Raw genomic sequence first — 141,624 nt, forward strand, 5'->3', positions numbered from 1 at the left:
GTTTCCAGTATAAATCTGCGTTTTCAATCTTCCTGCTTTTAGATGGGTAGCACAGTTTATAGGTGAGCTTAGCGTTTCCCAATCCAGAGGCTTTCTCTTTTACCAGAGAAAAAGCCTCCAGGCTCCTGCTGGGGTAGGAAGGTAGTTACTCAACTTTGTGGTGATTGGTGGTGGTTGGGGGAAATTTGTGCTGTTAACTGTTCCTTAGATTTTCAGCCTACTTTAGTTTCACTCCATCCTACCCCAGGTACCTGGAACTTCCAATTTCTGAGTCTTTAGAGCTTAGCCGTACAATGGGGAGTGATTCTCAGTTTTCCAAACTGCCAGTTTAGGATGCAGCGTCTTCTGTCTGCCAACTATGTATCACTCGTCTGCTCTCCCCTTTCCAGATCTGGATTGCTGTTACTTCCTTTCTCATCTCCATTCTTGTGGGATTTAAATCCTTTTATTGCCACTTTAGTGGATTTCAGGAGGCAGCAAGAGTAGATCTTGGGGTCAACCCACCATCTTTTCTGGCCAGTTGTCTGACGTGAAATTGGATTGCCAGGGGAGAGGGGTGTAGAAAGAGCACATCCCAAGGCTTTAGACTCATTTGCCTCAAGGAGTGGCATGAAGGGGAGGGTAGGAGATTTCTAATTCATTTCTTTGGACTGTTTCATTTTCTGCTGTGAGTACATATCCCTTTTCTAACAAATGTTTTTTGCATTCACGGAGCATCTTCTGGAGGAAGTGTGGGAGAGATGGGAGCTCCCTGGGGGAGGCAGTGTGGACCACCTGGCTGGGAAGGCCACGCCGTGCTCCTAAAGATGCAGTCACCGGTGTCTGTGTCCAGCTCGGGAGTCCTGTGCACTATGTACGTGCCTGGTCAAGGGAAGGGTTGAGTCCACTGAAATAAGTGAATCTCGGCTTCGGTTGTAGTCACGTATTTTAGGTTTTAAAATTCTTGTCTCCTTGCACAAGTGAATCAATTCCCCTCCTTCCCCCCAAACTCCTGCCTACCACAGAAATTCATTCAGGCAACAATGAGCAGCAGGCTCTGGCCCCTGTAGTAGACCCCACTCCCCATGGTGCTTACAGGTTAAGATGGGAGAAGAGGCGAATGTGTTCTGAGGGGTTTCAACACAGTGGATCTGTCAAACCACCAAGTAAGTGTGGACACCCGTCACCTGGGTGGAGACATTCAACTCTAAACTGTAGCTCGTCAGTGCAGACTCGATTTCCTATGTAGACTTCTCCACTCCAAAATTACTAATACGTCTTCTTTTATAGACTTTGTTTATAGGTTAGTTGTTTTTTCTTAGTATGGTGTGAGGTGGGATATACTCTTTTTTCCTCATATTGTAGCCAATTCTCCAGCACACTATACGTCAATAGTATAATTCAATGACGAAGAAGTCATTCCTTTACCTTTCTAATTTGAAGTGTCACCCTTGTCACTAACTAAATTCACCTGGGTTTTAAAATAATGCATATTCCTGGTCTTACCCCCAATCCATAATCTCTGGGAATGAGACCCAAAGAACTTGTATTGTTCCCAAGCATCTCCGGTAATACTGATAGTCCACACTTGGATGCTGGTGCCTTAGCATCTTGCTACTCAGGCTGGCACGACCAACAGCATCCACATCACCTGGGAGCTTGTTAGAAATTCAAATTCTCCATACCCGCTGCAGACCTGCAGCATCGGAAACGCAAAGTGGGGCCCAGCAATCTGTATTTTAACTAGGCCTCTAGGTGAGTCTGCTGCTGGCCAAAGTTTGAGAACCATGGACTGGGGGATTGTAGTATGTAATGAGGCAGCTGCAGCTGAATTGTCCACAGCAGAGATGGGGAAGAGGGCGATGTCGGGACAGTCAATGGTCAGCTCTGAGGCAAGCGTTGTGCTTAACTCACTTTCTCCAGCTCTTGTTTTCCTGTCTGCTGTCTGGAGAGTTGGTCATGGATTTGCATAATGATGACATGCTGATGACAGGGTGGGAAGTCACAGCATTGGCTCCTGTCCCACACATGCGGCAGAGGGCAGGGCATTCCAAGGTTCTGCTAAGAGAGGCAAGAGGCCAGAACGCTGAGGAAAAGCCCCAGCAAGGCCATCCCATGCCCTGGGGTCTCTACTCTAGGGCTGACCTTGGCAGGGAGGGGGCCCATCACAGGGCTGAGGCACTCCCTGTTCTGTACGCCTGGGGGACACAGGTGGGTTCCTTCACTTCCTGGGTTCTGTTAGGGGGTGGGGCTAAGGGGTGGGCGGGGCCCAGCTCTAAAGCTGGGCGCCAATGAAGGTCATGTGTGCCTACCATCTCCACCCCTCCAGTGATTCCTATTTCCCAGGCAGGGAAACCCCTGCCATGCAGGAACTCGCCCTCTGTAAGCCCTTGGGATGCAGGAATAATCTCGCCACGGCTCTCAGCCTTGTTTGGGATGGACAACAGGGCGATCCAGCTCAGAGGGTCAGGGGCCACCGTGCAGGTGGGAGCCCAGAGGAGGTGCTGGTGCCAAAAGCGATGAGGTCTCAGCTAGGACCTGCCCATGGCCCTCTGGGAAGGAAATCAGATTTTCACCTTCCAGCGTTCCACCATCTGATTCTTCAGCATGCTTCCAGAATAGGTGTTCTCTGGGCTGGGGTGTCAGGCACTCTAGGGTCAGCTGGGTACCTGGCTCCAGGATCCCACTACTGCGTTCCAAGTAGGCAGGGTTTCCCCAGCCTTCCTAAGGATCGCCTGCGTGCTTGTTAAACTAGATTCCTAGGCCCCTCCCGTGGAGATCCGGTTCAAGCCTCTGAAGTTGGACCTGGTAAATGGGCACAACAGATGCCCATGTGACCCTTTCCCAGCAGTGGGAACCTCTGGATTCCATACCAGGTATAAGGGAGCTCTGAATAAGTCGGGAGGGAAGCAGAGAGCTGAAGGTCATCCCGTACCCTCCTCCCAGGTCCCCCCTCCCACCACGACCTCTCCTGCCTGCTTCTCAATCCTTGAATCCCTTGTCTCAGCCTCCTCAGGTCTCTTGCTCCCGGCCGGCCAGTGACTCAGAGAAACGCCTTCTCGCTGGCCCAGCCTGGTGTCTCGGAAACAGGACAGACTTTTTTGCTGCGAACCCTGGGGCCCCACCCTGGGATGGAGGCGGCGAGTGGGGTCACGAGGAGGTGAGGGCACCTACTTTTCGGGGCGGGCTTCGTCTTCCTGGTGCCAGAGAACAAATGGTCAATAAAACCTGGACTCGGGTGCACGCAGCCCGCTCCCTCTCTGGACACTCCCAGGCGCTTCAGGCCTGCATGAGACGGGGTGGGGGGGCAGCGGCCGAGGCTCCCCATCTTGGCAGGAGGGCGCCAGCCTCAGTCTGGGATCATTGCAGAAGCCGGGGCTCTTCTGGAGCAGAAACAGCTGAAAGAATTCGCTAGAAAGTGTTTCCCTGGGGGGGGGGGGGGGGGCTGGGCCTGGCGCTTCCAAACACGTGCGTGAGTTACTCTGAGAAAAAAAGAATTTTTTTTGAGAAGGTTTTGTTTCCTGCCCGCGCCCCAAGGTCGCCTGGACCCTCCCTCCCGCTCCGGCCTGGGGAGCGGGGCGGGGGCGCGTCTGCCGCGGCTCCGGTGAGGAGGGAGCAGGGCGGCGGGAAGCCGCTGCCGGGTGGGGCGCGGGGCGCGGGGCCCCCAGACCCCGGGCGCCCGCCGGGCCCGCTGCCGGGCCTGGGTCTGGGCCGGGCGGCCAGCGGTGGGGCGCCTGCGGCCGCTCAGCACCCCGCCCGCTCTGCCGGGTCCCGCCCGCGGCCACTCGGGCGGCGGCGGCGGCCGGAGCGGGAGCGGGAGCGGCGGCTGCAGGTGAGCGCGGCGGCCGGCGGGGCCCGGGCGGGGAGGAGGGGCGCGGCCCGGGACGGAGCGGCCGCTCGGGGGCCCGGGGGATGCGCCCGTGCCAGGCCCGCGCGCCCCGCGTCTCGGGGGCCCCAGGGGCTCTGGGGGGGCCCTGAGGGTTCCTCGCCCCTCGCGGCCCCGGCGCCGCACTGGCGGAGGGGGTGTGCGGGCCCGGGCGTCTTCCGCCGCGACCCCCTTCTCCGCCTGCCCTTCCCGGGCTCGGGCGTGGGGGTGGGGGTGCGGTGGGCCGGGGGGCGTTGGAGGGAGGATGCCGGCGCGTGTGGCCCCGCGGGAGAGCCCGCCCGCCTCCGGGGCACCCCCAACCCCGGCCTCGCGGGCCCCCGCCCCCCTTCCACTCATGCTTTGTTTCCACGCCGAGGTTTGAATCTCAAATGCTCCCTCCCTCAGGCCTCTGCACCCCGCACCCCCAAAGGGAGCCCCAAACCAACCCCACTTTGTGGGTGAGACCTGAGAGAGGACCACGGGTCTGTGTCCTCTGGCCGGTTTGTCACCCTTGGACCACTCCCTTGGAAAGCCCTTTGCTTGTGGCAGAGGGGGGCAGAGGGGGCCTGGTTTGTCAGGTTTCCCAACTCTGACGCGGCAGGCCTGGCATGATCCCCTAAGGAGCCCTAGAGGCCCCTCCTTAAAGTGACAATCTGCAATGTGAGAAGGGGCAGTGAGGACAAGACGAGGGGTGTGGGTTGGAAGCAAATCCAACAAGACCCGACAGTGAGAGGGACCCCTCTCCAGTTAAGGGGGGAGTAGCTGGGAGTGAGCAGGCACTGGCTCCTGCCTTGGGTCCCCACTGGGGAAAGCCCGAACTCCTTCCCATGAAGAAGGGCAAAGGTGTCACTGACCCTGGTTGGGGGAGATGCTGGAGTGGTTCTCTGTGGGCTTGGAGTTATTCCTCTCCTAGTTTCCATCTTGGTCTGATCCTCCCTTGAAGGCCAAGAATTCATGTTCTTTCTGAGTCCTGAGGCATAAGCTGAGCAAGAAAGCCTGGGCCCCCATAATTTAGAATTAGAGCCTGCAAAGTAAGGGAGATGGGTGCCTTGTGTGGTTGGACGGTGTCCATACTGGCCAGAGCTGGGTTGGGGCCCCCTAGGTTTGGGGCCCCCAGTATCACTTGCTGAAACAACCCCCGGCCTGGTGCAGAGTGATGCTCAGCAGAGGTTTAAATGAATGAATGCATGAATGAATGACCAACAGGACAGCAGTGGGTTGGGAACAGGAGGCTGAGGGGGCTTGGTGGGCAGGGACTTTGGGCCCTGGGATGAGGGGCCTCTAGGATTTGGTCGCTGTTTTCAGATGTGGGCTGGAGGGGGTCGGGGTGGGTGGGAGATGGATTCCAAATTTGGTGAGGAGTCCCCACAGGAGGGTCTAGCTGGGCCGGGGGAGCAGAGGTGGGCAGCTTCCACGCATGGCAAGTGGGGTCTATTTTAAAAAAAAGCAGCGGGTCCTCTGGAGCAGTCTCTGCCAGCATTGAGTATCTGGGACCCACGGTTATCGGGTCCTCTTCCCTTGATGTCCTCAAACTTGTGACAGTGGGTGATCTTGGCCTTTGTGAGGGAGGAGGGCCAGGGGAGGTGGGGCCTGCTGGGCCCTCCCAGTGAGTTCTCTCACTTCCGGGGGCCCCCTGTAGCTTATAGGCCTCTGACACATCCTTGCTTGGTTTGATTCTGTATGTTAGGCAGGGCTGGAATTATCAGTTCCATTTACAGATGGGAAGGTTGAGGTCATCGAAGATCTAATAGCAAGTCAGGTGTGGAGCTGGGACTTAGGGCCTGGCCTCCTGTCCTGTCCGACTTTCTGACTTGATTCTGGTGGAATCGAGGCTTGAAGTGGACATCAGTGAGTCCCAACAGCCAATCTCAGGTGGGTCCATTAAATCCTCCCCTCCTTCCAGACAGGACGAAACACGTTGCCTGCTGACCTCTCTTCTTCCTGTCTCCACCTCATGCCCAGATGTGCTCCAGAGTTGTTCTCTGGGGCTTTGCTTCTGTCCCTACCTCTAGGGTCTTCTTCTGTAGCTGAACCTAAGGGGCTGCTGATGGGAGGAAGGGGCTTACCTGGACCACTGTGGCTGATTCTAGCAAGGGAGCCTAAGGTGGGCTTGTGCCTGGGTAGGAGGCAGAAAGATGAGCCAGGTGTGGTCCCTGCCCTGGTAAGCCCACTGGCCAATAGGGGGACAGAGGGGTCCCACCTGGGACTGGGGACCTCTCGTAGAGGAGGCTGACATGGCATTGAGGATCAACCCATACTGGACTTTGGAGGAAGAGTCACTGTCCCTGAAGTGTCTCTGGGGGAGTCTGCTGTTTTATTATTTTTCCGTGCTTTCTCTGTTTTCAGAATTGCCTACAATGAGGAAGAAAAGCCAAATTTGATTCCTTTTTTGTTTGTGTTGGTTAATTTTTGAGAGCAGATACTCAGTTTTGCTGCTTTTGAAACTTGGAGTTGGGTTTGAAGGTGAGGCCTGGGAGCTGACGTAGGCTCTTGATTTTAATGTGGTGTCACATTTTGAGGTCCCAGGATTTTGAGATATTTGAGGCCAAATTAGCCTCAGAACCTAATACAACAGCCGGCAACTTAGGGAAGAAGAAATCTTAATTGCTCTGTTCCAGAGCTTCTTGGGGTGTTGCTTTTTCCACCGCATGTCTGCTTTTATCTGTGGTTCAGGATCGTTGGTGTCTAATCGGCCCTGCCCCAGAGGCCAGTTGGGGGGTGGCCTCAGGGTGAATGGGAGCAGGCCCCTCTCATGAGGGGCTCCAGGCCAGGGGTGCTGGTGGCAAAGTTGTCAGCAGCCCCAGGCTCCCAAGCCTCCCCTATATGGGAGCCACAGAGAGTGGTTTCCAGGCTGATGCTGACAGGCCTGGGTTGGAATTGGGGAGGGGGTGTTGATTCTGTGACCCGGGAGGCAGCCACCCTGTTTCCCTAAGGATCCTCACTGGGAAGGCTGGTTTGTGGGATCAGCCCAAAGGCTCCTTTTACTCTTTCCAGGTACCCACAGATTGTGTGTCACCCCCCACTCCACCTCAAGTTCTTTTTGCTCTCTGCCTTGAGAACTTGCCCTGTTCCTACCCCTGCCCTTGCCTTGCTGTTCCTCCTTCCTGTAAACCCTTCCTGCTGATGCAGCCCCCTGTGGCTCTTAGACTGTGCTCAGACCCCTCTGGACACTGACCTTGGGGCTCCCCTTCAGCTCTGGTGGTCTGTGGGTCAGTGACAAGGCCTGGGGCGTTCATGACACGTGGCTCCATCCCTGGGGCATTTACCTTCCTCTGCCTTTTGGGCATGGGGGCATTAGGCCTGGACTGTCACTTTAATCAGGAAGAAAGAAAGGCAGGAGCCACTGGCCCCAGCCCTTCACAGCCTGCTCTGTCCCCCAGCTTGAGTGAGGAGGCTCTGCCACACCTGAGCACGTAGGTGGGCATCTGGCCAGGGCCACTGCAGGTGTGGGGAGCTGGTAGCAGAAGGCCCAGCCAGGGGTCAGTTAATGACCACCTGCTGAGTGAGGTGGCTGAGAACAGAGGGAAGCCGCAGTTTCAGTTACAACAAGGGCTTTTGTCTCGGAGGACAAGAGAATACGCCCTGGAGGGAAACCCTGAGTTTGAGTCTCAGTTTCAGCATTTCCTAGCTGTGTGACTCTGGGCAAGTGCTTCAACCTCTCTGAGCCTCACTTTTCTCTATTACTAACAAGAAGACTACTTATCTGTGAGACACAGAAAGGCTGAGGAACAGTTACAGATTAAAGGAGACCAAAGAGACATGACAATTAAGTGCACTATGTGAACGTAAACTGAAAAAAAACTGTATAAAGGCTATTACTGAGACAGATGGCAAAATTGGAATATGGACTGTAGATTAAAGTATTGTATTAATATAAAATGATCTGATAACTGTTTTTATGAGTCCTTGAACCTAGGAAATATGTCTTGAAGTATCTAGTGGTTAATGGGCACAGTATAAGCAAGCCATTCTCATCTATTAAAGAGGAAAAATACCTTGAAAAAGAATGTTTAAGAGAATAGGGCAAAATAGTAAAAAATTGGCAAATCTGGATAAAGGGTACAGAACTTGAACTTTTCTTGCAACTTTTCTGGAAGTTTGAAATTATTTCAAAATAAAAAGTTTTTTAAAATACCTACCTCATGGAACTGTGATGCCAGTGAAATGACATTAATCTGTGTGAAACCCTTAGCATGGTGCCTGGCACTCCGTGAACATTAGCTGTCATTGCTGCTTTTTCCTGGCCATTTGTAGCAGCCAAGCATGGCTCATCTCATGGTCACAGTGGCCCTGTGAGGCTGGTCTCCACTTACAGACCACAAAATTGGAGCCCAGTGAGGCTAAGTGGTTTGCTCAGAACCACACAGTGGGCCCAGGGCCCTGACATGAAGAGGGGCTTAAATCTTATTTTGGATGAATTGCCAACAGGTGAAAACCATGAGCTTTTACACAAAAACCAATTTCTAGTTTGCTCTGCAGAAGGCCTTGCCACCCTGCAGGCTGGGGCTCAGCAGACTTGGGTCTCCAGGCTGCCCCAGTGCCCACCCGTCCTCCAGGGTGCTGAGTGTACTGTCCCGGGGAAGCAGTGCCACACATCTGATCCCAGGATGCCAGGCCCTGAGGGGTGGGCTCTTCCCTGCTGCCCACCTGTTCATTCATCCAGGGGTGCTGCTTGGTGCCTCCTTCCCTCAGTCGACCCTGGAGCTCTTGCTGTGTGTGGGGGAGAGGAGGAGGAGGCACCAGAAGCTTTGAGGCCCTGGCCCACTGCCTCCTGTCACCATCCCAGTCCTTCTTCATCCCCGCCAGCAGCCCTGAGCAGCGCACCTGGCCCCCACACAAGGGGTGCAGGAGGAAGTCAAAGAGAGAGGCCCCCAGGCTGTAGGAGGTGGGCGGTTGTTTCTCCTCTCTGAACCCAGGGCCTTCTTCCGTACAATTGCCCTGGCTTCTCAGAGGTGGTTGCGAGGACTGGAGGGGCGTAAGTGGCAGCCTCGCGCAGGGTTGGGGCTGGGTACATGGCCGTGGGGGTTGTTTCATCTCATGCTGGACCTCTGATGCCCCCAGTCCCCAGCAGCCTCAGTGCGGGATCCTCTGCTCAGTAAGTGCCTAAGAGGCAGAAGAATGGCCTGAACAAAAGCTGGAAAGGGGCACAGCCACCTCCAGGGATCGGGGGCAGGCAGAAATGGGCAGGCCCAGTTCACATGGCCTTGTGGGTGTCCTAGGCCCTGACTCACAGAGGACCATAGCAGAAGAGACTCAAATGGTGAGCATGGGGGGTGACGGATGGGGAAACTGAGGCTCAGAGAGGCGACTGGAAACCAGAGCTGCTGCCTCCTGGGCATTTTTTTTTTCTTAATTATAGGAGTAATTCACATTTATTGTTGAAAAAGCAGAAAACATAAGCATTGAGGTGGGGGACGGGGGGGGGGGCTTAGAATCTGTATTCTTTGAAGTGAACTATTAGCATTTTGATGTATGCCTGCCCAGACTTCAAAAAATATATGTTAAGAAAAAAACAAAACTGAGCATGCACAACTTCCCTTATTGTCATTGGAGAGTTCTGTCTGTCCAGCTTATTCCCTGGGTTTGTGTGTGGAGCTATCGGGGGGCAAATTGAGATGTTCTCAGGCATCACGATGGCCCCAGGATTTGATACGGAGGAGCCCCATTGGTTTTCTCTGTCCTCTATTGCTGGACATGTAGGTTATTTCCAATATTTTTGCAGTTACAGTACTGCAATAAAACACTCGGGCAGCTAAGTCTTTGTATATACTGGAGATTCTTTCTTTAGGATGAAACAGGTCCATTTCTCAACTTTGTGACGACTGCAAACTGGATGTGGGTTTGTGGTAGGGCCGCGTCTGGGGGTGGGAGAGTGTTGGGGTCCGGGCCGTTCCCGGTAAACTCCTTTGTGGTAGAGGATGAGTCGGGGATGGGCTCCCGAGAGAGGGCTTTGCCAGGAGAGGCATTAAACTGCCACCGCCCGGGCTGGTCCTGGAAGCCTGGAAGCTTCTGCAGGCGAGATGGTTGCGGAGGGGGGTGAAGGAGGAGGTGGCTCCAGCTGCTCCCGGCCGCTGGGTAGGGGGAGCCTTGAACCCTGCCGCCTCCTGTTCCTGCCACAGGGAGCCTTGGGGGACCCGCAGGGAGGGCCTGGGGTCGTCTTTGCCTGCTGGCTCAGGCAGCTCATGTTGGGAAGGGGCTAAGAGTGACCCCTCGACGGCGTGGGGCTTGCACGAGCTAATAGATGCCAGAGCTCTTAGGGGGATTATGTTTTGACATTAGATTACGGAAAAAATCAAACGTACCCGAAAGAAGACTGAAGAGCACCGCCTCCCCTTCTTCCCCAGCCCTGAGCTTCACGGGTTCTCATTTCTCGGCAGATCTCGAGGCATCCGCACCCCCACGCGCTCCCCGCTCTAGACATCAGATTGTCCTCCCATGAACATTTTAGTATTTTTTGCTGAACGATAAGGACTCTTTAAAAAAAGCATAGTACTGTCGCCACACCTAAAAGTCAGCAATTGTTTCTTAAGGTCATCTCAGGGCTCACATTTCCAATGGTTTCATTAATGTCAAAACATATATATTTTTTTTTTTTTTCAGTCGGGATCCAAATGAGGTCCACACTTGGTCGACACATTTCTTAAGTCTCCTTTATTCTGGAGGCTTGGTATTCAGGCTTTCAGATTCTCTCTTGCACAGTGTTTTTGTTGAAGCTGGGTCCCTTCTCCTGCAGAGCTTCCTGTAATGCTTAACGTGTCCCTTCTCCCCTGCATCTCCTTTAAATTGGTAGTTGTATCTAGAGGCTTGATCTGATTCTGTTCTGGTATTTTGGGGCAAGAGCACGTTGGAGATGGCACTGCAGACTTCTAACTGAGAGACATGCAGGCATGCATTGTCTGGTTGAAGCTCATTTTGCAACAGTGGCAGCCGTCGCTGCTTAGAGGCTTTAAGGTAGGATTTTTAATTATCATGAAAACCTTCCAGTTTGCCCTGGTTACGGTGGTGCTGATTTGCTATTGAGTGGTGAACTGTTGGTTTTCCTTGTTCTTGCTTTTTCTTTATAGTAGCTGCTTTTTCTCCCTTTATCTTTTAATTTCATGGGTAGTGTATTTTCATTAGAGAAAACTGGAAAACAGACATCAACAAAAAGACAAACATTAAATTGAAACTGTGCTAAATTCTACCACCCAGTGATAACTCCTACGATTTGGAGTATATCCTTCCCGATTTTTCTGTGCGCAAACAACATATGCACATCTGTTGTATTGTTAAACGGAAAAGGGATCGCCCTGCACATGTGTGCTGCCTTTCACTCTTCGTGGCATCTTGTTACTCTCCTTCCCAGAATCTGCAGGGAGGGGTGTGGCCTTCCTCCCTGCCCCAAAGCGTTTCACACTGGGCTGGCCACGAGTGAAGGACGGCCGGCTGCTGGTGTGGCCCAGCTGCCAAGCTTTTCAAAGGAAATGAGGACTTTTGGTTGGCAGGGCTGTCGCTCTCACATCTGTTTCTTTGGGATAGACTGCTGATACTCAACACTGTGACCCTGGCTGCCCTTTCCCTCTGCAAGGCCCTGGTTGCCCAGGCCTGCAGCGGCTGGGGCCTTGGACGTCAGGGAGCCAGCCCCTGCCTTATGTGTGAGTCGGGCGTATCACCCACACGACTTTGGGTTGTCCATCCTTCCTTAGTCTGGGGCCTTAGAGATGGGACGAGCAACAACTATTTAGATCTTTACAAAGGAGTGGCAGTGGCTAAGGGTAGCTGAGTTTGATAGTAAAGATGCTGTTTACTTAGGATGTGTTTGTTTGGGGTGGCTTTGAAAGGGGATCCCCCCAGATTGTTCCTTAGGTCCATCCCTGGTTAGGAGTCAGAAAGCCCTAGTTCTGTCTTGTAACTTATAACCTTTTGCTTGACCTGAGTAAGCCCCTTCTCCTCTGGAAACCCTTTCCTGCCTGTCCAGTGGAGATGAGGGTGATTCGGGTGTCTCTGAGTGTTCCCAGTCGGGGAAAGGGGCTGAGCACATCCCCTTGCCCACAGCTGGGAAGGGAGGAAGGCAGAGAGGGCCAGGAGATGAGCTGGTGCATTGGAATGCCCCCCAGCCCCCAGTGTGAAAAATCAGTCTCGGAGGAGGGTGAGTGATGGGACCACAAAGCTGTGCTTGCCATGGCCAGGCCCTTGCTGCTGGCATCTCACCTCGGACCTCCTTACCCCCAGCTGGAAGAGCTGGGGGAACTGGGTTGAGGGGGGCCCGCAGACCTGAAGCTGGTGCAGAGCCAGCCTGCTCTGTCCTCCCAAGTGGGGTGAGTCAGCCCCGGGGGAGCCAGGGGAGGGGCGGCTCACACTGCTGACTGCACAGAGGAGGTTCCAAGTTTCTACCCTGTGTTCTTCTTGGGACATCTGGGTGCAGATCAGTTGGGCAGAAGGGTCATGAGGGCTTCTTGAATGTCTGGTGCTGGGGAGAGGTGGTCCCTGGGTCCCTTCTGAGTAGGCAGGGGTGCTACATGAGAGCGAGCTAGTCCAGACCCTTTTAGCAAGTGACAAAAACCCTACTCTAACCAGAGGGGGCGGGGGAAAGGAGAGGATTCAATAGTTTCTGTAAGTAAAGGTCTAAGGAGAAATTTGGTATGGATTCAGGCATGGCTGGATCCAGGGGCTCAAATGATGTCATAAAGACCATGCCTCTCTCTCCATCTCTCTGTCTTGGCTTCATTCTCAGGCTTATACATTGGTTGTATAAGTTCTCTACTGCTGCCTAACAAATTTCCCCACTCCCCCCAATTTATTATCTCACAGGTTTTGCAGGTCAGGAATTCAGGAGTGGCTTAGCTGGGTGGTTCTGGCTCAGGGTCTCTCATGATGTTGAAGTTAAGCTGTCAGTCAAGCTCCAGCCATCTGAAGGCATGACTGAGGCTCTACTGCCAAGGTGGCCCAGTCACATGGCTGGCAAACTGGGGCTGGCTGTTGGCAAGGAGGCCTTAGTTCCTTGCCACATGGACCGTTCCACCATGGGCTGCCCGAGCAGCCTCATGACATGACAGCTGGCTTCTCCCAGGGCGAGTGAGCAAGACAGGAGCCTCCACATCTCTTGTGACTCAGAAGTCACATCTCGTGACTTCTGCAGTGTTATTGGTCACTCAGATAAGCCCCGTGGCATGGGGGAGGACGTGAGTACCAGGAGGCAGAGCCATTGGAGGCAGTCTTGCACAGGGTTACCATGGTGGCAAAGATGGCCCCAGCGGCTCCCAGCTTACATCCCTACCAGCCTCATGAAGTGAGAGTACCTGTTTTCCATGTAGTTCCACCGGAAGTCCCAGGATGGAGGCTCACTGGCCCACCTTGAGTTACATGCCCATCCCTCAACATACATTGGTCGTAAGCCTGCCCCGGAGGGTTGGTTCCCCGTAGGAACAGAGAACTGATACAGAAAGGGAAATGGATGCCACAGCGAGGGAAGTAAAACTCTGTGTGTCCTCTGTGGAGGGCCTAAGGAGAGGCCTGGGCCACTGTGGTCTGTAGTGGGTGGCAATGGGGCAAGGGGGAAGGCTTCCTGGAGGAGGTGGCATTTGTACTTATCTTGACAGGGTGAGTGGGATTTTGACCAGAGGGGGAAGGATATTCCATGTGGCAGAAAGGCCTACGCTAAGTGGAAGAGCTGGATGGCGGGGTGGAGGGCACTAAGGAGGGAAAGAAGAGGAGGGCCTTGAGGGCTGGGATGAGAAGCTGGACTTGACTCAGGAGGCACAGGGGAGCCATGGAAGGTTGTAGCCCAGTGCAGGCACATGGGAGAACTGGGCTCTAGCATGTGGCACTGAAAGAACACCTTTTGCTTAATGTCCTTCACCTGTTGGCTTTAACTGAGCACTTAGTATGTGCCTTATACACATTTCTCACCCGATCCTCACAGCAGCCAAGGAGGTGGATCATCACATCTTGATGTTACAGATGGGTTACTGAGCTCCCAGGCTTGGACAGCATGGCGTAATTTGCCCTGCTGGAGGCTCTGCCTCCTCAGCTCTCAGTCCTGTCACCCACGTGGGTCAGGCCACCGGCCTCATGGCTCTGACCCCTCCCTGGGTCTCCTCTGGGATGTGGTGAGCCCCATGACTAGGGGAAAGAAAACAATGGCTCTTTCCCTCCCCATTCCCCGCCCCGAAACGTGCCCTGAGTTTGAAAGGTGCTGTGGTGCCACGGAGGAGAGGCCTTCACAGCTGGTTTGGTCAACGGGGCCAAGCTGTTTGCTAGTGGTCGGTGGTGGTTGGCCCTTGGCCAACTGACAACACTCTGCCTTGTTTTGCTACAGTTTTATTCCTTTCTACCCACTGTTTCACAGCCTTGCCATTCACTAACAACAACCCATGGCTCCCACAAACCAGCAGAGCTTGGCTGGGCCGTCGCCTTGGCCTGGAAGGCCCGGGGCTCCGAACCTCCCCCAGATGCCGGGGTCTCTCTGCCCGAGCTCCAGACCACGCATCTCCCCTTCACACCCCTTCTCTCCTAGGTCTTCGTGCCGTGTCACTGGGGGATACTCTTAACCATGGGACCCTCCTCCTGATCTAGCAGTTTGCACAACAGGGGCTTTGTGTCCCCAGCACCAGGGAGGAGTCCTGCTGAGTGGGACGGAGAAGGACCGGGGCTGTGCTGGTGTGGCTGGAGGCTTTGTGCCCTGGTGCCTTGGGCAGGCAGAAGCCAGTCCTGTCTGATGCTCTGAAAGCCCACGGTTGCCTCCTCCTTAGAGGGGTTTGTTAAGCCTGTTGGCAGCCCCCTGTGCCAGGGCTCGGAGATCTCGGGCCAAAGGGGACGTCAGGGGTCTGTGTCAGCCCTGCTCCAGGATTTGGAGCAGCTCATCCCCAGGGAAGCCCTTCCTTACTCCAGGGAGGGTCATGGGGTGAGTGGTTGAGCATAGGCTGTGGAGTCAGACAGACCTGGGTTTGAATCCCAGCTCTGCCTTTTCCTGGCTGTGTGTGCTTGGGCAAGCGGTGTGGCCTCTCTGAGCCTCAGCTTCCTGTTCTGAGAGTGGGCATGACAACACGACCTTTCTCATGGCCTCGTGCTGGAGCCAACACGCAGTCACATGGGGGAACTTCTGCCTGTAGTGACCTCACAGTTGGGGTGAAGGGTGGGGTGCTAAGTCTCCAGTGGCTGGCACTAGGAGTGCAGCTGGTGCTTTCTGGGATGTGGCTGCAGCAGGATGGCAGGGATGTGTCTGGTCACTCTGTCCTCTGAGGGAAGAGCTGGAAGGCTGGGCGGAGGTGTCAGCCACATTAACCTGGCTCTGCTTCCGCTGTTGTGATCAGTGGTTTATTGGGCCCCTGCCGGATGACCGGTTCTGAGCTTGGTGTTCTGTATTGGGTTCAACTTTTCACTGCCATCAGCCTTGTCCAGTTCTCGCCAGCACCCACCAAAGCTGAAGAGCCTCCCAGCTGACTGCTGGCTTCCACCTGGGCCCTCGCCAGGTGGCCCTCCACGTAGCAGCTGAGCTCACCTTGCAGAAATATAAACAGAGCAGGCACCCTGCTCCCAGCAGCCTCCCTCCCACCTGGACTTTCTCTGGCCCTCGAGGCTGTGAGATCCACCCCTGCTGACCCTCCCCAGTCCCATCTCGTGGCCCATTCTCAGCTGCTCGCTGCTGCCCAGCCAGACTGTCTTCCTATGCCTCAGACCCGCAGGTAGGGGCCTGTTGCAGAGGCTTAGCACAGGCTCCTTCCTCTGCCTGTGGTGCCCAGCTCCCCCGACCCCAGCCCCCAGTCTTTCGGCCCAGGCTTAAATGTCACCTGAGCACTTAAATGCGCACCTTCCTGGTCCTGTCCCCCTTACCCCCCACTCACTTCTCAGTCTGGCCAGACTCTCACCAACTAGGTCAGGTCACGTCTGATTTGTTTCTTACAAAACACCCAGCACCTGGCATGATGCCCACCAAAAATGTTTGTTGACTGAATAAACAGGCTAGTCAACTGTTTTCTCAGTAAAAAATGGACATACAGTTTATATCCAATAAAGTGCGTAAATCTTAGGTGTACCGAATGATGGATTTTTCTTACACATACATTCATGCCACCGGCACTCAGATCAAGATTTAGAACTTCTCCAGTCCCCGGAAGTCCCCTAGGGCCCCTTCCCAGTGAACAGCCCCTCTGGAAACCACCACAGTCCTGCTTGCTATCACTATAGATTAGATTTGTCTTTTCTAAAGTTTCATATAAAGGGACTCAGGCAGAATGTATGCTTTTGTGTCTGGTTCTTTCACTCTGCTTAATGTCGGCCTGATTTGTCCCTGCTGTTGGGTGTACCAGTAGGCCATTTCTTGTTACTGCTGAGTAAGTACCCCATTGTGTGAATATATGATCATTTGCTTATCCGCTTGCCTGCTGAAGGACATTCAGGTTGTCTCCAGTTTGCCTATTGTGAATAAAACAGCCATGAACATTTGAATACAAGTCTTTTGTGGACTAATGTACTCTTTTGCTTGGGTAAATACTGAGTCACAGGAGTATTCCCATGCGGCTGTACCATTCTGTATTTCCGTCAGTTGTATATGAGAGTTCTAGTTGCTCTGCATCCTTGCCAACACTTAGTATTTTTGGTCTTTTAAATTTTAGTCATTCTAGTGGTGTAGTAGTATCTTGATATGGTTTTGATTTGCTGGTAATTAATGATGTTGAATACCTTTTCATGAGCTTGTTAACCGTTTCAGTATCCTCTGTTGAAATGCCCTTTTAAATCTTTTGCCCATCTTTTAAAAATTGGCCATATGTCTTCTTCTTGTTGATTTATAGGAGATCTTCATATATTCTGGACAGGAGTCTTATCAGTCATATGTTCCCTGTGCATGCCCGGCCTTTTTCCCCTTTCAGTGATGTCTTTTCCGTCTCTGCTTGGAACGCCCAGGCCTGGGGCTGGGCTTGACCTGGGAGGTGTCTGCTGAAAGAAGGGGGCACCACCATCTGTACCCCTATTGAGATCCCCACTGGAACAGCACAGAGCCCTGTGTGGGTCCTATGCCTGTCTCCCCACCAGACAGCAGACTTTAGGGCAGAGGCTGGGTCAGGCCCGACACCTCCCAGCCCTCGGCACAGGCCAGCTCAGAGGCCACACCCAGTCCCTTTGGGCTGCTGTGCACTGGGTGTCCACTCTGCACCCAGCCTGGTTCTGGGCCCTGGGGACATTGCTGTCAACAGAATGGTCCCATTTCTGCCTCTCCTGGAAAGCTATTTGGGGGAGACAAAGCAAGTCACAGCACAATGCCAGGTGCTGGGACAGGGAGGGTTCTGGGACTGGAGGGCCTGCAAGAGGAGGGTTTGACCCTGCTCGGGGGTCAAGGAAGGCTTCCTGAATGGGGCGGGGAGGAGACACGCCCTTGCTTTCAAGGAGCTCACAGCCCAGTTGGAGGGTCAAGATAAAAGGCAGAAAATGATCCAAGAACCAAGTCACATACTCAGAAGGGTTCCTTGAGGACCGGAAGGCTCCACCCCTCAGCTGGGCCCAGGCTTCCTGTCTGTCTTTGGACGTCCCCCTGCTCTCCAGCCCTTCCAGTCTGCTGCCTCATCACTGAGCTCCCCGTGATCCCAGTGGGGGAAGCTGAGGTCAGCAAAGAAGGGGAGCTGGGGCTCACGGCCTGGCCTCCTGGTGCAGAGGGATGTGGGGTTTTCTGGAGGCTCCAGCTGTCTGGAATAGGAACTCCAAGAAGACATCTTAGCTTTGCCCCTTTTCCTGAGCCTAGCATGGGGGCAGGTGTGAACTGGAGAGGCAGGGGGTTGGATTGGAAGGCCTTTGACCTCCCAGGCCAATCTAGGAGTCTGCTGGGCCCCTCACTGTATGGGTGGGGAAACTGAGGCCCAGGGAGGTGAAAGGGCCTGTCTGTAAGTGGTGGAGCCAGACTGAGGATCCTGTGCCAGGCTGCCTGAGTCTAATCGTTTATTAAGAATGCATTTACTCCCTGGTCTTGGCTTTGTCATCTTGGGACTTCTAATGGAGGTTTTGGGTACTTGTTTCATCTTTGTTTTCAAACTTGTTCCAGCTTAAAGCTTCCAATTTCCATGAAGTCATTAGAGCCGGGAGCCTGGCCTGGCTGCTCCCCGCAGCCTTGTCGAGGGCTCTGCTGTGGCTGGGAGAGGGGTCCCCCATGCACCCTGAGAGGCCCTGAGCTGAGAGTTCAGTGTTAGCCTCTCTGCTGCCACCACAGCAGAGGCAGGAAGTGGTGGGTCCCAGCTGTGACTCATTCTCGTTAGTAGCTGGTGGAAAGACCTTCACATGTGTGAGCCTGGCTGGGGTCCTGGACGGGGAGGGAGGGCTGGGCCACCTCCCTGCGGGCTCAGACCTGGGCCAGGCTGCTGAGGGGCCCCGAGGACAGCCAGGTAAAGCAGGGTGGGGTTGAGTAGGGACGGGGTGGACAGGCCCTCCACCCCCAGGCGGATGGCTGAGAGGCGAGCTCACGTGGGTGAGCCTGGCTGGGGTTGGGGGAGGCTCTTGAGCCTCGTGGACAGACAGACAGCAGGTAGGGCAGCTCCTCATCTAGGGACCAGAGACAACTTGTCACTGCTTCCCAGACAGATAAGCAAGTGTGTTATTACTGCTGTGTAGCTCGTTTGGCTCGATGAACCACAAACTCTCCAGTGCCCACGTCTTCCCAAAGATGTAATTTTACATTTGTAAGTGCACTTTACTTTTCTCAACAAGAGTAAACATTAGTGAGGGAAGGATAAGGGAACTGACTTTATTAGATGAACAGCAACAAACAGACAAGACAAGCTCTGAAAGTGATACATGCCCAAGACAGAGAACAAAGACACCTCAAGAGCATGGAACGGTCTCCCTTTCCTTCCAGCCCTCCCTACCCAGGCCCCGGGACCAACGTGGACCTTCCGGTGGGTCCTTCGGAATCTCTCTGTGTGCATCCAAGTGTGCATCTCGTACACAGGGTGCAGGAGGCGCTTCTTTCCGTGTCACCATGTGGGGCTCAGGGGCGGGGACCGCGGCTACTGGGGCTTCCTCCCTGGCCGGCCCTCGGCGGGGGCCCGGGTGTGGGGCCAGGTGTGGGGCCTGCGCCACATGTGTAGCACTTGGAAAGTATTTGGTTCAGTGTGTTTTAGCAGAAATGTCTGTAAATAGGACACTGAATCTGTGACTTTGTGGATCTCTTCTTGCCTCGGATGAGTGGAAAATGGGCCGATTTCGGAGGAAGTGTAAGTGACAGGCAGGATGTGCAGGCGTCTGAGGCGCCGGCGTTGGCGAAGGCCTCCTCTGAGCGCCTCTCGGTTCCGGGCAGGTTGTGTGTCTTCCTCCTCCGGATGGGCCGGGGTTTTCCGGGGTTTTCCGGTGGCTCCCGGCGGCTCCCAGCACGGGGTGTGGGTGTGGAGGAGGGGAGCCTCTCTGGTCCTCCGAAGGGAAGGTGTGAACTCGGTGGAGAAGAGTCATTCAAGGAAGGGGCTGTTTACAAGCAGCTGCTTCCCGAGGGTGGGGGCTGAGGAGTGGCCTCGCAGGACTTCTTGGCTGGGAGCAGGTGGTCTGGGGCCTGGGAGTTTGCTTAGGCAGTGAGAGGGGGACAGGACAGGAGGGGGTCCCAGGTGGTGTTACTTCGGGGACTTACACCTCCCTTACAGTTTGTAGCCATTGACTTAACCCATTCCCCACCTCCCTCACTGCGCTGTGTGTGCATCACCCGCAGTTTACAGAGGGTAAACTGAGGCCCAGAAGGGCGGTATCTTGTCCTGGGTCACACCGTGAGTGGGTCTGCAGGGCAACCACTTGCCCACACTGTCTCTTGTGGAGAGCTGCTCCCTGTGTTTGAGCTCTGGGGTCGGGCTCAGGACACTGCCTGTCTTGGGTGGGACTGGTGGCTTAGTGGGGTGGCCTTCACTGGGGGGTGCGCCTGGCTGGACCCGCCCTCTGCATCCAGTGCCAGCGGGGATGGAGTGGGACGAGGCCTTCAGCATGGCCGGGGCAGGTCAGGGCTCTTGGGCCCTGGCTGGGCCAAGCCTTCTGGGAGCACGGGGGCTGCTGTAGCTGGGGGGTGGGTATCGGCCATGTCGACTTTCCAGGCTTTGCCTTGCCTCCCTGTCTGTCCTGCCTCCAGAGGGAGGGTGGATTTCCTGGAGGAACTGGGCGATGAGGATGGATGGTGCTGGGCTGAGGGGTCTCCCTGGCAGCCTGCACCTCTGGGGCTAATTACTTTTTATCTCTTGGCTCCTCGGTTTCCTTTTCTGTAAAATGGAACTGATGGCAGCGCCAGGGGCTGCAGGTTGCCGGAAGGGTTGAATGCATGCAAGATGCTTCCTATGGCCTCTGAGACTAGTGAGTCCAGGCCAGGAGGCTCTCAGCAAGGCCCTGAGCCCCTGCAGTCCATGGGGGGCGTCCCACTAGCCACCTCCTCTGCCTGGTGGCCTCCAGCTCTGCCTCAGCTGCCCCCCGGCGAGCCTGGTGTGTGCCTCCCCTCGCCCACCTATGGCTCCTCCTGTCCCTGCCCCGCACGGAGTGTGGCAGGGCACCCATCAGCCATAGGCATCTGGCCCGACTGGCTACTGCCCACGGATTTCACAGCCGGGCCACGTCACGGCTGCGGGCAGTACCCAGCCCAGGGGCAGACCTGGGGGGCTGAAGCACCCGTCCCAGCACTCCCCTTGCTCCACACCCTCTTCACCCTGACAGCCCTTCTAAATGGACCAGGTCTCAGGGCAGGGCGGTTGCTCGAGCAGAGGTGCTCCGTGCCTCTGTGGGAGCCCCCTCCCCTGTGACCCTGGGGTAGGCTTTCCTCGCACACCCGCCGTTCTCAGTGACAGTCATTTCCACAGTTGGCCTCTGAGCCCCCACCAAGTGCTGTGCTGGTGGGGGTACACCTGAGCCAACCCCATTGCTGTGACCGGGCAACCTTGGGCCTGGGAAATGAGGCCTGCAGGGTTTCCACATTGCCCCTGGCCTGGTTAAGCCCACCAGGGCTCCTCTCTGGCCTCGGGTGCGTGTCTGAGCCCCTTGAGCCCCTTTCCCGGACCTGGCTCCAACCCCCCCTCCCAGCCTCTCCCCTGGCCCCCTGGGCCAGCCCCACTGCTTGTTTACCAGGCTCTTGGCCCTCTCTTGCCTCTCCCCGCCCTTTGCTTGGGCGGTCCCTTCTGCCCAGAGGCCTCTCCCTACCTCCCAGCTTCCTCTTGGCTTCAGGGCTCCTCAAGTGGGCAAAAAGAGGGGGCTCCACTGTGTTTGCTCCTGAGTCAGCTCCCCCTCACCTTTGTTGACACCAGGAGCGCCCTGCTCTCTCTGTCCTCCCCTTCCTGCCTTTCCCTTGTCCCCCGACCCCACAGGTGACCACTGGAGGGTATTATCCCTGAACGGGGCCTGAGGGAAGGGGAAGCAAGGTGAAGCCTTCGTCACAGTTCTCAGTCCTGCTTCTTGGCCTAAAGGTTCCTCCCTGGGTGCTGGGACCCCACCTGGAGGCGACAGGGGCAGAAGGAGTGGGCATGGCCTCAGACACGTGGTGTGCCCCCAGGGAGGAGCAGGAGGCCCCCAGGAGACAGGGAGTGCACACAGTGGGTGGTGCCCGGTCCACCTCTTAGGGCCCAGCCTCCTGGGTGGTCATCTGGGCCCAGGACACCCGATTAGGGGCTTCTATCCCCCAGGATCCAGCCCTTCCTGCCCCTCCGGGGCCTTTGGTGCCCTGGCCAGCCGGCTACCCAGCTCCCCAGCTCTGAAGTGGCCCGATCTCGAAACCTCAGGCTGACCTAGGGTGATGATTCTTGGGTCCCTGGCTGGCTAAGCAGGAAGAGGCCCAGGATCCTGGGGTGCAGCTGCACTCTTTGGGGATGGGGAAACTGAGGCCTCGTCTGTTCTGCAGCCTCGGGGTGAGTGCGAGTTCCCCTGGTTGGAGAGGGGGGCCTGAGCTATTTGGTCTCACTCAGAGGAAGGAATGTGGGGTTTGGGGCTGCAGTCTCAGGGGGCTGTCCCCTCTTCCTCCAGGCCTCAGTTTCCCCATCTCTGCAGTCAGTGGGCTTGCTCCACCTGTGCATCTCCCTGCCTGTGTGGGGCCAGGCGGGACCTCAGGATCTGCCCATCTTGTTCCCAGGCCTCCCACACCTGTCCCTGCGGGGCCCCATCTAGCTGGGGAAGGAGGAGCCCTTTGAAGTCCACTGAGGTGTGGCTTTAATGGGGGAGCTGGGCTGATGGGGAGGTGTCCTCTTTTGAAACACCCAGACTCCCTGGAGCCACCATTGTGGCCCAGCTTGGCATGACTGAGTCCCCTGGGGAGCAGGGGACTCTGGGCCAGGCAGGCCTAGGGGCAGGGTTGCCGGCGGAGAAAACAACTGCCTTTGGGGGTGACAAGAAGTGAGACTGAGACCCCTGGAACTTGAAGTGTGTCTTCCAGTGCCAGTTTTTATCAAGGTTTGTCAGGCTACCGATCCCTCATGTTTCAGCTGGGTGGGGTGAGCCCAAAGGATGGAACTCACTGGGTGAATTCCAGTCCTTTCTGTGGGTGAGCAAACCAAGGCCCAGAGAGGTTAATTCACATGCCCAAGGTCACACAGCTCCCCGAGGTGCAGTGGGTCTCAAACCCATGCTGTTTGGCCTCAGCTCCTGTGCTCTCAACCACTCAGCTTCTTGCCTTCCACCTCGCCCCGCCCCGGCATTGAGCCCCACTGGGGAGCCTTGTAGCCTCAGTGCCTCGCCCTGCACCAGCTTCACGGCCGGGTCCCACTGAGCACTTGCTTAACGGAAGGGGTGGTGGTGCACTCAGCATCCCCAGAGGTGCCTGCTTCTGGGTAGAAACAGGGGCCTGGTAGAAACGGTGCAGTGAGGATGGGCTTCCTTCCCAGTGTAAAGTTTCCTGATTTATGAGGAATTTTTATGGCCACGGGCTCATTTCACTGCCAGTGTAGGCCTGGGGTGGGGTTTGTCATCTCCACTCCACAGGTGAGAAGCTGAGGCCTGAGGGGCAGGTGACCTGCCTAAGCTCACGCCAATGGGACTGGGGATGCCAGGTCAGCGCTGATCATGTACACCTTGGTGCAGTGAGGACAGGGTTTGGGTGCCTCCTGTGCACCGGGCAGGCAGGGCGCGGGGACCTGGGAGCACAGTGGCAAGTGACGGATTGTCCAGAGCCTGGGGAGGTGACTGGGCTGCGCTGGGGAAGGACTGGGGGCTTGGGCAGCTGTCTCGCAAGGGGTGGCAGCTGAACCCTGCTCTGAAGGGCAGGCAGTTCTCCAGGCAGAGGGGTCTTGGGGCGCCGGGAGGTGGGCAGTGTTTTTAGGCTGTCGGGGCCTGGAGATGCAAGGGTGGGGCTTGTTTGGGGAACCGAAATAAGTCAAATCACGCAGCCATAGAGAAGGCCACAGGCAGTCACGGAGGAGGTTTTCGGCCAGGGGGTGAGCAAGGACTGGATTTGGCGTTCTTGGGGTACAGGAGAGGTGCAGGGAGCCCTGGTGGACTGTCCCAAGGGGAGGCCTGGGTTCGGGGGCCAGAGAGTTGGCCGTGGAACAAGACTTCGCCTTGGCTGTCTCCTGGTGCCTGGCCTGGAGTCTGGCTCCAGAAGGTGAGTGTTCGTGAGGGGAGCAAGTGACCGGGAATGGGGGCTCCAAGCCCAGGGGATAGCTGGCGCAAGGGCCTCCTGCACCCGTGTGGGCGCAGCTCCGGAAACCGGGGCTGTGGTTTGGGGGTGGTGTCGGGTGGGGCTGCTTCCCCTGCAGGAGGGCTCTTCCGGGTTCTCAGCTCGGCCTCATGAGGCAGCCCCGCTCCCGGCAGCCCCCACTCGGCCTCATTCGGCTTCTTAGGAAGCCTTGGGGGGAGGTGGGATTCTAGCCCGTAGGACTGGGGCTGGGCACTCTGGTGTCTGGCTCTGTGGGGGCCAAATTGGGGGCCTCTGGGCCAGGCGGTAGCTTCTGGCTTGCGGTTGGGACAAGGGAGCTGTGGTGCCCCAGGGGAGGCTGTGACCCCCAGCGTGCCCTGCTGAATTCTGGCTGCCTCTCCCACTGACCTCTCTGTGGCTAGCTTCTCTGCTGGGAACTTTGGGGACCCTGGAGGCCTTGAGGAATCAGGCCCAGAGAGGGTGAGGAATCTTCTAAGTCACACAGCTGCTGAGAGGCAGGGCTGGGGCTGAACCTTGGGTGCTCTGACATTCAGCCCAGGGCTCTGTGTGCTTGGCACTGCTTTGCCTGGGCAGATGGGGAAGCTGAGGCAAGCAGGCCACTTCCCTGCATTGCTTGGGAGAGTCTACCTGGTTGGTGTTGGGAGCTTATTTTCCCCAGGGCAGTTTGCTTCCCCAGCTGAAAACCGCTGGAGGGCAGGGGCTGTTGAACCCCTGAGTGCTGCTCCCTCAGCCCCTCCTCCGGGCTCTTCTTGCCCCTTCCCTCCCACCCCCACCCCAGCGGAGGCCAAGCTCAGTCCTGGGCCCCTGGCCCGTGAACAGGTGGGGAGTAGCTGTCAGAAAAGGGGGGGAGGATGGCCTCTCGGGGACACAGCTTTTATGAGGAGGAGCTTTGTGTGTTAATGCAAAAAGTCCTGCAAACCAGAAAAACTGGGGGATGTCTTACTGCACTTAATTCAGCAGATTTCTTCCCTGCAGGCATTGTCAGGGCCTGATGTGCACTGGGAGTCTTTAAAGCAGCAGGTGGAGGAGGCCTATGAGCAGGGACCTGGTTGGGGTGTGTGTGACTGTGTATGTGTAGCATTTCGTGGCCCCACTGGTGGATGGCAGCACCTCACGAAATGCAGGGAGAAGAGTTAACAGCGAGCCTGGGCCTGGGTTCCAGTCCACTCCCTTCCACACCTCGGGGCCCTTCTGCCAACCTGTGAGTGCCTGTGACGAGGTCTGCTGCCTAGGCCTGGCGGTCGGTGCCACGCGTGGGCTCTGCTCGCGGTATCCCCCTCGAAGACCCTCAAAGCCCTGTTAACTTGCTCCAGGTCATGCAACATGTTGAACCTGGGATTTGTTTTTTCTATTAAAACCTCCATTTTTTTTTTTTTTTTTTTTTTTAGTTAGAGCAGTTGTAGGTTTACAGAAAAATCATGCAGAAAGTACAGAGTCCCGTCCCTGCCCCCTCACTGTCGGTTTTCCCCGTTATTAACACTTTGCATTAGTGTGGTAGCTTTGTTACAATCGATGAAAGAATATTATCCTAATTATATTATTAACTAGAGCCCATGGTTTACAATAGGGTTCACCCCCAGGGTTGTAGAATTCTATTGATTTTTTAAAAAATTAGTCTGGTAACATGCAATCTAGAATTAATCATTTAATCACTTTCATGCGTTCAAGTCAGTAGTGTTAAATACATTCACAACGTTGTGCTCCCAAAAACATTTTTAAAAAATTGCTCTTTATGACAACAGAAATAAAAATTGAAAAGTGAGAAGTAAGATTTGTCCACTCTGGTAAAGCCACAGTTTTAGTTCCCCCATGTCCTGGTTCAGCCCTTCTCCCTTCCATGTGGAGATGGTGAATCCTTCTACCATGTGGGGTTTTTGCAGGGTGCTCTGTGCCATCCTGCATTTGAAGCTGCCTCACCCTTTTGGACAAATGCTTTATATTCCATTGTAAGGATGTATCCTAATTTATTTCACCAGTCCCTGACTGATAGATATATAGGTTGCTTTCAATCTTTTGCTATTACAGATAATGCTGCAATTAATCTTGCACGCACATCGTTTCCCATATGTGCGAGTGCTAGATTATTACTTGAAGTAGGTTTGCTAGTCAAAAGGTATGTGTGCCCATTAGTAATTTTGTTAGGTGTTACTAAATTGCCCTCTACAGGGGTTGTACCCAGTCACGCTTCTGCCAGCCAGGAATGTGAGTGCCTGTTTCCCCACAGCCTGGTCAACACAGACTTATGAAATACTTTGATCTTTGCCAATTTGCTTGGTAAATTATAGTTTTTCACTGCAATTTTAATTTGCATTTGTCTTGTTACAGTGAGGTCAGCCTCTTTCCTGATGTTTAAGGTCCCTTTGCATTGCCTTTACTGTGAACTCTTTTCATAGCCTTCCCCCATTTTTCTATTGTGTTATTGGTCTTTTTCTTTTTGATCTGTAGGAACTCTTTACATATGAGAGTGATTAGCTTCTTGTGGTATGAATTGCAAATATGTTTCCCTAATCTGTTACTTGACTTCTGATTTTGCTTTTGCTGGTTTTTACCATGTAGGAAATTTCTTTTTGTCTGTTTTTTATGTAATTGAATTTATCAATCTTTTCTTTATGGCTTTTGGATTTTGTGACAGGCTAGTAAGGTCTTATCCACTACAACATGATATGAGAATTCTCTCATGGCTTCTTGCTCTCTTTGGATGTCTTCCTGGTATAAATTATGAGTCCAGCTTGCTCTGTCTCCACTGGGCTTTGCTGCCTCTATAAATAGGCCATCAACAGCATAGGCGTTAAGACGCGAGTGTGTATCCTTCCTGCCCTGCTCCAGGACAGCGGTTATTCCTGTTTCTGTTCATCAACAGGTCTGTGAAACGGGTCTCTTCATGCCTTGCTGTCACCATCAACCCCACTGACCGGGTGGGGAGGCTGAGGCTCAGGGGCAGGAGCTGCCCTGACTGGGCAAAGCGTGGTCAGTGGGCACCCCACTGCCCTCTTGTCTTGGGCAGGACTAGACTTCCCCTTTCTGTTCCTCCTTATCAAGGCAAAGGGATCAGAAGTGTGTTCAATGTGGGCATGAAAGTATTTCCATGCTGAAGGGGAAGCTGAAAGGGAGAGAATGCTAAAGGAATAAATCAATAATGGTGGAATTTCAGGCAACAGTAGAAGAAAGATATTAATAAGCCTTCTAACTGTTGACTGGTTAGTCAATTAAAAAGCACTGTTACATGAATTCCCACTGTGTGCAGAGACCCCGCAGACCCCCTGGGGGTGCTGAAGATCTGAGCCAAGGTTTCTGCCTTCTGGAAGTTTGTGGCTGGTGAGTGGCACACAGAAGGTACTCAGTGCACATCTGTTGAAGGAATGAATGCATGAATCCTTCTAAAGTGGAATGAACAAATGGATGAACTCTTCCCAGGCAGTCACTAGCCATCATTAGAATTGGCATAAGAGACAGGAAATCTGTTTAAATAATTGTTTGCATTTTACAGGAGAGACTGGGCAGGGCAAAGCTTAACTCAAAGGAATGAAGCGCAGGGGAGAATTTCAGGGTCCAAAGAGCAACTCCCTACCCCATCCTTAGAATTAGCCCTGTGGGGCCAGGCTGTACCCTTCCAGTTTTTCTTCATCCCTTTTCCTTTTCATTTTATAGTTCAGCCTCCAGCCCAGCCCAGAGTTGGGCCTCAGAGATCTGACCCAACTGCTCCTTTCCAAGGGGGGAAACTGAGGCCCAGGTTGGTCAGGGGACTTTCCAGGGTCTCAGAACAGATTGGGGGCTGAACTGGGACTGGACGCAGGTCTCTGGATCCCAAGACTGGTGGGCAGCCTGGGACTCCTGGGGGCTGTGGTGGAGTCAGCCTGGAGGGAGAGTAGGGTTGGTTGGGGGCTCATGCCAGTGGGGAATTCTGGCTTTTGCCCCTGCCAGGGAGGCTTAGCAGCTGTCACCAGGTGACGGGGAGCTGGCATGGAGGGTGCCAGTGCAGGCTGGCCTGCTCCACTTAGACCCCACTCTTGGGCCATGGTCTTCTGGGGCTTTCTCAGCTCTGGGGACTGGGCCTTCTCCGTGCTCACTTGTCGGCCTGTCGGCCGTCATGACCCGGGCGGGCAGTTTGGGCATCAGCACACCCCGTGAGGACACCGAGGCCCTGCGTGTGCGGCCAGTGGGTAGCAGAGCCAGGATTTGAACCCAGGTCTCCTCACTCCCAGGCCAGGTGTACCTGGGTCTGAACCGGAGCTTCTGAGGAGAGGGTGGGAGGCTGGTGGCGTATCCTGTGCTGAGGGAGACCCTGAGTTCATCTGTGTTCATCCTCTGCTATTGGTCTTCCTCCCCCTCCTCACCAAAGCTATCCTGCTTGCTTTCCCCCTCTCTGCCCGCCTCAGGGTTCCAGCTGGTTGGTTCATTCATTCATTCATTCAACAAGTATTCACACAGACACACAGATCCTACCATGACAGTTTGGGGTGGTTGACAAGCTGGAGCTGGGAAGGCCTCTCAAGCAGGTGACATTTGAGGGGCCTTGAAGGGCGAGTGGGACTGCTGGGAGAGGCAGTGTGATCACAGGTGGAGGCCGAGGGCTGCTGGGCTTGGGGATGGGGGGGATTGAAAAGGGGGGGCCAGTGGGGGAGGCTGGGTTTGGAAGGGAGACCTCAGATGCCAGCCTTCCTGGGTGCCCCTCTGTGCCAGGCCTCTGCTGGGCAGAGCAGCTGCCAGCACTGCCTTCACACAGCTCAGTGTCTCCTGAGGGAGGTGGCATTAGTGGAGACAGCTTTGGCAATTGTCAGCTCTGCCTGTGACCCAGCCCACCGAGGGGCCGAGAGCCAGTGGCCTGGGAGGCGAGACCGTGCTTGTGGGTTTCCTGCTGCAGCGGTCTGGTTGTGCACGTGGGCCCCAGGGGCCTGTAGGGGCCTGTCCTCTCCTCGGGCCTCCCAGTACCCATACCCCCACCCCCAGGCCCCCACTTCCCCTTTCTGAGGCCACCGCACCCCAGGCCTGCTCAGCTCAGAGCCCTGCCGGGGCCGGGCCAGAGGAAATGAAGCCAGATTGGGGTTCCTGCAAGCACCATTTGGGTGAGGAAGTGGGTCCCCCATCTGTGTCTGTCTGTGTCTCCCTGGGAAAGCTGGGGTGGTCCAGGACATACTCTCCCCAAGGCATGTGGTGGGGCAGAGGGTATAGTCAGATCAGCTGTTCTGCTAGGGAAGGGTTTCCTAAGTACCCTGAGGCCCAACCCCACGGTCGGAATATGACATCCCAGGCGCCTACCTCCAGTGGCTTTTCTTGCTGGTGAACCTGGACCCACCAGCTGGGATTTGGCAAGGAGACCCCTGTCCTGCCTCGGTCACAGAGAAGGGAGGGAAGGGTGTGCATAGATAGCTCTGAGGGCTTCCTGGAAGAGGAGGCCCTCCTGGATCTCCCTGGCTGAGAGAAGTCTCCCTGGGATGAATCCCTGGCCTTGCTTCCCCCATCCCAGCCTTGTAAGGCTGAGGGAGGTACCTAGACAGGGTCCCCTCTGGCCCTTACCCTTTGTCCACTGCTCTGTCCTCAGCCTTGTGGGGGGAAAGGGCAGGCAGAAGGTGTCGTTTTTTTTTTTTTTTAATCTTCATTTTATTGAGATATATTCACATACCACGCAGTCATACAAAACAAATCGTACATTCGATTGTTCACAGTACATTACATAGTTGTACATTCATCACCTAAATCAATCCCTGACACCTTCATTAGCACACACTCACAAATAATAAGTATAATAATTAAAGTGAAAAAGAGCAATTGAAGTGAAAAAGAACACTGGGTACCTTTGTCTGTTTGTTTCCTTCCCCTATTTTTCTACTCATCCATCCATAAACTAGACAAAGTGGAGTGTGGTCCTTATGGCTTTCCCAATCCCATTGTCACCCCTCATAAGCTACATTTTTATACAACTGTCTTCGAGATTCATGGGTTCTGGGTTGTAGTTTGATAGTTTCAGGTGTCCACCACCAGCTACCCCAATTCTTTAGAACCTAAAAAGGGTTGTCTAAATTGTGTGTAAGAGTGCCCACCAGAGTGACCTCTTGGCTCCTTTTGGAATCTCTCTGCCACTCAAGCTTATTTCATTTCCTTTCACATCCCCCTTTTGGTCAAGAAGATGAGAAGGTGTCCTTTTGAGATGTTATGTGCTCTGTGGATATCAGTGCCGTGAGATGGATGGGCAGCATGAGTGGCGGATTCCACATGACCTGTGTTCAAATTCTAGCTCTCTCTTTAACTAGCTGTGTGACCCTGGGTAAGTCACTGAACCTCTCTGTGCCTCAGTTCTCACATCCATAAAGTGGGAGCACTGGTCCTACCCACCTATAGGGCAGGTGTGCTGATTTAAAAATGACAGCGCCAGGCATGCAGTAAGTGGTCAATAGATCTTGTTCATGCATTGTCTGTCCTGTCTTATGTCAGACCCCGGGTCCACAGGGAGCTCAGAGCTGGCCGAGATTGCTGGTGGGGAGCAAGGTTGACTCCGCTGGTATGTGCCTCTGGCTAAGTATGCCTCTGTGTGTTCTAATTCCTCGGCCAGGGCAGCTGGAGAGGATGCTGGGCGCTCCCCTGTACCCCGCAGTGTCCTGCAGCCCTGAGCTTCCTTCTTCCCCACTGCCCCAGGTCCTCTGCCTTCTGGTGGGTAGCAGAGCCTGGGCTACACATGGGTGACAGCGTGTGAACTGGTGTGCCTGTACCCTGGCTCTGCCCCTGCCAGCAGAGGTCTTAGCCAGGGCTGGCTGTATCTGCAGGGGCTCACACTCATCTGTGAGCCCAGTGGAACCCTCTCCACTGATTCTGGACCCAGCCAGGGGCCACGCGGGCTTCCTGGACATGGCAGACTAGGGCAGAAAGCCTGACTGGAACTTGGGACTCTTGGTTGCAAGTGACAGAAACTCAGACTGGCTTAAACCTGAAAGGGGCATTGGTTGTCTCACGTAATTAAAATCACACGGATGGGGGCAGAAGAAGATGGCTGCATAGAGAGGAATGGAAGCTAGTTAGTCCCCCTGGAACAACTAATAAACAACCAGGGACAACTAGTAAATAATCTGGAATAACTGCGGAGGGGGACAAACGTGGCTGTCCACTCATGATACACTGACCTGAATTGGGAGGAATGCCCGAGATTGCAGCATAAAACCTGAAAGTAACAACTGCAGACCCAAGCCAGGAGCCCCTCCCTCACAGCCGAACTGCAAGCCTGGCAGTGCTAGAGCAGCTCTCTCCCAGCAAGCGAATATAGCTCAGCTGAGCGTCAACTGGGGTTTTAATTAGCAAACATGGACTGCTTGATACAAGCTATGAATCTCCAATGAGCAGACAGAGGCTTTTGGTGACGACTGAACTTGGAGAGCCCGGAGGCTCTCTCCGGTTCTCCGTGTTGGTTTCTTCCTCAGGTGGCTTTTCCCTTTGTGGTAGCCCCAGGCAGCTGCCAGCAGCTCCAGGCCACCGGCGAGAGAGAGTGCCCCATTCCCGTGTGTCAGCAGGAGTCCTGAAGAGGATTCTCACTGGGCTGCCGATCGCTGGGGACTGTGAGAGACCATGCTGATTATCCAGACCATGCTGATTATCGTGTGGCCCCCGGGGACTGAGAGTGGGGGAGGGGACATTGATTGGCCAGAACAAGAACACTGTCCACCCCAAGCTGGACCCTCACAGGCCTCAGACTCCTCTGTATGGGGCTGCTTGCCCTGCCCCCCACCGGGGTGGCTGTGAGGTGTGAATGACTCTCCTGAGTGCACGTCCCCTGCTGCTGATGGCTTTGGAGGTCAGAGGGGACCAGTGGAGGAGGGCAGAGTGACAGCAAGGCAGGTCTTGGCTTGACCTAAGACAGACCTTTCTCACAGCCCAGAGTGCCCAGTGATGGACAGGAGTGCCCTGAGAGGCAGTGAGCTCCCCGTCACTGGGGTGTGCGAGCTGAGGCTACAAGGCTGTTTGTTGCAGATGTGGCAGATGGCTTTCTTCATCCAGGGACCTCAGAGGGGCCCTCCCAGTCACAAGCTGAGTAAGTAGCTGGCAGAAGAACAGGCAACCAGACGGGCTGGGGGAGGGGACTCCGAGAGGAGCTGGCCTGTGGGATGCCCGTTGATGGTGGCTTCCCAGGCTGTCTGTCCAGGAGTGATAAGAGAAGTCTTACCCCCCATCCCCTGGCCTCCCAGCCCTGCCTTGCTCCTCCCGGCTTGTTCCGGGAGCTGAACAAAGACCCCGGGTGGGCCGAAGTCCCAGTGCCCCATGCTGCCCATTGTCCTTCTCCATTCCTGTCTGCTGTTGCCCAGGAGGCAGCCTAATTAGATCTCCGAGAGGAGTGTTTACAGGGCCTGGTTTCCACAGGCCTGTGGGAGCCTCTCGGAGCTTCTCCTCTCTCCCTGCCTGGCTCAGCTGGGCTCTGTGACTGGAAGGGCAGGTCAGACGTATAGGGGATGAAAGATGGCACGTGGGGTGTGTGTGTGTGTGTGTGCTCCTCCTTGAGCCTGGCGAGCAAGTCCTGACTGCCTGCAGCTCTGGTCTGGAGGCTGGAGCAGCTGCTGGGAGTTGCCTTGGCCCCTTGTTGCTTGGGGTCTCTCAGCCTGGCTCTCCTGGTGCTCTGGGGTCCTGTGTCAGGCCAGAGGGGCAGGCAGTGTGTACTCCTGGCATCTCGCTCCGTTCCCCAGGAGCTGCCACTGGAAGGAACTCAGCATGGAGGGCTCTCCCTTCAGCGAGATGGCGAGGCCAGGCTGACCAGCACTGATGGTGGTGGGCAAGCAGACCTGGGTTTGAATCCTGGCCCTTCCACCTACCGGCTCCAGCTGTGTGACCTCAGGCAGCCACTTTGCCTGTCTGGGCCTCAGCTCCGCATCTGTAATGTGGCCGTCACACCGTGGCCTAGCGGGACCCTGAAGATGAGAGTGGCCGTGTGTGGGTGCCTGGCATGGGCTGCCCACAGGAACTGCTGCTCTTATTACTGCAAAGAGCTGCTTCAGGGGTGCTGGGAGTGCAGCTACTCAGGACAAACACCTTATCTTGTTTTGCAAACTCTCTGACACAGGGTTAGTGCCCAGTAAATGCCTCTTGGGGATTAAAGCCTGGTTAATTTAGATTTAGAGGTAGTAAACTAGTGGGCTGCACCACTCAGATTTTTTACATTAGCTACCAATATTTTAAAATTGGTATTTCACATAGGAATCAAATTTGTAGCTTGGCCAAGCACATTGGACTCTGCTACTGCAGGCCCGACCCCCGTAGGGTGGCCCCTGGTTAAACCAGATGTCCAGGGCTGTAGGAGCAGAGGGAGCCGGGCCCTGGCAAGCAGCCCCTCCCTCCACCCCCAGATATGTGGCTTTTCTGTTTTGTTCCAGGGGCTTGTGGGAGGGAACGGGAAACTCCCAGGGCAAATGGCACCCCAGGGACCTCACAGCAGTGGGTGCTCATTGAGGGGCTTCATTTGGCCTCCAGGGTTCCGTGTATCCTCTTCTTCTCCCTTTGGGGGCTTCAGCCTCATCTGAGTGCCTTCCCTCTCTGGATTCGTGGCTACCCTGAGCCTCTCTGCCCTCTGTCCCCTGTCCCCCCATTCTCTTGTCTGTCCTGATTCTGATCCTCGAGGCAGGGTTGGAGGCCCGTGGGGGCCTGGCCGCCTGGCCCAGGGCTGCTCCTTAACGCCAGGCTCCTCCTGAGAACATGGCAGCCACCCCAAGCCCTGAGCACTGTGTCTAAGGATTGCACATTTTTTGCTTAACTCTTGTGGAACTTTCTTGCTTTGGGGACCGGGAGAGATAGCCAACCTGCAGGAGTATAGCGGGCCTGGCACAGTGGGTGTCATCAACAAGCCTTTTTGGATTAAATGAGTGAGCAAATGAGTGAACGGTATTGGGGAAGGAGGGAGCCATGCCAGCCTGGGCTCTACTCCCAAATTTGTCACACAGGGTCCAGCTCAGTCCCTGTTCTTTGAAGTGGGGCTTGGGTGGGTCATGCCAACTTCTTAAATTCCTTTCAGAGGGTCCCTTTTAAAAAAATGTGCGTCTTAGCCTGAGGCTTGACAAAACAGATGCAAGGGGATGCTCTGGCTGGGGTGGGCGTGGGGGCTTGAGCCTGCTCCCCTGGGCCTCCCCATGCCATCTGGGCCCCGAGACATCTCCCGCAATCCCAGGGCTCCCGGGATCACAGTGTGGAACCCCTGAACCTGGAGGCCCGAGACCCACTAAAAGCTACGGTAATAAATTACATGTGGCATCTGCCAAAGGACCAATGGGACAGAGTCTAGAAACAGACCTACAGGCCAGCTCTGACACGTGACAATTCAGCGAGGAAAGCACGGTCTCTTCTGTAAAACGTGCTGGGAGCATTAGATAGCCATACTGGGAAGAAATGAACCTGAACCCTACCTCACATCATACACAAAGCTGAATCGAGATGGATCGGGGCCCTAAATGTGAAAGTGAAGTGGTCACACTCCTAGTCCCAGCCATGGGACCTCCTGCTGTGGTAGGAACGGTGCAGATTCAGGCTGCCCGGCCTGGCGGCTTCCAGCCACGTGGGCCCATTGAGCACTGGAAATGGGACTAGTGTCACTGAGAAACAAATATAGTACAGAATTTCCATTCTAACCACACTCAAGTGTGCAAATCAGTAGTAGTTATATCCTCAGTATTGTGCTACCATGACTGACATTCATTACCCCTAATTTTTCATCACCTCAACCAAACTATTCACCCATTAAGTTCTGACTCCCTCTCCTTGCTCCATGTCCTCCCACCCCCCCACGCTCCTGGTAACCAGTGAGACACCGTCTGTCTCCATGCAGTTTGGTTCTTCTAGCTGTTTCATGTAAGTGAGATCATGTAATATTTGTCCTTTTGTGTCTGGCTCATCTTACTTAACATTGTCTTTAAGGTTTATCTATGCTGTAGCATGTATGAGAACTTCATCCCTTTTTAGGGCCGAATAATATTCCATTGTCTGTATGGACCACATTTTGTTTACTCATTCATCCACTGTTGGATGCTTGGGTTGATTCCGTCTTTGGCTATTGTGAATAATGCAGCTATAAAATTGGTGTATGAATGTTGGTGTGAGTCTCTGCTTTCAGCTCCTTTGGGTATATACCAAAAAGTGGGGTAATCAGTTCATATGGGAATTCCATTTTCCGTTTTCTGAGGCACTGCCAAACTGGTTTCCATGGTGACTGCACACTCTCCAGTGCCGCCAGCAATGAGTAAGGGTTCCTGTTTCTCCACATCATCACCAGCACTTGTTTTTTTTATTTTTAATCTTTATTTTTTAGTAATAGCCATCCTGGTGGCTATGAGGTGGTATCTCATTGTGGTTTTGAATTTTGAATTTTATTTTTAACTGAATTAAATCCAATTTTAAATAGCTACTCCTGGCTTGTGGCAACTGTCTTCGACAGTGCAGTTCTAGAAGGATGCACAGGGGACTTGCTTCATGACCTTGGGGCAGGCAGGGTTTCTTCAAATAGGGCATAAGAGGTGGGTCAGGGTTCAGGTTGCTAACTTGGACCCGTGGCCCTGAGGCCTGCGCTCTGCTCCCCTGAGGCCAGCCCCTCTCCGGCCTGGCCTCTTGAGGTGAAGTCTGGGTCTGCCTGTCTCTTTGCAGAGCTGAGGACCCCTCCTGTCTGACTGCTTCGGCTGGGATGCCAAGGAAGATGCCAAGGAAGATGCCGGTGAGGCCGTGAGCAGGGGCTGCGCTCAGCCCTGCTCGTCGGCCTCGGGGGAGCCCACGGCTGAGGCCTGCAGGCCACAGATGCTCCCGGGGCCGCAGGCCCCCCGAGTGGACAGGCTGCCGGGCGGGCCACCACCAGAGGATGCCGGCCAAGGGGCGCTACTTCCTCAATGAGGGTGAGGGGGATCCGGAGCAGGACGCGCTGTACGAGAAGTACTGCCTTACCAGCCAGCACGGGCCGCTGCTGCTCACGCTCCTGCTGGTGGCCATCGCTGCCTGTGTCGCCCTCATCGCCATCGCCTTCATCTCCTGGGTGAGTGGGGCGGGCGGCGGCAGTGCGGGCACATATCCCAGCTCTGCACCTGTGCTGGTGAGGCCTTGGGCAAGCTGCGATCCCCTCTAAGCCCCTGTTTCCTCCTCTGTAAAATGCCCTGTGCTGCTGAAAATCAGAGGGGTTTATTTTAATTTTGAAGTCTGGGGTGGTTTAGATACTGCATTGATTTGGCCAAATAGGTTGCCTCAGTTGTCTCCACTATGAAATGCGGCTATATGGAAGGCCTGGGTCAGGGCTGGCCTGTGCACGGCTGCCCTTCTTCCTGCACCACGGCAGACAGCGTATGGCAATCCCAGCACTCCTTTTCATGGAACCTGGCCTGGGCCTCAGAATCCTTCTTGACACAGTGACCCAGGCAGCTGCTGACCTAGGCCTTGCCCTGCTACAGCCACTAGCTATTGCGGCTTTTAGGCACTTGAAATGTGGCTAGCATGACTGAGGAAATGCATTTTTTATTTATTTTTTATTTTTTTTCTTTTCCTCTGGGTACTTTTTTTTTTATTTAAGAAATTTTATTTTGAGATAAATTGAAACTTACAGGAACAGTTGCAAAAACAGTACAGACCCCATACATAGAACTCCAGCATACCCCGACCACCCTCCCCCAATACCCCGATCCACCACCTTTAACATCCTGTCACACCACCATTTCTTTCTTTCCCTCCCTCCCTCCCTATCTATCATCCATCATCTATTGCTCTGTCCTCTGAACATATGAGAGCAAGCTGCACACATCCTTGAACAAACACTGTAATTCACATATACATTTCCCATGAACAAGAACATTCTTTTATGCAATCCCATTAAGAGCAGCTAAGAAGTTCAAGAAATTCAACATTGATACAAAGCTTACAATCTATATTTCCTTTTTTTTTCCCCTTGTGTCTCATCTGTGTCCCTTTGCGCCTCCTCTCCTCCATGCTCAGATCCCATCCAGGATCATCCTTGGCATTTAATTGTCATCTATTTAGACTGTCTTTTTTTTTTTTTTCCTCAATTGTGGAAACATATATACAGCCTAAATCTTCCCATTCCACCCCCTCCCTAGCATTCCATTAGTGGGATTAATCACATTTAGAATGTTGCAATGCTATCACCTTCCCACCATCCATTTCTAGAAGTTTCCCTTCACCCCAAACAGAAACCCTACACTCATTTCTTAACTCCCTGTTGCCCCTTTCCCCACTTCTCAGAACCCCTACTCTATTTTTCATCTCTATGGTCATATTCTCTGATACTTTCTTTGTGTTTACCGTAGGGCTTAAATTTAACAATCTTAAATCTGTAACAATCTTGTTTTTCTTTGATACCAACTTAACTTCAATATGAGACATCAACTATGTTCCTATACTCTCTCAATCCCCCACCTTTATGTAGTTCTTGTCAAAAATTACATATTTTACATTAATTCCAAAACCACTGGTTTATCATTACAGTTTATGTATTTTAGATCCTGTGGGAAGTAAATAGTGGAGTTACAAATCAAAAATACCATAGTATTGATATTTATATTTACCATGTGATCTTTAGTGGTACCCTTTATTTCTTCACGTAGTTTCAGTCAATTGCTTAGTGTCCCTTCCTTTCAGCCTGCTCAACTCCCTTTAGCATTTCTTATAGGACTGATCTACTGGTGGTGAAGTCCCTCAGCTTTTTTCTCTGTTGGTAGGGCTCCCTTTAGTATCTGAAGTAGGGCAGGTCTTTTATTAGCAAAATCTCTCAGCATTTGTTTGTCTGTGAAAAATTTAAACTCTCCCTCAAATTTGAAGGAGAGTTTTGCTGGATAAAGTATTCTTGGTCAGAAATTTTTCTCTCTCAGAATTTTAAATATGTCATGTCACTGCCTTCTCACCTCCATGGTGGCTGCTGAGTAGTCACTACTTAGTCTTATGTTGTTTCCTTTGTATGTGGTGAATTGCTTTTTCTCTTGCTGCTTTCAGAACTTGCTCCTTCTCTTCAGTATTTGACAGTCTGATCAGAATATGTCTTGGAGTGGGTTTATTTGGATTTATTCTATTTGGAGTTCGCTGGGCATTTATGCTTTGTGTATTTATATTGTGTAGAAGGTTTGGGAAGTTTTCCCCAACAATTTCTTTGAATACTCTTTCTAGACCTTTACCCATCTCTTCCTCTTCTGGGACACCAATGAGTCTTAAATTTGGACGTTTTATTTTACTATCGTATCCCTGAGATCCATTTCGATTTTTTTGATTTTTTTCTCCATTCTTTCTTTTGTTCTTTCATTTTCTGTTCTGTGGACCTCTAGGACACTGAGTCATTGTTCAACTTCCTCTAATCTTGTATTATGAGTATCCAGAGTCTTTTTAATTTGGCCAACAGTTTCTTTTATTTCCATAAGATCTTCTATTTTTTTATTTACTCTTGTAATTTTTTCTTTATGCTCTTCTAGGGTCTTCTTAATGTCCTTTATATCCTGTGCCATGCTCTCATTCTTTGGTTAATTGTGCCAAGTACTGTATCTCTTCTGATATTTTGATTTGGGTGTTTGGGATTGGGTTTTCCATATTGTCTGGTTTTATCAAATGCTTTAAGATTTTCTGTTGTTTTTGGCCTCTTGCCATTTGCTTTGCTTGATAGCTGTGATCTTCCAGGACCTCTGCTGAGGGAAGGCTGTGCTACATCACAAGTGTGCGCTGTCCCTCAAGGGAAGCCCCAGGCTGCTGGGCCGTACAGGGCCGCTCCCAGCCTGATGCAAAGATGGCTGAATGGGGCGTCTCCACCCCCACCTTTTTGCACAGCTCTGCCTTCCCAGCTCTGGGACAACTAGCTGTGAATGCACCCAAGGCCACTGTCCATGGCCGATATTGTGGCGTGTGTGCGGTGCCGTGGGAAACACTCCCTGTCACACTGGGTTTCCTGGTGCGGCTCTGGATTGTGGGTACGGCCCCGGGCAGGAGTGTCTCTAGCCCGCCAGGGAGCTGGCTGCAAGCGGTGTGGTTTCTTTCTCCTTTTGGCTCTCCCCTCTGCCCCCTGGCCTGAGGGAATCAGCAGTGGTCTATCCTCCACGCCAGACAGTGAGAGGTTCCCACAGCCCGCTCCTGCCGTGCTTCACTGCGTGGTTCTCACCGTCGTAACTGCAGCCGCTGCTGGGTTTTTTTTTTTTTTTTTTTTTTTTTTTTTTTTTAAGAACTAGTCCATCTCCAAACGCCAGCCCCTGGTTTTTCCACACCACAGCATGGCCATGGGACTTTCAGCTGGCTTACTCACTCGTTTCAGAATGCAGGCTCCCAGTTTCACCAAGTGGACAGTCCCTGTGATTTTAGCAGACCTTGTCCAGCTGGTGCATTGCTGAAACTGGTATTCTGGGTCACTTTCTGGTTTTTATCTAGTATTTTTCACGGAGGTGTTTTTTTGCCCTGTCTCACGTAGCCGTCATCTTAGGTTCTCCCCTTATTTTACTTTTAATGGAAATTTGATTTTCAATAGCTACTTCTGGCTAGTGGCTACTATATCGTACAGCAGCATTCCAGATGAAAACCCCAGAGCCTGCAGGGTGTTAACAGGGGCGGGTGTGTGTGTGTATAAAGTGTCCGGCACCCTGTGGGTGCTCCATCAGGGCTGCCTGTGTCTCTGTAGATAGAGACCCCAGGATATCTGTTTTTGTCATTCAACAAACAGTTATTGAGTATGTGCTCTGTGCTGGGCCCCTGGGCAGCCTCTGCCCTCATGGAGCTTAGGATCTACTTGGAGAAGCAGACACTTCAGCAAGCAGGACCTACTGGCTGTTGTCCCTGTGACCCAGTCCTTTTCTTCCCCTGGCTACCATGCTTCTGCACCTTTGCTCATGCTCTGCCCTGTCTGGGACGCCTTTTCTTGTTCTTCCTTCATAAATCTCTGTTTGTTCTTTAAGAGTCAGTGTCTCCTCCTCCAGGAAGCTTTCCAAGCCTTCTCTCCCCACGGTTAAGCCTGAGCTTGCATACCCCGTTATAACTGTCACTTGCAGGTGTACACAGAGCATTGTGGGAGCCTGGAGGAGGGGGAGATTGCCTCTGCCTGGTGGGGAGGGCTGGGGGGTGGGGCAGCAGTGCCAGCATCACAGGGCTGGGTGGTGCAGGGTGCTTCGTTTCCTAAGGAGACTGGGCAAAGCTGCCCCTGCAGAGCCAACAGCCCAAACAACTGCCTGCAAGTGAGAAGGAAGCTGGGGCTTTGAGGGAGCATGGACTTTGCCACATGGAGGCGGCCAGAAGTGATGTTGGTCAGGGCTAACCCAGGCAGTCTCCCTGGAGGAGGGGATGCTCTGCTGGGGAGAGTTGTGGCATCACCGTGTGTGTCTCTCCCATCCAGGAACCCTCTGGCCGCCAGGCTGTGCTGGTGACGGCGTTCCTGACCCTTGCTGTGTTCGTCGCTCTCTATGTGCTGGTGTACGCTGAGTGTACCACCCGGCGGTGGCTGCGCACCTGGGCGCTGCTCGTCTGGGGCTGCCTCCTGGCACTGGGCTACGTGCTGGTGTTCGACTCCCGGATGCACGCGGCCTGTGCCTGGGAGCAGGTAACCGGTGGGGGCCCTGGTGGCCCAGTCCCTGCCTGTGCTCCGGGGCGGCTCCTGCCCTCTGGGTATCAGGTCCCTTCTGGAGAATGGCACTGCAATCAGCGTGGGGTCAAGGGCCCTTCCGTGCCCAAAGCCTGGGCTGACTGCATCCTCTCAGTTTTCTGCGCTGATGGGGGTGAGGTGGGACAAGTGTCCGCTTGGGTGTCTGGCTGTAGTGTTTTTGGGTAGACCCTTGATTGGTTGGAAGTGACAGAACCCTGGCTCACAGAGGCAAAAAGGCCCACACTGGCTCGTGTGCCAGGAAAGCTGAGGACTCAGTCCTGGGGCTCCGATAGGTTCCCCCCGCCCCAGCTCCCAGCTCTGCTTTCCTCCAGGCAGGCCATCCCCAGGTGGGTGCAGGAAGGGGTGCCAGCAGCTCCGGCTGCTCACAGGCCAGCCTGGCCCCCCACCTGAAAGCAAGAGTTGTTTCTCAACCAGCACCAGTCCCAGGCTTGAGTCATGGGCCTGGCCGGCCCAGTCTCCCTTGCCAAGGGGCGGCCTCTGACTGGCAGGCCCGGCCATGTGGCTGCGCTTCTGTTGGGGTGGGATAAACCACCCGGGCTCCAAGTTCACGGGGGAGAGGGGCCCCTGCAGGGAAGCTCAGCTGGTGTTCCTGGAGGGGACGGATGCAGGAGAGGCGGATGCAGGGCGGGTGGGGCTGGGCAGGTGGCTCCCGGTCCTGCCCAGGGAGGGCTGCGTGGCCGCAGGCACCGGCGGGGGGTTCTCCAGTCATGACGGGCGGGAAGGCTCAGCCTTGGCCACAGACGCCGCATCAGTGCATGGGAAATGAACAAGGCTGGCTGGGCCAGACTGTGGGCCCCGTTTTGGCATGTTTTTGTTCCATCGGGTTCCATCAGGTCCGTCCCTGTTGTTGGCTGTCACCACGTGGGGGTTGCCAGGCGCTGTCCTGAGGCTGGAGGGCCCTGGATGGGCCGGGGTGGTGTGGAAGGGCTCGGGAGTCCGTGTGCCGGGCTGTGGCCCGGGATGGGGTCCCCCCCTGACGAGGTCCCGCCCCCAGGTGCCCTTCTTCCTGTTCGTGGTCTTCGTGGTGTACACGCTGCTGCCCTTCAGCACGCAGGGGGCCGTCGCCGTGGGCATCTTCTCCACTGTGTCCCACCTCCTGGTGCTCAGTGTGCTGATGGGGGCTTTCACGGCGCCCAGTGTCCTGGTGGGGCAGCAGGTAAGGGGGGCTGTGGCCTTGGGGTGGCGGGGTTGGGGGGCTGGAGGGCAGCCCAGGCTCCAGGCGGGTGACTTGAGTCTGCCAAGTCCTTGGAGCAGTGTTTGGGGACGGTTGGCCCGAGACCCCCAGGAAGCCCCCAGGCAGGGTCCCCGCCATCCAGCCTTTTCTTTGCTGGCTTAGGGTCCCCTGCAGCCTTGGCCCTCCTGCCCAGGTCCAGTGCCCAGTTGTGGGGTGAGGTTCTCAGGTATCTCCCTCTCTCCCCCAAATCCCCACCCTGACAGGGCTGGGGGAGCCTCCCTGGGCAGTGTGTCCTGTGTGTTTGCCTTGAGTGAGGCGAGCCTTTTACCGATACCTACTGGTGACTTAGAGATGTGTTTTTCCCCAGCCAGCCTGGGTCCCAGCTCTGGGGGCGGTGGCCAGAGCTCTGGGGGTGGCTGGGTGCTGTGCCCCGGGTGTGCCCTTGGCGCTCCCTTTGGTCTCTGGGAACTGTGCAGTGGTGCCACTTCTGCTGCCCCGGGAAGGACGGATTCCCTGGTCTCTGGTGCCCAGCCCACCCGGGCCGAGCAAGGTAGATGTGGAGCAGGGGCCCGAGACCAGCTCCCATGGCCCCAGTGACTCACTAGGAGACCAGCCCTTGGCTGGGCCTCAGTTTCGGGGTGTCACCCTGAGGGGGTGGGGGTCAGGGAAGGGGAGGAGCGACCCGGGCCGGGCTGGTTGCTGAGACCGCCCCCGCCCCAGCTGCTGGCCTACACCGCCGCCTTCCTGTGCGGGAACCTCACGGGCGCCTTCCACAAGCACCAGATGCAGGACGCCGCGCGGGACCTCTTCACCTACGCCGTGAAGTGCATCCAGATCTGGCGCAAGCTGTGCCTCAAGAAGCGTCAGCAGGTGGGGCCCCCGCCTCCCCCAGAGCCACAGCCTGGCCCCGGCCCAGTGCCCCCTAATCCGTCTCCCAGGCCCTCCACTGCCCCACAGCCCCCCATGCCACCCACAAAACCCCCGAGTCTCCCAGGCTCCCACCACCCCCTGGGCCCCACACCTCCTAGACCTCCCCCCTCCCACAACCCCCCCCACTCCCCCCCAGCCCCTCATTCCACCCTTGTCCCCTTGTCCCCCTTGCCACTCCGCACACTCACATCCTCCTCCTCCTTTCTCTGTCGGACCGTCAGACTCTCACAGGGCAGCCACGTGCTTGGGGAGTGTGCAGGCACCCACGCAGGTCTCCCTGAGGGCCGCTGGGGACCTGAGAGGGTGGGAACCCCGGGTGGGTAGCAGGACATGGGCCAGCGGAGATGGTGGGCAGTGTGGGCAGGGAGAATGGAGGCCAGGCTGGCCGGGCCTCAGGCCTGACGCCACCTTCCTGTCCCCCACCGGTCCCCCCACTGGTCTGCCCGCTGTGCCCAGGAGAACCTGCTGCTGTCAGTGCTGCCGGCCCACATCTCCATGGGCATGAAGCTGGCCATCATTGAGAGGCTCAAGGAGCGGGGGGACCGCCGCTACATGCCTGACAACAACTTCCACAGTCTCTACGTCAAGCGACACCAGAATGTCAGGTGAGCACAGGGGCAGCATGTGTGTAGGCGGTGCCTCCGGGGCTGTGCATGTGTGGGCGATGTCCCCCTGGGCTGGGCCCATGACCCCCCAGCCCTGGGGCCCCACAGGAGGCTCAGACCCTGGCTCACCCAGGGATCAGGGAGAGGGGCAGAGACCTGGCCCTCCATGGCCTTCCCTGGCCCCTCTCTGGGCTCTGTCCTGTATGTTTTCTGAGGGGTGGGAGCAGATCAGGGTTCTTAAATCTGGGCCCTCAGATTGGGGCTGGGGGAGATCCCAGAGGCCCCTTATGTTGCAAAACTCTGCATGAGCAGACATGACTGTTGGGAAGAAAAGGGACTAACTTTCAGATGATTCTGAAAGGGGCACGTGCCTTGCCCCCAAAAGGAAATACTTCCCCCCCAGCACCCCCCAGGGCTAGGCAAGTGACTGCCAAGTGTCTCCCATCCTCTCGCCTGTTCGTGGCTGATTTGAAGGGGCTGCAGGATCTTACTTGCAGGTAGATGTGCATCCTGTGAGCTCCCACCTGAGTGGTGGGCTCTGCCTCTGGGCTGTGGCCCATCCAGGAGCTCCCAGGCCTGGAGCTGGGAGATCTGGTGCCAGAGATGGCTCTGGCTTCCAGTGAGTCTCAACGTTCCTGCACCTCAGTTGGCTCGTCATAGAATGGGAGCCCACGAGTGGCGTGTGTGGACTAGACTGTGTAGTTCGGGCCTTGGAGCTTGGCTTCACAACTCACCAGGGGGTTTCATTCTGAACTCTGTGCTTAAGGTGGAAATCAAGGAGCAGGAAAGGAGAAGAATTTGTGTTGCCCGGCGTCTGCCTGCGAGGGTGCTGGTCAGCCCTCTGCAGCAGCTGGGGGCCTGGTGGAGTCTGAAAGGGCCCTGCCTTCTCTGGGGTCTGCTCCCGTTTGCTTTAATGTTAAGCCTCTGGCACTTGAGTTCACGTCTGTGGCCAGAAGCTTCTGTCCTTTCCCTGTGGAGGCTGATGGGGAACAAGGTGGGGCCCAGGTTGGCGAGGCCCTTGGCTCAGGGTTGGAGGGTGCTCAGGGGCTCTGACCCTCCTGCTGCCCCCACCCTCCAGCATCCTCTATGCAGACATCGTGGGCTTCACGCGGCTGGCCAGTGACTGCTCCCCCAAGGAGCTGGTGGTGGTGCTCAACGAGCTCTTCGGCAAATTTGACCAGATCGCCAAGGTGAGCCCGTGGCCGTCCAGCTGTCCCTCGTGGCTGCCACACCTCTCCCCGCTGTTGGCCCTGACATCAGGAAAGTGTCCCACCCCCGTTGTATCCCTAAGGGTGCCATGGGCCCAATGCTGTGCTGGGATTGGGACAGGGAGGCCTGGGCTGAGTTTTAGCATTCAGTTGGAAAACGCTCCCAAGTGCCTCTTATGTGCCAGGTGGAAGGAAGGAATCCTGGTCCAGGGAGACTGACGGCAAGCCTGGGGAACACCTGTGGGCTGTGGGAGCTCCACGGGGCTCGGGAAGACTGCCTGGAGGAGGTGATGGCCTCCTGTGGAGGCAGCAGCCTTGGCTTCCCTGGAGCCTGGGAGGACAGCTGGATGCTGAGCCTTTCCCAGACCTCCCAAATCAGGCTCGGCCTTTTAACCAGACCCCAGGAAAATTGTGTGCACAGTTTGAGAAACCTAAAAAGAGACCTGAAAGATGCAGAGGAAAGGGAACAGTGTTCTGGGCAGGGGAACAGCATGTGTAAACATCCAGAGTAGAGAGAAAGCTTGGTGTGTTCATGGAATGTGTGTAGTTCAGGGTGAGTGGGATGGGTCACGAGGGTCAGGTGTGCAAGGACCCGAGGACTGAGGCAAGAAGTGGGGACTTGACCTGAGGATGCTGGGGAGCACGGGCAGTGCCAAGCAGGGGAGGGACATCAGGCAAAGAGGGGCTTCTGGGTTCTGCTGAGTGGGCTGGGATCTGGTAACCAGGTAGGCTTGCCTGGGGTCTGGGGTCTCATTTACTTCCTGTTTTGTCCTCCTGAGTAGCACCCAGCTCAGTGTGTGTGTGTGTGTGTGTTGTGGGGGTACAAGTCATTCATTCATTCACCAAATACTTCCTGAGTCCTGCTAAGCTCCAGGCTCTGAGCTAGCTGGGGCCTTGGGCCTGTCCTCAAGAGGATGCTGCCATGTGCTTTGAAGAGGGTCAGGGGTCAGGGGCCAAGGGAGCCTGGGGGTCACCTAGACTGGTCTGCGGTGGTCAGGCCGGGCTTCCTGGAAGAGGGGCAGCCAACTGAAGCCTAGGATCCAAGGCAGAGCCTCTGTGCCCTGGCCACGTATTTGAATCGCATGGGAAGCTTAAGCAAAGCACAGTCAGAGTTTTTAGGAACCCCCGACAGGTTCCGTGTGGAGAATCACTAGTCTAGACCCTGGTGGGAGGCAAGTCCTGGCCCTACCAGCGGGAACCTTTTCTGGTTCAGAGCTGCTCAGCCCCGGGAGGGACTCCCTTACCAGGCTTGAGCTCCCCGTTGCACGGGGTAACCAAACTGGCAGGACACGGGGTGTTGTGGAGAGATGTCCTGCTCAGGACCTGGGGCACTGAGCGACTCAGAGGTCTGGCTGGAGCCCTCCTTAGGAGCTGTGTGACTTCTCCTGACCCCACAGTTGGGGGCCCCCAGAGGTTATGCCATATGTGGGGTGGGGACCTGGTCAGGCCCTTTCTCTGCTGCAAAGCTCGAGGATCTGTCTCCCCTCTTGCACAGCCTCCCCTTCTGGGGAGTCCAGGTGAGCAGCCCCACGGTGCAGGTGGGAAAAGGGAGCCATGGCAGGTGCTAGCCTCCCAGCTACAGCACCCAGCCTCGGTCCCAGCCTCTTCTCCTACCAGCAGCCAGAATCCAGAACTGTCACATCCCCCCTGAGAGCTAGGGCCTGCAGGGACTTCTCCACAACTTGCCAGGTTGTGGCTGAGACACAGCGGGCCTGCCTGCTGTGGGGAGGAGCCGCCTGGGAGCATGGCCTGCTGCCCAGCTCTCCCGGGCCCACACATCCCTTGGCAGAGAGCCGGGACTGGGCCCAGAGGGCAGGCCTGGACTGTAAGGGCAGCTGGAGCCCTGAGCCCGTGTCTGTGTCCTCTCCATGCTTCCTGCTGCTTTCGAGGAAAGCCACTGTCCTCCCATCCCTCTGGCCACTCGGAGCTTGTACCGGGCCGGAAACACCTGGCACACTCAGGTGGGGTAATTGGAGGAGGGTTTAGCAAAGGACTATTCATAAAGGTGTGGGCAGATTCTGGGAGCTGCCCGAGAGGGATGGCGTCATGCCCAGGTCGGTGTGGCCGGGCCATTACCCCAGCCCTGGAGGGGTGTTGGGTCCTGGGGACCAAGGGGTGCCCTTGTTCCCAGAGTGAGCCTGCAGGAGGGCATGGGGACATCGTGTCCCAGCCCCATTGCCTCCCTCCCACCAGAGGCCAGGGCTGTTTGTTCATGAGCCCACGGGGGTCAGTGGAGTTGGGGTGGGGGTGGAGAGTGGGATGAGAGGACCAAGGCAGAGGTCTGGTTCCTTCTTCAGATTCGCTCCAACCCCACCCCGAGCCTCGGTCTGTGTGACCCCCTCTTCGAGGCATAGCCGAGGGTCTCCGTGGCTGCAGCATGTCCTCCAGTGGACCCTTGGACAGCCCTCCCGGGCCTCCCCTTCCCCTCTGGGGCCATTTCACCACGTGGCCCTGGCCTCACTTTTCCCTGACTCCTCTCTCCCCACCCGTCTTTCCTCTGCTCCATGCCACCTCCCACACCCACCCAGCCGTGAAGCCCTCTCTTGGGTCACCTTGTACCCACAGACCTCTTGGCTTACGGCACCCACTACCCCTTTGCCCTCATCTCCCATGACTCGCTCCACTTCAGCCACTCTGGCCTCCTTGCTGTTTCTCAAACCTGCTGCAGCCTCAGGGCCTTTGCATGGGCTGCTCTTCTGTCTGGAATGTTCCTCCTCCTGAGACAGGCAGAGCTGCTCCCTCCATTTCTTTGGGTCTGTGCTCAAATGCCACCCTCTCCGAGAGGCCTTCTCTGGCCTCCAAGGAACATCTCCCCTCCCGTGTCTCATTTTTCTCTTAGCACTTACCACCTTCAGGTGTACTGTAGATTTTATTTATCGTGTGTAGTGCCCAGCGTGAGCTCCACGGTTGCAAGGATTTTGTTCACTGCTCGCCTGTCCCAGGACTGGGCACTCAGTAGGTGCTCAAACATTGCACGGACAAATGAAACAAAGGCAGCCCCACCCACAGAGGCACTCGGGTGGCTGCCCCGAGTGACACTTCTTCCCACCCCTGCTGCTTGGCTGGGGGTTCCTGCTGGAGAGCCCCCCGTTCTCCTGGTGCTCTCAGCAGCCCGGAAGAGTCTTCTGGTGGCTGGGGCACTGGGGGCAGCCCCTCGCCAGGAAACAGCCTGGCTCACAGGGTGGGGGGTGGGTTTGGGCCAGTGTGCGTGACCCCGGGCCCCTAGCCCCCCACTGACCAGCCTCTCTGGGTCCCGCAGGCCAACGAGTGCATGCGCATCAAGATCCTGGGCGACTGCTACTACTGCGTGTCGGGCCTGCCCGTGTCCCTGCCCACCCACGCCCGCAACTGCGTGAAGATGGGGCTGGACATGTGCGAAGCTATTAAGTAGGTGCCATGGCCAGGCCTGGGGTGGTGGGTCCTGTCCCCGTGATGGACTCCTCCTGCCTCCTGGGGTGTGGGGGGCAGGCAGGCAGCACCCCCATTTTACAGATGGGGAAACCGAGGCTCAGAAGGGCTCAGCAGCTTGCCCGGGTCACTCAGCCAGCCGGGAGGTCTGAACCCTCTGCACCTCCCTGCTGGGCCCACCTGTGACAGGGCCCCAAGTCCAGCAAAGGGTCTCAGAAGCTCAGAGCTGGGCAGCTAAGGAAGGGGCCGAGGGGCTGAGTCTCAGCATCAGCAGAGGGTTTTGGGGCAGGCAGCAGGGGAGCTCTTGGACTCAGGGTCCGACTCCAAGGCTCCATCTGCTTCCGGCTCCCCTCTGAAGACACCGGAGTCAGGGGACAGGCCCTCAGGGCCTCCCAGGCTCCACCGGCATCCTGCTCCCAGCGAGGTCCTCCGTGGTGAGGCTGATGGTGCAGGGATGCGTGGGCTCGGCCAGTGTTTGGGGCAGGGCTGGGCTGCTGGAAATGTCGTGCACAGCTCCTGGGTGGGTTCGAAGAGATCTCCAGGGTCTGTAGGGGGGCATTTTAGCCCAGGATCCTGAGCTTTAGTGCCCAGTGGCAGTTGGAACTCCCCCTCCGTAGCTGGCCTTTGGGCCCAGGGGCGGCTGCAGCTGCCTGCACCATCCCTCACAGGTCCGGGGAGCTGGGCTCCCCTGGAGGAGGCCGCGTTGGTGTGAGAACGGTCTCTCCTGTGAGCTGGGCCTGCCCTGCTCCCGTGCTGCGCCCTCCCTCGCTCTGTCCCCAGCCCGTGCCATGCCCCACACCCAGGGCCGCGAGCCAATCCCGGAGCCGTGGGGCCCCCGGCAGCCTGGTGGTGGGGTGGGCTGGGCTGACCCGGCCCCTCTGCCCCAGGCAGGTGCGGGAGGCCACGGGCGTGGACATCAGCATGCGCGTGGGCATTCACTCGGGGAACGTGCTCTGCGGGGTCATCGGCCTGCGCAAGTGGCAGTACGACGTGTGGTCCCACGACGTGTCCCTGGCCAACAGGATGGAGGCGGCCGGAGTCCCGGGGTGAGCCGGGCTCGGCCGGCAGGGCTGGAGGGCCACGGCCGGGGCTGGGCAGGAGGGGGTCGGGGGTGGGGGGGGGCGGCCTGGGGCTCCCTGCCCAGCCCTGCTCCCGGTGCCTCCCTGTGAGGGTGCCAGCCCTCCTTGGGCCCCGCGGCCCTGTCTGACTCGGTTTCCCCAGCCGAGTGCACATCACGGAGGCAACGCTGAACCACCTGGACAGGGCGTACGAGGTGGAGGACGGGCACGGGCAGCAGCGGGACCCCTACCTGAAGGAGATGAACATCCGCACCTACCTGGTCATCGATCCCCGGGTACGAGCGCTCGGGGGGCACCAGGGGGGCCCTGGGGCTTTGGAAACCCCGTGGGGGGGGTGTTTTACCTGCCAGGCTGTGAAGGGGGTCGGGGCAGGGGCGAGCTCCCTGTCACTGGTAACGGCTTCTCTGGTCTCAGCGTCCTTCTCCGTGAAGGGGGACTGACAGGCGTGTCAGCGTCACAAGGGGAGGGTGAAGGTGGACACTTCCAGGCACTCTAAATACTCACCATTACTCATTTATTCTCCATGAGGTCATACCAGTCCCCCAATTTCCAAAAGACACATTTTCAACACACACCTTGGGGAAAAATCAGGAAGTGGGGAACCACCAGGGAACCTCTGGGGCCTGGACTCTGACCCCCGCGACGTCCACTGCTCCCCCTCTCTGCAGGCTCCGCTCTCTGGGACCCTGTTGGGGGCCAATCCCAAGCAGCAGGCCAGGTGGGGTCAGCCTGTCCACCCCCCACCCCACAACTGCACTGACCATTCTTTTCCTCCCTCGGGAGGCCAGCGTGTCTGGTGGCCCTCGGTGAATCATCCTTGGGTTTTGCTCAAGAATATTGGCTGTGGCAGGTGCTTTCCAGCTTCCTCTCGCCCTGGCCTTGGTGACTCAGGGCTGGGTCCCCTCTGAGCCTCTGCTCCCGTCCTCAGCATCCCTCTATCCCCCCATGGGCCTCATCCACTGGCCTTCCCCAGTGGCCTGTTTCCCAGGATGTGGGGAGTCCAGGACCCCCATGGTGCCCTCCAGATGCTGAGTTAGCTTTGGGGAAAACCCCTCTTGGGAACCTACTCAAACCTTAAAACCCAAGCCCCTTCCCCTGGACTCCCGCTGCCCCGAGCCCCCCCACCACTCCCATCCCCTCCTTCTCCCGAGCCGCCGTCTGCCCCAGCCCTGCCCCTGCCCTGCCCTTCCCCTCCTCAGGGCCTTTCTTACCCCTTATCGTCAACATGAGCTCCACGTGGGCAGGCCCGGGGGTCCTTTCTCTTCACCAAGCTGCCAAACCTGCACCTAAAGCCAGGCCTGGTGTGGAGCAGCTGCTCAGAGAGTGTTCGAGTGAAAGAAGCCGAGCTCCTAAGCCAAAGCCAGAGGAAGGCCTGGCCCTAAGCCTCCTCTTTCCTCCCTCACCCCCAGGGCTGCCAGAGTTAGCAAATAAAAATACAGGATGCCCAGTTAAATTTGAGCTTCAGAAAGACAATGAGCGATTTTTTTAGTGAAGTATGTCCCATGCAATGTTTCACTGGGCATCCTGTATTTTATCCAGCCAGCCTACCTCCACCTTGATTTTATTTACTTTCGATGAGGTGATTCATTCCCATCGTGGAAGATTCAAAAGGGATGAAGGGCACGCCGTGGGAAGTTCCCCTCCCACCCCTGTACATCCCTCCCTAAGAAGACCCGGCGCTGTGTGTTTCTGTGATTTCCTCCCACAGACATTTTTATGCCCAAACGCACAAATTGGAATGTGCTTGTTTCCCCTCCTCGTTCCGTGTGCCACCCACGTGGTCTGGCCCTTTCTTTCTTCACTCCACAGCCTACCTTGGGGCCTCCCCTCTCCCGCACGCAGAGCGCGTCCTGCACCGTGCAGTGTCCGCTGAAGGGTGTCCTGACATGTCTCCCGTCCCTGCTGGGAGGCTGCGGCTGTCTGCCAGCTCTGCTCCGGGGCCTCTGAGTGCCGCCCTGTCTGCCGGGTGTACGGGCCTGCAGCGCAGAAGGGGCCGGAGGGGACCCGGCTGCTGCTGGGGGGTGGGCAGTACAGACAGGTGGTTGCTGGGGGCCCTCCGTGCAGCGGGTGCCGTGCACACCCATGCTTCCCAGCAGGAGCGTTTTCCTGCGGGCCCCGCGGCTCTGACCTGGCGCCTGTTGGTCAGTCACGGAGCCAGGGTGGCCTCCCTGCCCCCTGCGTGGTGCCAGCGACCTTGGATGGCTGGTGCCGCCCCAGGCGGAGTGGCCCGCGGTGGAGGGAAGACAGACGTCTCGGGTTGCTCACCGCAGGGCATGGCGTGTACGGCGCTGGGAGCTCACAGGGGCCAAGTCCCACAGCCTTCCCTCTGGCGGGGGAGACAGATGTGTCTAAGGCTTGAAAAATGTTCCTCTCCCGAGAAGATGAAGCAGACTCCTGTGATGTGAAGTTTCCAGGAAGTCAGCACTTGCGGCTTAGTGGCTATTGAGGCTGTAGGTTCTTGTCCGAGGGGGCTGGGGAGATGGGGACTCTTGTGGGGGACTGGGATGGGGGCCTCTGCAGACCTCGAGATGGCCTTGGGGGTCCTCCCCCTCACTTCCCAGCCCAGCCGGCCACCCCAGCTGAGGAAGGCCCCAGACCTGCCGTTCTTATGGGGGATCTTGGCTCTGAGACAGCAGTTGTGGGCAGGGCCCTCGTGTCTACCTGAGAGGTGGTCGCTGCAGCCCCTCATGGAGCGCCTGGCTGAGCCGGCGCCACTCACGACACGGGCCGTGGTTTGCAGGGCGAGGGCGCAGCTGGAGTGGGGTGTGAGGGGCCGTGCGCAGTGTGCCGACCCTCCTGGGCCTGCTCCCAGAGCCCCCTGCATTCTGGCCCGGAGTGCCCTGGGTTTGAGCAAGCACCTCTGGGCAGCCCACACCCCTCGAGGGGGCTGCCATTTTCCCCTCCTCGGTGAGGGCAGGAGGGGGTGTCAGGCCCGTGTCTGTGTCCACCCGCAGAGCCAGCAGCCGCCCCCACCCAGCCAGCACCTCACAAGGCCCAAGGGGGATGCGGCGCTGAAGATGCGGGCGTCCGTGCGCATGACCCGCTACCTCGAGTCCTGGGGGGCCGCGCGGCCCTTCGCGCACCTCAACCACCGTGAAAGCGTGAGCAGCAGCGAGACCCTTGTCCCCAACGGGCGGAGGCCCAAGGTAACCCCCCTTGCCCCCGGGAGCTGGGTGGGGGCAGGGAGCCTGTGCTGATGGCGTCCCTGCCTGGGGCCGCTCTCTGCCCCCACCTCGGTCGGCTTGCTGGGTGCAGCCCCGGCCGCCTCCCTCCTGGGCTGGGGCCAGTGACGCTTTCGCAGGATGCCCCAGGGCGGCGGGGAACGCCCTTGTTCTCCCCAGGCCAGTAAAGATTTAGCTCAGGGCACCCACGGCTCGGAGAGTCCCCAGCACTCTGCCCGCACATCCGAGGGGGGAGATGTAAACCTCGTTGGGGGCAGACTCCTGGGCTCGTTCACTTCCTCCTGCCTGCCCTTCCCTTTCAGGCCATTCCCCTGCGGCGCCACCGGGCCCCTGACAGGTACGTGTGCTGCCCTGTCCCTGCCAGGCCGTGCCCTGCCTTCCTGGCCTCCGGGCAGGCCGACCCCACCAGGAATTTGCCGTGGCTGGGGCCATAAGTGTTTCCAGGACCCAGAACTCCTTGGCAGGTGGCTCTTTCAGATAGCCTCGAGCAACAGTTGAGCACCTGTTGTGTACCCACCCTGTGGTGGGGGCACTGGGGTGGGGGTTGCTGCGTGCTCTGGTCTCGAGGCCGACCCTGTGGGTGTCTCCAAGAAGGCCCTTCATGGGGGTTGGGGTTGCCCTCTGCTTCCGGCTGGGCCCCTGGCCAGCTGGGTGCTACAGGCCTGTCACTCACACTTTCCGGGCCTCAGGGGCACCAGGCCTCCCTCAGCCATCCTGCACGAGGTTCCATGGCTTCCAGACACCCGGGACCCCCACACACGTGGGTCGTCTCTTCTATACCCTGCCTCTGAGCAGGTGCACGTGGCGTCCCCTGGGTGCTCAGCTGGGGTGTCTAATTCCAGAAGCGCATCTCCCAAGGGGCGGTCGGAGGACGACTCGTATGACGAGGCGATGCTGTCGGCCATTGAGGGGCTCAGCTCCACCAGGTGGGGCTCCAAGCCCTCTGCCCGCTGCCCACCTCCTCAGAGGGGACCCTCACACCTGCAGACCCAACGTGAACCTCAGTCCCCATCCCCTGGGACCCCTCCGAGGGCGTAGAGTCTGACCCCCCACCTCCCAGCCCCTCTCCCACTGCCACCCCACAGACCCTGCTGCACCAAGTCTGGTGACTTCCACACCTTTGGGTCCATCTTCCTGGAGAAGGACGTGGAGCAAGAGGTGAGAGGGCCCCGGGGCAGCCGCCAGCCTGGGGTAGCAGGGGCTCTGAGGCCTGGGCTGGGGTGGGCAGCCTGGGCCCCAGGGCAGCCCACACCCCCAAAATACCCATTAAAAGGGAGGGTTGAGGGGCTTCTCCGCAGCTGGCTGGTGGGTGGTGCAGGCTCAGTCCGGTCCCAGCTGGGCTCTTATCCTGCGGCCAGCACGCGGATTCACCCACACGGGTTTCAGAGGCTCTTGCTCCCCAGTACTGCCAGACCCTCTGGGGATAGGGGCTGGTGGACACCTCGGGCTGGCCGCTTTGGCCTCATAATTAAACACCAGCCCCCCACACTTAGCATCAAGGCTGGAAGGGACTTGGTCCGTGCTGGCGTCCGATGGCCACAGCAACGTGGCTTTGTGCTAACAGTGACTGTTCCTTTGTGGGGCACCTGCTGGGCTCTGGTGCCGTCCAAGGGCACACGCTGTGTAATTCAGCCCCCTCGGATTGGGCAGAGTGGGTGCTGTCATCCCCCTGTCACAGACGAGGAAACATGGCTCTCGGGGTTGAAAGGACGGGCCTAGCCGCATGGCCCGGGCAAGGGGCAGGGCTGTCCCTGGTGTCCGGAGTGGCCTGTTTGAGAGGGGCGTCTTGCCCTCCTCAGCCACAGGGAATGGCGGTCCGTGGCAGTGGCCAGGATGCGACGGGAGGGCCTTCCCTTCCCTGTTGGGGTTCCCTGAGTTGGGGGCTCCCTAGGTGAGGAGCTTGGGGTCTGGAGGCAGGTGTGTGGGCTGCTGTCTCCCTGGAAGTTGCCTGTGGGCTTTCTGTGGGCACCATGTGCTTTGAACCTTGGTCTTCTTGTCTGCCAGGACCCCTCGGGGGTGTGGTCATGTCCCCCCACCCCGGGGCTCAGGCCCAGCCGTCCTCCTTGGTTTGGGGTGAGCATAAGTCCTCTCGGCAGTCCCGGGAGCCCAGACTTGTTCATGTCCACCTCTTGCACTAGGCATGGGCCACGGGGCTGTGAGCTGTTCAGACGCCGTGCAGATAAAAGTTGAGACCTGGGTCAGGGAGGGGAAGGCACGGCCTCCAAATAGGAAAGGAAGCTGCAAAGTGGAAATGAACGGAAGTTATTCAGTGCAGCCCTATCACCCAGAGCTCAAGGCGGGATGTCAGTTTTTTTTACACAATTGACTGGAGACGGGGGAGGCCCGCAGGTGGGGTGTCGGCCGCCCGCTGCCCCTCATGGTGTCTGTCGCCCCCAGTACCGCCTGGCGCCCATCCCCCGGGCCCGCAACTACTTTGCTTGTGCTGGCCTCGTCTTCCTCTGCATCCTGCTTATCCACGTCCTGCTGATGCCCAGGTCAGTTGGGTGGGGGGTGGGCCAGCCCAGAGGGGTCCAGGCTGGGAGAGGAGGTGGCCTTGGCTGGGCCCAGCGGAGAGCTGGCCAGGGGCTGCATAGTCAGGCTGGGAGGGGTGGCCGTGCGACTTCGGTATTCAGACCCTGGGAACCCAGAAACTGGCCCAGGGATCACAGTCCCCCACTTGGAGTTGCCAACATGTATTTGCTCACTTGTTTTACTGAGTGAACTTGGCCTCCCCACTCCCTGACGTCTCTCTGCTTCCTCAGTCACCTGCGTCTGCTTGGCCCCTGCGGGCGGCTGAGTCTGCAGCCTCCACCTTCGGTGCTGAGCGTCCTGGAAGGGGGGCTTCCCGAATCACAGTCCCTTTCACTCCCTCCCCTGTGGGGGAAACAGGCTCGAGGGGGGAATGCCTCCTCCAGGTGGCTCAGCCAGCGTGTCGGGCACCACTGGGTTCCCACCCTGGCTCCAGGGCCTTGGTGGTGGGCACAGGGGCTGGGGCGAGGCCGGGGGGAGGGCAGCCGAGGTGTCGGAGAGGGCGGGTGAGCTGGAGGTCAGCCAGGGTCGTAGTGAAGACTGACCAGGGCACATTTTACACGCACTTCCTCTGTGCGACGTGTGAGTCTAAGGTGGCCCGGATATCACTCGTCTCTTACTCATTTCGTCACAGTCCCCCCAAAGGGGGATGTGATGGTGATGATAACCTTCATGTCTGGGCCAGCTCCTGTGTTATCAGTGGGGTCAGGGGACCACGGTTTTCAAAGACCCCCACTGCTGTGTGCAGGATGCTGTTGGGGGAGGGGGCAGAGGCGGCTGTGAGCAGAGGAGTGGGGCGGTTGCAGGGGTGAGGTGCCCTCCTGCGGCAGACGATCCCCCAGGACTTGGGCGTTCTTCCTCCGCTCCAGGATGCTGCCCCTGGGCGTGTCCTTCGGGCTGGTGGCCTGCGTGCTGGGGCTGGTGCTGAGCCTGTGCTTTGCTGAAGAGTTCCTGGTGAGTGGGGGCCCTGCTGGGCCAGGGGCTGGTGGGTTTAGGGGGCAGAGCTGCAGTGTTGTGAGCACCCCCAGCCCCACTACCTCCCCTCCTGCCTTGGGCTGCCCCCAGGAGCCCTCCCTGGTGACCTTCGCCATCTGAGTCTCTGCTCTGGCCAGGGGCTGGGGGCCCACCCCTCTGCCTCACTGCTCTGCAGGCCTCTCCTGAGGGTCCCGCATTCCCGGGCCTGCTGGGGGTCCCCAAGTGGCTGTGCCCGCACCTCTTCTGTCTGCACGTCACATGTCACACTGGGACCAGTGGGTGCTCAGCGACACCATGACCCGAGCAGAAGGCTGCGTCTCCCGGCCTCCCGGGCCACGGGGTCCCCGGATGGGCTCTCCCCCTTGTCTGGGCTGCTGGCCCCGGGTGACGCAGCCTGTGACCCCACAGAGGTGCTGCCCAGCCTGGGGGGTGCTCCGGGCTGTGTCCGAGAGGGTGGAGACGCAGCCCCTGCTGCGGGTGGCGCTGGCCGTGCTGACCGTGGGCAGCCTGCTCACCATCGCCATCGTCCACCTGGTAGGTGCTGGGCCTGGGGGGCAGCCCTGCACAGCACTCCCCCCCTCGTGCTGGGGCTTCCGGGGAGAGGGAGCCTCAAGCTTCTAGAACCCCCACATCTTGCGGCCTTTGCAAGCTGCATCTTGTCTAACCGTCTCCAGCACCCGGTGGTGGGTGACGCGCGTTCCCCAGTGTCAGGGTTAAGCGGAGAGGCTGCAGTGGAGGTCCCAGGGTCCCTGCTGGGCCGCATGCCTGGAGCCACTGCTCCACCCTCGACGTCCGCTCGCCCCCTCGTCCTTCCCGGCCCCTGGGGAGCCGTCCTTCCTGCTCCCACTCTCTCAGGCTCAGTTTCCTCAGTAGGAGGTGACTTGCCTGGGGCCCGAGTGGGGGTGTATGTCAGCCCCTGCGCCCCCCACTCTGTGCTTGTGCGCTCGCGGTCCGTGTCCCTTGTCCTGCCCTCGGCTCCTGGCCGCCCCCCTCGCCTCCCAGGCACTCTAGAGCGTTCACCTTGGGAGCGTGCCCCTGCACCCCCCATGCCCTGCCGAGGGGTCCCCACCCTACACCCTCTCCCCCTCCCGCTGCCACCTGCTTGTCGCTGAGCCGGGCCCCCGCCCTCTGCCCTAATGGGGACCGTCTCCTCTCCAGCCACTGACGCCTCTGCCAGCGATGCCTGGTGGGAATGACACGAGCCCGGGGGCTGCGGGGAGCAGGGAGAGGACCCTGTGCGAGCTCCTCCCGGTGAGTCACGGCCTCGGAGCCCAGAGACCGGGCATGTGGGGGCGAGGCCAGCGTCTCCACGGGGGGCTGAGAGGCAGGGGCCGCCCAGCCGTGTGCACGCCACTTGCCTTTGGGTTTTTTTTTCATCTGCTATTTTAACCATTTTTAAGTTGTTCAATTACTTTTACAACATTGTGCTGCCGTCAACAACTTCCATAACCAGAATTTTTCAAACACTCCAAACAGAAACTCTGCCCATGTAGCAGGAACTCTCCCTCCCCCTGGCCTACTTCCTGTCTCTGTGAATTTGCTTATTGTAGATATTCACACAAGTGGTACCTTACAGTATTGTCCTTTTGTGTCTTCTTCACTGCCTTGACTTTTGTTTGTCATAACCACACTGCCTGCATTTTTATTCCCTACATTTTCCCCTTTGGATGGACTCATTTGCCATAAATAGAAATAAAAATATGGTGAAAACAAAACAGTCCTATACACTTTCAGCCTCCGTGGCTGCTGTTTGCTATAAAGAGAGCGCAGGGAGGTGAGAGCGGGGCGGACACGTGGCTCTACGCCGGGCCCCCCTCTTCAGCGCTGGCACTGTGGGCCCCTCCCTGGTGGCCACGCTCCCTGGTGGCAGGAGAGGGTGGGGGGAGCCGCCGCGGCCCGGGTGACGTCCCTCGCATCCCCCCCAGTACTACACCTGCAGCTGCATCCTGGGCTTCGTCGCCTGCTCCGTCTTCCTGAGGATGAGCCTGGAGCTGAAGGTCGTGCTGCTGACAGTGGCCTTGGTGGCCTACCTGGTGACCTTCAACATCGTCCCATGCCAGCACTGGCACTGCTGCGGCCACGGCCCGGACAACCTCACCGACACCAGTGAGGCCCTCAGGTAGCAGCACAGCAGCTGGTTGCCAGGGGCCCAGCCCTGCTGCGCTGCCTCCCCTGCGCCCCATTTCTAACTAAGGTCTATTTGCCTCCTTGGTCCCATTTGGGGTAGGGCTGGCATTTTACCGAAGGGGAAGTGGAGGCCTGGAGATGGAGATGGAGAGGGCTGGCCCAGGCCCCGGGTTCCAGCACTCGGGGCTGGGGAATGTGGCTTGTGTGCAGGTTCTTGGGGGGCAGTCCCTGGTCCTATGGGGCCCCTACCCCGGGCCTCCTGTTTCCAGGCCGTTCTAGGAGAGGGAGGGACGGAGGCCTTAGCTCTTGCTCGGGCCCCCTCTTTGCGTCATGTCCTGGATCCCACTGAGTTTTGGAAAGAGCGGCTGCCTCTGGTCTGCTCCTGGATGGGTGGGTGGCACGGGTGGTGTGGGCAGGGCCGGCATGGGCCTCGTTCCAGGGTGCTGGGCCCCGTGTGGATGGAGCAGAGGGGTTTCCCTTGGAATGTAGAGGCTGGAAGTTCAGGGACTCAGGCCCAAGTCTGCTCTTCTGGGCCTGGCGTGTGAGCATCTGCATGCTCCCTGCGCCCGTCTTCTTGTCCGTGTGCAGCCTGGCCGTCTGCCTGGCTCACCCTCGGCTGCCCCCTTGCCTGCCTGACCCCTCATCATCAGGCACCAGCTCAGATGTCACCGCAGCCAGGCCTCCCCCACTTCCCAGGCAGCCTCTACCTTGCAACCTCTTTCCCTCCTGCTCTGAGATGGTCAACCCCATGCAGATGTGAACCCTGTGAGGGCCGAGCGTGCGTCTGTCTCGTCCAACAGCCCTTCCCCTGCAGCCGGCACCGAGCACCCAGTAGGCCCTCAGTGGAGTGCTGGGTCCACAGCCCCTCCTGCATCGGCCTCTCGTCAGAGCTGGATATGAACCCTGCCTTTCCCCTCCTGTCCACCAGCTCCCCATCTTGTTCATGGAGGGATGTGAAGACGATGATTAACTTTTACCTGGTGCTGTTCTATGTCACCCTCATCATGCTGTCCAGACAGGTACAGATTATCAAATGCCCCGGCGCAGCCCCAGCTCGCTCGGCCTTCCTCTGTCCTCCTCCACTTGCAGCGAGGATGAGGGGGTGGGGGTGGCCTCAGGTTTGGAGCACATGGTCCGGAAGGCGTGCGCTGGTCCCCGGGGGAGGGTTCCAAGCCGGCATCCTTTCCTCACTGCGCCACCTCCCGTCAGGGCACGTGTGACAGATCCAGTCTCGGGGTCACGTGGGAATGTGGTGGCTACCAGGAGATCCCTGTTCAGTTTGGGATGTCTGCCTGGGCATGGGGGGGCAGTACCGTTGGGCTGGCTCAGGGTCCCCCGGTGGCAGCTGACCCCCCGCAGCGCCCTCTGGGGGTGTCCGTCCGCTCTCACTCGCCTGTGGGCAGGCCACTGACGTGCCTGCATCTGCAGATCGACTATTACTGCCGCTTGGACTGCCTGTGGAAGAAGAAGTTCAAGAAGGAGCACGAGGAGTACGAAACCATGGAGAACGTGAACCGCCTTCTTCTGGAGAACGTGCTCCCGGCCCACGTGGCCGCGCACTTCATCGGGGACAAGTTGAATGAGGTGAGGGGGGCAGGGGTTCGGGTGCTCGGGGGAGGAAGCTGCCGGGCCCAGCGCGTGGTCCGTGGGGACGCCTCCGGGTCCTGGTTATCACCGTCTGCCCGGGAGACAAGGACGGGGCCTGGGGTCAGAGGTCTGGGTTCAGATGTGGCTGTGGACACAACCTCACCTATCTGGGCCTTGACTTTCAAATCTGTAAAATGGGGCTCAAGGTGCCGCCTTGCAGGATTGTCACATGGATCAAGTGTGTATCCAGGTGTTTGTACTCTGGATGGTCTGTACTGGTAGAAATGGCTCTGCGTCCACCAGTTCTGCATAGAGGGAGTTTTCTAGCTAAGGAAGCAGGCCCTGTGGCTTGCTTCCCCCCATTGTCCAGCGGGTCTAGTGCCCAGGTCTCCTGACTGTTTCCATCTACCCCAGGGGTTCTGAGCCCCAGGGGGGCACAGTGGAACCACCTGGGCTCTGAAGAAACAGCCTGAGCCTGGCCCAGCCTGACCCAATGATTCAGAGTCACCCTGTTTTAAAGGCCCCTGGATGATTCTCATGTACGGCAGGGCTGGGCCCCGTGGCTTAGCCCCTTCTCCCTCCCGAAAGCTTCACGGGGCAGTCAGTGACCCCAGTTCCCGGGGTGTGAGGGGCCCCCTCGGTCTGCATCTCCCATGCTCTCAAGAGGCCCTGCAGCCCTGAGACTCCGTTTCTCCCCTCCCTGAATCCAGGACTGGTACCATCAGTCGTACGACTGCGTCTGCGTCATGTTTGCATCTGTGCCCGATTTCAAAGTGTTCTACACGGAGTGCAACATCAACAAGGAGGGGCTGGAGTGCCTGCGCCTGCTCAACGAGATCATCGCCGACTTCGACGAGGTGCACCCCCGATCCCATCCCGCACGGGGGCAGCTCCGGCTCCTGACCTGGGCTGGGGGGGCATTGGTGGGGGGGTGTCCCCACCCCAGACAACTAAAACAAGTGGCCCAACTCCCTTGGCAGGGAGGACACCTCACACAGATTGCACAGAGGTACAAAGTCCCCTTTCCCATTCGGTTTCATCCGGCAAATTTCTCTCGTGATCACCTTCTCTGGGCCCAGCTCCTCGCTGAGACGGGACTTGGGTTCGAGGTCCTGGTAGGATAGTTCCATTTCCAGCTAAGCCCCTGCTGCCAGTGTGTGTGCCAGGAATCAGTTTGGGCTTAACTCTTCGCTGAAGACAAATTCCTGCGTCGATAATGCTGAGCTGTGTGTTTGTTCCTTAAAAAGAATGAGCGCAGCTGAGAGTGGGAGGGGCAAGGAAGAGGTGGCGAGCGTTCAGGACGACGGGGCAGGAGGGTCCGAGAGAGCCCGGGGCTGTGGCCCCCTGGACTGCAGCCTCACGCTGGGCGGGGCGCGAGGAACCCTACACCCTACACCTTACACCTTACACCCTTCCCTGGAGTTGCTGCGGCAGGACCTGGAGTCCGATCCGGCTCGCTCTCTCCCCTTGCCCTGCAGCTGCTCTTGAAGCCCAAGTTCAGCAGCGTGGAGAAGATCAAGACCATCGGCAGCACCTACATGGCCGCGGCAGGGCTCAGCGTCACTCCGGGCCATGAGCACCAGGTACGGAGCCCGCCCGGGTGCGGCAGAACGAGCCCCCCTGGAGGGGAGACAGCCCGGAGCCCCTTCCCAGCCCTGTCCTGCGAGGGAGGGGCTGGGGGACGTGGAGGTGCAGCGGGAGGCTGGTGGTGGTGGTGGTGGGAGACGGGAGATCCCTGGGAATGCCCCCCTCCCTCCTGATCCCGGGCACCGGAGGGGCAGGCAGAGCCTCTGCCCTGCAGGGGAGCACGTGCCCCTTGGGGGAGGCGCTGGCACGTGCGCCCCAGGTTGGGGGTTCAGGAGCCTCCGACCTTCCACCCCAGTCTGGGCGGGCAGGGGCGGCCTTTCCGCGGCCGCGTGCACAGGGCTCTGCCCCGCAGGAGCTGGAGCGGCAGCACGCCCACATCGGCATCACGGTGGAGTTCAGCATCGCCCTGATGAGCAAGCTGGACGGCATCAACAGGCACTCCTTCAACTCCTTCCGCCTCCGCGTCGGTGAGGCCGGGGCGGGCAGGGCTGCGGGGAGGGCGGCGCTGCGCTCGGCGCTGTCTGGAGGAGCTTTGCTGTCCATTCTGCGCAGTCTTAGAACCCCGTTTCTGATCTTAAAACCCCCACTGGATGAGTCATTATTCTGACTATCTTTGGAAGTTACCTTTGCAAGTTTTAAGTAAAAAAAGCAGGTAACTCTACAGGAAATGGAGAACCAAAATCACCTGCCAAGAACAGAAAGTGATCTTAAAATTCATTGAGAACAAAGCAGTTATTAAACTTTAACTAGTCACTGTTAGCTAAAAGAGTCAATAGCCCAAAGGGTGCTCAAAGCCCATTTGTTCTTTGTTAAAAGGGGGATGAGCAGATGCTAGAATAGTGTAAACATCAAACCCAGGCCTCTTGGGTACTTGGAAAACCTGCCCAAGAACTGCTCAGGGAATGCCCTCCGCCCATCCCAAGTACAACCACGTTGCACATCTGGGAAGCGCTGTCCCAACCTACCCTTCATTTCACTCTGCCCCGTTTGTGCTTTCTGCGCTTGGGGGATGGATTCCGGTGACTGGCTAACTGAACACCCTCCCTCTTCAGGCATAAACCACGGGCCTGTGATTGCTGGAGTGATTGGGGCACGAAAACCTCAGTATGACATCTGGGGAAACACGGTCAACGTTGCCAGCCGAATGGAGAGCACCGGGGAGCTCGGGAAAATCCAGGTAAACGCGAGGAAAGAGCCTCCCAGAGGGGTTGGGGCCTGGGGTGAAGACCTGGCCCCACTAGCCAGCTGCTGAGTCCAGCCGTAACTTCCTCGAGTGAAATGACGTGTGTGCTGCTCACTGGCCAGTTTCCGTCCCTACAACTAGTTTTCCTTCTGCTGCTTAAGACCTGGGGTTCTTTTCCCTTGCAGGTTACTGAAGAGACGTGCACCATCCTCCAGGGACTGGGTTATTCTTGTGAGTGCCGCGGACTGATTAACGTCAAAGGCAAAGGCGAGCTGAGGACTTACTTTGTCTGCACAGACACTGCCAAGTTCCAGGGGCTGGGGCTGAACTGAGGGCTTTCGGTGGTTTTAGAAGATGGTGAGAAGCCGATTTCCTTCCCTGAAGCGAGCCAAGAAGAACCAGCCCCATGCCAGTCACACAGGCATTCACAGGGTCTGGCCGCTGCCACCTCCCGACAGACAGCTATGCTGGCTTCCTTGGAATTGCATTCAAGGATTTCCCAGACATGTGAGCCAGATCCCAGCTTGAACTGACCACGGAGCCTTCTTAACCCATCCTGACAGCCAGACTCGCCACGCTGGGCTCCAGGACAGTGGAAAAAAGCTCACAGGCACGACAGCTGTACTTGGGAATTTCACACCCGTGCACCCAAAGTGTCACAGAGGCGAGTTCGGGGCATGACCTAGACAGACACATACCTGGTGGTCTACAGGCACGCCCAGGGACAGAGGACTGGGACAAGTTGTCTGGGATGGGAGTCTGTTTCCCATGTGAGCATATTCTGGTAAATGGAGTTGTAAAGGGTGTTTTCAATCTGTTAATGGTTTCACACACTAGGGAGAAAAAACCTACAGTGGACACTTGTTACTTCTTGCCATCTCTGGTGTTTATTTTAAATGGATACATAATTAATGGGGCTTTCTCCCTTTTTAATGACTTCTCACATGCTGGACTAGTCTCTTCCCTCCAGTGTATTCTTAGCTTCCACCCATGACGCATCACCAGACTCCTGTCCAGCACCGGCTGACGGGGTCAGCTTGGGGATGGTCTGAGGTCAGCACGGCTGGGGGACAGAGAGCTGAGGAATGTGGCTGACAGCAAGAGGGCGAAGGAGCCACGGCTTTGACTCGGAGAACCCTGATACAAGCATTATGGGGTTAGGTTCAAGAAGTTGAAGGTCTAGAAAATAAGGCACCACCTTTTAGCCCTTCCCTGTAGGTAGTGGGGACTGCCCGTGCACGTTTGAGCTCTGCTATCTTCAACTCTTTTTTTGTATCAGAAAGGAATGGCGTCTATGTAGAGAGAACTTGGACGCATGTAGTGTTTCTTTCCTTTGCTTTAGTCTTCATAGCTAACCTTTACAAGCTTTATAACTAAGATCAACTTAGGATAAGCACGAGTAGAGGTCCCATGTCTGAGAAGCCAGCCCTATCACAAATGTCAAGATGTTCTTGTTCTGAACCCAAGGAAGTCAAGGGCAAGTGAAAAAGCCGGATTTGTGAAATGGCTCCAACTCCACAGGTAGGCAAAAGGTCAACCTGTTTCTAGGTGAGAAATAACCAGACTGCCCCTTCCTTCCTGAGCTGACGTCACTGCCTCCTAAACAGAGCAGCCCCAGGGATTCTAATGCAGCTGAATTTCCCACCCTGTTCAGCAGGGAGTCTTCACTGCAAATCATCTGCGAACCCCATGAAGCTATGCAGAATATCTTGCACAGGAGACTTCTGAAGCTTATAGAGTTGCAGCTGGGAGGACTAACGATTGCCGTGTGCCTGGGACCGCGGGGTTCCTAGGATGAGGACAGAAATTGAACCTGTCTGCTTCCCCTTGCTGTTGGGGGGCCCTAGCAGGGGGGACTTATTCAAATTTGCCCAAAGGTGCCAGGTAGGTTAGTGGTAGTGCCGATGTGCAGCATGTAATGGGAATTGGTATGAATACAGGTGAACCTGCTGTTTAAAGAAATTTTATGGCGAAGACGCTGATAAGGGAAATAAACCTTGCTCAGATTGCCTTTTTTACACACTAACTTTCCATGTCATGAGCTGGTTTCAAGCAAGTGTGGTACTGAAATCGATGCTTTAAAAATCCAGCAGTGACCAGGGCTGCCTGGGTGGGGGAGGTCTCGCCTGCAGACACCAGAGATGACATCAGGGCACGTGCCTCTGTATGGCCCGCAGGTTTCTGCTCCTGCAACAAGCAAGTCACTACTTTTCTCCAGCAACAAAAACCCCAATTGGGAGTTTTAAGAATAACTGGTTACCATTTATGTAATTTTCTTTATTCTTAGTTGAGCCTAGTGCTTGAATTGGAAATAATTTTCTAAGTTTTTAGTTTTCAGTATTCAGGTCACTGAACTGACCATAAAAGTTGCAGCTATTTTTGTGTCTATATCCCAATTACCAAGTAGAATAATGTTGTTTTATGAAGGGAACAAGTATCCTTTCTAATGCTGACCTTCTCGATGGGTAAGGTCCTGCTTAAAGTTTTGACTAAAGCAGCCTCACTGACTCTAGTGAAAATAATGCCTTTAGTTTCCTGGTTGACAAAAGAAAATTTCCTACCAGAACATTAACCAATGTGTTCAATGTGTATGTAACAGGTCAGTGTACAGAAATCTGCTTTGAAGAAAGGGCATGCAAATAACTAGGGTTTGTTCTGTACACTGATATTTATAGATTTTTAATATTTATTTCAAAAAAAAATTTTTTTAAAGAACCAGGTTTCTAAACTGATAGCTCTGTTTAGCTGCTTTTCATAAATTAAATGAGCAAATTAGAAAATCTTGAATGCCTTAAAGTGTTTTGAATTTCAGTATTTTCTTGGTTTTCAGGAACTCACCTTGGCTAAGCAGATCTAAAGTATAAGGATCTAATTGTTGCCTGGATTATATTTTAGACATTAGCATTAAGCTCTGGAAAGACTTGATAAAACATCAGATTTGAAGTGACCTTTTGATTCTTTTGGCATATGTTTTTAAGTAGGGCTTTAAAAGATTATTAGGTCATCTCTAATTTTCTGGAGACACTCAGTTGTCCTTCATCCTTTAGTCCTTGCTAAATGTTAATTTTCAAATTCAAAACAGTCATATTAAGTAATCGTCACAATGTAATGGCTTCCTGCTTGGGTGTTTTACTGCCTAATCCTCAAAGGATCTGTCACTTAATTTGTTCACCAATCTATACTATGTACATCCTGATTTTTTTTCTTTGCATTTAATTTTAAACAAGTTAGTTAGTTATATACTGAACCATATTCAGAAAAAAAAAAAAATCATCTCAGTCCAGGAACTGGTTGTAGAAGGGGCCACGTCTCATGGTCCTCCCCACTTAAATCATTAAAATGCTTGGTCCTTGGCCTTCATATTTCAGAAAAAAAGTAGATCAGTATGGATCTGTGGGTATGGCTGAGGCACAGTTACCTTTGAGAAACAGGAAATAGAAATGTAAGCTTTCCTTTAAGCTCGGCCAGTCTCTGATGTGTTCAAGGATGGTTTAGGTTCTCTTATTTGACTTATCCTTTTGGTATGGTACCAAATAACCTTCTCAAGCAGGGAAAACCCAAACGCACACCTGACAAGTTACGCTGTGAAACTACAGAACATCATTCCATCGGGTACTTAGGGGGCAGAACCATGGCAGTAAATTCTAAATTATTTTAAGTGTGTTACTTGTTCTTCATGGTATAACAACAGAAAAATCTCACTGGATAAGGATATTTTTAAAAAGTTTCTGAGCTATGCTCCTGTCCATGGGACACAGGAAGAAGTGTCATCATTACTTTGAAACAATGTCGCCCAAGCCCGTTCACGCCTTCTGCTGGGCAGGCCAACAGCCCACCGCCACGCTCCTTCAAGGTGGTGTCTGAAAAGTCAGGAACTATTTGGTTACGATTTATGTAAGGGGGAGTGTGGCAAATGTGAAACACGAGGGATTTCGATGACTTTTTTTAAATGGATGGTTGAAAAAGACTGTTTTCTGAGCTTCTCTCTTAACTCTTACTCCTAACCCCTGAGAAAAAGGTCTGGGGGTACCTTAGCTGACGTGCACTACACAGCTCAGAGACCCATGTTCAGCTTTATTACTTCACAGACGTCCAATCTCTGGAACATTAAAATTAATTGTTCCAAAGTTTAATTAAAAACACAATTTACAAATATTTAATATCTGAAAAGCATATCCAAGTTAGGAATGAAAAAAATATGTACATTATATATAAACAAGGGCCAGTCAGCTTCGCGTTCCATCAGGGCCGCATTCAGCAGTATCAGTCTTCTTAGGTTCTTCAAAGCCTGAAAGAAAGGACATACTGATTTCCTTTTACTTCACCGAGTATTTTTTCCCCTTTTAAAACTGAAAAAAGAGAAGTGACGGGTAAGCTAGCATCCAGAATAACTGCTCACAGCCCTTCCTTAGCACATTCAAGTTTGAAGACCAGGTGCATTATCAGGTTATCTTTGGAGTTTTATTGGGAAACGTATGAAATCTTAACTAATTTTTTAAAGAAAATGGAAAGAAAACAAAGTAGTTTATACATCAAAAATACACAGAGACAAAACCTTTAGAATGTTTTTTGAAGGGCAAGGCTTAATGTTCCTCGTACTCACAATAGCGTTCCACCCGCAGAGAAACAGGGCACGTACCTTCTGTTAAATCTACAAAGTTGTTTTCTACGATGGGGGAAGGAAAGGAAATCCCCATTGCTTTTCGAACTCCATACATGCTTACAATGTCACCTGGAGTTACTTGCTGTGCCAGTTCTTTCAGATTATTGGTCACTTGTTCAGCTAGAAAGAAAACAAAAACAAAAACAATTCTACAAACCAAAATGTGGGTCCTTCAATAATTGAGAAAATATATCTGTAAGAACAGTAATGTAATGCAAAAAATAAGCTGTCCATGGTGTTCACTGTAGCCTGCTGGGGTAGTGGTGTCACCGTGCAGAAGCTGTTTCCTTTAAGCACCCCCCGATTCTCAGCTTCCTGAAGGGGCAACATACCGAGATGCATTTCTCTGTACGACGGGCCCAAGAGACAGATCATGTTGGGAGGGGGCCTGGTGCTCAGACGCTCGTTCTGCGCTTCCTGGAGCTCCCTGAGCAATTTAGTGGTCTCATCAAGTTTCCTCTGGAACACTTCAGCTTCTGTGTGGAAAGAAAAAGAACACACTAGAGATAAGAGGCCATGCATGGACACACTTGCGTTCGATCTTGTGTAGTAAATAGAGTCCTGTGTTCTGGGGCTCTGTTGTTTACTGATGTCTTCTCTCCTCAATCGGAATAAACACGTGGGCTTGCCTTTCACGTAAGCATTCACCAAGATGTTCCTGTGGTGAATGGCTATGTTAATCTGGAGGATCGGACATTAAATCTTAACTGCCTGTGTTATGTGGTGTTTCTATCAAATCCTCTGGAGGCATGCTCACCTTCAGAGTCAAAAACTTCAACCGGAGCGCCGAAGTTTGTTACTGCTTTCAGTGCTGTGAGCCTGTCGTGATTACTGAAGTCCAAATGCTCTGCAGCTTCTATTTCTGTAACCTGCTTTAAAAAATAAAGAGGGCAATTATTTGAGCCTGCTAAGCCACAACACTGCTAACTAGAAATTGGTACGATGGCTGTAATTATGGGCAGTTATTCCATCCATTTACTTTGGAGTCATAAGTTTGATGCCTACAAAAAATGTCTCCCCAGAATACCCTTTTAAAATGCTCTTCCCAAATCCTGGCCAAAAAAGTGTCCATAAATAACGTGTCATATACACTCTGTACCATGTGTTTTGTAAGGCAACCATTCTAAGAGATCTCGAAGCAATTTGTGATGAGCTTTCGGTGATCATGACGATGTCCCATGTTTCTGAGACTGCAAAAGCAAGTGTTCCTGCCCACCCAGCCCATACGCTTGCACAAGATGCTTGATGCTTCCTGGGTCTTCTCCAGGCCCCAAAGCTGGGTCATCAGCATTGCATGGGAAACAAAAGGCCACAAAGGGTGGAGTTTTATTTTTGGAATCACAAAACTCAAGAGTTTCTATAATATCAACTTTGCTTTTTAGGATAAGAAGTAAATGAAAATTAATGGTTCCACTATGTATACTATGGTATTAACTCTTCAAGCGGAATTGATTTCAACACCTCATTTCTTTACCTACATATACAGTACAGGTGGGAGGTGGAGAAAAATGTCTAATTGTACAACTTGGCACCAGTGCATACTTGGCTTGCCATTTCAGCTGGGTCTTCAACTTAATTTAATGTCTTGACTTACCCAACTTCCTTTCCCATTCTCAAGATTTTTTTCCTCTTGCCCCCTCACTAAGCACATGACTTTGCTTGCCTCTTCTTTCCTTGAAAATAACATGGTTGTGTAAATCCCTTCACCATCTACACCTGCACATCTAACTGTACTTTATCTCATATCTTCAATTTTTCTCTCCCCTCAAAGTGCTAAGTCTTGCCAATCTTACATGTTCCCTAAACCCACTTTTTCTCAATTCATTTAACTTACTGAAGTCTACCTTTTGCCCCCACCATTCTACTCAAATTATAAGATTAAGGTTACAAAAGACTCTCACCACTTTTCCTCTTATCAGCTTCCATGCAGCACCTGACACTGCTCACCCACCTCTCCTCTTTCATAATTTCCCTACCCTAACTACCAGTCTTCTCCAAGGTTATCTCCTTTGACCTTTTCCCAGTCTAAATGCTCCCCCTGGACAGTCTCATCCACTCTAATGACTAAAATAAAATTCTGCCCTTATGTCAACAACTTCCAGATCCACATCTGTGGTCCACATCTTGGAGCTACCTCCAACAATGTCCCAAATCACACTCACCACACCTGAAACCAAATGTAACTTTTTTTTTTTAAATTCCATTTTTTTGAGATACAGTCACATACCATACAATCATCCAAAGCGTGCAATCAATTGTTCACAGTACCATCATATAGTTGTGCATTCATCACCCCAATCTATTTTTTGAACATTTTCCTTGTACCAGAAAAAGTGAAAAGAATAAAAAAAGTAAAGAAGAACACCCAAATCACCCCTCACCCTACTTTCTCATGTAGTTTTTTGTCTGCATTTTTCTACTCATCCATCCACACACTGGATAAAGGGATTATGATCCATAAGGCTTTCACAATCACACTGTCACCCCTTGTAAGATACATTGCTATATAATCATCTTCAAGAGTCAAGGCTATTTGGTTGCAGTTTGATAGTTTCAGGTGTTTACTTCTAGCTATTCCACCAATGTATTAAAACCTAAAAAGGGTTATCTACAGAGTGCGTAAGAGTGCCCACCAGAGTGACCTCTCGACTCCATTTGGACAAATGTAACTTCTTTCCCTGTCAATGACGTACCTCCTTCCCTGCATCTCCTAAGTGAGTTAACAATACTATTATTTACCTCATATACCAGGTCCTGTCTGTTTTAGTTCCACTGAATTTCCTGAGTCCTTATTCTCTTTTTAATATTGACAGTCTAGTCAGACAAGTCTCATAGCTTCTCACTGGTCTCTTTTCCTGCAGCCTTGCTCCCCATTCCATGTTTTACCATAGCACCCTAGTTCCTAGAATAAAATCTCAACTTCTTAGTACTGCATACAAGACTCTTCATCATTTGGTCCTCACCCACGCAGCCTCATCCCTTTCCTTCCTCTCTCCAAGTGTCCCTTGGTCCCCCATCTTCTGAGTTCTCCACACACGGGCCCTGCTCTCTTAGACCTACTTATGTCACGACACATGCAGTTGTGCCTACTTCAGATGCCTGCCCCTACTGCTTCCATAATGCTGCCTCATCCTTCCAGACCCAGTTCACCTGGCACTTCCTCAGTGAAGCCCTCCTGGCTCCCCAAGACAGCGAGCCTCTCCAGCCTGTGGCCTCACGGCCTGTGTACGTACACTGCAGGCACTGGCTCTGGTTCCCTGGGCACGTGCTTGTCAACTGCACTCGCTACTACTGAGTGCCCCTGAGCAGACACAGGTGTCTTTTATCTCAGGAGGTATCAATACATACTTTTCTTTAAAGTAAATACAATTTTATCATTTAGGCATTTTAGCTTATTCTCCATTTAAATATCTCCTGTAGAGAGAATAAACTAGAGTCACCTCCATGTCTTTTGCTGTGTCGAGTGTTCCGGTCTGGCCTTCATCTTCAGGTGATGACTGTAAGGACAAAGAAAAACAACTTTTCATTAAAACATATATGAAAAGGTAAATATCAAGGAAAACAGGAAAATATCAGGAGTTTCATCACAAGAAAAAAGGAATAAGAATATGGATTATTGGAAAATATTTTTAAAACCCAAATCAATTAAATACAATTATTAGCATTTTGAGAGTATTTGTGAGTCTGGGTATCTAATTAACTGGTGACTTAAAGATTGATATTTCCATGCCCGATCAAAAAGCAGTATGCGTATTTAAGGACGTATCTGGTAAACAGTGTGCAAACACCTAAATATATGGAATCTGTCTTCAAGAACAGGTGTATCTCTGACAAGACAACAGGAAGGAACTCTAGGGATTGTTTTGTATTAACAGAGGCAATATTCTCAGATAAGAGAGGATTATTATAAAATATTCAAACACTACAGAAAATGTGAGTGTTTCCTACAATCCTATTCTTCAGACAATGCATACATACAAAACACAGAAACGTATCATAGACGTCAACCAGTAACAATGTTACCTTTTTTTGAACAGTTGTACCATGATTTATTTAATCAATTCTCAAGTTTTAAAAATTATAAACATTACAATTATATCCTTTTATATACTGTATCCAATGTTACAATCTATCCAAAAGTATGTAACTCTTATCTTCTTATTCTCTAGGACAAATTCTGAGAAGAACTGCTGGCTCAAAGAGCAAATAAATTTTAAAATTTGAAACATATTGCCATATTAACCAAATTTGATGGGAAGGATATGGTAAAGATAGTCTTGAATTGATGTAAAGTTCAGTATTTTTTTAGTCATCTGAAGAAAGCTGTTCACGTGCTACAACGCCCCAGCTGTTCTCAGTGACCCAGGTGCTGACTTAGCTTTGCTGACAGGTCACCAGAGGAGCAGCCACCATGGGAGCCGTGGACAGAGGACAAGGCAAGCACAGCCGCAGCCATCGTTCAGACTGATGACCTCCAAGAGGTCCAGGTCCCTCTAACCATGGTGAGGAGGGCATCTGGAAGATCAACACTCCTCTACGTCAGCAGGAATATTTGCTGGTTCTAATCTTAGAGTCAAGATGCTGAGCTACTATAGACTATGAACTATCCTCAACTGAACCAGAGAGAGTTTATAAATGCTCACAGAAGACAGCAAAAAGGAAGCTTTTAATTAAGGCTCCCATCACTGTGCTGTTGCTGCATAATAAGAAGGAAAAGGACACTCCACATCATTTTAGCCAACTTAATTTCAAGCCAGTGAAGCAAGACTTTTACCTTTTTGTTAGAGCACATAGCACTTGCTGAATTCTGAGTTGTAAACCCCATTCTGAATTCTACATTCCCAAGATTAGGAAATAAAGATGCTCCCCTGGCCCTCACAGATCCCAGTAGCCAAGTGACTTGTTTCCGCTCATTGTCCTCCACCCATGGCCTCCACCCAGGCTGGGCCGACTTTTCGGGGGAATGGAGTTCAGCTGTCAGACTGGTTAATCCCATGATTTCATAACACTGAATGACTAATGTTTGAGAGCCTATTAATAAGCCTGTTTCCTTAGCAGAGCTCTTACCATTTCCAACTCTTGTAGGGTTCTAGAGTGCCCTCCTTTAGTTAAAACATCCAGTAAACTGTCTGCCATAACATATGGATAATCTTGGCAAGTGGCCAGAAACTCATGGATGCTGGAAGAGAGAGAGAGTGTGCGTTGGGAAAGTCACTTCCATATAAATCACCTCCATTGGCTTAATCTTCCCACATCACCAAATGTTTCCAAGAAATGCCCTTAGTTCATACACCATGACGTAAAACTTTCTGTCTAGGCGAAAAACTGTATTTACATATTTATTAGTGATAAACTGCTCATCATGAAAGAATTAAACAATATCAAGAACATAGTGAAAATGAAATGCTCTGAAAAGAAAAATAAGATCTCTGTGATAGAGGGGCTCAGGGCTCAGTCACTGGAGCACCTTGTTCCACCCCTTCACTTCCTCCTTAAAGTGATCTGATTCATCTCAGGACTTTCACTACGTACGAAAAGATACTCAAAGTTTCAACTCCAGTTTGGGTGACAGCCCTCAGACAGCTCCATTTGGATGTCCAGCAGGTATCTCAAACTGAAAATGAACAAAATTGAGTTGCTTGTCCACCCCTCCTCCAGAAGCTCCTTCCAAAACCTTTCCCTTCTCGGTAAATAAGCAATTGCATCCTTCTAGGCTCAGGCTGAAAAGCCTGAAGTCATCTGTTAAGGACTGAATCATGCTCCCCACAAAAGGCATGGTCAGGTTCCAACCCCTGGTCCTGGTGGGTGTGAACCCATTGTAAATAGGACCTTTGAAGATGTAATCAGTTAGGTGTGCCCCAACTGAATGAGGGTGGGTTTTGATCCAATATGGCTGAAGTCCATATAAGCAAAGGAAATTGGAAAGAGAAGTCACAGGAAGAGCAAGAAACTGGAAGTCAATGGAACCCAGAAGAGAAAGGAGAGGATATTGCCATGTGATGAAAACACCACGGAGCCTCAAGGATGGCCAGCGGTCAGCACCAGAATGCCATAGTCTTCTGGCAGAAAGCATAGCCTTGCTGACAAGTTTTGGACTTCTCCTAGCTTCAAAACTGTGAGCCAATAAATTCCTATTGTTTAAGCCAACCCACTGATGGTATTTGTTTCAGCAGTTGGCAAACTAAAACATCATCCTTGACTTCTCTCTCACACCTCACTTCAATTGGTAAAGAAATCCTACTGGCTCTATGTGGATCCCTCCCCATTACCTCACTGCAACTCCCCTGGTCCATGCTACTACCACCTGCACCTTCCTACTTCTGCCCTCATCCCTCCAGACTGTTCCCCAAATAGCAGCCAGAGTGAGCCTTTTTTGATTTCAGAAGGTTCAATTCATGCCTTCTTAGCAGGATCCTCCCTGACTACTCTAGTTGTGCTCTGTCCCCTCCCATCCCAGCAACCTCTGTCTTCCTGTTACCATCTGACAGGAGGGTGTGGGTTTTTGTCAGTGTTGGTCTGCTGTGGAATCCTTAGCGTCAACAACAATGCTGGGCACACAGTGGGCATGTAACGCCTGTTTGTGGGATGCGTGGATGTATACTCCAGAAAGAATCTGTTCAAGCTGGTGAGATGAGGTCTAAAGTATATGGCTTAATCTTAAACTACAGCCAATCTCTGACTTAGGGACCCCTGTCTTGTAAAACAAAACAAAACAGAACAAAACACACATATATGAAAGTGAACAGATTTCCCATTTGTCAGAGAACCAGGGGACTGGTTAATCTACAGGGTTAAACTCTCTCTTGCACATAACGAGGTAATGAATGTTAACAAGCTAGCAGTGCCATGCAGGAATAACCCGAGGTCAGTGCTCCACCCTGAGTAAATTAGGCTGAGAGCTCATCATGCTCATGGAGGCAAAGTGTCCAGCACCCTAAACAGGAACACAGAAAGTATCTCCCCACGGAAACATGTAATACGGATGGTTGAGGGCAATGGCAATAGTCGATCTATCAACAAACAGGCCTGTATGTGGTTTGCCTTAAATCAAGTTATCAGATCCTATCTCATACCTTGGGGAAAATGCACTGACTTCTAAAATTTGATCATGTTTGCGATACAACTTGCTGACACACAAAAATATTAAAGTAGATCAGATGACACATCGACATTTTGAAGTAAAGAGCTCCTGAACATTAGTATTAGTTGAAGTATGCAGCATCTTTGAAAATATATTTTTGTAAGAATTAAAATATTGCAGATGCCAATAAATCACAGAGCTATGTTCTGTATTTGTTTCCATTAAAGGATGATGATAACTAAGGATCTATTCAATTTCTGTCAATTTTTGGGGGAAATAATGCCTGAGCCCACTTTCTACCCACTTGGATAACTTTGTTATCCAAATCACAAGTCACATATGTAAATCATTATTTTAGAAAAATGCGGTATTCAGAATATTGATCAACTGGTGACTCACCTGAAATCGCTTGCAAGCTCAGTGTCTTCCCCATAGGCCGAATAGATTAAATCAGAATCGTCCTTGCTGATATTTGCAAACGTGGAGTCATAATGTGGTGCGTAAGAACTGTAGGGTCCATAATTCAAGTATAACACTGTTGATAAAAAAATTGAGTACTACAACACTATTCTTTAACTTATGTATCAATCTACTCTCTTTTATTAAAAGATTGTTCTGTTCAAACTTTACTACCTCACTGACTGGTATAAAACTCTAAACTTTGTCCCCAAAACAGATACTTATGAAGTCATAATTCAAGTGAATTTTCCCCACAAAGGGGAAAGGGGGAAAAAAAAGACCAAAACTCATTTTGAAAATACTACCTGATTCTTCAGTTTCTTTCAAAGTTAATAAAATAGCTAACTGATGTTGTGAAAATACTAAGAGATCTGGTAAACAGAGCAGTGAATGCTGATCATGCTTCCCTTCCCCAACTCCCTGAAGTGAAGAGAAACAACACTGACCAATCTGTCCCAGCCTTACCTGGAGTTACTTTGTTCCTTTTGTCTTCTTTGAACCCCTGCAAAGTATTCACTCCAGACTGAAGTCTTCCAGTTGTCATCCCCAGTCTTACAGGGCAGTAGCCTGGATCTAAAACATAAAACCGAGCAGTGTGAAGGAGGCGAGGGTGGGATGACCCCCATGGCACGCAGCAATGCTTTCCCACACATTACTTCCCGCCATCCACAGGACTCTAGGAAGGAGGATGGGCAGCTGTTACTTCATATTCACTTTTAGGATAAGAAAATCTGAGCCTAGAATGGCAGGAAAGTAGCCAGGACCAAAACCTGGATCTTTTCACTCCACTCTACTACATCCTGGAATTCTTTATTACCAGGCTGCACTTAATACATACTTTGGTGGAATGAGGCCAAATTCCCAGTGATGCATTTTCTCTTACATCTGGCTATAATTAACCTTGATTGAGGACATTCTCTAAAATTATTTTAAAATATTCGTTCATGATGCTTTTCCTTGATCAAGAGTTGGCACAGATGCCAGGTAAAAATAAATTAAAAAAAAAAAAAAAAAAAAAGTGAAAGACCCAATAAGTAAACATACCTGGATTAAATACAAAACCTCATAATACATTAAGAATAAATGAGTATCTGTCAGAGCAATGAGGAATAGCCTTTTAAAATGTGGCCTCTATAAACCAGGAATGAATCCCACGATGATAATGGGAATATGGGATATAAGTAGAAGAACTGAGATAGGCACCTAAGAGGACCAAAAAGGATGTTATCAGGAAAGAAGTGTGGTCTCTGGCAATATCTAAGAGAAAGGGTGTTTCTTTCCTGAAGAAGAGTCCTGGTTTCAGTAACATGATATTCCCCAGAACAGAGGCTACTGCCACGCATTATCAGTGTGATGAAAGCATCTGTGAGAAACTGCAAACCTTCACTCAGATCTCTCTTCTTCTCAGTCAGCAGTCTGGACTTTGATTTCCTAATGGTGTGCCTCCCCAGGAAGACAGCCCCGAGAAGATGCACAGAGGCATCTCCCACTTCAAACCACTAAATTGGCCTTCTGGGGGAGCCAAGAGCAGAAACCAGATCCCTGGGCACAAAGAAGGGGGCAGAACTTACAGTCTCACTGAAATCAAGTTGGTTGTATCCCCTATCACCAAATTTTCACCACAGCTATACTAGAAAGAGCAATGTTCTCAATCCTGTGACATTTCCATTGACCTAACACCATATAAAATTCCACTATGAGAAGTTCACATAAAAGCAAAAAATGAATTTTGTTTTGAAAACATGCCTTTTGTTCCTTATATTCTAAGTAAACGAGGCTACTCAGTGTGCATTTTAAGAGTGGCATGCAAGAGGACTGCTTGGGCCCTGGGCCCATTTTAATGGGCAGCCTTGCAGGGCAGGGCTTCCTCCACAGCTGCTTATTTAACACAGAGGTCTCCATGGCTCACAGATTTGAAGACCTGTCCTTCTCCAAGCACCCCAGACAGTACTCTGTCCCTCTCTTGGGGAGGGAGGTCAATAATACTCACACTCTGCTTAGTATTAAGAGTTACGTGGTTATCTATCTTATTCTTTGCAAGCCCACTCCCACTTTTTGGAGGGCTTAAAACTTTTAAGTCATTCAGAACTGCATTCAAATCCTGGCTTGATTACTTAACAGCTATAAACTTTGGACAAGTCACTTAACTTCCCTGAGCTTCAGTTTCTTCAGCAGTAAAATGAGGACAATAGTAGTTTCAATCTCACAGGGCTACTGAGATGATTAGACGTGATAATATATGAAAACCACAGTGCCTGGAAGTTATTTAGTTCTCCATAAGCTTTTTCCCACAGTAGTCAGGAAAAAGTTCAACATCCTTCATGTGATCTGACCCTGCCTCTCTCCAGTCTCCTCCAGGGCCACTGAAGATCCTGATAACTACACTGGCTGCGTTTCAGTCTCTCAGCGCACCAAGCTCTTTCCTCTTCAAGGTTTTCTTTATCTGCTGTTCTCCCATCCACCACTCACCTTTCTGAGATCAACCTAGATATCATTTTCTTGAAGAAGCCTTCCCTGACCCCAAATACTAGGTTATTGCTGTCATTCACTATCACAGCCATTCTTTTCCTTTGTCATGGTAGACAAGTTCCTATTTCTTTACATCAGAAGGGGAAGGGATGTGTCTCTCCCTGCCTTGTCCTCTACTACATGCCTAGTTCCACCTCCAGCTCTGAATGCAAAGTTTTGCCCATAGCAAACAATTACTGGATACTACTTCCTGAGTGTAGGAATTCTGTCATTCATTTGCATTCATTTGTGTATCAATTATCTCTCCTATAATAACAGCAAGAAAATGGGTTATTTATAAAATAAATTCATATTCTTGTTTTTGCGTATCACAATCTCAGTGGATCTGCCTGACAAAAAGTTCCTATTTCTTACATCAAATTTCAAAATATTCCCTACACTATCTCCATTAAAGTATCATCTCAGAAAACAGTGATTCCCAACCTTTAAAAACCTTCTATTGACCACAGTGAAAGACATAATGATTTAAGTGTAAATACTGCATTATTATAAAGTATTATATTAATTCTTTTATCTGAAAATTTAAAAGTCAGTTAAATTTATCTTAACTTGAGGGTTTTGCAACATCTCCAGAAATAACCAAGCATACCCAGTTTCTCAAAACCAGGGATGGAAACTACCACCTAAATTTTTCAATCTTGTTAATGGTGGGCATGAGAAATATTTCAGGGGCTTTGTACTTTAAGGAAAATTAGATCTATGGTACCTATTTTAGGCTGAAGTGCAAGTCAGTCTAGCTGCTGGCATGAAATACGTGTTGTAGCCAAGTTCTTTGTGGATGATGAAACAGCTAGACTTATCATCAGGCTTATTGCTTTAAAATGTTAACTCAGGTTACTGCTCTTTGCTTAACAGCATTAAGTTCATGCACAGCCTCATTCGGTGAACCTACCTCCTACAATGGGATCCATGGGAAGGAGAAGTCCCAATGTTGTTGTCCCATCTGGTTTTCTTCTTTCAAATTCGCACTGCAACAACCCAAAATGTATTCAAATGGAATCAACTGTTCTACACCTACTTACTTTAAAGTAATATATACTAGAAACACTTACTTTCATTTAATTAAACTAATATTAGAGCTGGCTCTCATCACTAAACTCAAACACTGACATTCACACCTACCTCCACGTATCCAGGTGCTGATGATAAGCTAAAGCGCAGGTTAAAAAAATCTCAGAATTTTAAAGAGCTGTGTGGGTCCTTAAGGCCATCTAGTTCTGCCCACTCTATTAAAAAAGGAGGATACGGTAGATTGGGGACAGGAGTGATCTGCCCAAAGTCATATATTAAGCTATTTGATTTTAAAACCAACATGCTAAAGAACGTGATTTCAAAAGACCAGAGTAATATTTTCTTGTAAGCTTAAAATGAAGTATATAGTTTATTTTCCAATTTTAAAACACATTAACTTAACCAAAAGAAAGAATGCAGTAATAGTAATAAGATTAATCATGTACTTGAGAAACATACTAATTTTTCTTCTGTGAGTATTATATGGATGAAGAGCTCCATGGCAGATATAGATTAAAAAAACAAATGGATGGAAGTACACAAGCAATTTAAAAACTAAAATTTCAGACTACCTGAAGAAGAGCTAACAGTCTGTAAAGAGAGAACAAACGAAGTCACCTGACTGTTAATAAGCCGCCTGGTTAGCTTTCCTCCGGACTCCTTAACAATGCGGTCAATCTGCTCCTGCTCTCTTTCTAAATTACTGTTTTTCAATTTATCTTCAAGCATATCTTTGTCTCTCCTGAAATACACAATAATACCACAAAAAAAAAAAATACGTAAGATGAAAATGTTCAAATGAATTCTAAATCTGAATACAACCAAAGAGGAGACATTTGCACTACCGTCACCAACTAAAACTTTGTCCCTTAATGGTCAGGTGAAGGGCCCCTAATAGCGCAAAAACAGAAAGGCAAACCTAATAGTTCCTCCTCCCCACTTCTGTCCAGTGTTATTTGCCTTAAACGTTTTTTTGAGCACATTCCCCAAAACGAATTCTACCTCAAACATATTTTGAGAATGCAGGTGGCACATAATTTTTAAAAGGTGGATTAAAAAGGTGATAAATTTTAGAAATAGAACAAAGAAATTTCTTGTCACACAGACAAAATTTAAATAGGTTTTGTTATTTTCTCTGCAAAAGTAAATTATGACAGCAGAAATCCCAAACTGTTAACTAAATCCTTCTCCAAAACTGACAGTGAGGTGCTCGGCAGTCCAGGGCTGTGGTCAGTGAAGGGCAGGGGCACGTCCACAACCGCTGTCCATTCACACTGGCTGTCGACCGCCTGTCCCCGTGGTTCCTCACAGCTCACACTGGCTGGCGTCCAGTGAAAACCTGCACACTTCCCAACAGCCCAGCAATTTAGGAAGCAGCTTTCAGTGTGTGTCTGCCTATCTACTGTCTCAACTCCTTTATGAATGAGGTAAAGAACAATTAAACAGTTTTCCTTAAACAAACACTTCTATTCATATAAACTTTCTGACGTCATGAATCTTTAAAGATAACTTGTTGGTTTAAAAACTACTTTAATAAGAACACACATTCAGAACTGAGTTTAGGCAAACTGAACTGAGTTTGGACAATTCCACACAGTGCTGAGTGTCAGAAAAGGGGCAGCACAGCAGCAAAACGGACCTTGGTGACAGACACCCACATGCCAAAAACAACCACTGGCAGATGAGAACCTCAGATTTTCCCCTTATTAGCTTGAAAAAGGTGGTTTAACTTTCATATTCCAAAGGTTCTTTACTTTTTGTTTTCCTTATTGGGACTTTTGAAGGCTTGGGCTTCCACATCTCCAGAGTCTTCCCTCTCTCTGGGCCAGCAGCTGCTGTCCTCTCCACTCTGCGAGGTGTCTGCTCTGTCTTTCTGTTTTCGAGTTTTTTGCAAGTCTGCCATGAAGTCTATGCTCTGTTTCAGACTCTGAATTCTTTCCTAAAAATATTCAGGAATATTCTTATTGTATGTTAATTTTTAAAGTAATGCATTTTTTCCCCCACAAGCGCTTACACTTATCCTGTCATTAGAAAAACAAATTATACCAAGAGAACACTATATTTAGGAACCAGAACAATGAAGTTCATTCAATTCTGATAATTTAATTTCCAACTTAAGACAGGTTTTATAACTTTATCTCACTATTAAAAAGTTTAGAGAGATGAAGAAGATGGCGGCACAGAGAGGAGTAGAAGTTAGTTAGTCCCCCTGGAGCAACTAATAAACAACCAGACACAACTAGTAAATGATCTGGTATAACTTCTGGGGGACAACTGCAACTGTCCACACATCAATCACCAACCTGGATTGGGAGGAATGCCTGAGATTGCAGGGTGGAAACTGTGAGTAGAAACCGCAGACCCGAGATGGGAGCCCCATCCCTACCCCACAGCAGCCAGAACTGCAAAGCCTCGCTGTGCTAGAGAGCAGCACTCTCTGAACAAGCAAATATACCTCAGTCTAGTTCCAACTGGAGTTTTATTGTGGACTGTTCAATGCAAGCTACAAATCCCCAACCAGCAGACGGAGGCTTTTAGTGACAACTGACCTTGAAGAGCCAGGGGACTTCTCTGTCCTAGGAGGGGGAGCCCAGAGGACCAGGTGCTATCTCTGGCTGACGGGTGAAACTGGGGGCTGTGGACTGACCTGGAAATGAGGCTTTTTGTCCCCTTCTCTCTCTCTCAACTTGAGCTGCTCAGTGGAGAAAGCCTCAGCCATTTTCAGTTCGCATCACTCTGACCCAGACAAGGGTGGAGATAGCAGAGTCAGAGAGACAAAGAACCTATTTAAATGCAGATAAAAACTACCTAGGGGGTGTATCTTCCCTAAGAGGAAGGAGGTGGTGCCCAGCACTATTACCCGTCTTCTATTCAGAATGAGACCCCAGAGCCTGGGGGAAAACGGGGAAAACAGAAACTAAGCGGGCCATACCTCTTTACACCAGCCAAGAGCTACAGGCTGACAGGTGCCACCTGCTGGGCAGGTTAGGAAAAGCATAGTGGCTTGAGGCCTCACAGGGTGTCAATCTTCTAAGACACACCCTCAGGGAAACCTGATACTGAATATTGCCCCTTTCTGGGATCTGAGCCCGTTTGGGTCTGGGAAAACATGACTGGGGTAACCATGGAAACCAGGTGCCTAGACAACAGAAAATTACAACCTACACTAAGAAAAACGAAGTTATGGCCCTGTCAAAGGAAAAAACTTACACTTTAACTGAGATACAGGAATTGAAACAACCAATGCTAAATCAATTCAAAACGTTTAGGGAAGATATAGCAAAAGAGATGAAGCATATAATGAAAACACTGGACGTACATAAGGTAGAAATTGAAAGTTCGAAAAAACAACTAGCAAAATCTATGAGAATGAAAGGCACAAAACAAGAGATGAAAGACACAATGGAGACATACAACAGCAGATCTCAAGAGGCAGAAGAAAACACTCAGGAACTGGAGAACAGGCACCTGAAAGCCTACACACAAACGAACAGGTAGGGAAAAGAATGGAAAAATATGAGCAACATCTCAGGGCACTGAATGACAACATGAAACGCATGAATGTACGTGTCATGGGTGCCCCAGAAGGAGAAGAGAAGGGAAAAGGGGAAGAAGCAATAATAGAGGAAATAATCAATGAAAATTTCCCATCTCTTATGAAAGACATAAAATTACAGATCCAAGAAGCACAGCATATCACAAACAGAACAGATCTGAACAGGCCCACGCCAAGACACTGAATAATCAGATTATTAAACATCAAAGACAAAGAGAGAATCCTGAAAACAGCAAGAGAATAGCAATCCACCACATACAAAAGAAACTTGATAAAACTATGTGCAGATTTCTCAGTAGAAACCATGGAGGCAAGAAGGAAGTGGGGTGATACATTTAAGATCCTGAAAGAGAAAAACCACCAACCAAGAATCCTATATCCGGCAAAACTGTCCTTCAATTATGAGGGAGAGTTTAAAATATTCTCTGACAAACAAACAATGACAGAGTTTGTGAACAAGATACCTGCTCTAAAGGAAATACTAAAGGGAGCACTACAGACAGATAGGAAAAGACAGGAATGAGAGGTCTGGAACGCAATTTTGGGTGATGGTAGCACAGCAATGTAAGCACACTGAACAAAGATGACTGTAAGTATGGTTGAAAGAGGAAGGTTAGCAGCATGTGGGACACCAGAAGGAAAGAGGAAAGATAAAGACTGGAACCATATAACTCAGTGAAACCCAGAGGGCTCAACAATTGTGAAAAAATGTACAAATATGTTTTTTCATGAAGGAGAACAAATGAATGTCAACCTTGCAAGGTGTTAAAAATAGGTATTGGGGGGAAATACAATCAATGCAAACTAGAGACTATAATTAACAGAAACACTGTATTATGCTTCCTTTAATGTAACAAAGGCAAGATACCAAAGCTAAAAGCATATAAGGGGGGGACATAAGGGAGAGGTATGTGACTCTTGGCATTGGTGATGTCTCTTTATTCTACTTTAGTTGAATGCTATCTTTCCTTTTGTTGCTTCCTAGCTTTTTTTTTTTTCTCTTTCTTTTTTCTTTTTCTTTTGTCTCTCTACCTTCTTTGACTCTTCCTCCTTCTTTGTGGAAGAAATGAGATGTCCTTATATAGAGTGGTAATGGTGGTGAATACATAAATACATGACTATATAGGGAATCAATGATTGTTTATTTAGGATGGAATGTATGGTGTGTGAACAAAACTGTCTTAAAAAAAAATGAGCTGATGAAGAAAACTTGAGGGCACTATATTGAGTGATGCAGGGTCTCACTGATATGAACTAATTATAATATGTAAACTCATAGACATGAAATATAAGTTACCAGGATATAGAATGAGGCTAAAGAATGGGGAGCGGTTGCTTAGTATGAGGAGCTATGTTGAACTTAAATGTTTGGAAATGGACAGAGATGATGGTAGCACGTTGTGAGACTGACTTAACAGTGTTGAATGGTGCGTGAATGTGGTGAAAAGGGGGAGCTCAGAGTCATGTATTTCACCAGAAGGAAAGTTGGACGTTAAAAGATGGGAATGTATAAAACAGTGAATCTTGTGGTGTGCAATGACCGTGATTAACTGTACAAATATTAGAAATCTCTTTCATGAACCAGAACAAATGTATGACACTATACCTAGAAGTTAATAATAGAGGGGCATATAGGGAAAAAATTTACTTATTGCAAACTATATACTAGTTAGGAATATTTTAACATTCTTTCATCAACAGTAACAAATGTACTATACCAATACTATGAGTCAATAATGGAGGGGTGGTGGTTAGGGGTCTGGGAGGATTTGAGTTTCCTTTTTTTGTCTTTATTTCTTTTCTGGAGTAATGAAAATGTTCTAAAAATTGAAAAAAAAAATTAATTGTGGTGATGGATGCACAGCTGTATGATGGTACCAGGGGCAACTAATTGTACACTTTGGATCTTTGGATAATTCTATGGCATGTGAACAATTTCAATTAAAAAAAAAAAGTTAATCACTACACATTACCCCATAAAGCAACTGTTTCAAAAGCTAAAAAAGATCAGACTTTAATTAGAGATATGAGTGAAGCTTATCTGGTTAGGACTTAAGGCAAATCAGACTAAAGGGTAAAGGACGATATTGACTATGTTTTAAAACTTCAATTTCTGTGTGATACCAAAGAAGAGATTTTTTTTGGTGCAAATCTATATTTTCTATAGCACGCTATCTAATTTAACTTTATGGTCAGTTCATTCAAACACCATAATTACTGGAACAGGGAGTGAGATCTTGTTGGTTTACAGAGGTTAGTGTGATGTCCCGGTACATCCCAGAAGTATCTGGGCAGAGAATAAAATAGTATTTGCAGAGCCCCCTTGAAGGACTGGGGGAAAATGTGGAAATGTTAAACTTCCCCACCTAGGGAATTCCTGATATTCTCGAAAGCATTGGGGACTACCCTCGATCTTGGGGTGTGCCCTTATCAAATTTACTCCTGCAAAGGAGAAGCTAAGTCAACTTATAATTTTGCCTAAGAGTCACCCCCAGAGAACCTCTTTTGTTGCTGAGATGTGGCCTCTCTCTCTGAGCTAACTCTGCAGATAAAGTCATTGCCTTGCCCTCTACATGGGATATGACTCCCAGGGGTATAAATCTCCCTGGCAACATGGGACACGACTCCTGGAGATTGAGCCTGAACCCAGCATCGTGGGACTGAGAAAGCCTTCTTGAACCAAAAGGGGGAAGAGAAATGAAACAAAGTTTCCATGGCTGAGAGATTTCAAATAGTCCAGAGGTCAATCTGGAGGTTATTTGTATGCATTATATAGATATCTCTTTTTAGTTTTTAGCGTATTAGAATCGTTAGAAGGAAATATCTGAAACTGTTCAATGGTAATCCAGTAGCCTTGATTCTTGAAGATGACTGTGTAACTATATAGCTTTTACAGTGTGACTGTGTAATCATGAAAACCTGTGACTAACACTCCCTTTATCTAGTGTAAGGAAATAAAGACAATAATTAATTAATTAATTAATAAGGGGGATAAGGGGAATGGAATGTTTTGGGTGTTCTTTTTATTTTTATTCTTTTTTTGGATAATGAAAATGTTCAAAAATTGATTGTGGTGATGAATGCACAACTATATAATGACACCATGAACCACAGATTGTACACTCTGGATGACTGTATGGTATGTGAATATATCTCAGTAAAATTGCATTAAAAAAGTTAATCACTATTTTAAAAAAAAGTTTAGAGAAGAGCAAGTATGAGTTGAGACTAAGTATTCTTTGCACTTCTTAATTTAAAATATAAAATTCAACAGAACACAAAAATTTTGTATTTAACACAATGGCTTATTTTCTGAAACTTAAGGATATAAATTTAAATATTCGTAAAGCCTAGAGTATGTGAACATGTGAAGTACCCCCACACTCTGGTATCCTAGGGTGATCCATGATGATTTTGGCACTTTTCTCTCTGTGTGAAATCCACACAACTTGAGGGGAATAAAAGGTTGTTAGCATAGTTCCTTTCTCAGAGCGCATGAAGTTCCTATTAACCAAGGGCACGTGTGCTCAATTTTCCATTGCAGTGATATGCTGTGCAGTTTTCATCGTGGTCAAGGGCTTGCAGTTTCTGGACAAACGTTAAAGAAGCAGATCTGTTCCTGGTGACTACTTTGCTTTTAACTCTGAGAGCTGTCACTTGGTAAGATACGGAGGTTAGCCTCCTCAGGGCTGCACAGCAACAGGAGGGAAGACTTTTGTAGAAGAACTGGAAATGTCCAGAAGTCATTCAAGTAAGAACAATGTAGCCCAGCAACAGTAAATGACTCACCTAAGGTCAAAGAACCAGTGACTAGATTAGGCTTCTTATCTCTCAGGACAGGCTTTTTCTCACCACACAATGTTATGCTAACAGCGCACGCCTTTGGCTGAGAGATCCTCAAGAATATAAATCCTGCTATTTTTATTGGACTTTTATTTTAAAGCACTCTTAAAACTGCTAAAGTAACATACTTTATTGTAGACAAAGGTACGGGTGGAGAAGAAATTAAAACCTTGCTTTAATTTATCATCCAGAAAGGCATAGAATTAACAGGTTTATCATTCTAGTATTTTTCTAGGATTATAGTTTTAGCAAATTGGAATTATACTGAATATTTGGTAACAAGCATTCTTTTCAGTTAATAAATTACAAACATTTCCCTTCGTATCATTAAATATTCTTTTAAAACATTTTAAACAACCGTATAATATTACATTCTACGTATGAGCCGTGATTTACTTAGCAGTCTACCGTTGGACATTTCGAATTATTTTCAAGTTTCCATCACTACAAATAAAAGTTTCAGGAACATTTGTACACATATTTCTTTAGGAATCTCTGACTATCTCTTTAAAAGTAGAAACATTAGGTCAAAAAGAAATGAATATTTTTCAGGCTTTTGACACTTACTATCAAAATGCCTTCTAGAAGATTGTACCAATTAAAATTACCATTACCAGTGTTTGCGAGTTTCTCTGAATCCTTGCCAAACTGAATAGCATCATTAAAAAAACTGGCAATTTCATTCTTAAAAACATATTTTATTTTAATACATACTTAAAAAATTTCAGTAAGTTAGATTATTCCTATAAATGCTCATTGGCCATGTGTTTCCCCTGTGTATACTACTTGTGCCATGTTTCACTCATCTCTCTATCCCTAAACCTGAAACAGGGGCTGGCACATAGTAGGTACTCAATAAATGTTAGTTAAGTTAATGGGCTTAGTGACAAAGTTCTGAGTACAAAGGAAGCAGAACCTACATTGAGAACATTTTAGGACTTTTAAACACAATATGCCAAAAATTAAAATAATTCATTAGAGAAATTTTCTAAATTTAGAAACAAGTCAAGGGAAAAAATTAAGTTTAATTAATTTTATTTTGAAAGCAATGCTTTTCTCATTTTTCAAAATTAAAACTCCTCCAATTTTACAATATTAATTATCAAAGGGCTTGGTTCTTTGCTATCAGTAACAGCTAACACTTATTGTACCTATTGTACCAGGCATACATAAGGTGCACTTATTGCACCTATGTGCCAGGCATACATCTATGAAGTACTGTCATCATTCCTGTTTCACAGGCAGGAAAAAGGCTGAGAAAAGTTGCAAGGCCTAAGGTTACACAACTTCTAAATGGCATAGCAAGGACTTGAACCTCGATTAGTCTGACTCCGAAGCCACTATGCTGTATATAGTACTGGTTGTTAAATGAAGCATTCTAGTCAAGTATTTATTTAGGAGATCAAAAGAGGCATCTTACATACGTTCATTCTTTATAAAGATACACCTCTACTAACAGTTACTGTTTGGTGTAACCAAAAAAATGATGAGTGACTGGCCTAAAACCTTAACAGTGAACATTCAGGACATTATGTATTAAAAAAGACCATTTGTGGAATGGTGTGGTAGGCTCTCTCGGGAACAATGCTATTAGAAGAGTTAACTCAGAAGGTCTAAATTTAAAATGATTTAAAATCACTGTTGTAAGGATCCCTGCCATCTAGGGTGGAGAGAACAGTCAACAGGAAGCTATACACAGGATGGGTGGGTAGGGCTCCTCAACAGGAAGAGATCTGAGAAGAAGGAAGACAACAAAGAGAGAAAAGGGAAAGTGGAGTAGAAAGTTTATTTTCTTTGCTTCCAACCATCCCACCCCCAGTAAAACTCAAAAGATAGTGTAACCAGTGAAGTCTTCTGCATGTTATAGTAACTATATTATTTCAAGAAGGGAAAACACTGGTAAATCAAAGTTGATAAACTAAGTCTATTTTAGATGTGTTATCTCTGCATATTAAATTCTTTCCCCCAATACAATGTGCATATATTTTGGAATGACAAAAGACTACATTTGCTGGATGCACTTTTAGTTCAAACACAATAACAAGCATTTGCAGGACTTTAAACCCGGAATATGGCTTGGTTCTGGATTCAAAGAGTCTTTCTGCAGAGTGGGATAAACATTTTATATTCCCTTTTCCTCTGCAAATTTTGCCAAAGATGGTAACCGGCTTACATTACAGTTTCCCAAGTCTTTAGGAAAAGGTGGGAATTGATGTTGTCTAAATATTAGGAGCACAAGAATAATCACCAATCCAAATGTTTTTCATTCCCCAGTTAAGTGGACCCAAGAATCTTTCAGAGTCAAGCACAGAGATATTCAGACATCTGCACACCAAAGCATTTCTTTAAATGCAGAACTGTAATACGATGATCACTATAAAAATCACTAAACTGAAAAATCATATGCAACTACACGACTCATTTCTACTATCCTTTAACACCCTGGGTTCTCAGCTCAAACTCTCAATTCTCCATTCCTTTCTCTTTCTGTGTTTTGTGACGACTCACTTCCTTGCAAAATTCTTTTGCTATCTTGCTGTCCTTTTTCATAATCTCTTCCCTAGTCTAGCTCTTACCGAGATTCAGAACATTAATGCTGGAAATTATCTTGGAGACCACAGATTAAACCCTTCTTTACATATGAGAACAATGAGGTTTATGTTCAAGGCCCACAAGTCAGTGGAAGAGAGCTAAAATGAGAACTCAGTCTTCTGACTTTCTGCTGTGGAGCCAGAATTAGCCTCAATTAGTTTTCCTACATGTAGAACCATAGTAATGTGGTTTATCCTACTCAGGGCTTTGAGAAAATACATCAAAAGATGTCTTACCTTGTGAGGTCCCCCTCTCTCCCAATAGATCCATGGTGATCACCTTAGTTTACCTATCAAGGTCTTTCTCACCTGTCACACTGGGAGGACACTCATGATACCATGGCACTATCTATACATCGCTTTTGTTTGGCCTAAGTCTTATTCAAGCTCTCTCATACAAATGATGATGCTGCATCTGGGCCTCTGCACATGTTTCTCCCATCTCAAATGCCTCACTACACATTTCTTGTCCTTCAAGGAAATTTTTCTCATGTGGACAGATTCCTTGAGACAGTCCCACGTTATTTCTCATTTGTAAATTTTGTCTTTCCACTAAAAGAAGTTCCCATATTTCACCCAAAAGGAACAGAACAGAACATTAGATTCCGTCAGCACAAGGGAAATAGAGAGCTTCCATCCTAAAAGGTCAGTCTCATAACTCATCCAATCATTTTTATCCTGGAATTCAGATTGTTTCTCCCACACCAAAATTTTGCTGCCCACAGCAAAAATAAATCTATGTGGTGACTACCAATTCAAGAGCCTCTAAAGAAATAGTCAATTTTTATTTGCACCAATTCCAAATGAGAATCTTCCCGCCTTAATTTTCTTCTCTTTATTAATTTTTTTTTTCTTTTAGTATCTAACTTTAATATGATCTGCTAACAAAATAAAATCAGTACTGTATTGGATCTGTAACACTACAACCAAAATACACAGGGATATAGATTTTTAAATAATTATTGTTTATGACAAAGAGTTCTTTTACCTGGCTAAGAATTTTCATCCCTGAGTGCAACAGCTTCTTTGCAGCTTTATAATAAATGGTCTCTGGTTTGTTGTAGATCATGGCATTAGTACACATTAGTTTGAAGTTATCCTGCAGAGAGAATATTCAGGGGGAAAATGCATTAAAACAAAACAAAGTACTCTCCCCATCCCCATTTTAAAACATACAGGTCCTCTCAAAACAAAACAAAACCATTTTCTTTCACTGTTCACTAAGAAACACGAACAGAAATTTATGTTTTTGGATTCAGCACCAAAAAAATCCTCTTACTTTAAATATGCAACAAACTTCTTTACCAAATTCTTAAACTTTAAATTCCAGAGTGAAATTTTTAAAAGTTTCTTCATGATAAACTCTTGCACACAAAGGAATTAGAAGAAAATCTTCAATCTTATACTTAATAAAATAGTCTTAGCTGAGTAGTTCATGTAATTAATAAAAAGTTACTCAGTTTTAAAACAAATATCTTACTGATTTTTGATAAGGCCCCCAAATCCACAAAACTGGGACAGGACGGTTTCTTCAACAAATGGGGCTAGGAGAACTGGATATCCATATCCAAAAGAATCACAGAGGACGCCTACCTCACACCCTATACAAAAATTAACTCAACGTGGATCAAAGACTTCGATATAAGAGAGTACCATAAAAGTCCTAGAAGACAATATACGGAAACATCTTCAAGACCTAGTATTAGGAGGTAGTTTCTTAGACCTTATGCCCAAAGCACAAGCAATGAAAGAAAAAATAGATAAATGGGAACTCCTCAAAATCAAAAGCTTCTGTGCCTCAAAAGACTTTGTCAAAAAGGTGAAGAGGCAGCCAACTCAACGAGAGAAAATATTTGGAAACCATGTATCTGATAAGAGACTGATATCCTGCATATATAAAGAAATCCTACAACTCAATGACAATATTACAAACAGCCCAATTATAAAATGGGCAAAAGATATGAAAAGACATTTCTCTGAAGAGGAAATATAAATGGCTAAAAAAAAAAATATGAAAAAATGTTCACCTTCACTAGCTGTAAGGGAAATCCAAATCAAGACCACAGTGAGGAATCATCTCATACCAATAAGAATGGCTGCCATTAAACAAACAGGAAACTACAAATGCTGGAGAAGATGTAGAGAAACTGGAACTCATATTCATTGCTGGTGGGGCTGTATAATGGTTCAGCCACTGTGGAAGACAGTTTGGTGGTTCCTCAGAAAACCAGATATCAAGTTACCCTATGATCTAGCAATTTCACTTCTCGGTATATACCCAGAAGATCTGAAAGCAGTGACACAAACAGATATTTGTACACTGATGTTCACAGTGGTACTGTTCACAATTGCCAAGAGATGGAAACAATCCAAATGTCCTTCAACAGATGAGTGGATAAACAAAATGTGGTATATACTATAGAATATTATGCAGCAGTAATAAGCAATGAGGTTGTGAAACATGATAATGTGGATGAACCTTGAAGACAATGCTGAGTGAAATAACCCAGACACAAAAGGAGAGATACAGTATGTTACCACCCGTGAGCTCCGTGAAAAATGTAACATAAGTGTCTTATAATGTAGAATATAGGGTACCTAGAGTTAGAAGCTAGTGAAGGGGGAATGATAATCTAATATGTACTGTTATAATAATGAGGGTAAACTAAATGGTATGGAAATGGTCAGGTGTGACTACAGTTTGTTAATGGGATTATGAGGATTGGTGGTGCACTGAAGGCGAACATGCTCATAAATGGTTGTTTAAAGGCATGTAACCCACAGAGTAGCACCACAAACCTAAATAAGTGTTAGCATGATACACTTATAAGGTATGACACTGGTGCAGAGAGTTAACAACAGAGTGGTATATGGAAAAACTACCCATTACATATTATAGACTATATTTAATAGGAATATCTTACCAACATTACACCAATACTAGGGATGAATAATCAGCAGCTGATAAGAGCTCTGGGATGTTCCATGTTTTGATAATTGTTTGAAGTTGAAGAATGATGATGATTGTACAACTAAGTGAAGAAAATGTAAGAAACTGTTTATCTTGGGATAGAATATACATTAAGTGAAATTAGGAACCCACTACTTAATAAATCAGGTCGTTGACTTGAGCCTTGCTCTTGTAAAACTTAGGGCTGTTAAGTGGCAGGATGAGCCTTCCTATAATTATGCCTAAGAGGCACCTCCAAGGAATGTCTTTTGTTGCTCAGCTGTGGTCTTTCTCTCTCTAAGACCAACTCGGCAAATAAATTCATTAACCTCCCCCCTCCCCCTCTCAGGGAAATGAATCTCCCTGGTGATGTGGGACAGGATTTCCAGGAATGAGCCTGGCCCTAGCAGCAAGGGAATGAAAATGCCTACTTGACCAAAAGGGGAAAAAAAGAAAGTAATAAGCTGAGGTCACAGTGGCTGAGAGGTTCCAAACAGAGTCAAGAGGCTATTCTGGAGGTTTCTCTTATGCAAACTCCAGCTAGACGTCTCAAATGGCCACAGCATGCCATGCTCTTACCAAAAGTAGTCCCCAAATACCTAGGTCCCTACCTGAGATTCTATAAAAGATGCACTCACTAAGTTTTATCTCTCAGAAACTTAAATCCATCAGAGTGTTCCTATGCCAGGCAAGTACTAAAACCAAGAGGCAACGGCCTCTTTAAGAGCAACAATCAGATGCAGCCTCCTTCCCCCTCCTTTCAATATGAACAAGTTAGGGTGCTCACTGCCTAGACACCCCCGAAGATGGAGAAAGAGATTAAGTGAGAGAAAGGAGTAGCAACAAACAAGATAAGACTTAACAAAGGTCTACGAATACTGAAACTTCATATAAACATATATACATTTTTTAGATGCTGGGGTGTTGGAATAGCTGGAAGGAGGTAAATGATATGGTGGAACTGTAACCTATAGCGGTCTTTGAAACTGCTCTATCGCTACTAGTTGAATTGTCATTTGAAAGTTCACCTTTCTGTATATAACCTATATTTCATAATGAGGAAAGAACTGAAACTGTGGAACTATAACCCGTAACAATTTTTGAAATTACCTATATAACTGCTTGTTGAGTTGTACATCAAAAGTCAATACCTTTCTGTGTGTATGTTATACTTTACAATAACGGAAATAGCTGAAGTTGTGGAGTTGTGATCCATGACGTTCTTTGAAATTTGCTATTTGTTAAATTGCACTTTGAAAGTTATCACTTTTATGTATATATGTTAACATTCATAATAAAAAAATGCATTAAAAAAAAAAACAACCCCAAATTAAAAATACACGTTCACTTCAATTATAAAACTTTAATGCCCTCTGTTCAAATAGGGGACACATTTCTACTCTCCACTCACTGTACAGAGAAAGATCAGAGGAAAATCATTCACACACACACAAAAAAAACCGTGAAACTTTTTTTCATTAAGCAACAATAAGGTCAGAAATACACTGAAACAAACATCTCTAACCCAATTTTCATCTGGATGAACAGCTGGGAAAAGTTTCTATTTTTCTGAATACGAGAGAATGGTTAATTCAATTCAGGTTTTCAGAGTAAGGAGAATATTATCTACAGACTCAAATTGATACCGAAGATAGAGTTATATACCGGCATTCTTCATAAATCTCAGCTGTTCCACATACAGGTGAATGAAAAAAAGAGACAAAGTAATGTTTAAATCTGTCTTACTTTTCCATCTGTGACTGACTAGGTTCTAACCCTTATGTCCAGTGTGCTCTAAGTTCATGTGGAAAAAACAGGTATCTAAACCAGTTTAAGTATGTGGTGGTTTGGTACAAACCAAGTTTAAAAAAACATGGTTCCTTTTATTTGGAAGACTGACAAGAAGAGAAGTAGACCCCTGAAATCAACATTATACCATGACTACTTAAAGATGGAAAAAACTGCAACTGTAACATTAGGCATATACTTTATCCTTGTGGCTTATATGCCGTTTACTTCTAAGTTTTTTTCCCTTCTTCCTAAAGCTGAAGAAAATCTGCTCAACAATGATACCCTAAGTTAACTCAGGGAGCAACTGACCTTCATCAAACTAGAAAATGTAATTAATCTGCTGCTTGGTATTTTTGCAGAAGCCAATTTGTTCTCTAATTTAGAAGATATTCATACTTTATAGGTCTAGAAATAAAAAAAGAAACTAAAAGTCCATTAAAATTCAATTCTACTGGTAGTTATCTGAAGTTAAAAATCTAACATCTTTTCATTTAAAAGGTTGTTAAATTTTATTTTAGAACATATGTGAAACTCGAAATTTCACTAAAAACAAAAATATTAATAAAAGATGGCAGATAGATTATTTCATCTGAGTTCATGAAAAGTTTTCTAAGATTGAAAAATACCAAGATTTTGGATATTAAAATAAACTTAATTCTTTGCAAAATAAAAGGTCAGTGAGAAATATCCTGAATACCAGACATGGAGATTTCTACCAAGCCTTTATGTATCCAAGAGTTTGACTCTCAATCCAAGAGCTCTAAGAGTTTGACTCTCAATTGAACAAAGATGTTTTATTTTGCATCATAGCTCAGTCAATTTCTCCAATCAAAATATAAGTAATTATAATTACCTTTAGTTCTTCTATGGACTGGTAGTCATTGTTCCTGATCTTTTCTTTCATGGTACTAAAATCCATTGGGTGTTTAATGATCATGGAGTAGCCAGGAGCAATAAAATCAGTCACAGGAAATGAAAAGAAAGCACTTGGGTCTTTTCTGTGAAGGCAGAAAAAAGGCAAGGCTATATTTTATTTCTACTACAAACAAATCTACTAAAAACAGAAGTCAGAGGAAAATCCTTCAGATGTGGAAAGAATTTCTAGTATGCGAACATGTTTTTCATTGAAAGTTGAAGGCAAGATTTTTAAAGACTAAAAACTATTCAATAACAAGCTTCAGAAGTTTTATACATGGGCTAAACCCTCAAGACAGAGAAGTTTCTTTTACATATAGCCTAATTAATTAGTAGCAACTCCTACAAAAGAAAAAATAAGGCAAAATAAATAATGTAGATTAACATCTTGTCCTTTGGGAGATTAGTACTGTTTATTTTTATCAATTGTGAAGGGAAAAGCAGAAAGAATAGCAAAAATGCACATCTGTAATCTTCCATATTGGTTTCCAACTATTAGGCTGTAGACTCCTGGTGGGCCACAGAACTGTTACAACCATGTGAATATGCGTATTTTCTCAATCAATGGATATAACATCTACCATGTGTGTTTGTGTTGCTCAAAAAACTGACAACAGAAAAGGTCTTCATAATATCTCCAAATTTGAGAATCAGTGTTTTTTTTATCATAGGTTCTCAACTCTGGCTGTACGTTAGAACCATCAGAGGGGCTTTAAAAAGAAATTCCAATGCAGCGGAGGTAGCGGGGTGCAAAGGTTCACCCCAGACCCATTAAATTAGAATCTCAGGCAGAGGGGCCAGAGGTCCAGGCACTGATAGTTCCTTTTTTGGGGGGTGGGGGGTGGGGTGGTGTCAGTAGAGCAGACTCTTCATTGTTGTGATTGGAATTCCTGGGATGTATCATAAAGCAGGCATTTTTGAACAAGAATACTCAGAGTTGATCCAGTCTGAACATACCTCTCCCCCTCCTACCACCTATATAGGTAAAAATGGGCAGAAATATAAAATACAGTATATGCTTTCAACCAAAGGGCCAAATTTTGAGGTGTGGTGATTTTTGGAAATCTCCTTTCGAGTCCCAAGGGTCTCAGAGAGCTGACAGTGTTTAGTGGCCTACAGTTCTAGTGTATCATCCTTGGAAGACTGATATTTTCTTCCCGTTACATTGTGAGAATCCAGAGACGGCACCTCCTGACCTGTGTGTTGCCTAGGAGTGTGCCAAGGCATTAACGCAGAGGATGTGAGCACTGGGCTTGGAGGGAATCATAAACAGTAGCAGCAGGGCTGGAGCCCTGAGTGCATAGTTTTGAAGTTATTCTTCCAGATTGTGCTTTCATTTCAGTTCATTATTCTTCTCCATGTGCTGCCTCATCTCTGAGCATCTGAGGGTCCTCTCTTAGCATCTCAGGGGCTTTTCTCCCTCTGTGAGCTCTCTCTCTGGGTATTTCTCTCTGAGCTCTCTGGCTTTTTTCTACTCATCGTTCTTAAAAGCTGCCTAGGCGATTCGAATACACAGCGAGGGTTGGGAACCACTGTCTACGATTAGGTCATTAGACTGATTTTTCCACTGGCAATCTGGCACACCTAAGTTTTCTTACACCAGATGATAACAACACTAAAAACAGTCTAAAAAGTAATAATACCAGAAGGAGCTTTTGAAATGTATTTACTAAGTGCCAGGCACTTGATGCATTTTTAATCTAATCCTCACGAAAGTCATATAAATTGGTGGTATCCTCACAGATAAGGACACTGAGGCTTAAAGGTTAAATCATTCGTTCTAGGTCATAACGCTAATAAGGGATAGAGCTGGAATCTGAAGCAGATCTTTCTGAATCTACCTTTGTTCTTCCCAGCAAGATGCTTAGGCAGAAAGACTATAAAATAATGAGAACGAGCAGTAACACTCAGCCTGGCCTGGAACTTGTACAAACAAACATGCGCTGTCCAAAACAGGGAGCCAAAAAACATTACAATCATACCTCCTAACAGGCATGCGATGCCCAATTTTCACTCATTTACTCCCCTGGGACAAGTAATAAATGACTTATTCAATCTGAGTTCATGAAAAGTTTTCTCAACTATTCTAACACCAAAAAGGAGAGAGGCTGGTAACTTCTGATCTTAACTGCAAAGTTAAATAGGCTTTATCTTGAAAAAAATATTTATGATTAACTCCGGGGATGTATAACACAGTGAGAATAAAGCCCACTCACTATTAGAATGCGTGACCTACAACCATGAATCCTCCACAAATATACCAGAAATGTCTTTGAATTGAAAATTCAAATTCTGAGTAAGGAGAGGCATAAAAATATTTTAATAAAAAGTGAGTTATTCTTTTCTCTTTTAAGAACTTTTACTTAAATCTGGTGTAATCTAGACATTGAGGTTTTCTGAATAAATTTATGCAGGGTCACAATTCTATTTATGGCATTTCTTCTCCCAGATTTAGTAACTGCCAAATACTCACAGCATGACAAGTACTAAACAGAAACTACTTCCAAATATTAGCACAAGTGAAAATATCTGAATCGTTTATCCATGGCTTAAAGCTTTAACATCAGATATTTACTTTAGATCAAACAGAAATTTGTCATTAAGAGTATTTATGAAACAGCCTTCAAGTTGCCAATTAAAACAAATCAAATGAGAACACCTAAAAGTCAGCCTTCTACTGCCAGGCAAAATATTTATCACCTACTTTAAAATCAAGTACATTTGGATTTAGGCAGCAAAATGTGGCTTTAAATAATCAGAAAAAGAGAGGTGGTTTGGATCCTACACTTTTACCATCATAACTTCCATGTTACGAAAATGCTGGAAAAACATTTACCTTTGCAATTGTCTCATCAGTTGATTCAAAGCTTCTTGAAGGGGTGTCTGCTCTACTTCTAAAGCAAACAAGGATGGAAAAGGGTGTTTTTAAAAGGAGGGTTCTAGAGAGTATAATGTTTAGTTTATTTTCTTTCTCTTTATCTCATATTCATTATTAAAAATCTCACAGAAATGCCAGTTATTTTACAGATACATTGAAGTTAGAGAATATCAATTCAAAAGTATAGCTAATTTAAAGCTCTTTCTTATGCAGTGAGATAGAAATAAGAAAATTTTTTTCTTTTTTTTTAATCTCAATTCAAAACTTCTAAACTTGAACTTAGAAGCTAAAAACCCAGTCACTTTCCCTGGCTACAACACTTAAGACAATTTTAGCCTCCTCACTGAGGACAGTTAATTCAGTGATTCCAACCTTCTTGCTTGGCTAAAGAGCTTGTGAGGGGCTTCTCAGGAGGCAAGTCTAATCTTATAGGGGTCTGACACTGGAGGTCTTTTTCTCCATCATCCTCCATACGGTCTCGATCTCGCTTCTTTTTATCCTCCTAAGAGGAATAAACAGAGATAATTTAAAAATCTTTCAAAATCAATACCTTTAAATACATGAATCATTTTAATTTCAGAGGAAAAAATACACTATTCTTTTAGAAAACAGATTCTTAACAATGAAATCTTAAACGTATTTTGCTGTCATCTACTGGAAAAGGAGAGAACAACATGTTCAAAAAAGGAAAAAAAAAGTGTTCCTCTATACCAGCAATAACCAATTAGAAAAATAATACTATTCTTAAGCGCAATATAAAGTACCTAGGAATAAATCTAAACAGAAAAATCTCAAGACCTTTATGGAAAAAAATTATAAAACATTCTTGAGGGTCATGGTAGAAGATGTGACTAAAGGAGCAGCGTACCATGTTCATGAATTGAAAGACTGTCAAGTCTCTTCAAATTGATCTATAAATTCAATGTAATGCCAATCAAAATTGTAACAGGATTTTTCATGAAATTCGACAAGCTCATTGTATAATTTATCTTGAACAGTGAATGGCCAAGAAGAGTAAAAACAGTTTTAAAAATAGTCACAATAGACTAATTTGCCTTCCCAGATATTAGATATTTATATAAAGTGATAATCATTAAGACAATGTGGGTCTGACACAGGAGATAAACTGACCAAAAGGACAGACTAAAGAGCCCAGAAACAGTCCCCAGCACACAGAAAAACTCTGATGTCATGGAGGTCGCTTTATAAATCCATGACAAAAGGATGGTGCTAGGACAACTGGTTTATCTACATGGAAAAATAAAATAAAAATTAGATCCCTACCTTATACAAAACACAAAAATAAATTCCAGATGGATTAAAGACTTAAATGCACAAAGCAAAGCTTTAAAACTTCAGACAAAAGTAGAGAAAATTTATGACCCAAGAGTACAGATTTTCTTAAATAAGGCACAAAAATGATAAATCAAAAAGGAAAAGCTTGATAAATTTAACATTAAAATTATAAACTTTGGTAACTCAAAAAAAAAAGAAAAAAAGAAAAGAAAAAAAAACCAACCATAAGCAAAGCTAAAAGACAAGTTACAGATAAGAGAGTACCTGAAACACGAATAACTCATAAAGTATTAGCAAAGATTACATAAAGAGCATCTATAATCCATGCCAAAAGATAACTCACCAGAAAACGGGTAATTTGCAGAAGAAATTTGAAATACCAAGAAATATGAAAATTTACTCAAGCTTCCTAGAACTTTGGGAATTATAAATTTAAACACTAGAAGTCAATTCACATCTCTCTGGCAAAAATTAAAATGCCTGAAAATGTCAAGTTTTGATAAAAAGATAGAAAATGGAACTCTCATTCCTTGCAGATGGGTGAGTAAACAGGCACAACCATTGGGGGAGCAATTAGCAATATCTAGTAAAGCTGAAGATGGCTTTTTCCTACTTCTCAGTTATTCTACTCCTGAGTGTATACCTTAGAGAAACTTCCTTTCACACAGTATACATGGACACATGTACAAGAATACTTTTTGCAGCACTGTTTTAAAGAGTAAAAAAGAGGAACAACCTAATCCTGACTAAAAGGAAAATGGATTAATAGATTATGGTACATTTGTATGGAAGGTAAAATTTATGAGCTAAAATTATACTGCATCAGCAAGGATAGTATACAGAAACAATGTCTAGAGAAAAAGTTGCAGAATGAAGTGTCTGTTACAAGATCAGCTATGTGAAGTTTGAAAATCTGCAAATGTATACTGTTTACAGGTGTATGCAGAAGTGGTCAAATTATAAAAATAAGTATGTGACGAATGCACAACTATATAATGGTACCGTGAACAACTGAATGTATGCTTTGTATGACTGCATGGTATGTGAATATATCGCAATAAAAATGAATTTAAAAAAAGCTATTTAGAAATACGCACCAAAAGGATTTAAAATATCTGAAGTTATACCTACTAATTTCACTTCTGGGAATTATCCCTAAGAAAACAATTATAACTCCAAATATAGAAAAAGTTTTCAAGGTTTTTGCTTTAAAATGTTTAGACATTAAGTTGCAAATAACATGTGAGAATGCTTGCTATAGCGCTAGCTAAAAAAATATGTATACACGATATACACAACTTATTATGCCAACTATATAAAATCTGTGCAATTAAAGAGACTAAAGAGAAATACAACAACAACAAAAAACAATTATGCATGTGATACACACCAAATTCATAATAGTGGTTCTCCCTAGGGAAAGAAAGAAGAATGGGATCCTGGAAGGGAAAATAGGAGGCTTCATCTCTATTTGTATACCTGTATCTTTAAAAATAAAATAAAAACAAATAAGCAAAAGGGAAAATGGTGAGATCTGTTAAAGCTAGATGGTTGGTATCCAAGTGGTAGTTTTATTATTCTCTCTATATTGAATTTTTAAAAATTCAATATATTAAACATGCAGTAAAATCAGCCAAAAACGTCTATTTTATTGTACATTTTATGCTCTTGAGAACCAAACTGAGTTTTAAGATTCTCTGTAAGATCAATTCTCTATAAGATAACAATTATCCTCTTGGCCTATATCCTACTTTCTTGTTTTAGAATTTAGAGCAGTGGTTCTCAAAGTGTGGTCTATAAACCAGAATCATCTGGGAATTTGTTAGAAATGCAAATTCTCGGATCCATTAATGATTCTTAAGCTTTAGATTGTATCAGAATCACTTGTTAAACCACAGAGGGCTGTACCCCACCCTCAGCATGTCTGGATCCAGGTTTGTGGTGGAGCTTGAGAATCTGCATTTTAAACAAGTTTCCAGGTCACGATGGAGCTGCTGCTTTGGGGATTACTTTGAGGATCACCGATACAGAGCTTCACGTTCTTTATTCTCAGGGTCCAAAGCACCTAAGACGAACACATGACTGGTTTTAAAGCTAGAGAGAACAATGCTATAAACTGTGCTCAGGTGTGCAGTGGATCCCAGTTACCATTCATGTAAGCTGGTTTGTGTCTGCTTTTTACAACCTCAAGACATAGTCTGTAGCAGTTCTAGACTTTAGAGAGTTTTGAATTCTTGGCCCAGAAAAACTGGCATGGATCTTGGCACAGGCTGGCAGGTTTAGAACATCTGTTCTATGGAAAAAGACCCCCACAGACACAGATCGCTTGCTATTAAATGAGAAACAGGTGCTGCAAAGGAGAGGCTAGGCCTTCCTATGATTGTGCCTAAGAGCCTCCTTCCAAATGCCTCTTTGTTGCTCAGATGTGGCCCTCTCTCTCTAACTAAGCCAACTTGGCAGGTGAAATCACTGTCCTCCCCTCTACGTGGGATCTGACACCCAGGGAAGTGAATCCCCCTGGCAACGTGGAGTGTGACTCCCAGAGAGGAATCTAGACCCAGCATCGTGGGATGGAGAACATCTTCTTGACCAAAAGGGGGATGTGAAAGGAAATGAAATAAGCTCTTCAGTGGCAGAGAAATTCCAAAAGGAGCTGAGAGGTCACTCTGGCGGGCAGTCTTAAGCACAAAATCGATAACCCTTTTTAGGTTCTAATGAATTGGAATAGCTAGCAGTAAATACCTCAAACTATCAAACTACAATCCAGAACCCAGGAATCTTGAAGACGATTGTATAAAAATGTTGCTTATGAAAGGTAACAATGTGATTGGGAACACCATATGGTCCACACTCTCCTTTGTCTCGTTTATGGATGGAGGAGTAGAAAAACGGGGGAAGAAAAAAGAGGAAAAAAAAAAAAAAAAAAGACTCCTAGTGTTCTTTTTTACTTTAATTGTTCTTTTTCACTTTAATTTTTATTCTTATTATTTTTGTGTGTTTGGTGATGAATGCACAACTATATAATGTTACTGTAAACAACTGAATGTACGCTTTGTTTTGTATGACTGTATGGTATGTGAATATATCTCAATAAATATGAATTAAAAAAAAAAATGAGAAACAGGAAGAGAAGACAACTTGAAAGGCAATAAGTACTTCTCCCAGATGTAAAGAACTTGGGCCCTGATGCCAAAACCAGGAGTCTAGAGCAAGGGTTGGCAAACTCTTTTTGTAAGCATCAGAGAGTAAATGTTTTAGGTTTTGTGACTTGCAAAGTCTGTCACGACTACTAAACTTGGCTATTGTAGCATGAAAGCAGCCATAAGTAAATGAATGGGTGTGGCTATGTTCCAAGAAAACTTTATTTACAAAAACAGGTGGTGCTGGCCGGTTTGCTGACCCTTGATCTAGAGGCTTGAGTTCTAGCTCCAGCTTCATCCTTAACAATCCTTAACAATCTGTGTCCTTACGGAAACTCATTCACTCTCACCAGGCCTTATAATGACTTGATCTTATACGGTCACTGAGATGGTCAAATAAGGTCATGAAATAGAAAAGTTGAAAAAGTATCAAATGAGGTATAATATCTTTGAATAACCCCTACCTTGTAACTTAACCTAGTTAGTTTGGGCTACACAAACTACTTTATTATTCAGTGTTGTAAAAGAACAAAGACTTCTGGTCCAGGAAGTCCAAAAGAGAAAGAGAATCTAAAAACATACTTGGAAACTACCTTAAACTGAATGGAGATATTGTAACATGTTACTACTGGACTGGGAACCAGGAGACCTCTTTTAGTCTCAGTTTCTCATCTACAAAACAAGAGGCTTTGATCTCTAAGGTTCTCTCTCCACCTGAAATTCTGATTCCAACTTTCTAATCTTCCTTTTTATGATTCAGAATATACAAGAGACTCCTACTGTGAATCTCACTTACTAATAAAACACAGATATGTAAAACCACACATTAACAGAGTTCTGGCTAACAGTTTGATAGTGCACTTTGTTAATTACACAGAAAAAACCAAATGAAAATACTAATGTTATTTAACTTCAAGAATCCAAGGAAAAAGGGTTTACAGTTATGGTTTATAAAATGAGTACCAATTCTGGCTCTGACACCTATTAATTATAAGATTGTGGACAAACTATATAATTTTTTTGACTCATTTTCTCATCTTTTAAATAGACACAATAATACCCTACTTCAGGGGACTGTTTTAAGGATTAAATAAGATAGTGTATGTGAAATTTTAGCACAGTACTTAGCACCTAATGGGCACTAACACGCATTCAACAAATAAATAAGGTTCTACTGTGTGGATATACAGCAGTGGATAAAACATATGGCCCTGCTTTTAGGAAGCTCATGTGTAACAACAGAGACTGACACTAAACAACTCAAAAAAAAAAAAAAAAAAAAAAGCATGAGGAAAAAATAACTACTGTGGAATCTAATTTAGGTTGGAGAAGTGTGGGAAGAGCTCAATGAAAAGTAACATCCAAGTCGAGATCTGAAGAATAAAAGATTTAGCCTGGTTGAGAGTGGAGGAGAAAGCATTCTAGGTAGAGGAGACACCCTGTACATGAAGATCTGAAGACAGGAGAAAGAAAGAGTGTCTACTTCCGTAACTACAAACACACTGTAGTTTCAGAATAGATTCTAGTTTTGCTGAAATTTGTTCATGACTTAATGGCACGTTATTTTATTAATTTGTGAGTAACACTTTTGAAGCAAATCTCTGCTTCTATTATTACTATACAACACTCACTGCCCTATATCATAGACACACCTGCTTTTCACTGGAGTCCCCAAATAACTCTGTACCTGCAAACTCAGCATCACCTAGCACATAATAGTTGCTAAATAAGTATACACAGAATTCACGCATTAGATGAGATGGCATGAAATAGGAATATGAAAGCATGTGAATTAATAGCTGAAGTCCTTGGTAAGTACTATCCTTTGGACTAGCTACTTTTGGAGGCTATATATGTATTTCAATGATGCTTTCAATACACAAAACAATTTCAAGACTCTCCTTTAACAAATGATTTAAGAATCTACCTGAAAAATCAGTGCTATTACTTCGAAGCTACACCTCATTTTTGGCCCTAGGTGTGAATCACCTGGCCTTGGTCACAACTGGCTCAGTGCTATACAACTTTTGGCTATTTCCAAAATCAAATGTACTGCCCAAAGATAATGATTTGATATAACTCTTGATTTCCAGTGTGTATCAAAAGGAGAGTTCTAAAAATATTCTGAGAAATCTTTAAATAAGTGTACATACTCTCCAAATGGAGACTACTTGGAAGAATGTAAAACCAGCATGCTTTTAAAAATTTGCATTATATACTTTAGCAATATGCACCTTATATATGTAAGCACAATCTGGAGGAGCAGATGATATCCAAGTAATTGTGAGAGGCTTTACCATAAATATCAACAGCTATGTAGATAAACTATTATGCAAAATAAAAACACACACACACACATCACCTTGTAATTTTGCAAAGGTGCCTTAGTTTAAGTGATTTTCTTCTTTGAGTGGCAAGGCACTGACTATCTATTAGTTCAGTTTGAAATGCCCCAACAGGTAGGATCCAGGAAGCTTGCCTACCAAGTAGTGGATTAAAAATAACAGCACATAATGGGTGAGGGTAAGGGTGTATATAGTGGACAAAAGGTAGTTTTGGTTTTATTTAAAGCACGGACTACGTGAAGAAGAGTACAGTATAAAATCTGAAAGGCATTTTAGAGATCAGAAAAGGGTACTGAACTTGAATATGTAGACAGTGGGAAGCCAGTTTCTGAGTGAAGGAATAATAAGAGTTGAGCCTCAGTAAAATTAAAATCTTGGTAAAATCTGTTAACAGTATATTGAAGAGGGCAGAGACTGTGTGTTAGAAGACCTGCTTAGGTGTTGTTCACTGAAATAGCTTAGGAGAGAGGTCTAAGTTCCTTTACGGAACCCAACTTGTTCTTCTGAAAACACAGCTGTAACTCAATTTATGCCTCAACTGCTTCACAAGTCAACTTCAGATTTATATGCTCGAGGTAAGGCTAGTTCTATTGTCAAGGAAGTTATTAGAGTAAAATGAGAAAAACAGTAGTCATTAGGAAAAATCAAAAGCATTAACAGATATAGGATATAGTTATTTATGAAGATGAGCTCAAGTAAAATTTTTAATGAAAATTAAAACTATTATTCATACACAATAAATTCCAATAAACAACTCCTTTATTTAAGAAACTATACTAGGTCCCAAGGGAGATACATATTCATAAAAACCAACATTTGATTGTTTACTAGATGCCACACACTGTCCTAAGTCCTTCATGTAATTGTGCTCTTTTAATCTTTACAAATAACTCTATGAAGTAGATACTGTTGGTATCTCATTTTATTGCCAAGTTAACCAAGGCCCAAAGTGACTAAGAAAGGAACTGCATAGGTGGTGAGGAGAATACAGGAGGTGAAAAGAATGAATATAATCATATTGAACAAAATGGGGATTTTGTCCACACAATTCGTTGACTTGTTTGGTATGACGCCTGCCACACCCAGGATCTCAGGGCTGCTATGGCTTCCCTGGCTGGCTTTCCCACCCTGCTGCTCCATGTGTATCCCACCCAAGGCGGTCTTCTTAATTAGAGATCATGACCTTCCCAGAGAAGGCAGGACTCTGACTAAGGCTATATGAGTACGGTTGCTCCTTTGAGAGAAGAGCTATTTGTTCATTTATTTAGTCAACAAATATTTTCCGGACACCTTCTTTTAATCCACCAGACTCTGTACTAGGCTCAGATAATAAAGATAAAGAAAACCTAGTTCCTAGTTCCTACAGGAATTCAGAGTTATCTGGGAAACCAAACAGAAAGGATTAACAAACTACATGCCCTGGTAAATCCTACTAGAGGTTTGAGTCAAGTGTTCTGCGAGTCCAGGGGAAGTGTTTTCTCATTCTGCCCTGGTGAGATGGGGGAAAGCATCAGAGGTAACAGGTGAATCCACTACTTGGTAGGCAAGCTTCCTGGGAAGGCAAGCTGGGTCCTTCCCCAAATCTTTCATCTTTTCTTTATCTTCCTAAGTAACATGGTCCTTATTTTTAGCAGGGTTCACTGTGCCCCTTCCCTGTCCCCACCAAAGACATTTCTCAGCTTCCCTAGCAGAAGTTTTGTATGCCTTTTTGAAAACCTCTCCAAAGGGAAAGGGCATCTTTTTCTTATGCCCCTCCTCCTTCCTGCTGCGAGGGACTGAGATGACAGTCCAAGCTTGAACAGTCACCACGCCCTCAGGACTAGACAGATCCCAGCCATTCCCAGGCCCAGAGGTGTCACACAGCTGATGCCCCCCAAGAAGAGACCGGAGGCAACTGCTGTTCCTAAAACTTCTTGGAGATCCAAAACACAGTTCGGGGAGGAGTCTCCCTTCCTAGACAACACTAGCAAAAAGAATCCCCCACTCTCCATCTCTGAACTGACCTGAAATAATGGGTTGATCCAAGTAGCCTCTAAGGATCCAAGGACTCCCCCAGAGATCTTCCCAGAAAATGCCCCATGCCCCTTGGTCCTGAGTTCTGGGGAACTGGGACATGGCAATTTCACTTTACCTCTCTGAGCTTCCACTTTACCTTTTATAAAATGGAACCCATCCATCTACCTGGTTTACTCTGCAAGGTGTTTGTGCTGCTTTGAAGCTGTTATGTACCCCCAGACAAGACCATGTTCTTTTAATCCATTCCTGTGGGTGCAGACTTCTTGTGGGTGGGACCTTTTGCTTAGGTTGTTTCAATTGAGATGTCACCCACCCAATTCAAGGTGGGTCTTAACCCTTTACTGGAGTCCCTTATGAAGACAAAAGAGAGCTTAGAGAAAAAGCCTCTGGAGGGACTGAGAAAGAAAAGCCCTGGAGATGCTAAGAGAGGACCCACAGAAGCTCAGAGAGGAGGCTACTGGTACCAGGAGCTGAAGGCAACAAAACCTGGGAGCCACTGACCAGCAGACGGCAGCCATGTGCCTTGCTATCTGACAGAGGAACCCCAGATGCCAGCAACCTTTCTTCAGAGGTTGATGCCTTAATCTGGACATTTTCACAGCCCTAGAACTGTAAATTTGTAAGCTAATAAATTCCCATTGTTAAAAGCCAGTCCATGTCTGGTGTATTGCATTTTGGCAGCTTTAGTAAACCAAAACAGTGTTATATGCAACTGACATCTGTGGATGCAACAACATCTTAATTTGCAAAGCATCAAACTTTAACAGTGGCCAACAATAATCAGAGCCACAGCTAAGAAAGGGCAGAGTGGCTAGAACACAGAGGGGGACTTCCAGGAACTATTCTGAAGATACCCTTATGTAAGTGTACAAAGATGTACACTTGATATGTACAGTGAGGCGTACTGCAGTATTATTTGTAATACTTAAAGGTGATATAAAATAAAATAAAGTATGGTACACCTATATAACCAAACAATATAGAGTCAATAAAGAGATAATCGATCAAACAAGAAATGAAGAATGTAAGCCTATCAGTAGGTGTTATGGCAGTAACTGACAGAACCAAAACCCGGTTACCTCAGCTTCTAGTTAAACAAGATGTTGGCAAAAACAAAGAGAACAGAAGAGACAAGGGGATGGAAGATGTCAACTACCTTAGGAGATGGAAGGCAGAGGGAAGAGTTTTCAGTACAGCGAAAGCAAAATACCTCTTGCCTACAAAGAGGGACAACGATGAGAAGAGTACAAACCCAGAACCTGGAAAAGCTCAGCACTTAGAAACACAAAGAACCAGAGAGGCTCCAGACTTGGAGATGAGTCAAAAATGGGGAGAGATGCTGGAATGAAAGCAGAGAACTGGATAGATGACAAGACCTTCAGTTCCCTTGCTCTGCTTAACTCTGGAAATACTGGCAGCCCGATAAAAACGTTCTTGGGGGAAGGGGAACCTCAGAGAAAATATCTGCAAGTATAGACATTTGGGGGTTCCACACCAAAATGATCAGGTACCTGTTTAGTCACCCTACAGTGGAGCCTATCAGCTGAAAAAACTATGGCTAAAATTCAGTCAGAAGGTGAAGTTCAGGAACTCTCTTTGAAGGAAGAACACAAAAAAACAAAGGGGGGTGGGGGATGGGGTGGCAGGAGAGAAAAACATAAGACAATTAGAGGATGGGTCCAGGAGTCCAGTATCTAAACGGCAGGGGTTCCAGAGAGAGAGAGGAGACAAAACGGAATGAAGGAAATTATCACAGAAATAGTAAAAGCAAACACCTCAAACCTGAAGTCACAAGTATTCACTGTGAAATGTTAGAACACTGAAGATAAAGGAAAGATACTAAACATTTCAAAAGAGCAAATACTGGTCACATACAAAGAACTGAGAATGAAAATGGCAACGGACTTCTCAATAGCAAATCTAAAAGCCAGAAGACAATATAGCAATGCTGTCAAAATTCTGTGAGAAAATAACTTTCAATCTAGAATTCTATACTGAGTCAAACCAAGCCATCAATGAAGTATGAGGGTTAAATAAAGATTTTAAAACACAGAAGAACTCAATAAATCTACCTCCTGGGCATCTTTTTTTAGGAAGCTCCTGTAGTTTAGACTCCACAAAACACAGAAGTAATCAAGGAAGAGGAAGACATGGGATTCAGGAAGTAGGCAGAGGACAGTCCTAGGAGGCTTACTAGTCCAGACTAGAACTGGAGGGGACAGAGTGCTGTCTAAAAAAAAAAGTGTTGCTTGACCGTGTGGAAAACAGAAGTCAAAAAGTCAGATGGGTCAATCTGTTAAAGAGTCTAAAGACTCAGTAACATAACCAATCAAATAAAGCAGTTAACTCACTGGTCAAGATCAGATCTGTATTTGTGTACTGGGCTTGTTTCCAGAGTGAAAGATGATTAAAAAACAAAACAAAACAAAACAAAAACAAAAGAAAGGGAAACATTAAATTGCTCTATATATTGTCACTGTCTAGCCAAATGCAATAGAAGCTGAGGCTGAAAAGAAACAAGATTTAAGATGTTCCAAAGAGAATCCCCTAAGACTTGGTGATCTACCAATGTGTTTAACCCAACAGAGCAGGACACTTCTGTTGTATACGTAAACAGAAAGCAGTTTAGAAAACTGATCTACAGAATACCTTCAAGATCCAATAACTGGTTTACTAAGAATCATTTAGTGACAAGTTAATTTTAGGGAGTGCTGAAGGAGTCTAAGATGACTCCTAGTAAGTGTATGATCATCTCTTAAAAGGGAAATTCATAGTTATCATTATTTTGACCAGTTTCAAACCAAGATGGCAGCTACTTATCCTTTTCTATTAATTGTAAATGGTGAAAGAAATGCTTGTTTTTATTACTGGTGCTATATCCCTTAAAGATATCTGATCCAATTTTCCCTTCAATAGATTTTGTTTTAAAAAATGAGAACTGTTCATTATATATTCCACATTACACTACTCATTTCATAACAAAGTATGAACCTCCACAGATCCCATTCATTTTTTTGACAACCCTCAAATACTGACGTCTTCTTGGGCATGACTTTTATCCTTAGTAGAGGGAAAAAGCATTCTTTGAAGCAGCTCCTGAAAATCAGGACTTAGCCGCTTACTCACCTGGTGTGTGTGGGTACAACCGTTGTCTAAGAGAATAGTCAAATAAAGATCTGCTGAAACCCATAAATGATTCATGTTTCTACTCTGCCCTGCCTGTCAGATTCTACAGGCATTTCAGCATCTCACGCTAAACACAAAATAAAGTGACGTCAGTCCTGGGAGGCTGGATGCTTTAAAGTGATGTCATCAGCAAAGCTGAAATCATGCAACAACCTTTACCTTTACTCTTCTCCGTTTTCTCCCCTTTTCTTCCCCTGGAACCTGCTTCTCTCCTTTCTTTCTCTTTTTCCGCTTTCTGTCCTTGTGTTTGTCATGACCGTTTTTGTCTTCGAAGAGGCTTGAGTCGTGCCCCGAGCTGCCCGTGGAGAGCTCGGTGACTTCGTTCCCTCCCACTTTGAGCACCAGCTTCAAGGGTTTTTCCACATACTCTTCAACAAAAGGAATGAAGCGCGGTTAAAGCAGGGGCGCGCGGTGGGCGCCCTTTCGGGCACCTGTTGAATGACGGGCACTCGCCAAGGGGACACGGCGCCGCCGCCCGCCCCGAACGCTCCCGGGCCTCTCCGGACGCCTCCCGCCAAGGGACCACCCCGGGACCCGGTGGCCTGGGGTTCGAATCCCTCCCCGCCTGGGGTCTGCGCGGCCTCCGGAGGGCCGCGCCCCCTTCGTGGGTCTGGGCCTGCCCTTGGGAGCTGCGGCCCCCGGTCCGCCTCGGGCGCCCGTCGGTAGTTGGAACAAAACCACGCCCGGTCGCGGGCTCGCCGCTCCCCCGCCGGCCCACTCCTCACCCTCATAGAGGTGCTTCTCCGACTTGTGCTTCTTGTGCTTCTTGCCCATATCCGACCGGGCCCCGGTGCCCGCCCCCCGCGCCAAGCCCAGGCCGTGCGGCGCCGCTTCCGGTCCGGGCCAGGCGAGCGGAGGGCGGGAGCGGGGCCCGCGAGACCCCGCGCCGCGAGGCAGGGGGACGGCGCGCGCCAAGCGGCGCGAGGCCCCTCGGAGGAGACCGGGCGCGAGGCCTGGCCGGAGCCGGAGAGCGGCGGCGGGACGGCTGGCTACCCGCGCAGAGGCGACAAAGAGGGCCTCTCGCGCGCGCGGAGGGCGGCCGGCTGCGCGTGGCGGCCCCTGGCGGCCGGAGGGGGCGCTGCAGCCGGCGGGCCTGGGGCGGGGTCTCGGCCGGCGGCACAGCGCAGCGGGCAGCCACGCCCGGACCCGGCGGGTAGCTCGGAACCCAGGGTGTGGATGTCCGAGAAGACCCCGCTCCCCTCCCTTCCCCTCTCTCTCTTTCCCTCTCCGCCCCCAGCCCTTGTCTTCCTGGCTCTGTCTCTTTTCCTCTCTCTCTTTTCTTTTTGTCCCTCCCTCCTTCCTTTCTACTTCTCTTCCTCTCTTTTCTTCCTTTTTATTATTTTTTAAAAATCATTCTACCTTCCTCTTTGCTTCCGTTTTTCATTTCTTTTTAAAAATTATCCCCCCTCCCTCCCTTCTTCCTTTTTCTTTTCTTTCTTTTTTTAATCACCCCCATCCCTCTTTCCCCGATTCCTCCCTCCCTTCCCCCTTTTCCTTGCTTCTCTTTCACAGTATGCATTGAACCCTCTACTGGGTGCCAGATCCAGCACACCCAGCACGTTGGGGATGGACGAATTCTAATCTAAAAAGTAAAAAGTAAAAATAAAACATTGTTATGTGTTGATATGTAAAGGTCTCTGTGCTGGTTTGGAGCTGTTATGCATCCCACAAAAGGCTACGTTCTTTTAATCCATCCCTGTGCTAGCTGACCTATTGTAGGCGGGACCTTTTGGTTCAGTTGAGATGTGACACAGCCCATTCAGGATGGGTCTTAATCCCTTTACGAGGATAAAAGAGAGAAAAAACATACACAGAAGCCCAGAGACATTTTGGAGAAAGCCACTGAAATCAGAACCCAGGAAGGAAGGACCAGCAGACATTGCCATGTGCCTTCCCATGTGACACAGGAACCCTGCCTGCCAGCAGCCTTTCCTCGGAGAAGGTATCTTCCTCTTGATGCCTTAATTTGGACATTTTCATGGCCTTACAACTGTAAATTTGTAACTTAATAAATCCCCATTGAAAAAAACAACCCATTTCTTGTATATTGCATTCCAGCAACTTTAGCAAACTGAAACAGTCTCCAAGAGTTAATTAATGAACAAAAACAACAAAGTATGGACAGAGTGTCTTTACTAAGACCCTTCTGTGGAAGTAAATGTTGATGTCCAGATAAAAGGCTGTGGGCAGATACTCAAGGTTAACAGCAGTTATCTCAGGAGAATAGGGTTGGGGGAGAGGACTATTTTAATTTTATGCTTCTCTCTATTGTTTGAAATACTTTTGCATTTGTTAAATAAAAGAAAAATGAAAAGAAAGAGGAAATTTAGAAATCAAATGAGCTAGAATTAAAGAAGCTCAAAGAAATGAAGAAAATATATCAATTGCCCAGGATGCACACCAAGTGGGAGTCCAGACTGACCCAGTTGCTCTTATAGCTGGATGTCCACTCCTCAAACCTGTTTCTAGCCCTTCTTCTCACTTGCTGTCACCCTTAGGTGCTGAACTTGACGGGGGTGATGAATTATTGGTACTTACCCACATAGAGTGATGAGAAGTGTTTACTATAGCATATCCCCAGATGGTCAGCGTTGGATGCAAGGAAATGAACTGTTGATATTTTTCTATATGACCCCTTGTCAAATAAGAAGAACAGGTAGTATTCTTATTCCCTTTTCATAGATGAAGAAATTGCTGCCCAGGCAATAAGTGGATTTCCAGTTAGTGTTGGAACAAAGACTCAAATGCAGATTTTCTGAATCTGACTCTCAAGGCAGGAACTCCAACTCATCTATTTTTGTATTCCCAGTACCAGTCCAGTGCCTGGCACCTAGAAAGCACCAGAAAATGGTAGTTGAACTGAACCATGCTGTGTCAGGTGGACTCTAAGATCACCCCCGAAGATCCTGGCCTCCTAGGATTCATGTCCTTTTGTAATTCCCTCCCATTGAGGGTTGTTCTAGTTTACTAATGCTGCCAGAATGCAAAACACCAAGGGGTTTATTTGGTTACACAATTACAGTCTTAAGGCCTTCACTGGAGGATGGCCAATGGCGACTGGAAAACCTGCTAGCTGGGAAGGCACGTGGCTGGCATCTGCTTTCAAAGGCTGTCTCCAAAATGTCACTGTAAGCTGAAGCGCCTCTCTCAGCTCCTATGCGTTCTTCAAAATGTTCCTCTTGGCTGTAGCAAGGTTGCTCCTTCTGTCTGAGCTTTTATAGGACTCCAGTGAACTAATCAAGGCCCACATTGAATGGGTGGGGCTACACCTCCATGGAAATTATCCAATCAGAGTTATCACCCACAGTTGGGTGAGTCGCATCTCCATGGAAACGCTCAAAGAATTACAATCTAATAAACACTAATATGTCTGCCCACACAAGATTGCATCAAAGATAATGGCGTTTGGGAGGACATAATACATTCAAACCAGCACAAGTGTGGACTGGCCCAAAGACATCCTGCTAACCAGCAGAGTACGCTAATGTGATGGGATGTCACTTCTGTGGTTAGGTGGTAACTTCTGTCTTGCTGATAGACTCTTTTGTCTTCTTGACTTGCATGAAGCTTTGACGAAGCAAGCTGCCATGTTGGAGAGGCTGAAGTGGCGAGCAACTGAGGGTGGCCTCAAGCCAACATCCAGCAAGGAGCTGAGGCTCTCAGTCCCACAGCCTTTGAGCAACTGAATTCTGCCGACAACCACGTGTGCTTCAAAGCAGATCCTTCCTCAGTGCAGCCTTCAGATGAGACTCCAGCCCTGGCCGACACCTCAACTGCAGCTTTGTGACAGACCCTGGAGAAGAGAACCCAGATGAGTCATGCTGAGACTCCTGGCCCACAGAAACTGTAGGCAATGACGGGTGTGTTTAAAGCCACTAAGTTGTGGGGTAATTTGTTACATAGCAATAGATAGCTAATAAACCTATCGTCACAAACAGGGACACTTTCCCAGCCTGCTACCTATTTCAATAAGAAGGATTACACTGAAACAGCTGAAGCTTATTGGGAAGTTGCCTGTGCAGGGTACTTGGCTAAAGTGTAACACACATTATCCCCTTTCATCCTTCTACTAGCCTGGTGAGAGGAGTTTCTATCCCTGTTACACAGTGGGGGAAACTAAGGCTTGGGAAAGACAGGTGGTTTGCCCAAGGTCACAGAGCTTACTGACCTGGGATTCGAATCCGTGTCTGCCTGCCTCCAAAATGCACATCCTAACTGGCACTCCACACGGCTGTTAGAAACGAGGCCCACATAATCTCCAACGTCCCTTCCCGCATGTTTGGAACAGCATTAGATTAAAACAGGTTCCAGAAGAGGATTCATATGTTTGTATAAACATGGAGGAGTGGATGCTTGCGTATTGAAAAGCATCAGAAGAGAATTTAAAGAATGGAAATTGCTGTTATTTGCTGTTCATGGATTTTGGTGGCAGCTAAATGAAAAAGGAGAACTTGACCAATAAAAGATGACTAGGTAACCTGATGGAATAATTTGCTGATGGTGGGATTTCAGGCTTTGTGATATCTGGGTGGGGGGATGATTCTGACCTTGGCAGTGGGGGGAGGCTTCTTAGCAGCAGCAAGTTGCACCACATAAGGGGAGAGCAAATTCCCTGCTTCTCCTTGGGGAGAAGACGAGGCTGGCTCTGCTCTTCGGGTCGTCCTCTCCAGGGCCTTACTCCAGCCAGGGGCTTCTGTCCATCCCCCTGCAGCAGGGTCTGCAGCTCGGCACCAGGTGGAGGTGCAGTGGTGCACTGGGCTAACGTGGCTCACCAGATCCCTGGAACACGGCCCCCAAAGCTCTCGGGCCCCCTGCTCTGCACCTGTCACCGTGCCTGGACCCTGTGTTCGCGCCCTCCCTGCAGCTCCGAGAAGAGGATAGATTCTACCCATCTTACAGAGGGTGGAGCTGTGACCCCCCCAAAGCTGCACAGCTGGGATTGACCACAGGTCTCAACCCAGGGACCTTCTCAGGTCTCTGCTGGCAGTGACAAGGACAGACAGGACTCACCAGTGTCACATGGCCAGTCGGTGGGAATCAGGAGGGGAACCCAGGCCTGGAGTCGACAGAACGTCGGTCTCCTCACCTGTACAAAGGCAAGGCGATGTTGCCCGCCATGCAGGGTGGCTGTGAGGAGATGGTGCCCACAGATCCGCAGGGTGCTGTAAGGAGATAATGTGGTCAAAGCCCTGAGTGGAATGCATGGTATATAGTAAGAGCTCAATAAATGTCAGTTGCTGCTATTAATTTAAAATTTTTGTGATCCTTTAAAAACGAAATTCAGTTACTATCACTGCTCTGCTCAAAACTGTCTCGTGGTCCCCATCTCACGCAGAGTCAAAGTCAAATCCTCATGCTGGTGGGCTCCGGGAGAGTCTGCGGAGGAAGAGGAGGAGGGAGACACGGAGAAGGCTGGCCACTGGGGGGTGTGCCATTCCCAGGAAACCGCCGCTGCCCAGCTCAGCCCGGAGATGGCCCCTCTCCGGGCCCTGCCTCTCTGCAGAGGCGCTGCCGCCCAGGGCCTCAGAGCCTGGTGTGCCTGCGGGGACGGGGCTTGGGGACACCGCTGACAGGCCGGCCCCCCACTCTGGGGTAGAGCGTGGTTGCCTTCAGTGGCCGGCAGGGTCAGTACTCGGTGGCCTAGTTCGGGGGAGACCTGTTGGGGATCTTTTCCCGGGTATCTCCTCACTGTTAAGACAAGAAAGAGACCCCGCAATCCAGACAGACTGAAAGTCCCGAACAGCAGGGGCTTCCATCATGCCCTCCCCTCTGCTCAGCTGCGCGCCTCACCGCCCTTCATGCAGTGAGGCTGGGCAAGGAGCTCCGGGACCCGGCGTCCTGTGGCTGGTGGCTTCTTCTTCTCCTCTGAGGAACAGACAGGGTGGCTGAGGGGGTCTCGCATGAGGGTCGGGGAAAGTGAGGAGTGCAGAGGCTTTGTGCACAGTGAAGCAATGTCTGAAGTGGAGAGGCACCTAAAGGGGGAGGGAAGGGTCTGTGCTCCTGCCCTGGGGTGTGGGCACAAGGAGGGAGGGGGCATTTCTGGAGCCCAGGTCCCTGGCAGCTGCAGCAGGTGCCCCAGTATGGCCGCACAGGAGGGTCTGGGGATTCCTGGAGCCTGCAGCTTAGTGCCACCAGGAGAGGCCCCGAGCTGTCCAGTCAGTGGGCAGCCCTGAGGGGTGCAGTGCCCTGAGTGATTTGCTGTGACAGGCTGTCAACAGTGTGGCTTCCGGGGGTGCTCAGGTCACTGGGGGAGCTACCCCAGCCGCCTGCCTCTGAATGAGCAAATGGGAGGCAGCCCACGGCAGCTCGCTCATGGGGAGCCGTGCCACCCCCACCCTCCTGTGTGCTATGAGCTGGGAACACAGGGGATGCAAAGCAGTTTACAGTCTCCCAAGGGAGACACATGTGAACAGGTGATGGCACAGGTAGTTATTAATCGCAATCAGGCTAAATATTATGAAGGAAAACAATGGCAATGGGTATGATAATAGGGCTTTGACCTGGCCTGGGGATTCAAGCAGGACCTCCCAGGGGAAGCCACACTTGTCCTAGAGGATGAGTCTTAGGATGAGTAGTATAGAAGTGGAGCCGAGATGGGGATTTATTGGGACAGCAGTCAGTAAAACCCCGTGAGGGCGTCAGAGAAGCAGGATAGGGCAGGCTTAGGAGCAAAGCAAGGAGGAGGTCTCCTGTACCCTAAGCCCATGGTGGGGTCAGGGCTGTTGGATCTGGAACATGAATTGCACCACAGAAGAACCTCGCTTGGAGGAGAGGGGCTGGTCTCTTGTACTCAATGTCAGGCAGTGTGGGCGGCCCAGTGGCCAGCTTTGTCCCAAGGGAAGTCTCCGGAGAAAGTGACAGCTGTGGGCCCTCAGCAGACTCAGAGCTGCTGGGTGGGGGAGATGCCCCAGCCCAGAAAGAGCAGCTGAATGGGGTCTTGACCACATCTACTGAACAGGCAGATGGAGCAGCACCCGCGAAGGTGAGATAGTGCAATTCAAGGAAGAGACAAAGTGAGATTTGGAGAAAGAGAGAGGAGGGGGACAGCGCCTGGAGATAAGGCTGGGGAGGAAGGCAGGGCAGGGCTGAGCAGAGCCTTGTAAGAAGTGGCAGACATGTTTAACTGTGTTCAGGGTGCCTCTGAAGGCAGGGGAAGTGGGGGCGTGACCAGATTTGCATCTTAAAAAGAATACTCTGGAGGTTTGGGAGACAAGGCAGGGAGAATAGCTAGGAGCTGATGTGGTCTTCCAGGGGGAGATGGTAGTGGCTTGGATCAGTGTGGAGGCCATGGCGGTGGTGAAATGGGATCATCTGAGAGTTATTTAGTAGGAAAACCTAAGCTGCCCATGAGCCACCCAGGATGGATGCATGTGTCTGGTCTCAGAGCTCAGATCCAAAAACTGACATTTGGCATAGAGACGTCTCTGGAACCCCAGGAGTGAACGAGGTCACCCAGAGGGCAGAGGAGAGTGGCCAGCAAAAGTGGAGCTTTGAGGAGCTTCTAACAGGTCAGTGAAGGAGAAGAAAGCCACACAGGAGACTGAGCAGGAGCAGCCAGAGGCAGGAGGAGAACCAGCAGAGCAGGGTGTCGTGGGAGGGAGGATGGGGCACCAGCAGTTTGGCTGTGGGCAGGTGGAGGAGCAGAGCTGCTTCTGGTGTCGGGGACTCTCCAAGTCCTGGAAGGGTCTGCTCAGGGAGACAGGGCTGGGAAGGGTAGGCCAAGCAAGTAGGACTGACTGCGTGTACAAGGGCACTGAGGCAGAGAGGCTGAGGGGACTGGTGTGAGCTGGGATGCTGGGGAGGCAGGAAGGGATGATGAGAAAGAGAAGCTGAGGCCTTGAATGCCAGTCTGTGGAGTGGGGACTTCGTTCTGTAAAGTGGGATAAACCAGATCAGATGGCCTCCTTGGTTACAGCTGGGCATTTTCCAGGAGCCCAGGGCTGGGATAGACAGCCGGCTGCTTGGAGATGGCCCTGCAGAACCAGCACAAGCCCCACCTTCGCCCCTCAGAGCCCTGCCCTGGGGATGGGACCCAGGATGGAATTCTCATCATAGGAAGCTGCAGTGTACATACGTGTGTGGTAAACCTTTGTCAGACTCTGGCAGGTGTGTGTGTGTGTGTCTGTGTCTGTGTCTGTGTGTGTGTGTGTGTGTGTGTCTGTGTGTGTGTCTGTGTGTGTCTGTGTGTGTGTCTGTGTGTGTGTGTGTGTGTGTGTGTGTGTGGAATGTGCCGCTCAGATCTCTAGAGCCGTCCTGGCTTTTAGAGAAAGCTGGAGGAGTTCTGGGCTGGTTGCTTTCAAACTCTGTTGGTTCTGGAGAATTTCTTCCGATGTTCTGGCAGTGTCTGACGGAAGCTTTATTTAAAATAGATGTGTAGATTGTAGATTTGTCTTGATTCAGTTATCTAGTTTTAAACTCTTTTGTTAACCTAAGTAATATGTGTTCATTATAGATAAATTTGAAAACACAGATAGACACAAGGTGGAAGCTTTGAAATTGCTCAGGGTCCCACTGCTTTCCTTTAACATTTTGGTGTATGTAATTCCAGAAATTTTTCAATTAAAAATGTTATTATAATTTTTCGTGGGTGTTAAATTTTTTTTTCCCAATTTGTTCTTCAAATTAAAGTGTAGTAGTAATTCTTGTCTCCCTGCCTCAGGAGCTATGTCCATGATATTCTTTTATTGTGTGATAAAGAGTGTGTCTTTCTAGAGCCTTGCTACTCAAAGTGTGGACCAGTCACATCAGCATCACTTGGGAGCTTATTAGAAATGCAGAATCTGCCCCCCCACCCCCCAAGAACTGTGGAATCAATCTACATTTTTAACAAGATCCCTGGGTGAGTCATATATATATGTATAAAAGTTTGAGAAGCACCAGTCTAGAACATTAGATTATACCTACACTTCGTTTTCTCGGATAAGAAAAAGGGAGCCTCTCTCTAAAGTTGGAACAACTAGATACCAAAAGGAGACCTTTGACAAAACTAGACAAGCTCAGATGCTCTTTTTGTTTGTTTGTTTGTTTGTTTGTTTTTTACTCACACACCTGGTGGAAGGATAGAAGACATTTAAGGGGCTTTTTCATTTGTCTCAATTATTTAAAAACATACATGTTTTTATTAGAGAAGTTGTAGGTTTACGACAAATTGTGCATAAAATACAGAGTTCCCACATACCACCCTACTAATAACACTTTGCATTAGTGTGGTACATTTGTTACAATTGATGAAAGCACAGTTTTATAATTGTTCTACTAACTATAGACCATTGTTTACAATAGTGTTCACTGTTTGTGTTGTATAGTCCTACGTTTTAAAAAATTTTTATTCTAGTAACATGTATATAATCTAAAATTTCCCCTTTCAACTACATTAAAATATATAATTCAGTGTTGTTGATTACATACACAATGATGTGCTACCATCACCACCATCTATTACCAAAAACTTATCCATCAACCCAAAAAGAAACTCTGTATTAAACAATATTTTTAACTATCTGAAAAAAACTACAATAAAAAACAAAACCCCATGCATATGCAAATGTACTATATAACCAATTTCTATGCTTTGGAAACAAATAGGACATTAAAGCTTGGGTCTTTTATATCATCAAAAATATAAAAAGTAGATGTTAGAACTCAACTTAAAAAAATGAAATACATTCATGTTAACAACCTACTGCTTTTATTTCTTACACATAGGGGTTCTGTTTAAGACTTCATTTGAAATAAGAAGTTGCTAAAAATCTTTGAAAACCATTGGATGATATGACCTCTTGGGGCCCTTTCATGGCTCTGTGGTTCCATTAGACAAAACACTGTAATGATCAAATGTTTTTCTTTCTAAAATTCCATCTTTTAGCAGACCACCAAGCCACACAGATTAGTGGAGTTTGGACGTGCGACTGAACAAATTCAACTGGAACATGAGGCAGAGTTAGTGCACTAAACTGGAAACCAGGATGTCTGGTCCTCATCTACAACTTTGGATTGCTTGGCCTCCATGTGACAGTCAGGATGCTGTGTTTGGTAGTGACAGAAACCCACCCCTGACCAGGTTGAGCTTCAGGTATGGCTATATCCAGGAGCTCAGATGATGGTCCAAGACTCAAGCATTCTCAATCTCTTGGCTTGCTTCCTTCTGCTTTGGCCCCATTCTTAGACAGGGCCCCAAGAGCCTCCAGCACTTCCAGCCTGGAGAAGAGAGAATGCTCCCTTTCCCCAGTGGTGGTCCACCAAAAGCCATGGGTTTATCTGATTGAACCGATTTAGGTTGTGTGTCCATGCTGAACCAATCACTATGAAGAGGTGGGGGTGGAAATTGGTGATAAACCAAACCTAGATCCCACAAGTCGACCACTGGGGCTTAGCCTACATTGGGGATCCCCAAGGAAAATTAGGGTGCAGTTACCATTAAAGAGAATGGATGCTGGATGGGCAAACAACAAAGCAAAAACCAGTCCAAAACAGATATCCACCTGCCATGTGGGGGTAACTTCCCCCGGTCTGGAGGGGACCGTTTGTGTGAGTCTGGAGAGGTGAGGATGTGAACTATGGGGTGATTATTATCTGCTCAGAGACGAATGGGCCCCTGAGACATCTTGCTGCATAACTTCAGCTGATATTGTATAAAAGCACACTGTATTTAGCAAACTCAACTCACGTCACAAAATGTCAAATCTTGCCTCCCCCCCACCCCCGCCCCTGACTGGCACTCCTAAAAAGCTGGCAGTGAGGCTCTTACCTGCTGATCAAATTCTGGTCGACCTGGTCCACGCTGGCTCTGCTCATTAGAGATGCACATGTCTATTTGCTCAGGAAGTGCAACCAGGGGGGCGTTTTCTGCCTCTCTCTCCTGCGAGCTTGTCTTTCCCAGGCCAGTGGAGACTTGGAATTCCTGACACTCTCAGCCCTTGGAGAAAATCTGTGAGATCAGCCAGATCAATTCACACTAAATTTTACAACATCATTGATCTCTTAGACTTAGAACTGCTGAAGATTTGTTGCTGTTCAACCATACACATAGGTGTTTTGGAAGACACTGACAAAAGGGCTTCTTCTAGTTTCTGAGGTACAAAAGGAAGAAAATGTTTTCCCTTTATTCGGGAGGAGAAACTTGGCAGGGAGGTAGGGTGGGGTGGGGTGGGGTGGTGGGGGGTGTGGAGGGAATCAGCATTCTCCGTTCCTGCCTATGTAGCTTCCGTCCAGGGTAAGATCCCTTCCTCAAAGCCTTCCCAGATGCCCCCAGCTGGAACAAGTAGCCCCTCATCTGTGCCCTCTTGATGTTGGGTTAGAGCCACCATATCTCCCAGCTTCCCCTGTGGCCTGATGTCAACATGCTCTCCTGATGACAGCCCGAGTGACAGGTAGATCAGACGACATCACTGCCCTGTTCACAGCCCTTAGGTGGTCTCCTGCTGTACTTAGATAAAATCTGAGCTCCTTGCTTATATGATCTGGACCCCAGGCCCTCCTTCGGACTCACCTCTGCCACGATCCACTTTTGCTCATTACCCTCCAGGCAGAATGTACCAAATTCTAGTCTCTTGAACAGGCCACACTTCCTCCCCCACACAGGACCTTCTCCCATGCTGTTCCTTTCTTTTGGAATGCTGTTCCCTCACTCTTCATATGGCCAGCCCCTTCTCCTCTATCACTTGTCAGAGAGGTGGCTCTAAAAACCCTGCCCAAATGAGTCCCCTCTTACTGCCTGGCATAGCGCTCCATTCTTTTCCTGTTTCCTTTACAACACATCAAGTTTGCCATGACATGTTTGTTTGTTTGTTGTGTGTCTTGCCACAAGAATGAGCACTTCATGAGGACAAGGGAGTCATGCATTGCTCTTTCTGTTTTGTTCTCTGCTGCACCTAGCACCTGGCACGCGTGTAGTGTGTGCTTGTTGCCCGGATGGTTAGCTGGGAGGAGGGCTCTCCTACAATGGGCAAGGCTTCCTTCCTTCTGTGTTCTGCAGTTGTCCCTGGCTGCAATGTATTCCCACTCCCAGGCAGGGAGTGATGGCAGCGAGGGTGTCACAATCATCTCTGTCCCCCCATGAAGCACTTAGCACAGTGTCTGTCCAAGAGTGGGAGCCCAGTGGGGGTTGCTGAATGAATTCAGGTTAAACTTGTCCCCCCACCCCCAACTCCACTCTGGAAGCTGGATACACGATGAGAGTTCAGGGTCGCTGAAAATTCTCTCCTCCACTGGGGTGTTGGGGTGCTCGAGATTCACCACGACAATCAGGACAGGCTCCAAGCATTATCTTTCATGATTCAGCGAAAGATATCGTTTGAGCTGAGCCTGATGATCCCCTCAGGGCAGGGGTAAGATCTGCTCAGGGGCAGAGAATGCAGTGGGGGCCCCTGAGCCCCTAGCCCCTCATTTCAACAGATATTAATTAAGCAAATAGTGATTGGGTCAGGCCCTGTGGGGGCCTCAGATAAAAATCTCAGGGGCCTCAGAGTTTTGTAGATAGGTCCATGACTTTGTCGTCTCCTTGCTGTCTGATCATTACTTAACTTCTCCCAAGTCTCGGTTTTCTCAACTATAAAATAGGGTAATAAATGTACCAGCCTCGCTGGTGATGAGTCAGAGATGATGCACACAAAGTGCTTAGGATGGATAATTCCTGGCTCAACAGGGGCTGGCGGTAATCACTACCACGTGCCATGCCTGGGGTGGGGCAGGAGCCGCCTGCAGCCCTCCGCGTCCCCGTCCACCCGTGTCTGCAAGCAAGGCTGCCCTCTGGTGGCAATCGTGCCAAATGATCGCCTGGCCCGGGCCCTGCCGGCCTCGAGCCTTTGGCACCTGCCTGTTCCCATCTGATCCAGCTGATCGCCCAGTCTTGATCTTTTAATTGCCTGGGCCCATGATATTTCCCAGACTCGCGCCCCTTTTGCTAGGTTCCCAGGGCTGCTCTTTCCGGTCAACTAGCTCCAAAGGCTTTCTAGAGCCATGGGATCAATTGGGAGAAAGGCAGGGCACTCACCGGCTGGTTTTGCTCTCCAGCATCAAGTTTTCTCCTTCCCCAAAAACAGCATCCTGACTTCCCTCTGGGGAGTCTCCCCCCCCCCCCCATGACCAAGCTGCCAAGGAGAGTGTCACAGCTGTAATTGGTTCAGGAGTTGGCATGTGACTCAGGCCTGGCCAATGAGAATCTTGCAGCTCCCGACTAGTGATTGGTGCAGGGGCAGACATGTGACAGACCTCATCAAAGTCCCAAGGACTTTGATGGGACCTTTTGATGAGGAGGCTTCTCCAGAGATGGCTAAGCTATGAGTATGTCAGCTTGGAGCTTTGGGGGCCATCTGTGCCACGTGAGAGGAGATTCTTCCTGAGGATAAAACCAATGGAGAAGGCTGAGCAACAAGTGTCCTGGTGATGATGCTTGAGTGCCTGGATCGAACTGAGCCTGAAGTTCATCAACCTCTTACACTTTTTGATCCAGTGGGTCAATAAATTTCCCTTTTTAGTTTTGGCTAGTTTGAGTTGGATTTCTGTCACTTGTAACTGAAAGAAAGCAGACGCTCATTTGACTACTTGGAATACCAGCACACACAGACACAGACACATTTCATTCATTCCTTCATTCATTACCACAGTCTACTGAGCTCTCCCTCTATTCAGGGCTCAGAGTACTGCCTGTTCCCAGAGCGTATAGAGGTAAACCTGGACTCAGTACCTGACTTCAGGAGTCCCAGGAATGGAGACGACAAGGCGAACTCCTTGTTCAAATGTTTTCAGGAGCAGTAGGAACCATTCTCAGCAGGACCAGCTATGCAACTTGCAGGGCTCAGTGCAAAATGAAAATGCAGAAACTTTGCTCAAAAATTATGAAGAAGTTCAAGGTGGCAACAGCAGAGCATTAAGCTAAGTGCAGGTGCCTGTGTGACTTCCCTGTCCACACACCCGTGGGGCCAGCCATGGATCTCAACCTGGAATCAGTGCTGCGTAGAAGTGAGGAAACTATCACGTAGACCTTCCCAAATGGTTCTAAGTTTAGGTGTTCTGAGGGGCAATGGCTTGACTTCTTAAAAATGGAATCTTTGGCAGGACCCAGGTTTGGGAAGAGAAGGCTGGCTGAGAAGTACACCTGATGGCAGGAGCCTGGAGGGGAGTTGGGAGCGAATGGGTAGCAGTACCACGTGCCAGGGTCACAAGGAAGACTGCCTTGCCTGGAAGGGTAGAGAGTTCCTGTGAGCAGAAATATCTCAAGCGTGGGTTGAGCTCCACTTTGATCTTTAATAGTTGAGTGACTTTGACCAAGTCACTAATCTCTGAGTACAGTACTATGGAATGGAAAGTAGGGGTGATATTACTCCCAGCAGGTTTGTAGTGAGTAGCTAATGAGATAATGTCTATGAAAAGCCCTTTATAGAATATATGAATCTTGCCATAGTCTATTAGTTTTATGGTACTTTTTTTTACATTTCATACCTCTGAAATCAGTGGTGTAACATAATTTAATTGGCTGCTTTTATTTTCTCTTGGTGTGTCCTGTAATTAGTGGCATCTCATTAATAGATTTGATGAAATGGTAGGCGAAAGAGTCATAGTTGTTATTTCCACCCACTGCCACCCTTGCCCGTGAGCTCTCAGAGAACAGGAATGACAGCTTTCATCTCTGCCCCACCCACCAAGAGCTTGCCAGTCATCAGTGCTCTATTAATGCTTTAAACACTGAGGAGGAGAAGTGGCCAGCTAAAAGGTTTGATGGAAAGGGCTCTTAACCAGCCCAAACCAAACCCCCCACCTTCCAGTTAACTTGGCAACTTGGAGCTGAGGAGTATTCATTTGTGCATTTTGTTTTTTTGTGGCCACCCAGCGCCTGTTCACCACTGCTGCTGTCATTCATCCATTCTAATGAGACACAGAGGAAACCTCCACCTCCCAAACTAATGCGAGTGTATCATGTCTCTCTGGCCTCTGATGGGCTTAGGACTGAACATACGATCCAGTCAGAACCTTTGAGACATGAGAATTCTGCCGAGTAGAGTGGCCAGTCGCCGGTGCCCAGACCACTCTCTCTTGGGCTTTGCTATTTCCATGCACAGGGGCTGGACTTCCAGTTGCCAGGCCTTGGCACACTTGGCCTGGGGGCTCTCCCTCTGCTCTGTCCGTGTGTGCAGCATGTCAGAGGACTAGGGAATTAATGCTACTGTGGAGTAGCCGGGGCTGGGATCAGGGCAAGACAAGTGAGGCAAAATTTAAGGGGTGTGACCTGCCTCACCTTAATCCCAGCCCCTCACCCAGTGGCTAACGGGAGCTGGTGGACAAAAACCCTAATTCCCCTTGCGGTGCATGTTCTGTGCTGTGTCTCAGAGTTCCCCAGTGGGACTGGGCTCTGGAGGCCCCTGCAGGTGACCAGCTTGAGAATACATATTTTCTTGGCTTCTTTCCCTTCCCTGGCTCATTTCCCTCCCCTCTTATGATCATCTCCCAAATAAACCACTTGCACTCAAATCCTTGTCTTGGGGTCTGCTTCCAGGTGAACTCAAACAAAGACGGTGGCTCTAGGAACTGCTGACAGCTGTCTCGACAGCCATGTGGGGCAAGCTCTCTAAGAATGGAGCCCATGTGGAGGAGAGCAGAACTGGGAGATGGCAGGGAATGTGGTTTTAATAAAGTTTTATGGTAAGGACCATACACAATGGTGCTGATGCTTCAAGAAATTCTTCTCTTTCCCTATATTTTTTTTCTTCCACTGCCAGCCATCTCTTCTCTTCTCCTCTCTTGTCCGGAACTATTTAGCTCTCTCAACAAAATTAGAGTCTTCATGGGGATTCACCATTTTGAGAGTTGTTCAGTGTGGGCGCCTGATTATAAAGAAAAAGCACAAAGGTGTGCGTTTGTCTGTTGGTATAGGGTATAGGGGCAGGTGGGCTATATGTGTTTAGACTGGGTGCACGTGCCTACGTATGCCTGTGTAGACTGTACTCATCTCTTAGGCTCCGAGGTCAGGAAACACTGTGCTGCCTAGTTTCCTGCAAACTCACTGGGAACCCAGAACCCAGGACTGGAGGCCCTGTTGCCCTCTCATATCCCTTTCTGTCTGCAATGTGTTAGGTACATGTGTCCCCCGCCAACTCTGCTGTTCTCAGGTTGCTCGGTTCTTTCTCCTCCTTTCTGCATCTGGTGGGCTCCACGGGGCATCCACTGGTATCACCAGATAGCCTGAGCCCCATTCAAATTCTCCACCAAGAATCTGATAGGCTCTGCCCCACTGCCATAGACGAGCTCCCCTTGGGCCAGATGCCAGCCCTTGTCCAGTCAGCTGTGGCAGTGGGGTTGGAGGCGGGACCTCGGGTGAGGCAACCAATGAAACATCCTCAACTGCTCCACCTCCCACTGGTGCCCGCTCCAGGAGCTTGGGAGGGCGTTTGGGATGGATGATCGCAATGAACACAGTAAGAGCAAGTAAGACTTGCTTAATGTCAGGCATGCGGCACACATGACCTCTTTTTTTTTTTACATGACCTCTTTTATAATGATTTTTTAAGTGCACAAATCTTAAGTGTACAGCTCAACATGTGTTTTATTTTTAAAATTCTCACAGCCCCCAATGTGGATGTGGTTTATCACCATCTGCATTTTACAGATAGGAAAACTGAGGCTCAACAAAGTGAATTCCCTCATTTAAGGAGTGGAGCTGGGATTTGAGCCTAACCATTACTGTATACTGTGCTGGGTCACCAAGTCACCTTCGGGCATAGGCAGAGCCCTCTGTGGTCCAGGGCAGCGACAGTGGGACAGACCAGGTGGCATTTAGTTTTCAAAATGCACAGGATGCCAGGTGGAAGGGCTCCAGTCCGGCTCTTCCCTCCCGGCTGTCCTTTGCCCTGCCCGGGCCTCCCCTGCCTGCCCACTTGGTGCCTTCCTCTGCTTTCCCCGGGCAGCACAGCCGTAGCTGGAGGCGGCCTCTGGGAACCACCAAGCGGCTTTATGATGTGCAGATGGTGTTTCCGCCGAGCCCCTCTCCTTTCATGTCGGTGGCCTCTGGGAGCTGGGCCAGCCCAGATGTCCGTGATCGTGAGAAAGCCTCCCCTGGCAAGGCTGGCACGAGATGTCAGCAACGGGGGCCTTGGGCCAGCTCCAGCTTGGTTTCCCTGGAGCGGAGGCTGGGCTGGGGGCTTCTGAGGCGGATGACTTTGTGTCATTTGTGTCCAGCCCTGGGGATCAGGATGGAGTGTCTGCAGAGCTGGGACTATCACTTCTGACTCCTCAGACAAACAGAGACATTGCACAACCAGCTTTTCAAAGTGCCTCTGTGGGTCATCTCTCTTTTCTGTTGTTGTTTTATCTGACTCTCAAGCTATCTTTGGGCCTAGACTGCCTCTGCCATCAGAGGAGGCAGGAACAATCTCACCCCCATTTGTGTCAGAACGCGCCAAGGTCAGGAGCCACGGGTCTCCTCTATCAGATGGCCAATTCCAAGAATAGGGAATCAGACTAACAGTTACTGGTATCAGGGAAGAGGTGACTCCACTATCTCTCAGACTAGGAATTCCTGATATTAGGAAGATGTCACTCCTCCATCAGATTGGGAGCTTGCCAAGGTTAGAACCAAGTGTCTGTCTCTTCCGTCAGGCTGAGAGCTCTGCAGGGATAAGGTAAGTGTCTCCCTCATCAGCTCCCTTGTTTGGAGGGGTGGATGATGGCGCCTCTTTGCCTTTCTCCCCCGGGAGTGCTCAGCTAAGGCTCTGCCCCGAGGACGCCTCACATGGGAGAGGGCCTGCTGACTATGTGAGAGGTGCAGGCAACTTCCAGCCTGGACTCTGCAGACCTGCCCTTGGCCAGAGCACGTGGGAAGCCTTATTTTCATACCAGGGTGGGGACAGCATCAGCCAAAGCAGGTGCTGGGGATACAGGGGTGAGAAAGACCAACTGTGAGATTTATGGTCATCTGGGTGGCGTCTGTCTCGTGACTGTCATATAACCAGCTTCTGGCTTGGTGCTTGGTCTTCTAAAAGAGCCCAGAATGAATGAGTGAATGGAGACCTGGGCCCTGTCTGAGAAGCTCGCAATGTAATAGGGAAACTTGCTTCTCTTGAGTGCATCTGTGCGTTGGACATAATTTTAGGCTCTTTTACACGTTACTTTATTTCATCCACAAAACATCCCTAGAGCATTAGTTTTATATTCTCCACTCTACAGATGTGGAAATTGGGGCTCAGAGAGGCAAAGTGACCTGCCCAAGATCTTATAGCTGGTGAATAAGGAAGCTGGGATTTGGACCAAGGTCCATTGACTATTCTAGACATGTGCTTTCTGCCTGGAAAAATTACTGTTGCTCAATTCCAGGGCTATCCAAGACAGGTATGGATGAAGCGGCGTGAGAATTGAGGGACGAGGAAGTTCAGAAAGATATCACAGAGGGGAGTGACATTGGAGATGGGTTTTGAAGGATGAGTAGGAGTTTACCAGACAGAGAATGTGGGGAGGCATGGTTAGAAAAGCAGGGATAAATTGTTGTGTACCTGGAAGGATCTCTTCAGGGGCTTGTGGACAGGCTGCCCCATCCCACATGCACTTCTCTCTTCTTGGAGCTGGACTTCCTCTCTCATTGGGAGGACACACAGATGAAAGCCTAATCTCAAGCTGGCATATCACTGCCAAGATGCTAGGAAATCTCCGCTATGAGCCTCCTACCCTGGCTTTGGGCCCAGCTGTACTTCTGGGAGGAAGGAAGTGTGGTTGGGGACGAGCTGTGACGAGAAGTTTCCTCCCCGGGCCCTCTGAAAGGGGCAGGGGAGTCGAGGAGGGACTGGGACCTTGGTTCTGCAACTGGCCAGAGAGAGGAGGCAAAGAAAATGGGTGTGGGTGGGCTGTTCCCCAGGCCTGCGACAGAGGCCCTCGTTCCTGGTGCAGGCCCTCTGTGGGTTTAGAAAGCAGATGGTGACCTATTGCCTAGCGGATGGTATTTGAGGGCAGGCACGTATTACATTCCCCTGGGAGGGGGGTGCGAAGTAGGTTCTTGTTGCTGATCAGTGGTCTGATTATGTGAACTCATCATTTGGCTGAAACTTGGGTAGAATGAAGTTTAGTTCTTAGTTCAGCTCATCCGGTCTGATTAGAATCACAGATTCAAGGTCAGAAGGAAGAAGTTGAGACCCATTCCACCCATGGCTTTTAAATTGTAAGCTTTAATCGGCAGAATTAAAAAAAAAAAAGCCTGGAGATCTTACCCTGAAGCCCAGTGTGGGTAACAGATCAAAGCAGAGGTGTCACCTTGGCCTGTCAGGAATGTTCCCTGATCCCCAATTCTCTCCAGCACCTGAAAATCTCTGATGCAGTCTAACCCTCAAATTTTACAACTATGGCATTGGGATGATTTCTCTGAGGTGGCATCAGCAGTAGGTGACATTGTAGGAGAGGAGGCTCTTCTCGGGGTGGTATCACCACATTCCTGGAAGGAAACTCAGTGTGGGAGGGTCTGTTCAGTGGTAGGACTGGCTCTGACCCCATCCCTTCCAGGCACCCCTCCAGGCCAGTGGAACATCCAAGAGCCAAGACTCCGGGCTCCGGGCACTCCGCCCTGTTAGGGTGGGGCCTGGCCCTTTTGCAAAAGGGCAAGCTGAGGCCCGGGGCGGGCCAGGCCGCAGGGTCAGTGGGTGTCAGGTGGGATGCCTTGGGTTCCCTGCCTCCAGGATCTTCCCTTGTCACTCTGCGAAGGGATACCCTTTCGTGGGCCTCGGCAGTCAGCCATCTGCTCAGGCCTTGCCCAGCCGTGAGAAGCCGTGAGAAGCATCGAGAGAAGTGGGTTCTGATACAGAAGCTGCCAGGGCGTTACTAACAGGCTGTCGGTTGCAATTAGGGCAGTGGCCTTTCATCTCTCCGCCACCCCCTCCTGCTCGGGACAGCCTGCCACCGGCTCCGTCTGGCCGTGGCAGGGGCCCCTCCCGAGGTGGGCCCAGGCGGGGGGCTGGGGTGAGCAGGCCTCGCTGTCAACCAAGAAGGAGCCCCCAACTCTGGATCCAATTGTTGAGCTTCCTGGGACCCAGCCCCGGGGACCCCTCAGCCCATCCCTCAGCCCCTGCCAGGCGCGGCCGGGCCCCTCCGGCATCCTGGGCCCGGAAGGCTCCATCCACTCCAGGCAGGCCCGCCCGAGATTACCTAGGTGTTCTGGCAACTTCTGGGGGCGTCGCATGAAAGATAACGCCCAAATCAACAAATCTGCCATTGTGGCTTTGAAGAGACTGTTTCAATCACTTTATTTTGTCTTTATGTCAGGTTTGCCAGATGGCTTGGGTCTTTCTGAGGTCCTGTACCGAGGGGGCGCAGAGAGAACTGGTGCGGCTTCAAAGCTCCTTTTTAATCTTTAGCAACATCACAGGGGCTGGGAAACTGCCTCGGCTCCCTCCAGTCTCTCCCACAAAAGAGGCGCGGCCGAGGCTCTAATGAAAGCCAGATAAAGGGATGGCTGGAATCAGAAACAGAGGGAAAAGAGCAGTCGTTAGTCTTTCTTGTAGCTGTTTCAAAAGAAATTCTAAGACAAATTATGGCTTTGGGTGTTTTTCTAAAAGGACTGAAGCAGGGAGAGGAGCTGGGGGAGGAGGCTTTGACCTCTCGGCACCCTTCCCCTTGCATAAAAGGCAGAGGAGACTGAAAAAAGGCCGAAACACAACAGTAAACTTTCCGCGTGCGCGCGCGGGGACGAAAGGCTCGCTGGCGTAATTACGGGCGAGGGCGCCGGGGCGGGTGGGCGGCTTTACCTTGCCGCCAGCGCTATTACTGATGAGGCGCCCTTCTTTTTCTTCTCGGGAAGGGGCGCCTTTGGTTTTCGGGAATGCGGGCGGGGGGCGAGGCTGCGCGAGGCGATTGGCATGTGGCGCGGGCTGTGGTTCTGCGTTGCGCTGCGCTGCTGGGTCCGGGAAGGGCCCCAGAGCCATCGCCGGCTGCCAGGGCCCAGGGGATGGGGGCAGATGTGCCTGGTGTCATGGGGTTTTCTCCCCTGCCAACTCCCCACTCACCCTCCTGGAAGTTTTCACAGCCTTTCCCCCTCCATCACCCATCCACCTAGGGAGAGGTTTACTGACCTGTGATTCCAGACCCACATGCTCTCTCACTTCCGGATCAGTCCAATTGTGTGTGTGTGTGTGTGTGTGTGTGTGTGTGTGTGTGTGTGTGTGAAGTTAGAGGGGTGGGGGAGTCCCGCCACTCCTTTCGGACACCGTCTTAAATCCCTACCACCCACCTTTCAGTGCCACCGTGATCGCCACCAGGCTGTTTTCACCTTCTGTCTCACCTCTTGGTCACCTTAGTTTCCATGGCTGGTTTATTTGGATCCTGGGCAAGCCTTTGAGGGATTGGGACATGAGGCAGCTAAGGTTTGACAGGTGGGCAGGGAGGAGTCAGAAAGCTGGGCCATACGGGGGCTTGCAAGGGAGGGGCAGGATGGACAGTGCCGAGGGCCTGAGCCCTGTGGGGACATCCCCAACTTTGAAGGGGGGTGAAGACAGACGGAGTCACAGGACCACAAAATGCCAACCCTGGAGGGACCTCTTGCTCCTGGAAGGGAAGGGGTTAACCAAGGTCACACAGCTGGTTAGGGAAAAAGCAAGACCTCAGGTTTGTGTTCCCGTGGAGGAATCTGATATCCTGTGTAGAGGGGCTCTTGTGTGATGTGGGGTAGGAAGAGGGTTCAGGTCTCACAGGGAGAGATAGGCAGAGTCTCACATGCAGACCCCATGTCCCCCAACTCCCCCTCTTGTCACTCTGCCGGGCCCAGTGGCCATGGGCATTGGCCGTTGGAGCCTTGGCCATATTACCAAAGTGAGCGTGGGGCCTTCTGAGCACCGGGTCCATTCATTGCCCAGGCAGGGGTCAGGTGGGGGTGTCCCCCACCACCAGCATCTGTCCCCACTAATTTCATCCCTGGAGGCTCTTGCCCTGCTTATGCAACTTGAGGAGAAACAAAACCAAAGCCATGTAGCTGCCCAGTGTCTACCTGCCCATCTCCCCATCTTGTCCTCCGCCCCAGAGAGCAGAGGCAGCTGGAGGCATTGCGGGGCAGGCACCTGCCAGGAAGGGGCAGGGAGGGGGCACCCCACCTCTTCGTCTTCATCTTTCTCCTGCTTTCTGCCTTTGCTTTTTTGTTTTTCTCTCTCTCCAAATGTGTCTCTCACTTGCTATGTCTCTGTCTGTCTGCCTCTCTCCTTCCTGTCCCTCCCTGGTGGCATCCTGGTGGGGGGCTCTGGCTGCTGTTCTTGAGCAGTGGGGTCTCCATCTCCCATGGCCTCCAGTGCTCCAGCTGCCCCGCCTCCCTGCTACACCTGTCACTGAGGGGTAGCTGAGGGTGCTGGGAGGTGGCGAACCCCAAGGTGACTGAGGGGTGGAGGGAAACCCCAGTGTCCTCTCTCCCTGGGCCTGCCTGAGTCTGGGGGATGGGGTGTCATTTGACCACTGCCCCAGCCCAGCTGGCCCCTGCAGTTCCTTGGTGGGGCCTGGGCTGATGGGCAAGGCTAGAAAGTGAGGGTTGTGGGGGTGGGGTGGGCGAGGCCGGGTCACTTTACACCTCCTCCCTCAGGGCAGGGGCAGAACCAGGCAGCTGCTGGGTGTTCCCAGAAAGAAGGAGAATTGGGGCTGATTAGAGGTTGTGACCCTGTGGGGGCAGGTGGAGGTATGAAGTGATCCTCTCAATCCTGGACCCCCCTCCCCACTCTGCGTCCATACACGCACATGCACACATGTGTACCCACATGTATGAGACAATGTGTAAAACAGACATTTCAGGATTCCCTCCATGGGGAGCCACTCCAGAGTCTTTAAATGCTGGCTCCAATCCCAGCCTGACAATTAGGATTTCATTTAGAAGCAGTCTAATTTTATTTACATGCAGATGGGTCCCATTACCCACCCCCTGCTCCATGTTCCAGGAACAGAGTGACGGGGCAAAGGAAAGGGCCTGTCTATGTGTGCAGGGGTGTCACTCTCAGTGGTGCGTGCATAGCTGCAGAGGACCCTGGCACTCCAACTCCAGAAGAAAGAAGTGGGTGAGTGATCAAAAGCCACCCCTATTGGCTGTGGTCATTCCCGTTTCCCCACACGTACACTGCTGCATGTGCACGCACCCCCACTACCTCGCCCCTTCGCCACATGCCTGTAGACAGTACTGATCACTGGTGGGAGCACAGGCTTCCTGGGTTTGCATCCTAGCTTTTCGCCTTCTTAGCTGGAGGACCTCAGGCCAGTGACTGACTTTCTTAGTGCCTCACTTTTTTCACCTGTAAGATGGGACTAATGACTGAACTTACCCCACAGGGTCATCTGAGGGATAGAGGAGTGAGCACCTGTGAGGGACTTAGAATTGTGCCTGCCTGGCCCTCATGCCCTTGGAAAACTTCCAGCTGTTGTTACTGAGGTCGTTGTCCTCATCTTTAGCTCTTCAGCCATCATTGCCAACGATGAACGATGACTAGTTGGTAATCCACCATGTGAACCCATCCTCACGCTGAGTATTGTGGGGGCATTAGGACCCAGGGGGTCCTAATCCAGGTAGTTGGGAAGGTGGGATGAATCAGCCATGGACATGTGACTCAAGCCTGGCCAATCAGAGAACCCCATTCCTTGGGCCTCAGGGATTGGCTCAGGGAAGGGCATATGACCCAAGCCAGGCCAGTGTCCTCCCCAGGCCTTTTCTACCTGAACGATGAGGGAGGATGGTCAGGGAGGATGGTCTTCCATCTCCTGGAAGAAAAGTGATAGAATCACTAGCACCCACCTTCTTCAGCTGCAGGAAGGAAGCTCTCAACAGGAGGAGGAAATGAGGCCATCATGTCAAGATGAGCAGAAATAAGACCTGAAGAGAGAGAGAGAACGGTGTCCCGGATCCAGCCACACCTGCTACTCCTGTTATGGGTGTGCTCATGACTGAGCCACTTAGCTCTTCCACTTAGACATTTGAGGGGGTTTCTTGGAGTTGAAAGCGATGCCGAGGCTGATTACCCAGGAGGCCTGCCCTTGTGGTCATTACTCTTGCTTGCAGGGAGCTCGTAGTCTCTTTGACAGGTAAACTGCATGAGAAGGCTATTGAGGACCAGGTGATAAAGGGTTGAGGGTCAGAGGCAGGAGTGGCTGGATGGAGAATCAGAGTTGGCATGGCTCCAGCATGAGTGAAATAGAGCCTCGGGGGTGAGAAAACAGATGTGTGTGGAAAGAATAGTAACTAACCTTGTTTGACTGAAGTGTCAGGCAAATGGGTGAGAGAAAGCTGGAGGAGACAAGGATGGAGAGTTATGTTAGGGTCAGAGCAGGGAAGGTCTTGAATTTTAGGTCTAAGACTTTGGATTTTAGGGGGCTGGATCATAGGGAGCCACTGGAGCATTTTTTGAGTGGGAGTTGAAATATTCAGAGCTGTGTAGAGGATGGGTAAGGGGGAGGCTAGAGTCAGGGAGTTGGTTAGAAGACTAGGTGAGAAATAATGGAGGTCTCAGATTGGATGGTGGCCTAGAGTGGGGATGGATGTCATGGGAATTTGTTGTTTTTATGTTCAATATCTACTTTGTCTTCTTCTGGTGAGAGCATCCCCATTTTCCTCGGGGAAACCCCCCTTTCTCACTCAGTCCATATGGTCTGGATGGGGCTGCTCCCACACCCAGATCTGGGGGTAGTTGTGAGACCCTGGCCTAAGCCAAATGGGGTACCCTCCCCTTGACCACAGTGATTGGTTCCGGGTTGGCCATGTGTCCCTATTTGGGTCAATGAGAGTCAAGCCCACAATTTTTTTTTTTTTTAACTCCTGAAGACAATTATATAATAATGTAGATTACAAGGGGTGACAGTGAGATTGTGAAGACCTTGTGGATCACACCCCCTTTATCTAGTGTATGGATGAGTAGAAAAATGGGGATAAAAACTAAAGGACAAATGGGGTGGGATGGGGGGATGATTTGGGTGTTCTTTTTTCACTTTTATTTCCTATTCTTGTTCTGGTTCTTTCTGATGTAAGGAAAATGTTCAGAGATAGATTGTGGTGATGAACGCATAACTATGTTATCATACTGTGGACAGTGGACTGTATACCATGGATGATTGTATGGTGTGTGAATGGATTTCAATGAAACTGAATTTAATTAAAAAAAAAAAAGACCATAAGACTCATTTGAAAATGTAGGGCAATATCTGAAAGATCTTGTGATATGAGATAGTTTCCTAGACATTGCACCCAAAGTGCAAGCAAGAAGAAATAGACAAATGGGAGCTCCTCAAAGTTAAACATTTTTGTGCATAAAAGGACTTCGTCAGAAAAGTAAAATGGCAGCCAATGCCATGGAGACAGTATTTGGAAAACATACAACAGGCAAACATCTAACATCCCACATATATAAAGTGATCCTACATCTCAACAACAGAAAGACAAAAACCCAATAAAAAAGGGCAAATGCAATGGACAGACACTTTTCTGAAGAGGAAATACAAATGGCTCAAAAATATATGAAAAATGCTCAACTGCACTGGCTGTTAGGGAAATGCACATCAAAACTACAATGAGCCATCATCTCACACCTACCAGAATAGCCATTATACAAAAACAGAAAATTTGAGGAGGATGTGGAGAAAGAGGGACACTTATTCACTGTTGGTGGAAATGTAGAATGGTGCAACCACTCTGGAAGACAGTGTGGTGGCTCATCAGGAAAAGTATAGGTTTGCCATATGACCCAGCTATTCCATTGCTGGGTATATACTCAGAGGAACAGGAAGTTAAGACACAAATGTACATTTATAAACTGATGTTTATTGAGGCATTATTCTTTTTTAAAATTATTTTTATTATTTTTTTATTTTTTATTTATTTTATTTTTTTTTATTGAATTCAGTTTTATTGAAATACATTCACACACCATACAATCATCCATGATATACAATCCACTGTCCACAGCATGACAACATAGTTATGCGTTCATCACCACAATCTATCTCTGAACATTTTCCTTACATCAGAAAGAACCAGAACAAGAATAGGAAATAAAAGTGAAAAAAGAACACCCAAATCATCCCCCCATCCCACCCCATTTGTCCTTTAGTTTTTATCCCCATTTTTCTACCCATCCATACACTAGATAAAGGGGGTGTGATCCACAAGGTCTTCACAATCACACTGTCACCCCTTGTAATCTACATTATTATATAATTGTCTTCAGGAGTCCAGACTGCTGGGTTGGAGTTTGGTAGTTTCAGGTATTTACTTCTAGCTATTCCAATACATTAAAGCCTAAGAGGTGTTATCTATATAGTGCATAAGAATGTCCACCAGAGTGACCTCTCGACTCCACTTGGAATCTCTCAGCCACTGAAAGTATTTCGTCTCATTTTGCATCCCCCTTTTGGTCAAGAAGATACTCTCAGTCCCACGATGCCGGGTCCACATTCATCCCCGGGAGTCATACTCTGCGTTGCCAGGGAGATTTACACCCCTGGGAGTCGGGTCCCACGTAGGGGGGAGGGCAGCGAGTTCACCTGTCGAGATGGCTCAGTTAGAGAGAGAGAGGGCCACATCTGAGCAACAAAGAGGTATTCAGGGGGAGACTCTTAGGCACCATTACATACAACTTTAGACTCTCCTTTGTGGTAATGAGCTTCATAAGGGCAAGTCCCATGCTCGAGGGCTCAGCACATCAAACCGCCAGTCCCAATGTTTGTGACAACATCAACACCAGTCCAGGTGAGGATGTCCAACACATCCGCACCTTCCCCCAGATCCTCGGGGCTGGGGAGGGGGAGGCTGTAAATATATTTTTTATTATCTGTGTGGCATTATTCTTGATTGCCAAGGGATGGAAGCAGCCCAAAAGTCCATCAATGGATGAGTGGATAAACAAACTATGGTATATACACATGATGGAAAATTAGGCAGCTGTAAGATAGAACAAAGACATGGAACATATAATAACAAGGATGAACCTTGAGGACGTTATGTTGATTGAAGTTAGCCAGAAACAAGAGGGCATATACTGTATGGTCTCATTAATATGAATTAACATTAGTGGAAAAACTTTGAGAGTTAAATGCTGATAACACAGGCTACCAGGAGATAGAAAATAGGTAGTGGTCAGGCACTTGATGCTGGAGTACTACAGAATGTTCATCAGGATTGATTGTATACATCCAGAAATAGATAGCATAATACTGTGTGATGGTAGCACAATATTGTAAGAACACTGAACAAAGATGTCTTTGAGTAAGGTTGAAAGAGGTGGGATGGGGGAATGTATGACCCCAGATATGAAGATAGATGTTGAGGACTGGGACTGTATAACTTGGCAAAAACAAGAGTGGCCAATGACTGTTACTAAATATACAAATATAAAAATGTTCTCACATGTGGGAGAACAAATGAATGTCAACCATGCCAAGTGTTGAAAAAGGAATGTGTGCCAGTTTGAATATATTGTGTCCCCCAAACACCATTATCTTTGATGTAGTCTTGTGGGGCAGATGTTTTGGTGCTGATTAGATTTGCTTGGAATGTGCGCCACCCAGCTGTGGGTGATGACTCTGATGAGATGTTCCCATGGAGGCATGGCCCCGCCCATTCAGGGTGGGCCTTGATCGGTGGAGCTATATAAATGAGCTGACTCAGAGACAAGGAACTCAGTGCAGCTGTGAGTGACATTTTGAAGAGGAGCAAGCTTGCTAGAGAGGAATGTCCTGGGAGAAAGCCATTTTGAAACCAGAACTTTGGAGCAGAAGCCAGCCACGTGCCTTCCCAGCCATCAGAGGTTTTCTGGATGCCATTGGCCATCCTCCAGTGAAGGTACCCGATTACTGATGCGTTACCTTGGACACTTTATGGCCTTAAGACTGTAACTGTGTAACCAAATAAACCCCCTTTTTATAAAAGCCAAAAAAAAAATTCTATTTTATTGAGATATATTCACATAGCATGCAGTCGTAGAAAGCATACAATCAATTGTTCACAGTACCACCATATAGTTGTGTGTCCATCACCAAAATTAATTTTTGAACATTTTCATTACCACACACACAAAAGTAAAAAGGATAAAAATTAAAGTGAAAAAGGACAAGTAAAGTAAAAAAGAACACTGGATGCTTTTTTTTTTTTTTGCCCCTGTTTTCTACTCATCCATCCATACACTGGACAAAGAGGAGTGTGATCCACATGCAAGCCCACAATTTTTTTTTAATTCATTTTATTGAGATATATTCACATAACACGCAGTTATACAAAACAAAGTGTACATTCAGTTGTTTACAGTACCATTATATATTTGTGCATTCATCACCAAAATTAATTTTTGACAGTTTCATTACCACACACACAAAAATAATAAGAATAAAAACTAAAGTGAAAAGGAGCAATTAAAGTAAAAAAGAACACTGGGTGCCATTTTGTTTTGTTTTGTTTTGTTTTGTTTTTCCTTCCCCCGTTTTTCTACTCATCCATCCATAAACTGGACAAAGGGGAGTGTGGTCCATATGGCTTTCCCACTGTCACCCCTCATAAGCTACATTTTTTTACAATTGTCTTCAAGATTCATGGGTTCTGGATTGAAGTTTGATAGTTTCAGGTATTTACTGCTAGCTATTCCAATTCATTAGAACCTAAAAAGGGTTGTCTATATTGTGCGTAAGAGTGCCACCAGAGTGACCTCTCAGCTCCTTTTGGAATCTCTCGGCCACTGAAGCTTATTTCATTTCCTTTCACATCCCCCTTTTGGTCAAGAAGATGTTCTCCATCCCATGATGCCAGATCTACATTCCTCCCTGGGAGTCATATTCCACGTTGCCAGGGAGATTTACTCCCCTGGGTGTTAGATCCCAGGTATGGGGGAGGGCAGTGATTTCACCTGCCAAGTTGGCAAGCCCACAATTTTTGTAGGAAGAGTTGGGGAAATGGGATTTGTGGCTGGGAGGAGATGGGTCTGGAGCTTTCCATGAGGGAGGAAGGAGCCACACAGAGGGAAGCAGAGTGAGAGATTGAGAGAATGAGACCAACTCCTTGTGCCTCATTGGAACCCCTGAATCAGAACACCCCTGGATATCTCATGAACTTGAGTTGGGTGATCTAAAACTTGCAAACCAGCTTTCTGACCTACAGATGGCCAAAGAGTCTGATGCAAGTGCAAAGACAAGCTTAAGTGACTGGCTGTGTTTATGTATGTGTGTGTTCAGGGGAAAAAGCAGGAGCAAAAGAGAAAGGAGTGGTCAGGGCCCAAGGACATGGGAAGCTGGTGATGCCACTAACAGGGACAGGGCTCATGGGGAGGTGGCAACTCCACCAGAATGCAACATTCCAACCTGAACCAAAGCGGGCAAACCACTTCTCCACTGTCAGGAGAAGGAGGCAAATCCCAAGAGACCATGTGGATCTTACGGACTTGGCCTCTAGCAAGAACCATCCTGGGCCAGATTTTTTCTGCTCAGTGTTCATCTCCAGCCCTGCACCAGGGCTGGACATTGGCTCTGAGGTCCTACATGAAACCAGGACACAGTCATGGCTTGCTGACCACTTGTCAATGAGCATTTCAGCAAAGTGGACTGAAGCAACGTTTCTTTCTGCTTTACCTAGAGTTTCCTGGGAAATTATGTGAACCAGAAACTCCATTCCTCAAAAGCAATTGATGAAAAACAAAAAAAAACCAAAAAAAAAAACAACCCAACAACAAATAAACAAAAACTAGTGGTCTTGGGCAAATCACTTGAGTGCTCTGAGCCCCTCAGTTCCTTCATCTGTGAAATGGGGCTGTGTCTTCAACACCCACCAGGTGCTGTGGTGAGGCTCCAAGGAGACAACATCAGTTACAAAGTGTTGGAGGAGCAAGTGTCATTGGCTATGACCATGGCCGTCCCAGCTGACGAAGGTCTCCACTGCAATCCATCTCGATGGCTATTTGTTGTTTCTGTTTTGTACGTTCCTTCTGCCATGGAATGGGGCCTTCTCCTCTGTCAATAAATGGTACCCCCCCTCTGAAGATGTGGCCAAATAAAGATGCCTGATACCTGTGCCTGCTTGCCCCCTCCCTGCAGAATCAGGTATGTAGAATTCCTTATGGATCCCATGTTCTGTCGGAGCTGTTGGTGCCTTAGATCTCGTGGGGAGTGGTGATGCTTGGAGCAGCCGGTTCATCATGGAGGCCCCAGTTCTGAACAAGGTCGCAGAACTTGCACTCATTATAAGAAGCAATAGGTAAATATAATATATATACACACATATATCATATATTTATATAAATAAATATAAACATGTAAATACTTCAATAAACATAAATGTAAACACACATGTTTCTCAGATACTGATGTTCTCTTTCCCCCTATTTGAGCCCTTTTGGTAGGGCACTGAGCAGCACTTCTCAGAGGAAGGGGCTTCTCATGAGATGAACTTTGCCCATCAGAGGATATCAGGCAGGGAGATGACACAGAGGGAAGCCGAGGCACAATTAGGGGGCATCAGGGCCTGGGGGAATGGCCCACTCACTCCAGAGCCTGCCCAGTGTGGAATGGGCACAGAAACAGGTGAAGGTGGGAGGAGCCTCACCCCCTGCCCAGGAAGCCAGGGTCTGGAGAAAAGCCACAAGACTTAGACTTATGCCACCCTTTCTGACCTTCCCAACGGGCCTAACTAAAGTCCAGCAGACAGTACGAAGCCCCTTGGCCTAGGGTCTCCTCTGGCTCCACTGCAGGGTAGTGCCTATGATGACCCCAGAGGGAGAAGGCCCCATTGCAGCTGGTGAATCCTGACAGCCTCCAGGCTTGGTCACACCCCATCTCTGATGCCTGCTGGTTGTCACAGGCAGGTGGACCATTGCCCCCTCCTTTCCGTCACCCTCCACCTTCTTTCTCCCTGCTGCCTTCTTTCAGAAACACTAATTAAACATCTATTATGTGCCAGTCACTGGAGAGTAAACATGATAGACAAAATCACTGTCCTCCTGGAGCTGACATTGTAGTAAGGGTCAGACAATAAACAAGCAAATAGGTCTTCAATAAGAACATCAGGCAGTGGAAAAAGGGTAGGACTTGCGGAGGAGCAGGGCTGCACCTTTAGATGGGGCAGTCTGGGAAGGCCTCTCTGAGGAGGTGACATCTGAGCAGAGGCTTGAGTGAAGTGTGGGTTGGGTCATGGGACTATCTGGGGGAAGAGTTGGTGCACGAGTCCTAGGGTGGGACAGGCACTGGGCACAGAATACACCATGGCACCCCTGTAGCTGGTTGGCACTGTGGCCACCGTCAGATGCTGCCCTTTCTGCCTCTGGACACCATTACCCAAATGAATTCTCAACCTACCCTGTGGTTGTGTTATTTGCTTAATATCAAAGTCCCAGGTGGGAGCCTCTGGTTGGTTGAGCCCAGGTAACATGCCTGAGATGGAGACGGGATGGGGTGGGGAGAAAGAATATTTGGTTCTTTTCACCTTCCACAGTGCGAGGTCTCCCACTAATGCTGACCCAATGGGAGAATTCCTGGTAAAAAAAATTGGCAACTCTCCCCTGAAAATGGGGTTGGACTCAGTTTTTGGATTCCCAGCACCAGACCATAGTTCCCAGCACATAGGGACCTTGGCTGAGTGAATGAACAAGGGCACATGAACTGGGGCTTGAGTCGGAGGTCTCCAGGTGGAGAAGAGTTGAGGGGCATTATGGGCAGAGAACCAGCTGGTGTTGAAGCAAGAGAGGCCCTGAGGGTGGTGGGTGAGCTGTGGGCTCTGGTGCCAGTTGGACCTGGGTTTTCATACTGGCTCAAATGGGTGACCTTAAGGCAAGTCCTTCAACCTCTCTGAGCCTCAATTTGCTCATCTGCAAAGTGGAACCAACATGGCCTATCTTGTAAGGTTGATATGAAGATTACTGGGAAAATTCCCTATAAGGTGCCTGGCACAGAGCCAGGTGCATAATTGGTGCTCAATTAATGGCTGCTTTGCTACTATCGTTATTTTTATTTCTTTATTGTGATTCCCTAAGGTACAGAGGTAAGAAGAGCAAGGAGGTATGTATTCTTCAGTCTTCTTTCAGGTGCAAATGAAAGAAACCCAAATCAAGCTGGCTTAAGAAAAAAACAAAAAAATTATTGGCTCATGCAGTAGGTTGAATGGTGGCCCCCAAAAGATATGTCCCCTGAAACCTGTGATTGTGACATTATTTGGGAAAAGGATCTTTGCAGATGTAATTAAGTTAAGGATCTTGAGATGAGATCATGGGTTGTTTGGGTGAGCCCCAAATCCAATGACAAGTGTCAGACAGTAGAATTCAGACACTGGGGAAAAAGCCATGTATGAGGCAGAGATTGGAGTTATGCAGCGATAAACAAAGGGACATCACAGACTGTCCACAGTCATGTGAAGCGAGAAGAGAGACATGGGATGGATTCCCCCTCAGAGCCTCCAGAAGGAACCAATCCTTCCAAAAGCTTGATTTCAGACCTCTGGTCTCCAGAACTGTGAAAGAATACATTTCTGTTGTTTTAAGGCACCTAGGTTGTCATAATTTGTTATGGCAGGCCTTAGGAAAAGAATATAGCTCATAGTAACAGTGAACTCCAGGGTACTAATGGATTTCAGGCATGGATGGACCTAGGAGCTCAAATGATATCACCAGGATACTGTCTGCCGGTTTGTATATTTATGTACCCCAGAAAAAGCCGCATTCTTTAATGCATTCTTGTAGGGGCAGACATATTAATGTTGATTAAGTTGGAACCTTTGGATTAGGTTGTGTCCATGGAGATGTGACCCACCCAACTGTAGGGGATAACTCTGATTGGATAATTTCCATGGAGGCATGTTCCCACCCATTCAGTGTAGGCCTTGATTGGTTCACTGGAGCTCTATAAAAGCTCAGACAGAAGGTGCTCACAGCTAGCTGTAGCTGAGACAGACATTTTGAAGACGGCCTTTGGAAGCTGATGCAGACATTTTGGAGAATGCCATTTTGAAACGCAACCTGGGAGCAAGCAGACGCCAGCCACATGCATTCCCAGCTAACAGAGATTTTCCAGATGCCAATGGCCTTTCTCCAGTGAAGGTACCCTTTGTTGATGGACACTTTATAGCCTTAAGACTGTAACTGTGTAACCAAATAAACCCCCTTTTATAAAAGCCAGTCCATTTCTGGTGTTTTGCATCCTGGCAGCATTAGCAAACTGGAACACTATCTCTCCATATTTTGACTCTATTTTCCAGTGGCATGCTGCGGCCTGATCATATCAGCTTGCGAGAGCCGATTGTAAAACATTCGGGAATTTTCTGCACCAATTTGTTAAATCATTGATAACTTGAAACTGGCCATGCTGGGAGTATTTACATCATGGAAATGGGCAGATACTGCAAATCAGGGCTTGCTTCATTCTCCAGAAGCCATGTTCCTGCTAGTGGCAGATGGACTCCCAAGCAACTGGCTGCCATCCTGCCATTGCTTCAACCCCAGTGAAAAGCAAGTGCCTCTTCCAGTACTTCCAGGGAAATGCCCAGATTGGGGTCTCATAGGCCTTGCTTGAATGACGTGCCCATTGGTGAAGCGGTCATTGAGGCCAGGGAGCAGAACATGTTGACCAGCACAAGCCCCTCTGCAGCTGGGAGATGGGGCCGGCTCCACCCAAACCACATGGACCGCGAGTGGGTGGGGGGCTCCCTTTATCGTAATCAACCAGCCCAGAACCTCATCGCACCCAGCATGTGTGTTTGTTGCTCATACATCTGTCCGTCGGCTGGCGGCTCTGCTCCGGGCTGAGCTTGTCCGGGGCAGCTCTGCTCCTGCTCCTGGGAGCAGCCAGCCAGCCCAGCACATGCCCTCATGGTGACGGCCAAGTCACAGCCGGTGGAAACAGCGAAGCCCCTTCAGGCCGAGATTCGGACCTGGTACTCCTTCACTT

At 49.4% G+C, this 141,624-nt stretch overlaps 2 protein-coding genes across 10 annotated transcripts; one reads left to right on the plus strand and one right to left on the minus strand.

Annotated features, from left to right (window-relative positions):
* Positions 1–3,564: 3,564 nt before the first annotated feature.
* ADCY7 (adenylate cyclase 7) lies at positions 3,565–66,925 on the plus strand. Of its 8 annotated transcripts, XM_037816411.1 has the most exons (27): positions 22,498–22,797; positions 23,219–23,348; positions 35,001–35,379; positions 39,706–39,909; positions 40,967–41,128; positions 41,867–42,016; positions 42,533–42,681; positions 43,760–43,871; positions 47,149–47,276; positions 48,185–48,343; positions 48,519–48,651; positions 51,331–51,522; positions 51,861–51,895; positions 52,401–52,484; positions 52,644–52,716; positions 53,956–54,053; positions 54,957–55,041; positions 55,471–55,596; positions 56,221–56,313; positions 56,988–57,184; positions 58,118–58,208; positions 58,618–58,773; positions 59,487–59,633; positions 60,255–60,359; positions 60,716–60,830; positions 61,416–61,540; positions 61,732–66,925. In XM_037816411.1, the coding sequence occupies exons 3-27, from the start codon at positions 35,209–35,211 to the stop codon at positions 61,876–61,878; spliced, it is 3,237 nt and encodes a 1,078-aa protein (XP_037672339.1). In that variant the 5' UTR covers positions 22,498–22,797; positions 23,219–23,348; positions 35,001–35,208; the 3' UTR covers positions 61,879–66,925. The 8 variants fall into 8 exon arrangements, with proteins under 8 accessions (XP_037672344.1, XP_037672341.1, XP_037672342.1 ...); XM_037816416.1 differs by lacking the exons at positions 22,498–22,797; positions 23,219–23,348 and adding an exon at positions 3,565–3,583; XM_037816413.1 differs by lacking the exons at positions 22,498–22,797; positions 23,219–23,348 and adding an exon at positions 3,694–3,811.
* On the minus strand, positions 65,660–108,785 carry BRD7 (bromodomain containing 7). 2 transcript variants are annotated; one of them, XM_037816419.1, is made up of 17 exons: positions 108,522–108,785; positions 107,956–108,164; positions 96,186–96,315; positions 95,772–95,829; positions 92,874–93,018; positions 88,268–88,378; positions 79,044–79,228; positions 77,908–78,031; positions 77,171–77,246; positions 74,215–74,322; positions 73,690–73,825; positions 71,277–71,388; positions 69,650–69,706; positions 66,967–67,081; positions 66,542–66,685; positions 66,186–66,329; positions 65,660–65,834 (listed from the first exon to the last, which is right to left on the minus strand). In XM_037816419.1, the coding sequence occupies exons 1-17, from the start codon at positions 108,568–108,570 to the stop codon at positions 65,773–65,775; spliced, it is 1,965 nt and encodes a 654-aa protein (XP_037672347.1). In that variant the 5' UTR covers positions 108,571–108,785; the 3' UTR covers positions 65,660–65,772. The 2 variants fall into 2 exon arrangements, with proteins under 2 accessions (XP_037672347.1, XP_037672348.1); XM_037816420.1 differs by having other exon boundaries at positions 66,967–67,078; positions 108,522–108,784.
* Positions 108,786–141,624: the final 32,839 nt, after the last annotated feature.

The sequence above is a fragment of the Choloepus didactylus genome, chromosome 22 (assembly GCF_015220235.1).
Source record: "Choloepus didactylus isolate mChoDid1 chromosome 22, mChoDid1.pri, whole genome shotgun sequence".
Lineage (NCBI taxonomy): Eukaryota > Metazoa > Chordata > Mammalia > Pilosa > Megalonychidae > Choloepus > Choloepus didactylus.

Excerpts from the sequence above, each read along its gene's own strand:
- ADCY7 (XM_037816416.1), top strand. The coding sequence starts at position 35,209 with ATGCCGGCCAAGGGGCGCTACTTCCTCAATGAGGGTGAGGGGGATCCG. Across the intron at positions 48,344-48,518 it reads GAGGCGGCCGGAGTCCCGGG|CCGAGTGCACATCACGGAGG; the intron begins GTGAGCCGGGCT and ends CGGTTTCCCCAG. Across the intron at positions 55,042-55,470 it reads GCTTTGCTGAAGAGTTCCTG|AGGTGCTGCCCAGCCTGGGG; the intron begins GTGAGTGGGGGC and ends GTGACCCCACAG.
- BRD7 (XM_037816419.1), bottom strand. The coding sequence starts at position 108,570 with ATGGGCAAGAAGCACAAGAAGCACAAGTCGGAGAAGCACCTCTATGAG. Across the intron at positions 108,165-108,521 it reads GGAGAAGCACCTCTATGAGG|AGTATGTGGAAAAACCCTTG; the intron begins GTGAGGAGTGGG and ends CTTTTGTTGAAG. Across the intron at positions 66,330-66,541 it reads GTACAGAGAAATGCATCTCG|CTGAACAAGTGACCAATAAT; the intron begins GTATGTTGCCCC and ends TTTTCTTTCTAG.